The sequence below is a fragment of the Salmo trutta genome, chromosome 5, assembly GCF_901001165.1.
Source record: "Salmo trutta chromosome 5, fSalTru1.1, whole genome shotgun sequence".
In the NCBI taxonomy this organism is placed as follows: domain Eukaryota; kingdom Metazoa; phylum Chordata; class Actinopteri; order Salmoniformes; family Salmonidae; genus Salmo; species Salmo trutta.
Window position 1 is genome coordinate 35,223,319 of NC_042961.1, and position 127,290 is coordinate 35,350,608.

Genomic DNA, 127,290 nt, shown 5'->3' on the forward strand with positions numbered 1-127,290 from the left:
ATTCAAAACAGTCATGCATGCATACATTTTAGGTATAGGTTGTGCAATGAATCAAACCTACTATCCTGGTGTAGACTACCAGGGTATTTAAGTTATGTGAGCTATCCCTTTAAGTAACCACACCATAATTATTGATGACACCACTCCAAACCCAACAGCCTTGAGGAAAACAAGCATTTTTAAATGTACACCCCACACCTCTCTAACCCAATGTACATAAGGAACTAAGAACTAATTAAAACACCATACATGGAAATCAACCATATACCACCAGTGCCAACAGTTATTTTCATGGCCATTTTATTTATGCAAATTTTACAGAGACCGTACAATGAACACACATTTGAAAGAAGAACCCTTTATTTATCCACTGAAATCTGTCTTTCTTCACAATGTGTGCTTCATCTCAAGGATACTGTTCTGTTTATAATGGGAAGTAGACAATCTGCTGTACAGGTTGGACAGACAAATCTCCATTCACTCTTCAACATACAGATTTCTGTCTGACCTTCAACCCCAGGTATCAGAGTTGAAACTGTACACCTCTGTCTACTGTTCATACACGCACAAACATACACCTAAAGTAAGATCCCAAGATGGTTGAAGGGGTAGTAGCTAGTTTATTCCACTGTGTGACATTGCAGTCAATTATGAAGCCCATACTGTCTGTCATTCAGTAGTAAGATGAACTTTTTGGTTCTGTTGTGTGAGATGTGTAATAACAGCCTCCACATCATGTGATCTCTCTCTGGGAAGATTTAGTAGTTCAGTTTTCCTTCTAATAAAACAAGCAACTTTACACTTCAATCGCCAGATGAGATGATAACCTGTCTGTCTGAGCAGTCACTTTGAGCACTTTGAAAAAGGAGTTGATATTGTGAAGGAGTTGATATGAAGGTGATATTAAGGGCTTGATTCAATCCGTAGCACTGAAGATCTGCATTGTAGCGCGATTGAAATAAAATTGTAATTTCCAATTGAGCCGACATATGCAACGTTTACCAGGAATGCAGTTCCCTTTAAATTACAATCACGCTATAGCGCAGATCTTCAGCGATACACATTGAATCAAGCCCTAAGAGGAAGGCCACTGGCAGAAGCAATCACTTTACACCTTAAAGACCTGGCAAAAAGCACATGACCCTGTAATGCCACAGAAACAAAGATAGGTTGGAGGGTGGATGCTCCATTTAAACTTACCTCCCCAACCCCCCAAAACAACGTCTAATGGTGAGAGGGATGGTGTGTGATTATACCAAGACAGAGACACAACTTGAGGAAGAAAATCAAAAAGGGATTGGCGAGATAAAGCAGCTAAAAAATAAACATTACAAGATCTACTAAAAAGCTCTCCTCTTCTACTGCAAGGGGACATTGGGAGAGACACACTAACAGCTATCATGTGGTCAGCCAAAGTTAGCATGTTTACCGCCTTAACCGGGTGTTGTACTTAAGTGGGTGTTTGTGAGTCCCTGGCGTCTTCTTTTGGCCTGTTTAATGCTCTGTGGCCTTCGTTAAGCCTGGCCCTAAGGCTCTGCCTGCAAGGCACATCAGAGGATTGTCAGAGGAACATTTCAGCTACCATCACCTAAACACACACTCCACATTCAGACCTCAGAGAACAAATGAATGAGGGAAGGAATAAAAGAACACAGGCACACACGCACGCATTTGCACATACTCACATACACTGTCTACACAGGTGTTACAAGCTGGGTTTTGTCTTTATTGGAAACTGGGATGGAAAGAGATGAAGAAAGAAAGAAAGAAAGCAAGCAATAAAGACAGAATGGAAAAAAGAAAGAGTTTGAGAAGAAGGAGAGGGGTGTGTACGAGCTGAATATAGGGACTTTTGAGCAACAATATAAACATGAACAATTCTTTTCCATTAAAATATTGTTCCCCTGAAAATGTCTGTGTTTTGATGAAAAATGAAAAAATTATTTAAGGCTACTTTGCAGTACATATGATAGAAAATTAAACATCTAAATATATTATGTATATATACATTGGAATATAAATGATTTTGGCAAACAAACAATTACTTTAAAAGGATCGTCCTGATAAAAAAAAGAATGTTCCTTCATTGAAACAAAGACCCTTCACAAATGTATAATGTTTACAAACAATATGCACAGATGCTAAGTATATCAGTGATATAATTCCTTCTTTTCATAGGGTCTTATGTAATCATCTCCGCCCTCGGTCAACTCAGTATGCTTCACAATGGGAGGTTGTAAGCTGATATAATGTCACTGACAGACAGACAGACAGACAGACAGACAGACAGACAGACAGACAGACAGACAGACAGACAGACAGACAGACAGACAGACAGACAGACAGACAGACAGACAGACAGACAGACAGACAGACAGACAGACAGACAGACAGACAGACAGACAGACAGACAGACAGGAACAACAAACAACCCCTGTGGTTACCTCTCACTATGGTCTTTTTCTTCACATGTCTAATTATTTTCTCAAAACTTTGGGCAATGCCTCTGAAAGGTCTGGGCCAACCAGTCAGGATATAAATAGCATAGGAAAAACTGGTAAAAAAATAACAACAACATGGATACAACACAAAAATAGATAGCTGGAGATGACCAATCAATGTGTGTTCATACAATGAAGCACAGCAAGCTCTCTGAAGACAAAGCCATGGCAATAACCTATCTAGAACCTAAAAGGGCTCTTTGGCTGTCCCCATACGAGAACCCTTTGAAAAACATTTTTGGTTCCATGGAGAACCCTATCCACAGAGGGTTCAGCCAAAGAAACCTTTTTCTCTAAGAGTGTACTTAATGTACGTCCACTGAATAGAGCATGTAAAGAACAGAATATAGAAATATAAATTATATAAGCACTGTAGAACTATACCATACACTGAGTGTATAAAACATTAAGAACATCTGCCCTTTCCATTACATACTGAAAGGGCGATACCTAGTCAGTTGTACAACTGAATGCCTTCAACTGAAATGTGTCTTCCACATTTAACCCAATCCTTCTGAATCAGAGAGGTGCGGTGGCCTGCTTTAATCGACATCCACAGCGCCTGGGGAACATTGCTCAGGGGAAGAACAACAGATTTTTACCTTGTCAGCTCAGGGATTCGATCCAGCAACCTTTCAGTTACTGGCCCAACACTCTAACCAGTAGGCTACCTGCCGACTGCCCAGGTGTATCCAGGTGAAAGCTTCTGTAAGATCCCTTATTGATGTCACTTGTTAAATCCACTTCAATCAGTGTAGATGACGGGGATGAGACAGGTAAACAAATGCATTTTAAGCCTTGAGACACATGGATTGTGTATGTGTGCTATTCAGAGGGTGAATGGGCAAGACAAAGGATTTAAGTGCCTTTGAACGGTGTATAGTGTCAAGAACTGTCAAGAACTACAACCCTGCTGGGTTTTTCACACTCAGCAGTTTCCCGTGTGTTTCAAAAATGGTCCACAACCCAAAGAACATACAGCCAATTTGACACAACTGTGGGAAGCATTGGAGTCAACAAGGGCCAGCATCCCTGTGGAACACTTTCGACACCTTGTAGAGTCCATGCCCTGACAAATTGAGGCTGTTCTAAGGGGGGGGTTACAACTCAATATTAGGAAGGTGTTCCTAATGTTATGTATACTCAGTGTAGACCAAAGAGTGTAAAACGTACTGTAGTTTAGGAATTAGGATTAAGACACTGGGAATATTCACAGTCGAGTGTCAAGAGTATTATTCTCTCTTGCTCCTGAGAGTACAACAAACATTGAGACAACAGACTACCATTATGCAACCCAATACTTGGCAAAATAGTCACACATACAGTACCAGTCAAAAGTTTGGACACACCTACTCATTCCAGGTTTTTCTTTATTTTTGCAATTTTCTACATTGTAGAATAATAGTGAAGACATCAAAACTATGAAATAACACATATGGAATCATGTAGTAAACAAAAAACTGATAAGCAAATCACAATATATTTTATGTTTGAGATTCCTCAAAGTAGACAGACAGACAGACAGACAGACAGACAGACAGACAGACAGACAGACAGACAGACAGGAACAACAAACAACCCCTGTGGTTACCTCTCACTATGGTCTTTTTCTTCACATGTCTAATTATTTTCTCAAAACTTTGGGCAATGCCTCTGAAAGGTCTGGGCCAACCAGTCAGGATATAAATAGCGCCTTCTGAGAGCCTATGGGAGCGTTAGAAAATGTCACGTTATGCCAGAGATCCCCTGTTTTGGTTAGAGATGATCAAGAAGGCCAAGAAATAGTCAGAGAGAGCGCTTCCTGTTTGGAATCTTCTCAGGTTTTGGCCTGCCAAATGAGTTCTGTTATACTCACAGACACCATTCAAACAGTTTTAGAAACTTTAGGGTGTTTTCTATCCAAATCAAACAATTATATGCATATTCTAGTTACTGGGCAGGAGTAGTAACCAGATTAAATCGGGTACGTTTTTTATCCGGCCGTGCAAATACCCTATCCCCAACAGGTTAAACTGCAGTCTCAAAAACCAAGATGAAACTGGCTCTCATTAGGCCTGCCACAGGAAAGGAAGACCCAGAGTTACCTCTGCTGCAGAGGATAAGTTCATTAGAGCTCTCTGCACCTCAGATTGCAGTCCAAATAAATGCTTCACAGAGTTCAAGTAACAGACACATCTCAACATCAACTGTTCAGAGACTGCATGAATCAGGCCTTCATGGTCAAATTGCTGCAAAGAAACCACAACTAAAGGACACCAATAAGAAGAAGAGACAAGCTTTGGCCAAGAAACACAATCAATGGACATTAGACAGATGGAAATCTGTCCTTTAGTCTGATGAGTCCAAATTTGAGATTTTTGGTTCCAACCGCCATGTCTTTGTGAGACGCGGAGTAGGTGAACGGATGATCTCCGCATGTATGGTTCCCACCGTGGAGGAGGAGGTGGGATGGTGTGGGTGTGCTTTGCTGGTGACACTGTCAGTGATTTATTTAAAATTCAAGTCACACTTAACCAGCATGGCTACCACTACATTCGCAGCGATACGCCATCCTATCTGGCTTGCACTTAGTAGGACTATCATTTGTTTGGGACAATGACCCAAAACACACCTCCAGGCTGTGTAAGGGCTATTTGACCAAGGAGAGTGATGGAGTGCTGCATCAGATGACCTGAAATCCACAATCACCCAACCTCAACTCAATTGAAATAGTTTGGGATGAGTTGGACCGTAGAGTGAAAGAAAAGTAGTCAACAAGTGCTCAGCATATGTGTGAATTCCTTCAAGAATGTTGGAAAAGCATTCTTCATTTTATCTTTTTAATTTAACCTTTATTTAACTAGGCAAGTCAATTAAGGACAAATTCTTATTTACAATGACGGCTGGTTGAGAGAATGCCAAGAGTGTGCAAAGCTGTCATCAAAGTAAAGGGTGGCAACTTTGAGGAATCTAAAATATATTTTGATTTGTTTAACACTTTTTTGGTTACTACATGATTCCATATGTGTTATTTCATAGTTTTGATGTCTACACTATTAAACTATAACGTAGAAAATAGTAAAAATAAATATACTTTGACTGGTACTGTATGCCCATGTGACTCACTAGACAAATATGCATGATCTACAGTATGTTAAAAAATAAATCCATATTGTAGTAAAAAAAAAAATCTCCTTCTGTTCACCCCAGCAGATATTGAAGCTGAATAGATATCGAAGTTAGATTGTGCTTTTTGGAATAGCAAGATGCCTTGTTGAAAATATTTAAGAGTTTTTAAAGAATTAGTCCTCATAATCCTCCCCGGCGGTTGCTGCATCTAGAGCCGCTAGAGCTTCCGCCACCATAGAGTCTGTGACGTGATGCATGTCATCTTCTTCCCGTCCCTCATCTTCGCTCTTCGTCACCGAGATCCCGATCCCACTCTCTATGGTAGTGGCGTCCGGCGCCTTCCTATCATCCTTCGTGTCTGCCGAGGACAGGCTAGTTGTACTAGTTGGAATATCCGCAGACAGGACGCTCTCCTCATCCCCTGTGTCGCACAGGTACTCAGGTGTGCCCCCCACCCCCTCATCCAGCTCATCCGTCAACGAGGTGTAGCACCCCACACTGGGCCAGGAGGGGTCCGAGCTATTTCGGAACATTCTAATCTTGTGGGAGTCATTGTCACCCAAATCTGTCAGATGGTGACTATGATCCAGGGAGAGTGTGTTAGGATAGATTGGGACTTGGCTGGGGCCCTTAGATGGATCTCGCTTTGGAACCTGGCCCTCTGGATGGAGGATATACAGACCCTCACCACCACCACCACCCTCCCCTGCCCAAGGCTTGACTCCCTGCCCCCTCCCCTGCCCCCACTCTGGGTTGGCGGGCACAGCGTGAAGCCTGTTAATCTGGTTGTTGTCAATCTCCAGCTTGAGGCCTCGTCCTCCTCCATCTTCTCCATCGTTGTACTTGTTGCTGAAGCCCAGGTTGTGGAAGTCCTGCTTCTGCTTGTTGTTGGACTGGTCCCCGTCGTCTGCTGGAAGGTGGTGGGGCTGGTAGAGAGAGCTCTCCGCTGGGTCCCTATTCCTGCCGTGGACATCCACCGGAACAGTCGGATCATAGATGTAACACGGAGAAGGGAAGAAGAGAGGAAAACATTTAGAGAAATAGAGAAAGGGGAGAGAGAGACCATTAGATATAGACAAAGACAAACAAATAAATGGCATGTTTAGTTAATCCAGCAGTTCACATTTATTTACAAATGTGAATAAATGAAATAGCAATTAAATAACAATATTTATTATTCCCCATCTTGTCAGCGGTCCCTGTGTTCTATAGAAAAATGTCAACTTTCAATAACCAGTCACACATGACTTTCGTTGTTTCTCTAATACACAGAGAAGAAATACGACAGGCGGACTATTTAGGCGCATTGACACAGTAGTCTCAGGGTGTCAGCTTTGCCTGAGAATCAATTAAACACCCGCACACACTCCCTTGCACACTGTCAAAACAAGGACAGCTCTCCTAGTAGCAGTCACAGAGTGAAATACACTACGAGGGAGACAGAGAATGACAGAGAGGGAGAGCGACAGAGAGAGTGACAGAAAGAGAGAGAGATCAACAGAGAGAGAGCAGAGAGTGAAAAAGGTAAACACTAACGCAGATAGTACAGGGGCAGTATAGATGGGGGCCTTTATTTGTAGACACTGTAACAGGCTGTCAGATACTTCCTGCTGTGAGCACCTTATGCTGATAACATACTTCCTCTATCTTACACCATGCACTCCCTGAGCACTCCTCATACCCCACAAATCACACAACCCCCACACACAATCAAACACCTCTAAAGGTGTCTCTTGCTTTACCTCTCCCCCTCGCTTCAACCTCACCCCTCTCTCCTCTCTGTGTTTGGGCACTCCTCTCGCTGTATGATATTGTCCCCCACAACCTCTCCCTCACTCCAGTCCTCTCCTCATTCCCTCACTAGAGTATCTTCCTTCAAGTTTTCCCCCACCTGCTCTCCCTCCCTCCCTCCCTCCCTCCCCACATTTATGAGCTGAGAAAATAATGTTTACCATTTTGTCTTTCCTCTAAGTTTAGTCTACAGCTGTGTCGTGTCTCTAGTATCCTTAATGTGATGACATGCTATTTTCAAATCAATTACCTAACGTTTCATTATTTGATTAAATTAATCAGGCAATAACTAACTCATTAGGAATCCGGGGCATCACGGAAGCATTAGTTTATATATTTTTATCGCATTTTTATTGTTCAGAAATGTGGTGGGTACTCTCTTCGTTCGCGAGACTTTATCCTGCTAACTGTTCCAAATGTCCGAACTGAATTTGGTAAAAGGGCTTTTATGTACTCTGCGCCATCGTCTTGGAATGCCTTACAAAATACTTTTAAACTGGAAGAACTTGTCCCGATAGGTATTTTTAAATCACTGATGAATGATTTTGAGACTGATTCCCTGACATGTCAATGTTTTTAATTAGCTGTTTTTGATTTTGTTATATTCTTTGTTAATTCTATGGTTTTTACTAGATTAATTGTAGTTTTTCATGTTGTTTGTCTGTAATTTTTGTAATGACTTGGCGCTGCCTATCTTGGCCAGGACGCTCTTGAAAAATAGATTTTAAATCTCAATGAGTCCTTCCTGGTTAAATAAAGGTTAAATAAAAATAAAATAAAAATAAAATATAGAGCGGCTATCTCCCGAATCCACTCTTAAAGATCTGAAGATCTTTTATATCAATAGCAGTCAATCATTAATTATTCTTTACCTTCTATCAGTCTCATCTGAATGTCGTAAAATTATTGGTTATCTGCATGAACCCTAGCATAAATTATGAGTCTGCAATATACAAATTGGCTTAATTATTTATTTACTAACTAATCAAATCACAGAAATACATAACAAACAGTAGATATTATACATTGGGTTTCTACATGATACAAAGTAAAGTCCCTAGCGGATGAAACCGATATGGCGGCTTGGTAGACAAAATAAAAGGGGTGTGCAGTTCAAGAGCGGGAAACTCATCGAGGATTACTACACTCATAGAAATTGCTAATACTTTACATGAATGACCGCTCATTCGAAAAAAGAAATTGCAATTTGTATTTACGCCCATAGGTCATTGTTGTCTTCTCTGTTGGAATTCGGTCCGTCTGCTGGAGAGAGTTGACAGAAAAGCCTCTGGTTGTGTTTCCCTGAAGATCAAAGTCTTTCGTGAATTGTTAGAATTTATACTTCAGAGTACCATTCGGAAATGTTCTCATAGAATAGATGTTTCAGCGGTTGTCTGTATTCTCGTCCTTGGTTTAAGTAATTTCTAGCTGCAGACTAGTAATTTGTGTCGTCTAGAATTTCTCACTTATTCTGTAGTGAATCGACAGTCTCAAAGTTTAACCATTTCCAGCCGTGTAGCCAATGCTCCACGTGGTATAGTCTTGTTCTTTGGTAGAGTTGTAGTTTAAACCACTTCACACACCAGCGTCACCTGGCATGTTTTGGTCTCAGGAATTCAATCATTTGCAACCTTAGCTTACACCAGGGTTTGCGTGGTCTGGTGTGAATTTCATCAGGAGTGGGTTTTAAACGTTTCAGTAGAAAAGGGGGGTCCATGATGCCTAATGTGATGCCTGGGGTCACGGGGGTGTGGCCAATGACTAGTTAATCTTTATATGAAAATCCATACTCTCATTTAGAAGGTTAATATCACATTACATCTTTTCACAAATAGTTTCATGTTTAATCACATACCTTTCAAAATATGTAGATGTAAACCTGACAGCTGGGAAATGTACACTTTAAGAGATACTGTTATGTGTGTTTCCTGTCCTTCATGAAATCACCAACTTAAACACACTCGTCATAATTGTCCCTTAAGTGTCCACAGACCATTCCCACATTCTCAAAAGTAGAAATGGTTTAATTCTCCCATTTTGGGGATTTAGGAGTTTGGCCAAGTGAAGTCCTTTGTTCTCTCTCTGTGCTCTCTCCCTCTCTTTTTGCATGACCAGGGGGAGAGAGTCTCTGCCAGGAATTTATGACCTGAGATAACAAAACCTGGGTTTAGGAGAGAGAGTGAGGAGGGAGCCACGATCTACACCCAGAAAGGGCCACGTCATGACAGCAGTGTCTGCCAAGGTGGAATTTCAGGCTTCTTTTAAAAAGTGAGACAGAAGCTGTTCACAAAAATGAACAATTATGGGGTGTTTGTTGGAAATACCAGGGGAAAAGAGCTTAGGTAGAAAGTAAGGTATGATCCCCCCCCCAAAAAAAACCCAACAACCCAACTACTATTTCTTCACAAAACAGACAAATTGCCAAGTGTATTGCATGAGTCTTCTGTGAGTAAATACATTGTGTATTTCCTTTCTAATAAGAGCTGGGGAATTGGGTCTCATGGTGATAGGGTAAGGGAAAAGGGGGAAAGCTAGTCAGTTATACAACTGAATGAATTCAACTGAAATGTGTCTTCCGCATTTAACCCAACACCTCTGAATCAGATAGCCTAGGCAGGGGGGAGAGAGGATGTGGAATGTCTGTGATGTAAATTGGCTGATTGGGTTAACATCCCTTTTTCAGGACCATGTCTTCAAAGATAATTCATAAAAATCAAAATACTTAACAGATCTTCATTGTAAAGGGTTTAAACACTGTTCCCCATGCTTGTTCAATGAACCATAAACAAACAATGAACATGCACCTCAGGAACGGTCGTTAAGACTCTAACAACAGTTTTGAAAACTTAGGACACTAAAGAGGCCTTTCTACTGACTCTGAAAAACACCAAAAGAAAGATGACCAGGGTCCCTGCTCATCTGCGTGAACATGCCTTAGGCATGCTGCAAGGAAGCATGAGGACTGCAGATGTGGCCAGGGCAATAAATTGCAATGTCCGTACTGTGAGACGCCTAAAACAGCGCTACAGGGAGACAGGATGGACAGCTGATCGTCCTCGCAGCGGCAGACCACGTGTAACAACACCTGCACAGGATCGGTACATCCGAACATCACATCTGCGGTACAGGTACAGGATGGCAACAACAACTGCCCGAGTTACACCAGGAATGTACAATCCCTCCATCAGTGCTCAAACTATCCGCAATAGGCTAAGAGAGGCTGGACTGAGGGCTTGTAGGCCTGTTGCAAGGCAGGTCCTCACTAGACATCACTGGCAACAACGTCACCTATGGGCACAAACCAGACAGGACTGGCAAAAAGTGCTCTTCACAGCCACGGTTTTGTCTCACCAGGGGTGATGGTTGGATTTGCATTTATCGTCGAAGGAATGAGCGTTACACCGAGGCCTGTACTCTAGAGCGGGATTGATTTGAAGGTGGAGCCTCCATTGTCTGGGGTGGTGTGTCACAGCAGCATCGAACTGAGCTTGTGGTCATTGCAGGCAATCTCAAAGCTGTGCGTTACAGGGAAGACATCTTCCTCCCTCATGTGGTACCCTTCCTGCAGGCTCACCCTGACATGACCTTCAGCATTATAATGCCACCAGCCATACTGCTCGTTATGTGTGTGATTTCCTGCAAGACAGGAATGTCCGTGTTCTGCCATGGCCAGCAAAGAGCCCGGATCTCAATCCCATTGAGCACGTCTGGGACCTGTTGGATCAGAGGGTAAGGGCTAGGAACTTGCAGGTGTTAAGTTTACTGAAAATAAACGCAGTTGACAGTGAGAGGACGTTTATTTTAGGTTGGAGTCATTAAAACTAGTTTTTCAACCACTCCGCAAATTTCTTGTTAACAAACTATAGTTTTGGCAAGTCGGTTAGGACATCTACTTTGTGCATGACACAAGTAATTTTTCCAACAACAGATTATTTCACTTATGATTCACTGTATCACAATTCCAGTGGGTCAAAACTTTACATACACTAAGTTGACTGTGTATGTAAATTCCAGAAAATGATGTCATGGCTTTAGAAGCTTCTGATAGGCTAATTGACATCATTTGAGTCAATTGGAGGTGTACCTGTGGATGTATTTCAAGGCCTACCTTCAAACTTGACATCATGGGAAAATCAAAAGAAATCATCAAAGACCTCAGAAAAAAATTGTAGACCTCCACAAGTCTGGTTCATCCTTGGGAGCAATTTCCAAACGCCTGAAGGTACCAAGTTCATCTGTACAAACAAAAGTACGCAAGTATAAACACCATGGGACCACACAGCCGTCATACCGCTCAGGAAGGAGATGCGTTCTGTCTCCTAGAGATGAACATACTTTGGTGCTAAAAGTGCAAATCAATCCCAGAACAACAGCAAAGGACCTTGTGAAGATGCTGGAGGAAAGAAGTATAAAAGTATCTATATCCACAGTAAAAGGAGTCCTATATCGACATAACCTGAAAGGCCGCTCAGCAAGGAAGAAGCCACTGCTCCAAAACCACCATAAAAAAGCCAGACTACGGTTTGCAATTGCACATGGGGACAAATATCGTACTTTTAGGAGAAATGTCCTCTGGTCTGATGAAACAAAAATAGAACTGTTTGGCCATAATGACCATTGTTATGTTTGGAGGAAAAAGGGGGAGGCTTGCAAGCTGAAGAACACCATCCCAACCGAGAAGTACGGGGGTAGCAGCATCATGTTGTGGGCGTGCTTTGCTGAAGGAGGGACTGGTGCACTTCACAAAATAGTCGGCAACATGAGGCAGGAAATGTATATGGATATAATGAAGCAACATCTCAAGACATCAGTCAGGAAGTTAAAGCTTGGTCGCAAATTGGTCTTCCAAGTGGACAATCACCCCAAGCATACTTCCAAAGTTGTGGCAAAATGGCTTAAGGACAACAAAGTCAAGGTATTGGAGTGGCCATCACAAAGCCTAGACCTCAATCCCATAGAACATTTGTGGGCAGAATTGAAAAAGCGTGTGCGAGCAAGGAGGCCTACAAACCTGACCCAGCTACACCAGCTCTGTCAGGAGGATTGGGCCAAAATTCACCCAACTTATTGTGGGAAGCTTGTGGAAGGCTAACCGAAACGTTTGACCCAAGTTAAACAATTTAAAGGCAATGCTACTAAATACTATTTGAGTGTTCGTAAACTTCTGACCCACTGGGAATGTGATGAAAGAAATAAAAGCTGAAATAAATAATTCTCTCTACTATTATTCTGATATTTCACATTCTTAAAATAAAGTGGTGATCCTAACTGACCTAAGACAGGGAATTTTTAATTGGATTAAATGTCAGGAATTGTGAAAAACTGAGTTTAAATGTATTTGGCTAAGGTGTATGTAAACTTCCGACTTCAACTGTAGATGAGATGCCACAACAACACACAAGACACCACTCCGGATGTGACTACAATACAAAGAAGTGCCACTCTACTGCTAAATAGGAAAGGCAATCAAGTCCCTGAAAAAAGGAATGCAAAAAAAGGATAAGTCATACAGATGTCTACAAGTTTTTTTAAGCAAACCCAAAAGCTATCCATCTACTACTGCTAGCTACTATTCTAATCCATGTGGTTCTTGCCAAGTGTTTTAGCAATAAAAGGTGGTGTAATTTATTTGGTCTTCTATAACAGCCTTGATAGATTTCACAGGAGTCCTGTGTGATTTGTGATCAGGCATGAGAAGGTCTGAGAGACTGGAGAGAGTTGGCATGCAGTCAAAGTGGGAACTGACCCAGTAACCTACAGTATAGTCCCACCCAGCCAATCTGTTTAATATGCTCAGGAAACAGCTAAGCCAAGAAATGTGACACTGAGAACAATTAAGGGGAGGTTTGTGTGTGTGTGTGTGTGCACATGCATTTTAAAGTGTGAGAAACAGAGAGGTTGTGTGTGTGTGTCTATCTACCTTCATGTACATGGGAAAGAGAGGTGTGTGTGTGTGTGTGTGTGTGTGTGTGTGTGGGAGGGATTACAGACTACGGTATGTGAATCGGTGTAAACCCTTTTATTTATATTCAATCAAAAAGTATTACTCCTTTCCCCTTTCCTCTTACATTCACACTTACAGCAAAGTAAGCTGAGAGGAGGGTGATGAGATAAGTATTGGCATATTGGCTGGATGTTTATACGGAAAGCCAATGTTAGAGGTCACTGTGAGTGACACTTTATAATGTAGCCCATCTCTATCTACATGAAACAGAAGGAAAGCAATCATTAGGATGGGAAGAGAATGTACAGTGACATTCAGATAGGACATCTGTCTGGTTCAATAGGATAGATAAGGCAATACAAGGAATACTGTAGCAGTAGCTCGTGATAGCAAGAATAAAGACTGGATTTTGAAAACCATCTAACAAATTTTGTTTAGCAGTGTGACCTTCGCTTAGAGATGGAGAGCTGCTGTCAATATGTAAACCTTCTCCCTCCCCTCACACAAACATAAAAGCAATGGGTTCATACAGACAAACTTCAGAAGCCCTCATGCAAGCACACACACACCAGGGTTTCTGTTAGGAAAATGACCGGGAAGTTACCAGGAAGATTTTAATTTACCGGCCATTTGAGAATTATGGTAATTCTTCTAAACAGAACTCTAAACAGAACTCCTGTAATGAAACATTTGCCAAAATATAATTCTGGGAAAACACCATTCTAAACAGCACACCTGATGTGAGTGGTTACATATGTGACAGATATGAACATTTCAGTTCGAAACTTAGAAAGAGGGGGAATCTAAAGATGCAACAACTAGCATTGTGCCTTTGGTTTCTGGACAAAAAACTAAATTGTATTCGAAAACCAATAGAACAGGAGAGAAATCCTGGTTTCAATGGCATATGAAGAAAGTCTTTATAAAAGAATTGCCTCCAAGATTCTAATGGTTAGATTTTACCTAGGCTACATTGAAGCAAGGTAAGACATGCCTCATAATACGAAGTAAATCATTCAGGTTTCAAACAATTAAATAGATGTTTTGAAAATGCATACTGCCTCCAGCTCACATTGCAAAGTGGTGGATGATGTGCTGAGTCTGCCTACCGTTGCCTATGCACTTGAATGGCGAATGACAGGAACGCTTCAATTACCAGTTGAGAAACAAAAATATTACCTCTTTTTAATCGTGACAATCAAAACTTTTTTTTAACATGCGATTGCATTTAGTTAAGTGAGCCTTGAATTCAAAAGGAATCACAGACAGTGTCACCAGCAAAGCACCCCCACACCATCACACCACCTCCTCCATGCTTCACTGTGGGAACCACACATGTGATGATCATCCGTTCACCTACTCTGCGTCTCACAAAGACACGGCAGTTGGAACTAAAAATCTCAAATTTGGACTCAAAGGACAGATTTCCACCGGTCTAATGTCCATTGCTCGTATTTCTTGGCATCTTTTAGTAGTGGTTTCGTTGCAGCAATGTGACCATGAAGGCCTGATTCATGCAGTCTCTGAACAGTTGATGTTAAGTTGTGTCTGTTACTTGAACTCTGTGAAGCATTTATTTGGGCTGCAATCTGAGATGCAGTTAAGTCTAATGAATGTATCCTCTGCAGCAGAGGTAACTCTGGGTCTTCCTTTCCTGTAGTGGTCCTCATGAGAGCCAGTTTCATCATAGCGCTTGATGGTTTTTGTGACTGCACTTGAAGAAACGTTCTTGAAATTTTCCGCATTGACTGACCTCCATGTCTTAAAGTAATGATGGACTGTCGTTTCGCTTTGCTTATTTGAGCTGTTCTTGCCATAATATTGACTTGGTCTTTTACCAAATAGGGTTATCTTCTGTATACCACCCCTACCTTGTCACAACACAACTGATTGGCTGAAACGCATTAAGGAAAGAAATTCCACAAATGTACTTTTAACAAGGCACACCTGTTAATTGAAATGCATTCCAGGTGACTACTTCATGAAGCTGGTTGAGAGAATGCCAAGAGTGTGCAAAGCTGTCATCAAGGCAAAGGGTGACAACTTTGAAGAATCTCAAACATAAAAAATATTTTGATTTGTTTAACACTTTTTTGGTTACTATATGATTCCATATGTGTTATTTTATAGTTTTGACGTCTTCACTACTATTCAACAATGTAGATAATAGTAAAGAATAAAGAAAAACCCTTGAATGAGTGGAACCACCACTTAGGGGTGGCAGGTAGCCTAGTGGTCAGAGCGTTGGGCCAGTAACCAAAAGGTTGAGTCCCTGAGCTGACACTGTAAAAATCTGTCATTCTACCACTGAACCCACTGTTCCCTGGTAGGCTGTCATTGTAAATAAGAATTTGTTCTTAACTGACTTGCCTAGTTAAATAAAGGTTAAGTTAAAAAAATAGTAGGTATGTCCAAACCTTTGACTGGTACTATACAGTACATGATGACTAATGAAAATACACATACCCCAATACATTTTTTTTTAAAAATTAACCTATATAAGCATGCTGATCAAATGTATTTATGTCGACAGATATTTCTATCAATTAATAAAAAGCATTATTTTGCGATGGGATTGTTTTTTCTCCTGGTCAAATTGGCCAGCAACAATTTATCATCTTTCATCTTTTTTAATCTGCCAAAAGCCATCTACTGGAAACCCTGACCCACACAAACACACACACACACAAAAATGTTCCTACTCACATTTTAATCATCTTGCAGCATTGGCATCCCATCTGGCCAGCTGGGCAGTGAAGCTGTGAAAAGGACAAAAAGCATTTTGTTACTAAAATAGAAAACTTAAAATTATAAATAACCACTATAATGTAGAAAACACAGAGAAAGGTTACGGCTGCCACACATCAATAACTCTAATGACAAGCAAAGTCCCATCAAATTTGGTGACATTTTCAATCAGTGCCATTTTCTTTAAGACCCAGATGATAGAAAGGTTGAGACTGACAGTCCAAGACTGTCTGAGCAACAAACGTTGTGACACACACTTTCAAGACCTGTCAATTTATTTATCCAAGAGTTCTCTACTCACATGTCCTGTGACATAGAGGTAGCCTTGTTGAAGGCTTTTCTAAACTATCGGGAGGATTTGAACCTCATAAGTCAGGTTTAGACTTGGCTTGCCCTCTGTGTCCAAGGTGACGCCTGAACGCTGTGTTCAGGGATGATGTAGTGTGTCTGTCTGAAGCGTTGATAAAGCTTTGGTATTCATCCATCCCAATTTATGTGTGTGTGTGAAAGAAAAAGTCTAACAGCATGCTTACTGTAGGTATTATGTTTGTGTGTGTGTGTGTGTGTGTGTGTGTGTGTGTGTGTGTGTGTGTGTGTGTGTGTGTGTGTGTGTGTGTGTGTGTGTGTGTGTGTGTGTGTGTGTGTGTGTGTAGAGGATGGGGGTGATCTTTTCTCTCCTGGCTGTGTGTGTGTTTCCCTAAGCTTTGGCATTTCTTTGCCTGGATAAATAATTAACAAGAGAGGCTCGAATGGGTCTGTCTGCTAGCAAGAGAGAGAGAGAAGCAAAGACACAGTATCTTTCTCCCCCAGCTTTGGTCTTTACTGAGAAACAGAAAAAAGTGTAGCCGCAATGAAAAGCCAATGACCCCTTGCACATCTTAAAGGGACAAACGTTTTTTCTTTCACAGAGACAATGTGGTGCTTACGGACAGCATTATGACATAAATAAACATTACTGTGAAATAAGAAATGATTAAGATATAAAGACAGTGAATTTTCAGCATTCACTTTCAATGTAACAGTAAATGTGACATTGACATTCACTGCAACTCTGAAACAAGTAACAATATCTGTTACAGAGTTATGTTTACCTATCCAATAACACAGAAATTCTTTTTTCCCCCTGTTGCATCATGTTTTCCTACAATATTTCCTACTGAACATGACCCAGGACTGATAGGTCAGGGGCACAGCAGGTTTAAATTGGCTTTGGACCGTTTGATAGAGAGATCCGGTAAAATGCCAGGGATGGACGTGTCTATCACTTAGCTAATGGCTTCGATTGGGTCATTAGTGCACAGCTTCAGCCAATCCCCTCAATGACACCTGTTGGGTTGACGGAAAGGAGAGTTCTCTTGATCGTCTACACAATTTTTAATGTAGCTTCCTTCTGCATGTCCTCTAGATATTTAGTGTTTTGAAAACATTTGGGAGATATGAGAATCCCTACTAGATTTTTTATTTACATCCAGATCTCTGAAGTCAGTGCAGGAAAAGAAACAAGCAACCTTGCTCTGGGCTTTGGGAGATAAGAAGTCAAAATTCCCATGTGATTTAGGTATGGCATAAACAGCCCATTCTGCGATTTGACCCTCCTTAAATAACCGCCAAGATCACACTAAATCAGTACTAAATCAGCACCGAAAACATATAGGGCTCTATTTTAGGCTGCCGTTAAAAACTTCTTAGGGCTAGGGGGCAGTATTGAGAATTTTGAAAAAAATATGTGCCCATTTTTAACTGCCTCCTACACCAAATCAGAAGCTAGAATATGCATATTATTGTTCAGGTTTGGATAGAAAACACTCTGAATTTTCCAAAACTGTTTGAATGGTGTCTGTAAGTATAACAGAACTCATATGGAAGTCAAAACCCTGAGACAGATTCTGACAGGAAGTGGATACCTGATGTGTTGAATTACCTTTAAGCCTATGCCATTGAAACACACAGGGGCTTATTAATGTTTGAGCACTTCCTATTGCTTCCACTAGATGTCACCAGCCTTTACAAAGTGTTTTGAGTCTTCTACTGTGAGATCTGACCGAACAAGAGCCATGGAACGGTGATGGCCGATTAGACTCTGGCGCGCGAGTTCATGTTGGGTACTCTCGTTCCAATACGTTTTAAAAGAGAACGCAATCGTCCACCTTGAATATTATTCATGTTCTGGTTAAAAAAGGCACTAATGATTTATGCTATACAACGTTTGACATGTTTGAACGAACGTAAATATTTTTTTTCCCCTCGTTCATGAAGTGAAGTCCGGCGGGCTTAGATCATGTGCTAACAACACGGAGCTTTTTGGACATAAATGATGAGCTTTTTCGAACAAAACTACATTCGTTATGGACCTGGGATTCCTGGAAGTGACATCTGATGAAGAGAATCAAAGTTAATGGATTATTTACATAGTATTTTCGATTTTAGATCTCTCCAACATGGCGGTTAGTCTGTATCGCAAAGTGTATTTTTCTGGGCGCAGTGCTCAGATTATTGCAAAGTGTGATTTCCCAGTAAGGTTATTTTTAAATCTGGCAAGCCGGTTGCGTTCAAGAGATGTAAATCTATAATTCTTTGAATGACAATATAATATTTTACCAATGTTTTCGAATAGTAATTATTTAATTTGTTGTGCTGACTTGACTGCCGGTTATTGGAGGGAAACGATTTCCTGAACATCAACGCCATAGTAAAACGCTGTTTTTGGATATAAATATGAACTTGATAGAACTAAAAATGCATGTATTGTCTAACATAATGTCCTAGGAGTGTCATCTGATGGAGATTGTCAAAGGTTAGTGCATAATTTTAGCTGATTTTCTGGTTTTGGTGACACCTGTCTTTGAATTGACAAAACATTACACACAGCTATTGTCAATGTACTCTCCTAACATAATCTAACTTTATGCTTTCGCCGTAAAGCCTTTTTGAAATCGGACAACGTGGTTAGATTAAGGAGATGTTTATCTTTCAAAGGGTGTAAGATAGTTGTATGTTTGAAAATGTTGACATTTGTTTGGTTTCAAATTTGCCGCTCTTGAAATGCACCTGTTGTTGATGGGGTGCACCAGGGGTGGCACGCTTGCGTCCCACATAGCCCCAAGATTAAGACAGCGTAATTGTCAAACGCACGCTCATTTGACATTTCAACATGTTAAAGCCGGCACTCTCCTAAAACATAGGTAAATTACCAATTATGGTGCTGTCTTAAATGAGCTTGCTTGCGCTGAGGTTGGAAGGGTGTCAATATCTGAGGTGTGTCCTTAAAAATGTGTGGCAGTGGTCATTTCAGTATGTGCTGGTGGGGATATTTAAGACCAACCAAAAGCTGATTTTAGCAGTAACGCGGTTGGTTATGGCATGGATTTTGACAATGGAAGTGCATCATATCCAGTCGTGATGCACAGTGCCCATATGTACATGGCACAAGAGAGATGTCATTTTTGTGTCCGTAAACCTCGTATTTAGAAATATAAAAAAGGTATGTTTTTTCCCCATTTAATTTGATTTAAAAACCAAGCATAGCCTCCCCTCTTATTAATGAAGGCAGTTTGTTTTGTCACGCCCAATGCATTCACCAAGTAGTCAAGACTATCGATAAAGTGTTTGGCTTTAAAAAAAATATGAATCACCAAAGCTTTATTAAAAGATCAAGTTTGGCAACAGCAAAACAGTGAGCGGACATTTCCTTTTTATCTATGTAGGTTGTTACATTATTTTAGACAGCTCCTGTTATTATTTGGATGTGTGTAAAAAACCCTCCATGATGTAGGCTATATGCACATTGAACGAGAGATAGTTCGGTGACACACACAACATTTATCCCGTACATACAACTAACAAAAACTTGAAACTACTTTCCTGTAATGATTTATTGCTTTCTGTTTCGTTTGATTAAATGCAATGCATCTGGTGTCTTTCTTATCCTGGCAATGCACAAGTAGCCTATTCATAAATGGTTTCTCAATGGTCTACTAGTGACACTTTTGGCACATGCTTTTGCATTATTCACAACTCACACACCGTAGGCCTACATGCAGTCAGGGCCGGCATTATTGGCGAGCCTTAGTGGGCCTGGCCCGCCCCCTACCATACCTCCTTGCCCTTCCAAATAAAATATTAAAATATTGATAATTTATTTGACCGAGATGCGCGCCGACAGAAAGACGCATCAATCTCAGATAAAGCAACAGAACGAGCGAAACAGCGCCCCTCTGTCTCAGTATGTGTAGCCCAACTATCTGCTGCTGTCTGGACAAAAAGAATATGGCATGTCATACTCTTTATGTCCAGACGGAGAGGCACTGTTTCGCTTGCTCAGATGCTTTCTCCGGTGAGATAGTTTCGTCCACTTGCGAATTGAACTAGGATGTAGTGCTGCCCCAGTGACTCAGTGGCGCGCAATGTGTACAAGGCAAGCAGTTACAAGCTCTGCAAATCCGTTAGGGATGCAAAAAGATAATACAGACTCAAACTTGAATTGATGTCTGGCAACTCAGACTATAATGGACTTTAAAGACATATCCAGCTGTGTGGTGCCCAACGAAGCCTCCCTCTCAGACGAGCTTAAAACATTTTATGCTCGCTTCCAGGCAAACAATACCGAGCCATCTAGGAAGACTCTCACTCTCTGAGGCTGATGTGAATACTCACAAAGCCCCTGGAACAGATTGCATACCTTGGCTAGTCCTCAGAGTGTGTGGTGACCAGCTGGCGGGTGTCTTCTCGAACATCTTCATTCTCTCCCTGTCCCAGGCTGTAGTCCCCACCTGCTTCAAGGAGACCACCATCGTCTCAGTGCCCAAGAAAAACAAGGTGACATGCCCAAATGACTATCGCCCCCGTCATACTCACCCTGGTCATCATGAAGTGCTTCGAGAAGCTGGTCATGGCCCACATCAAGGCCAACATGCCAGGCACACTGGACCGAATCCTATTTTCCTACCACTCCAACAGATCCACGGAAGATACAATTTCCATTGTTATTCACATGGCCATAACACATCTGGACAAGAGGAACACCTATATGAGAATGCTGTTCATTGACTACAGTTCAGCATTCAACTCAACCTTGGACCTCCAAGCTAGAAACAAATCCCAGCACCCTGGGTCTGGACACCACCCTCTGCAACTGGAGAGTAGTTTCTTACGGGCAGACCACATGCTGTGTGGATTGGCAACCTCCTCCACACTGACTCTTAACACAGGTGCCCACAAGGGGTGTGTCCTCAGCCCTCTGCTGTACTCCCTGTTCACCCATGACTGCATGGCTTTTCAAAACAGCAACTCCATCATCAAGTTTGCTGACAAGACCACGGTTGTAGGTCTGATCAACAACAACGAGTAAGCCTATACGGAGGAAGTAAGTGAACTGGCATTGTGGTGCCAAGACAACAACCTGTCCCTCAACGTCAGCAAAACAAAGGAGTTGATTGTTGACTTCAGGAAGCAGAGGAGGGAACATTCCCCAAGCAGAGGAGGGAACATTCCCCAATCCACATCAACAGGACTGCAGTAGAGAGAGTCAGCAGTTTTAAGTTCATCTGCGTCCACATTTTGACACAGACCAACAACACCACCACTCTTGTCAAGAGGGTGCCCTCCAAGTACTCCCACTGCACCATCGAGAGCGCCCTGACCAGTTGTATCACAGCCTGGTACGTGAATTGCTCTGTCCACGACCGCAAGACCCACCAGCGGGTGGCGGAGATGGCCCAGTACATCACTGGGACCATACTCCCCACCCATAAAGGACATCTACTCGAAACGGTGCCTGCGGAAGGCCCACAGTATCATCAAGGACCCCACACATCCCAGCCACATTTCATTCACTCCCTTACCATCGGGCAAATGCTATCGGGGCATGAGATCTGATACCAACTCACGCACAAAACCACACAGATATACATTCATCCATACACGCATGCATGCGCACACACACACACACAAACACACATACATTCATGCTATACACACATCACAACGTTGAATGGTGTATACCATGTGTATCCTGTACATACGACAAATACAACTTGTAACTTCAACTGTGCTTGATTGAACTTGCCTGCCTAAATGGAACCAAAAGAAATGTCCCCAAAGAGCAAACTCAATCCACCTTGCACTCCAGGCGGGCTTAAAGCAAATGCTGAAAGTATCTGAATGTTTTCAAATAGTATTTGAAACCAGGTCTGCCTTGGGCTAACTAAGATGCTCCGCTGAGCAAGAGAGAGACCCTAAAAATATCAGTAGCATATTAGCCTAAACAGTAGCCTATTAGCATTTAGAGTACCTGGACCACTCCAAAGCATGCACACTGTGGTAATTGTTGAAGGAAGCAAAACTTAAATACCTGCTTGTACTTCAGGCCTCTAGATGTGAGAAGACATGAGTTACTTCTGTTACCTGAGGTTGACTATAAGTAGGCTACAGTTCACACCCAACTCCAGACCTTGGGGGCCAGAGAATGGCTGGTTTTGGATTGAATCTTTATAACTCAGAGATGGTTACTACTACACCTGGTTACTACTGTAACACAGTCTAATACTGAAAGGGAATGATTAATATCAGCAAACACTGTAAGCCCTTAAGTACTAGAGTTGTGCACCACTGACCTAAAAGATAAAGACTGACAGACAGTACAGCAAGTAGACCAGAAGAAGGAGAACTAGGGAGGGATCAGTGAGAGACAGTCACTACTGTCAATAAAGAGCATATTATTACATCACATCAATACTCCCTCTTCATAGGTCCCTTGGTAACCAATAACAGCAGCATTGGAGTTACCTCAGAACATCAAAATGACCAATCATTGATCTCAACTGGAGAACTTCCAACAGCATAATAAGCTTCAATCTGTGTGTCAGATACAGTTGGAAGTCGGAAGTTTACATACACCTTAGCCAAATACATTTAAACTCAGTTTTCACAATTCCAGACATTTAATCCTCGTAAAGATTCCCTGTCTTAGGTCAGTTAGGATCCCCACTTTATTTTAAGTGTCAGAATAATAGTAGAGTGATTTATTTCAGCTTTTATTTCTTTCATCACATTCTCAGTGGGTCAGAAGTTTACATACACTCAATTAGTATTCGGTAGCATTGCCTTTAAATTGTTTAACTTGGGTCAAATGTTTCGGGTAGCCTTCCACAAGCTTCCCACAATACGTTGGGTGAATGTTGGCCCATTCCTCCTGACAGAGCTGGTGTAACTGAGTCAGGTTTGTAGGCCTCCTTGCTCGCACACGCTTTTTCAGATCTGCCCACAAATTGTCTATAGGATTGAGGTCAGGGCTTTGTGATGGCCACTCCAATACCTTGACTTTGTTGTCCTTAAGCCATTTTGCCACAATTTTGGAAGTATGCTTGGGGTGATTGTCCATTTGGAAGACCCATTTGCGACCAAGCTTTAACTTCCTGACTGATGTCTTGAGATGTTGCTTCAATATATACACATAATTTTCCTGCCTCATGATGCCATCTATTTTGTGAAGTGCACCAGTCCCTCATGCAGCAAAGCACGCCCACAACACGATGCTGCCACCCCCGTGCTTCACGGTTGGGATGGTGTTCTTCGGCTTGCAAGCCTCCCCCTTTTTCCTTCAAACATAACGATGGTCATTATGGCCAAACAGTTCTATTTTTGTTTCATCAGACCAGAGGACATTTCTCCAAAAAGTATGATCTTTGTCCCCATGTGCAGTTGCAAACCATAGTCTGGCTTTTTTATGGTGGTTTTGGAGCAGTGTCGTCTTCCGTGCTGAGCGGCCATTCAGGTTATGTCGATATAGGACTCCTTTTACTGTGGATATAGATACTTTTGTACTTGTTTCCTCCAGCATCTTCACAAGGTCCTTTGCTGTTGTTCTGGGATTGATTTGCACTTTTAGCACCAAAGTATGTTCATCTCTAGGAGACAGAACGCATCTCCTTCCTGAGCGGTATGACGGCTGTGTGGTCCCATGGTGTTTATACTTGCGTACTATTGTTTGTACAGATGAACGTGGTACCTTCAGGCGTTTGGAAATTGCTCCCAAGGATGAACCAGACTTATGGAGGTCAACAATTTCTTTCTGAGGTCTTGGCTGACTTCTTTTGATTTTCCCATGATGTCAAGCAAAGAGACACTGAGTTTGAAGATAGGCCTTGAAATACATCCACAGGTACACCTCCAAATGACTGAAATGATGTCATTGATGCCTATCAGAAGCTTCTAAAGCCATGACATAATTTTCTGGAATTGTCCAAGCTGTTTAAAGGGACAGTCAACTTAGTGTATGTAAACTCCTGACCCACTGGAATTGTGATACAGTGAATTATAAGTGAAATAATCTATCTGTAAACAATTGTTGGAAAAATTACTTGTGTCACGCACAAAGTAAATGTCCTAACTGACTTGCCAAAACTATAGTTTGTTAACAAGAAAGGAGTGGTTGAAAAACGAGTTTTAATGACTCAACCTAAGTGTATGTAAACTTACGACTTCAACTGTAGCTATCATTGATTCCAATATTGGTCATTATTCTTTGGTGGTAATAACATTTTATGTGAATTTTATGATTGTGTTGCCTAGTACTGTTTCTTAGGATCTGAGATTATAGGAAAAAGATTACAAAAGAGGGTGATAAATAACTCCAGGCCTATCACTTTGGCAGAGCCCATGCTCCGAGTCATTTTCCTTGGGAGGAAATTGAAATGTTCCATCTTGGAAAAGAAGGCAATAAAAGTTGGATTGCTGCAGATTGTTCCCTAAATGTGAATCCGATTAGAATCGGGGGCAAGCCATCGCATTGCCAGTCAGATCCATTTGAGAAAAGCCATGGGGAAGGTTTTTTATTATGGCCTGAAGCTAGGTTTTAGCCCAAAGTATTGAGCTGAAAAGGCACTAGCCGGTTTAATCTTGAGATGAAAAATGAGTATTACATCTCTCATATCTAGAGATGCCAACCTGCTGATGGTCTTTCTTGTTACAAAAATACTGCAGGCAAAGTGACGTAAGACATATACACTGTAGTTATGTCCTTTGTGGATAGTTTGATTACCTTTGATTGCATGTGTAGTTTAATAAACACCATGATAGTTGTTGACTTCAAGTTGATGTCGAGATGTTGATTTAACATTTCCATAAGTGTGCCTCGTACAACCAAACCCATCACAATCCTCAGTCCCTTGGAGATAATTCAATGTTTTCCGTTTTGTAGTAACCTGGTATATTTATGTTTACCAATAGATGGCAGTATTGACTCAGGACGGGGGTTTGCTTGCCGCTATCCGTAGCTATTTCCTATGTCTGCCTATATAACCGTGATTAAGAAAGCTTCAGGTAGCTTAAGCCAGGTGCATTAGAGAATGCAATTCTAAGTTACAATTAAATACTAAACCGTACTTACGTCTCATGAGTCATCAACCTTAGAAGTCTCTAAGGATACTACACGTTTTGTGAGATCAAATTTTATTTGTCACGTGCGCTGAATACAACAGGTGCAGACCTTACAGTGAAATGCTTACTTACAGGCTCTAACCAATAGTGCTAAAAAGGTATTAGGTGAACAATAGGTAGGTAAAGAAATAAAACAACAGTAAAAAGACAGGCTATATACAATAGCGAGGCAATACAAGTAGCGAGGCTACATACAGACACATGTTAGTCAGGCAGATTGAGGTAGTATGTACAGGTAGTATTGTTAAAGTGACTATGCATATATGATGAACAGAGAGTAGCAGTAGCATAAAAGAGGGGTTGGCGGGTGGTGGGTGGGACACAATGCAGAAAGCCCGGTTAGCCAATGTGCGGGAGCACTGGTTGGATAGCCCAATTGAGGTATATGAACATGAATGCATAGTTAAAGTGACTATGCATACATGATAAACAGAGTAGCAGCAGCGTAAAAAGGGGGCACACAATGCAAATAGGCCGGGTAGCCATTTGATTACCTGTTCAGGAGTCTTATGACTTGGGGGTAAAAACTGTTGCGAAGCCTTTTTGTCCTAGACTTGGCACTCCGGTACTGCTTGCCATGCGGTAGTAGAGAGAACAGTCTATGACTGGGGTGGCTGGGTCTTTGACAATTTTTAGGTCCTTCCTCTGACACCGCCTGATGGCAGGCAGCTTAGCCCCAGTGATGTACTGGGCCGTACACACTACCCTCTGTAGTGCCTTGCGGTCAGAGGCCGAGCAATTGCCGTACCAGGCAGTGATGCAACCAGTCAGGATGCTCTCGATGTTGCAGCTGTAGAACCTTTTGAGGATCTCAGGACCCATGTCAAATCTTTTTAGTTTCCTGAGGGGGAATAGGCTTTGTCGTGCCCTCTTCACGACTGTCTTGGTGTGTTTGGAACATTCTAGTTTGTTGTTGATGTGGACACCAAGGAACTTGAAGCTCTCAACCTGCTCCACTACAGCCCCGTCGATGAGAATGGGGGCGTGCTCAATCCTCCTTTTCCTGTAGTCCACAATAATCTCCTTAGTCTTGGTTACGCTTGAGGGATAGGTTGTTATTCTGGCACCACCCGGCCACCCGACCAGGTCTCTGACCTCCTCCCTATAGGCTGTCTCGTCATTGTCGTTGTCAGCTGTTGTGTCGTCAGCAAACTTAATGATGGTGTTGGAGTCATGCTTGGCCATGCAGTCGTGGGTGAACAGGGAGTACAGGACGGGACTGAGCACGCACACCTGGGGAGCTCCAGTGTTGAGCTGAAACTGGCGAGTGTAGAGATTATAGGGATATAACAATATCCACGTCGGCACGAACAATGTTAGGATGAAACAGTCAGAGGTCATCAAGCGCAACATAGCTTCAGCGTGTAAATCAGCTAGAAAGATGTGTCGGCATCGAGTAATTGTCTCTGGCCCCCTCCCAGTTAGGGGGAGAGATGAGCTCTACAGCAGAGTCTCACAACTCAATCGCTGGTTGAAAACTGTTTTCTGCCCCTCCCAAAAGATGGAATTTGTAGATAATTGGCCCTCTTTCTGGGACTCACCCACAAACAGGACCAAGCCTGGTCTGTTGAGGAGTGACGGACTCCATCCTAGCTGGAGGGGTGCTCTCATCTTATCTACAAACATAGACAGGGCTCTAACTCCCCTAGCTCCACAATGAAATAGGGTGCAGGCCATGCAGCAAGCTGTTAGCCAGCCTGCCAGCTTAGTGGAGTCTGCCACTAGCACAGTCAGTGTAGTCAGCTCAGCTATCCCCATTGAGACCGTGTCTGTACCTCGACCTAGGTTGGGCAAAACTAAACATAGCGGTGTTCGCCTTAGCAATCTAACTAGAATAAAGACCTCCTCCATTCCTGCCATTGTTGAAAGAGATCGTGATACTTCACATCTCAAAATAGGGCTACTTAATGTTAGATCCCTCACTTCCAAGGCAGTTATAGTCAATGAACTAATCACTGATCATCATCTTGATGTGACTAGCCTGACTGAAACATGGCTTAAACCTGATGAATTTACTGTGTTAAATGAGGCCTCACCTCCTGATTACACTAGTGACTATATCCCCCCCGCATCCCACAAAGGTGGAGGTGTTGCTAACATTTCCGATAGCAAATTTAAACTTACAAAAAAAAACCGACGTTTTCGTCTTTTGAGCTTCTAGTCATGAAATCTATGCAGCCTACTCAATCACTTTTTATAGCTACTGTTTACAGGCCTCCTGGGCCATATACAGCGTTCCTCACTGAGTTCCCTGAATTCCTATCGGACCTTGAAGTCATAGCAGATAATATTCTAATTTTTGGTGACTTTAATATTCACATGGAAAAGTACACAGACCCACTCCAAAAGGCTTTCAGAGCCATCATCGACTCAGTGGGTTTTGTCCAACATGTCTCCGGACCTACTCACTGCCACAGTCATACTCTGGACCTAGTTTTGTCCCATGGAATAAATGTTGTGGATCTTAATGTTTTTCCTCATAATCCTGGACTATTGGACCACCATTTTCTTATGTTTGTAATCGCAACAAATAATCTGCTCAGACCCCAACCAAGGAGCATCAAATGTCATGCTATAAATTCTCAGACAACCCAAAGATTCCTTGATGCCCTTCCAGACTCCCTCTGCCTACCCAAGGATGTCAGAGGTCAAAAATCAGTTAACCACCTAACTGAGGAACTCAATTTAACCTTGCGCAATACCCTAGATGCAGTCGCACCCCTAAAAACTAAAAACATTTGGCATAAGAAATTAGCTCCCTGGTATACAGACAATACCCGAGCTCTGAAGCAAGCTTCCAGAAAATTGGAACGGAAATGGCGCCACACCAAACTGGAAGTCTTCCGACTAGCTTGGAAAGACAGTACCGAAGAGACCTCACTGCTGCTCGATCATCCTATTTTTCCAACTTAATTGAGGAAAATAAGAACAATCCAAAATGTATTTTTGATACTGTCGCAAAGCTAACTAAAAAGCAGCATTCCCCAAGAGAGGATGGCTTTAACTTCAGCAGTAATACATTCATGAACTTCTTTGGAGGAAAAGATCATGATCATTAGAAAGCAAATTACGGACTCCTCTTTAAATCTGCGTATTCTCCAAAGCTCAGTTGTCCTGAGTCTGCACAACTCTGCCAGGACCTAGGATCAAGGGAGACACTCAAGTGTTTTAGTACTATATCTCTTGACACAATGATGAAAATAATCATGGCCTCTAAACCTTCAAGCTGCATACTGGACCCTATTCAAACTAAACTACTGAAAGAGCTGCTTCCTGTGCTTGGCCCTCCTATGTTGAACATAATAAACAGCTCTCTATCCACCGGATGTGTACCAAACTCACTAAAAGTGGCAGTAATAAAGCCTCTCTTGAAAAAGCCAAACCTTGACCCAGAAAATATAAAAAAAACTATCGGCCTATATCGAATCTCCCATTCTTCTCAAAACATTTTGAAAAAGCTGTTAAACTGTTAGGGCTAGAGGGCAGTATTTACACGGCCGGATAAAAAACGTACCCGATTTAATCTGGTTATTACTACTGAGTTCTGTATCTATAATTCTTAAAATAATTTATGTTTTTTGTGAACGTTTATCGTGAGTAATTTAGTAAATTCACCGGAAGTTTGCGGGGGGTATGCTATTTCTGAACGTCACATGCTAATGTAAAAAGCTGGTTATTGATATAAATATGAACTTGATTGAACAAAACATGCATGTATTGTATAACATAATGTCCTAGAAGTGTCATCTGATGAAGATCATCAAAGGTTAGTGCTGCATTTAGCTGTGGTTTGGGGCTGTGGTATGTGACATTATATGCTAGCTTGAAAAATGGGTGTCTGATTATTTCTGGCTGGGTACTCTGCTGACATAATCTAATGTTTTGCTTTCATTGTAAAGCCTTTTTGAAATCGGACAGTGTGGTTAGATTAACGAGAGTCTTGTCTTTAAAATGGTGTAAAATAGTCATATGTTTGAGAAATTGAAGTAATAGCATTTCTAAGGTATTTGAATAACGCGCCACAGGATTCCACTGGCTGTTACGTAGTTGGGACGATTTCGTCCCACCTACCCTAGAGAGGTTAAGCAGCAACTCACTGCCTTCCTGAAGACAAACAATGTATACGAAATGCTTCAGTCTGGTTTTAGACCCCATCATAGCACCGAGACTGCACTTGTGAAGGTGGTAAATCACCTTTTAATGGCGTCAGACCGAGGCTCTGCATGTCCTTGTGCTCCTAGACCTTAGTGCTGCTTTTGATACCATCGATCACCAGTCTTTTGGAGAGATTGGAAACCCAAATTGGTCTACACGGACAAGTTCTGGCCTAGTTTAGGTCTTATCTGTCGGGAAGATATCAGGTTGTCTCTGTGAATGGTTTGTCCTCTGACAAATCAACTGTACATTTCGGTGTTCCTCAAGGTTCCGTTTTAGGACCACTATTGTTTTCACTATATATTTTACCTCTTGGGGATGTCATTAGAAAACATAATGTTACATTTCACTGCTATGCGGATGACACACAGCTAGCTGTACATTTCAATGAAACATGGTGAAGCCCCAAAATTGCCCTCGCTGGAAACCTGTGTTTCAGACATAAGGAAGTGGATGGCTGCAAACGTTCTACTTTTAAACTCGGACAAAACAGAGATGCTTGTTCTAGGTCCCAAGAAACAAAGAGATCTTCTGTTGAATCTGACAATTAATCTTGATGGTTGTACAGTCGTCTCAAATAAAACTGTGAAGGACCTCGGCGTTACTCTGGACCCTGATCTCTCTTTTGAAAAATATATCAAGACTGTTTCAAGGACAGCTCCATTTACGTAACATTGCAAAAATCTGACTTTTTCTGTCCAAAAATGATGCGGAAAAATTAATCCATGCTTTGTTACTTCTAGGTTAGACTACTGCAATGCTCTACGTTCCGGCTGTCCCTAGAATTATTTCTAAGCAAACAGCTGGAGGCAGGGCTTTCTCCTATAGAGCTCAATTTTTATGGAATGGTCTGCCTACCCATGTGAGAGACGCAGACTCGGTCTCAACCTTCATGTCTTTATTGAAGACTCATCTCTTCAGTAGGTCCTATGATTGAGTATAGTCTGGCCCAGGAGTGTGAAGGTGAACGGAAAGGCACTGGAGCAACGAACCACCCTTGCTGTCTTTGCCTGGCCGGTTCCCCTCTCTCCAATGGGATTCTCTGCTGCTCCAGTTTCAATTGTTCTGCCTGCGGCTATGGAACCCTGACCTGTTCACTGTGATTACTATTATTTTACCATGCTGGTCATTTATGAACATTTGAAGATCTTGGCCATGTTCTGTTATAATCTCCATCCGGCACAGCCAGAAGAGGACTAGCCACCCCTCATAGCCTGGTTCCTCTCTAGGTTTCTTCCAAGGTTCCGGCCTTTCTAGGTAGTTTTTCCTAGCCGCCACCGTGCTTCTACACCTGCATTGCTTGCTGTTTGGGGTTTTAGGCTGGGTTTCTGTACAGCACTTTGATATATCAGCTGATGTAAGAAGGGCTATATAAATACATTTGATTTGATTTTGAGGATCAGCGTGGCAGATGTGTTGCTACCTACCCTCACCACCTGGGGAAGGCCTGTCAGGAAGTCCAGGATCCAGTTGCAGAGGGAGGTGTTTAGTCCCAGGATCCTTAGCTTAGTGATGAGCTTTGAGGGTACTATGGTGTTGAACGCTGAGCTGTAGTCAATGAATAGCATTCTCACATAAGTGTTCTTTTTGTCCAGGTGGGAAAGGGCAGTGTGGAGTGCAATAGAGATTGCATCATCTGTGGATCTGTTTGGGCGGTATGCAAATTGGAGTGGGTCTAGGGTTTCTGGGATAATTGTGTTGATGTGAGCCATTACCAACCTTTCAAAGCACTTCATGGCTATGGACGTGAGTGCGACGGGTCTGTAGTCATTTAGGCAGGTTGCCTTTGTGTTCTAGGGAACAAGGACTATGGTGGTCTGCTTGAAACATGTTGGTATTACAGACTCAATCAGAGACATGTTGAAAATGTCAGTGAAGACACCTGCCAGCTGGTCACCACATGCCCGGAGCACATGTCCTGGTAATCCGTCTGGCCCCACAGCCTTTTGTATGTTGACCTGTTTAAAGGTCTTACTCACGTCGGCTACGGAGAGCGTGATCACACAGTCGTCTGGAACAGCTGAAGCGCTCATGCATGCCTCAGTGTTGCTTGCCTCGAAGCGAGCATAGAAGTGATTTAGCTTGTCTGGTAGGCTCGTGTCACTGGGCAGCTCCCGTCACTGGGCAGCTCGCGGCTGTGCTTACCTTTGTAGTCTGTAATAGTTTGCAAGCCCTGCCACATAAGACGAGCGTCGGAGCCGGTGTAGTATGATTCAATCTTAGCCCTGTATTGACGCTTTGCCTGTTTGACGGTTCGTCGCAGGGCATAGCTGCGTTGATTGTTGTTTTTATCTTAAATAGCTGAACACCACCCACCATATCTGTTACACTGCAGGTTCGTGTTGATAGTCCAAACATTTCACCATACCAAATAAGACAAAATACAGGTAGCATAATGTACAAAACACAGGGCTATAACATTTACTTTCATGTTATAATTATTAATCAGAATATTTTCCCTGAGAGATCGACGTTGAATATCAGTCTCTGAAACTCTCCTCTGAGAGCTTGTTTAATTAGACGCTGGGGATCTGCTAGCATTTTGCCAATAATGGGAAATAATATAAGCTGTAAAAAGTTTCATGTGAAATATCTCTTCACTGTAAAAGGCCCCCAGCAAGCTACAGTATCAAGCAAAAAATAAGGGCCCTTTGACTATTCACACAAAGAGATAGAAGACAAGAACAGAATGCCACCACATGGTGACTCCTGTAGACCTTTAGAAAGGTCAGCTTGTGGTAATACATTTAAAATATATACTGTAACTTAAGAGTTTTTTTTTTTCAACACAATGTACAGTGTGTGTGTGTGTGTGTGTGCAAGCATGAGTGCGTGTGTGGATAGTGTGTTTTTATGGAACAGCCCATATTTTCTTCATAGGAGGGCCATTTTGGACCCCTCTTATCAACTTTGTGGCATTTAAGACCCTACGAAATGATTCAAAATCCATGCCACTCACCCGTTCTTATTCTTCTGTATTTGGCAGTTAGAAGTGTGTGAGAGCTTATCAAGCCTATACTTCCTTACCACAAGCTTTGGGTAGATTTATCTCGCTCTTGATAACCAAAGCACTTTCATAGAAAAGCTGATACTGTGACTGAATTAAATAAACACAATATAGTAGTTTGCGATGCCATCATAATACGTTTCACAGATATAATGCTTCAGTCTAAAAGTCGTCAGCCTACAGATTTTTTGCGAAGCGAAATGCAAGCCATGAACACACAATGACGCAGCATTAAAAGTGGGTTCATTTGAATAAGGCCAGATGGGTTACCCTGGTGCCCGTAGCCATGGTGATATGTCATGACGACTAAAGTACACACAATGTGGTCTCATGAGATTGCAATAGGACCTCATTAGATTATCAAATACACACAATACATAACGAACACACACATCAGTATTGACTTCCAGGATACTGGAATTGGTCTATACATTTTTTTTTTCCTGTAAAAAGCTGTGTCAAGTACAATTGGTGACTTTTAACATGATGTAAGCTATTTGACACTGACACAGCCCATGTAAAACTCACTGTCACTGAAATGTTACCAATGGCCATAATCATGCAAAACACACTGGGTGATACCCATATGAAAAAAGTATACTATGCTCTAAATACTGTAGTATTACCATATTTATATACGATAGTATTCACTGTAATGTTTTTGCGGAACTATACTATAGTATTCACTGTAGTGTTTTTACGGACATTACTTTAGTATACTGTAGTAAAGTGTATTATAGTATAAATACTGTAGTATTACTATAGTACAAACTATAGTATATACTATAATAATTACTGTTGTGTTTTTGCAACAGTGTTTTTACAACAGTGTTTTTTTCTTTTACTATCTTTGACATAGAAGTGGGGGGTTTCTCCTTGAGGAAACCTACTAGGCACATACTAAGAGGAAATTATCCATAACCTGTAGGAATGTATGACTGGAGTCTGACCAGATAGTTCAGCACTTCTGCTTTTTTCTATAACCTGTAGGGAACACAATATGTGGTCTATACTATACATGTAGGTTTTTCACTCATGGCTGCATATGGGGGATGGGAATAGGTGCAGTATATGCAAATTAGATAATGTAGTATTATTATAGTTTAAAAAAAATACACAATCAAGGGATACTACAGAGTGTAGTATAGTATTCTACAGTGTACTACAGTTTACTACAGAATACTATAGAATTCTATAGTACGTACTATAGTATTAAATAGTAAACTGTAGTATTTTTTTTATGTGGGTAGGGGTGGTGAGGTCATATAGACACAATGTTTGTGTGTGTGTGTATTCCCCAAACACCCTTTTTAAATGGCCTTGGGCATTAGCTAAAAACAAACTCTCTTTCCTCTCTCTCGCTCTCTCTGTCAAACTCTTATCAGCATTTCTTATCACCCAACCCCACTACCCCCATAGTGCCAACAAACCGGCTGTTGGTCTCAGTACTGAGACACTTAATAGGAAGTTACTGATCTAATGTCACTTCCTGGTGGTCACTAGGTTACAAGAGGGGTAGGATGGGCACTAGGACACTTCTTCTGCTTCTTCTTATTATTATTATTCAACGTAAGGTGTTCTTAGGCAGGAGAGAGCCACACTGATCAACATTGCACTGATGCGTAGCCTTTACCAATAACATTATGTCGCAGAGTATTTTCAACAACACCTACACCTATGAGGTCAGTTCTATGTGTGTACAGCAGCCTCACTACCTGTGAAACACACAATAGTGTTGTACTGAATGATCCACATATAGAAATAGCAAATTAATGAGATTTGTAACAGCTGATAGATATGAAGTTCACATGGCATTAGACACACATCAGAAAGTGCAAACAGTGCCCAAGGCCAAGCAAACAGCTTTTAGCTGATTTCAATGGACCATTACTGTTAAATCATTAACTTAATTAACTGCTATAATTTTAACTGCTATTGCCAACATTAAATAAGACCTGCCCATTCATCACTGTTATGGGGGGTGAGCTCTGCATATTTTAATATCATATAGGACTACCATATGTCACACAACCATCTATCCCTCCCTGTCTCTTTTCAGTCTCCAACTGAATGGCATTCAACAGGTCAATACACATTTTTGGCATATAGTTAAAGGCAAATCCATTTTAGACTCACACAGCACACCCACACACACAGTTTAAACCAATAGCCTTAATTACATTCTTAATTCTTTGACATCCCTCATTCTCTTGTGTTAGTGCAGTACTTACTAAAACAAAACGCATTTTATTTTCAATAACTGCATTTCCAAAGTTGATCTTATAAATTGTATACATGCAAATATTGTTCAATGATTTACATTTATCCATGGAAATGCGATGGGAAGCCTTTGAAACTCGCGCAACATGTGTGCAAACCTGCTTTGTGCGTCTTTGTAAATAGCCATATTCCTGTCATAACAACAACTACTGAACTCCTACAACTTTCTACTGTTGTTGTTGTCAATACTGACTTATAAACGTGTAAAAACATTTTTCTAGTCTTCTACTATTTGGCAGAGGAGATGAAGAGAGACTTTACCTGTCGCGCTAACTGAAGGTGTGGACACCCTTTCGCTGTAGTATCAACAATTCACAGATAAAAGTTCAAACCATCCGAAAAGTGAAGGTAGAATATTCTGTTCATATTTGACTATGATATTTCCTTTCTTTGTAGTGTTTGTTGCCGTCTGTCGCTGTGAAGGAAAAGTCCCCCGTGACTGCTATGTCCCATGTCTCTGGCAAAGCACGGATATTTGAATGTTTGATGTTAGTCTAAGCAGGGCCTGGACTTGGGCTGCCTAGAGTTTGCATGCCGTTAATGAGCGATCATGTGACTTCGAAGTCGCTACTGCACATAAACATTTACATAAGGTCCTATTAGGCGCTAAAAGAGTGTGCATTTTTTTTGTTCAATCTCATTTATGCACAGATAGACAATTGACACCTTTTACATGACAGTGACACAGCCATCCCCTGTCACCTGTGACTTAACCTGTTCCAGCACACATACATCTCGCCGACGTCGGCCTGACAGCTGTATCTCGTCAGTAGATCGTGTTTCATTTAGAACGTCGGCGAGAGGGCGGCTGTGAGTGTAGTAGGTCGAAATGCATGCTTTCTGCACTGTCACATTGCCGCTCACAGAGTCCACCGTAGATCGTGTAGACGTCGAAATTGGGACGAGTGTCACAATCTTGTATAGCGCTTTCTCTCGATGCATAATCATTCTTCACCTGCGGGGGGCACGTTTAAAATATTTTAGGAATAGCCTACCCATGGACAGTAAAACATTTGTGTCATGGTTGGCAATCATTTTTATCAGAAGTTTGTGTCTGTGATTGGTCCGGTCCGGACCAACCAAGATATGGTCTTATTTGGGGGCAGGGCTCAATAGAATAATAGCCAGTGTGTATAATAATACTCAACCATGCAAAGGAGAATATTAAATGTTTCTACCTTTGTGAACCTATTCAGGACACATCACCATAAAGATAATGTCATTTTGAATTATGCATTTATGTGTAGTACAGATGAGGGACTCATGATGTCATTCTGTTGCAGTTATTCTGTTAATGTTTCAGTGATTATTCCATAATCTACTGTGTTTGTAAAATTAAACTACCTACAGTGCCTTGCGAAAGTATTCACCCCCTTGGCATTTTTCCTATTTTGTTTTCTTACAACCTGGAATTAAAATCGATTTTCGGTGGGTTTGTATCATAGGATTTACACATGTCTACCACTTTGAAGATGCACAATATTTTTTGTGAAACAAGCAATAACTAAGACAAAAAAAACAGAACTTGAGTGTGCATAAATATTAACCCCCTCAAAGTCAATACTTTGTAGAGGCACATTTTTCAGCAATTACAGCTGCAAGATTCTTGGGGTATGTCTCTATAAGCTTGGCACATCTAGCCACTGGGATTTTTGCCCATTCTTCAAGGCAAAACTGCTCCAAAACCATAGAAATACAAAACAAGAACATTACCCAAAAACCCCTGAACACATAAATCAAACACCCCTCTTACATAAATACATATCCCATAAACCCCGAACCACATAAAACAAATACCCCCTGCCACGTCCTGACCAAACTACAATAACCAATAACCCCTTATACTGGTCAGGACGTGGCAACAACTTTGTCCCTGATCTGTTTGGAGAGGTCCTTGGTCTACATGATGCCGCTTGCTTGGTGATGCCCCTTGCTTAGTGGTGTTACAGACTCTGGGGCCTTTCAGAACAGGTGTGTATATATACTGAGATCATGTGACAGATCATGTGACACTTAGATTGCACACAGGTGGACTTTATTTAACTAATGATGTCACTTCTGAAGGTAGTAAATGGTTGCACCAGATCTTATTTAGGGGCTTCATAGCCAAGGGGTGAATTCATACACACCACTTTTCCATTTGTATTTATTTTATTTTTTTAAAGTTATTTATTTTATTTCACTTCACCAATTTGGATTATTTTATGTATGTCCATTACTTGAAATTAAAATAATAATCAATTTAAATTACCATTTGTAATGCAACAAAATAGGAAAAGTGCCAAGTGGGATGAATACTTTGGCAAGGCACTGTAGCACTACCAAAATTGATTAATTTAAGACAATGTAAAAATGTCAATATTGATTATTTCATTGATGACTTGATATCTATAAACTGGCAAAGATTCCAACTAATCCCAACAATCCAAAATACGTGGGATTATTTTCTTTTACTTTCTTCTTGTAATAAAATTTGTCATGTTGGTTCGAGGAAATTACTCATGTTTGCCAACCTACCACAGACCGTCTCTAGTTTCCCGGCACTCTTTACTGAACGGGACATCAACTACTCGACATCGCTCACTTGACACGGATCTGCTGCTAGCTACCGTTCATTGTTATGTGGCGACATTTACCTGGAGTAAGCCAACCTTTGAAACAAAAACTCACCGACGAAAAGGAGGACGAATCACATCAAAAAAATGTTTTTGTGAGAAATGAAGGTTGGAAGATAAAGGAGTTTCAAGAGGCTGGCTATAGTATGATGCGGAGACTATGATGATGAGTTGTTCTGTGTGTCGTCAGTATGCTAAAGATAAAAGCAGAAACAACTAATTTGTCATTGGAAATAAAACGATGAAGCTAGAGAACATTCGTGACCATGAACACAGCAACTGTCACGTTGCCTGCGTGTCTGTGTCCCGGGCTCAATCGGAACCTCTCCTCTTGACACCCTCTGTGACGGCGCTAATGGCAATGTCAGAGCAGACCAGCATGAAGATACTGTTTAGGACTGTACATGCCATTGGCAAGAAGGCGAGACCACTTTCTGACTTCCAGTGGATGTGCGAGTAAGTGAAAATGTTGTTACTCTTGTAGCTAGACTAGTACTTTTGTAGGTAGGTTTTTCAAGTCTATTTAGCTGACGTGGGCCAGTATTGTAGGTTATTTCTCAGCTCTTGATAATCTTTGGTCCACCTCAAAATAGTGTATAAATACCATAAAATTATAGGCCTACTGATGCTGACATGGATCTCCATGCTTTCCTATGGCTCTGTAACATTCTATTTTAATGTTTGTCTCCAGATGCTGTTTACATTGTGACACAATTGACTTTACCTGCCTTATAGTGTTGATCCTTTAGTAAACCAAGGGTAGAAGGCTAATTTAGCACAATCAACTGCCAGCTATATTGGATAACATGAATGTATATTTAATTATTATTGAATTCATTTGATGTTTTATTTTTGCAGTTTGGATGAAAAAAAGGGATCGATGTGGGCTCAACATATAGAAATGAGAGGCCAAAGTTTATGCACCATATTGCAGAGGTGGAGAGAAACAATATCAGAGAGAATCTGAAAAACACCAAATTTCTCTCCATCATGTCAGATGGCTCCACAGACAGTTCTGTGAAAGAGGAGGAGTTAGTTTGTCAGATTCTGTCATAAGGGCAAGATCGAGTCGAAGTTTGTTGGCATCAAGTCAGTGGAAAAGGCACACATGGCACACATAAGCAACGCCATCAGTGCCATCATGGAGTGAGTGTGTGATGAGTGGGGGAGCAAGTTGGTCGCTCTGGGAACAGATGGAGCTGCTGTGATGACCGGAGCCAAGAATGGTGTGGAAGGGGGATAGGGCCTACATCATCGGCATCCACTGTATGGCATACAGCCTTGAAATGACCTTTTCTGATGTCATCCAGTCCAACGTGATGTTTCAGAAAGTAGAAGACCTCCTCAGTGGGCTCTACACCTTCTACCACACCAGTCCACTGAGCAGGGCAAACCTGGTAAACAGCTTCCAAGCTCTTGGGCACACACCACTGGTGCCCACCAGATTTGGCGGGCTCCGATGGGTAGGACACCTATTGCGTGCACTGGACCACTTCCTGCAAAGTTACCAGGGGCTTGTCCAGCACCTGGAACAGGTAGTGGCTCTAGATTGCTATGCTAAGTACTCCAAAAGTCATCATCACTATGTAATCTCCAGTAAATAACCTCTCTAGGACAGGTGGCACCAAATCGTCCCACCTACGTAACAGCCAGTTGAATCCTGTGGCGCGATTTTCAAATACCTTAGAAATGCTATTACTTCAATTTCTCAAACATATAACTATTTTACAGCTATTTAAAGACAAGACTCTCGTTAATCTAACCACACTGTCCGATTTCAAAAAGGCTTTACAACGAAAGCAAAACATTAGATTATGTCAGCAGAGTACCCAGCCAGAAATAATCAGACACCCATTTTTCAAGCTAGCATATAATGTCACAAAAACCCAGAAGACAGCTAAATGCAGCACTAACCTTTGATGATCTTCATCAGATGACACACCTAGGACATTATGTTATACAATACATGCATGTTTTGTTCAATCAAGTTCATATTTATATCAAAAACCAGCTTTTTACATTAGCATGTGACGTTCAGAACTAGCATACCCCCGCAAACTTCCGATGAATTTACTAACAATTTACTAAATTACTCACGATAAACGTTCACAAAAAGCATAACAATTATTTTAAGAATTATAGATACAGAACTCCTCTATGCACTCGATATGTCCGATTTTAAAATAGCTTTTCGGTGAAAGCACATTTTGCAATATTCTCAGTAGATATCCCGGCATCACAGGGCTAGCTATTTAGACACCCACCAAGTTTAGCCTTCACCAAAGTCAGATTTACTATTAGAAAAGTTTGATTACCTTTCTTGTTCTTCGTCAGAATGCACTCCCAGGACTTCTACTTCAATAACAAATGTAGGTTTGGTCCCAAATAATCCATAGTTATGTTCCAACAGCGACGTTTTGTTCGTGCGTTCAAGACACTATCCCAATGGTAAATAACGGTCACGCGCACGGCGCATTTCGTGACAAAAGATTTCTAAATATTTCATTACCATACTTCGAAGCATGTCAACCGCTGTTTAAAATCAATTTTTATGCCATTTTTCTCGTAAAAAAGCGATAATATTCCGACCGTGAATCTGCAATTAGGTAAACAGCCAAAAGAAAATACAGCACGGGGTCGACTCGGGCACGCGCCTAATTCCTTTGTCCTCTTATCGGCCACTTGGCAAAGGCGATTATGTGTTTCAGCCTGGGGCTGCCTCGTCATCGTTCAGCTTTTTCCCGGGCTCTGAGAGCCTATGGAAGCCGTAGGAAGTGTCACGTTACAGCTAAGATCCCCACTCTTCAATAAACAGAGACAAGAAGAACGACTCCTTGTCAGACAGGCCACTTCCTGCATGAAACCTTCTCAGGTTTTTGCCTGCCATATGAGTTCTGTTATACTCACAGACACCATTCAAACAGTTTTAGAAACTTTAGGGTGTTTTCTATCCAAAGCCAATAATTATATGCATATTCTAGTTACTGAGCAGGATTAGTAACCAGATTAAATCGGGTACGTTTTTTTATCCGGCCGTGTAAATACTGCCCCCTAGCCCTAACAGGATAACAACAAACACGGTTACAATTGGTAACTGATCAAATGTGTCATATCTAATATAGTTTTTTTTGGACAGCAATTAATTGTCTATTTGTATGTCTTTGTTCTTTATGTATTTCAGATTCAATCTGCTGATGCCCACCATCACCATAGCAAAAGCCCACAGCTTCCTTGTGCTCATCACAGGAAGTACAAAACCGGGTATGTTTATTTAAGCTGCAATAAGAAATACTTACCTTAAGAGAATTAAGAGAAAGGATTATGCCAATAAGAGAGGGAGAGAGAGTGTGAGTGAGAGTGCGTTGTAAAGGAAAATTCTGAAAGGATGGTCAAGTTAGCCTTTTATTATCAGAGAAGGCCCCATGATGAAGGCCACAATGGCCAACAGATATGAGGGAATTTCGCTGACCAGAGGTGACAGTAAGACCCTCGTCACCTCACAGGACAAAATGCTTGACAGGCTAGTCGAGAGTCCAGGACGCCAGTGTAGGGGTCCTGTGTCCCACCAAGCTGGTCAGCTTCACCAACTGGGGATGGGGATGCAGCAGCAGGTTACTTTATGTTTTGTATTACAGGGCAGTCAGGTTAGGTTCAGGTTCATGATCATATTTTTATAGTTTGAGAATTAAAACAGCATGATGCTTGTTGTAATGTAATGTATACAATTGTTCTAGATTTTGGTGACACTGAACTGGAAACCCTGGTGGACCACTTCAAGCATGTCTTGGAGACCTCTGGCATCCATGTTGAAACGATCCCTGACCAGTGGACTGTCCTGAAGGTGCTGATGTACCAAGAGCCCCAGTCCCTGCAGAAGATGTTCTGGTTCCGTGTCAACAGGAGCCATCAGCATTCCTGCCCTGATTTGCTGGCATTGGTTGACCTGGTCTTGTCCTTCCCTGCCTCCACAGCTGAATGTGAAAGAGGTTTTAATACCATGAAACAGGTAATACTGATTGTCGGTCTAACCTAAAGTCTGATACACTGTCAGATCTCCTTATGGTCCAGCTGTTCTCTCCAGAGATCAGGGAGTATGATCTGATAAAAGCTGTGATGCTGTGGCAACAGGACTCTGTCAGGAGCAGGAGGCCAGACTTCATGGACTGTGCAAAGAGGGTGCTTGTGGTAGAGAGTGAGGAGTCTGATGTGGAGGTTTAAGTTGATTAAAATTTACATTTAATAGCAAAAACGTCAGTAGAAGTTTGAGTTCAAGACTTCTTCAGTTGTATTCAGGCTGGGAAATTAAATCTAGCCACAGCCAGAATTAACCAGCATCTGATAAGTCTCTATTTTACTGTATTTTATCAGGGTATTTCTTCTCAAAGTAAAGGATTTGTAGACCTGCTTCCCCTGTTCCCCTTTGTATCAGAAGAGCACCAGTTCTATGTCCACTGCACTTCTCATAATTGTATCTTACCACTGTTGTTGCCCTGTTTTGACTTCTATGTACTCTTACTCATTGTATTTGATATGTTTTGTATATTTCACTGTGTGCCCACTGTTTGGCATTTTTGCAATCTGTACAGCACTTTTGGTCAACTACGGTGGTTTTTAAATGTGCTCTACAAATACACTTGATTTGATTAATAAAATAATTTTGTTTCAAATTTTGCTATGGCCTCTAATTTGCGTTTGTTTTCAACATAATACCTAATTATCTCAATGAAATGTACTGAAATGAATGTACAGTTGAAGTCAGAAGTTTACATACACTTAGGTTGGAGTCATTAAAACTCGTTTTTCAACCACCACACATTTCTTGTTAACAAACTATAGTTTTGGCAAGTCAGTTTGGACATAAACTTGGTGTATGACAAGTAATTTTCCCAACAATTGTTTGCAGACAGATTATTTGACTTATAATTCACTGCATCACAATTCCAGTGGGTCAGAAGTTTACATACACTAAGTTGACTGTGCCTTTAAAAAGCTTGAAAAATTCCAGAAAATGATGTCATGGCTGTAGAAGCTTCTGATAGGCATCATTGACATAATTTGAGTCAATTGGAGGTGTACCTGTGGATGTACTTCAAGGCCTACCTTCAAACTCAGTGCCTCTTTGCTTGACATCATGGGAAAATCAAAATAAATCAGCAAAGACCTCACAAAAACAATTGTAGACCTCCACAAGTCTGGTTCATCCTTGGGAGCAATTCCCAAACGCCTGAAGGTACCATGTTATTCTGTACAAACAATAGTACGCAAGTATAAACACCATGGGAACACGCATCCGTCATACCGCTCAGGAAGGAGACGTGTTCTGTCTCCTAAAGATGAACGTACTTTGGTGCAAAAAGTGCAAATCAATCCCAGAACAACAGCAAAGGACCTTGTGAAGATGCTGGAGGAAACAGGTAAAAAGGTATCTATATCCACAGTAAAACGAGTCCTATTTCGACATAACCTGAAAGGTCGCTCAGCAAGGAAGAAGCCACTGCTCCAAAACCACCGTAAAAAAGCCAGACTACGATTTGCAACTGCACATGGGGACAAAGATCCCATTTTGTGGAGAAATGTCCTCTGGTCTGATGAAACAAAAATAGAACCGTTTTGGATATAATGACAATTGTTATGTTTGGGGGGAAAAGGTGAAGCTTGCAAGCCGAAGAACACCATCCCAAACGTGAAGTAAGGGGGTGGCAGCATCATGTTGTGGGGGTGCTTTGCTGCAGGAGGGACTGGTGCACTTCACAAAATAGATGGCATCATGAGGCAGGAAAATTCTGTGGAAATATTGAAGCAACATCTCAAAACATCAGTCAGGAAGTTTAAGCTTGGTCGCAAATGTGTCTTCCAAATGGACAATGACCCCAAGCATACTTCCAAAGTTGTGGCAAAATGGCTTAAGGACAACAAAGTCAATGTATTGGAGTGGCCATCACAAAGCCCTGACCTCAATCCCATATAAAATGTGTGGGCAGAACTGAAAAAGCGAGTGGGAGCAAGGAGGCCTACAAACCTGACGCAGTTACACCAGCTCTGTCAGGAGGAATTGGCCAAAATTCACCCAACTTATTGTGGGAAGCTTGTGGAAGGCTACCAGACACATTTGACCCAAGTTAACCAATTTAAAGGCAATACTACCAATTACCTATTGAGTGTATGTAAACTTCTGACTCACTGAGAATGTGATGAAAGAAATAAAAGCTGAAATAAATCATTCTCTCTACTTTTATTCTGACATTTCACATTCTTAAAAAAAGTGGTCATCCTAACTGACATAAGACAGGGCATTTTTACTCAGATTCAATGTCAGGAATTGTGAAAAACTGAGTTTAAATGTATTTGGCTAAGGTGTATGTAAACTTCCGACTTCAGCTGTATATGTGACACAAAAAGGCAATTTCTTATTTTTGCCGGTAAAAAATATGCTTGGCTGTTGGATGTTTGTCATCTACCAGTCCCCTTGGCAGGTGAGCCAAAAAGTTCATTTCGGACACTACCCGTACCCCTCCAAACATTCAACCTCCAGCTGCGTACCTCCTCTAGTACCCGGGTCAGCGTACTCTCAAATATAGTTTTTTGCCATCATTGTAAGCCTGCCACACACACACACTATAAGCTACATTTATTAAACATAAGAATGAGTGTGAGTTTTTGTAACAACCAGGCTCATGGGAAGTAACAAAGAGCTCTTATAGGACCAGGGCACACATAATAATGTAATAATAATCAAAAATGTTGCTCTTTATTTAGCCATCTTACATATAAAACATTATTTGTTAATCGAAAATTGTGAATAACTCACCACAGGTTAATGAGAAGGGTGTGCTTGAAAGGATGCACATAACTCTGCAATGTTGGGTTGTATTGGAAAGAGTGTGCCTGCATTTAGTTTTCATGCTTGTGAGGGCCGAGAATCCACTCTCACATAGGTACGTGGTTGCAAAGGGTGATTTGAAAAGGCAGGATACTCTGAGCGCAGCCCAATCCAGAAATCTGGCAGCAGCTTCTGATTAAATTCCATTTTCACAGAACCGCTTGTTGCAATTTTGATGAGGCTCTCTTGTTCAGATATCGGTAAGTGGACTGGAGGCAGGGCATGAAAGGGATAACGAATCCAGCTGTTTGTGTCATCCGTTTCGGGAAAGTACCTGCTGTCGTTGGGTAGAGACGACCAAAACGCAGCAGGAATGTGGATGCTCATCTTGATTTATTTATTAAATAAAGTGAACACCAAAAACAACAAAAACGAAGAATGACAGAAGACAGTTTAACAGGCTAAAGTAACAGCAGTGCTAAAGATAACTACCCAGAAATCCCCAGGTGAAAACAAGCAACTAATATATGACTCCCAATCAGGAACAACGACGTACAGCTGTTCCTGATCGGGAGCCACACAGACCACACAGAAATAGACAAACTAGAAAACCATACAAAACACAAACCCTTCTGCCACGTCCTGACCAAATACTAATGCAATTACTCCCTCTGCTGGTCAGGACGTGACACCTGCGTAATTTCGCACCCAAGTCACTCAAGTGCTTCGCTGTATTTCATTTGACATTGTTCGTAAGCTTGAGGTCAATTGCAAACAAAAAATCATACAATGATGGAAAGACCTGTGTGTTGTCCTTGTTAATGCAGACAGAGAAGAGCTCCAACTTCTTAATCATAGCCTCAATTTTGTCCCGCACATTGAACATAGTTGCGGAAAGTCCCTGTAATCCTAGATTCAGATTATTCATGTGAGAAAAAACATCACCCAGATAGGCCAGTCGTGTGAGAAACTCGTCATCATGCAAGCGGTCAGTAGAGAAAACTTTAAGCTTGTCTCTCAATTAAAAGAAAAACGTGTCAATACTTTGCCCCTTGGTAACCAGCACATTTCTGTATGTTGTAAAAGCGTAATGCAGAAAATACACAAGAGTTCAGAGGCCTTGCTTTAAAAGTATTTGATCCCCTGCTGATTTTGTACGTTTGCACACTTACAAAGAAATGATCAGTCTATAATTTCAATGGTAGGTTTATTTGAACAGTGAGAGACAGAATAACAACAAAAAAATCCAGAAAAAACGCCTGTCAAAAATGTTACAAAATGATTTGCATTTTAATGAGGGAAATAAGTATTTGACCCCTCTGCAAAACATGACTTAGTACTTGGTGGCAAAACCCTTGTTGGCAATCACAGAGGTCAGAAGTTTATTGTAGTTGGCCACCAGGTTTGCACACATCTCAGGAGGGATTTTGTCCCACTCCTCTTTGCAGCTCTTCTCCAAGTCATTAAGGTTTCGAGGCTGACGTTTGGCAACTCCAACCTTCAGCTCCCTCCACAGATTTTCTATAGGATTAAGGTCTGGAGACTGGCTAGGCCACTCCAGGACCTTAATGTGCTTCTTCTTGAGCCACTCCTTTGTTGCCTTGGCCGTGTGTTTTGGGTCATTGTCATGCTGGAATACCCATCCACGACCCATTTTCAATGCCCTGGCTGAGGGAAGGAGGTTCTCACCCAAGATTTGACAGTACATGGCCCCGTCCATCGTCCCTTTGATGCGGTGAAGTTGTCCTGTCCCCTTAGCAGAAAAACACCCCCAAAGCATAATGTTTCCACCTCCATGGTTGACGGTGGAGATGGTGTTATTGGGGTCATAGGCAGCATTCCTCCTCCTCCAAACACGTTGAGTTGATGTCAAAGAGCTCCATTTTGCTCTCATCTGACCACAACTCTTCCACCAGTTGTCCTCTGAGTCATTCAGATGTTCATTGGCAAACTTCAGACGGCATTTATATGTTTTCTTGAGCAGGGGCACCTTGCGGGCGCTGCAGGATTTCAGTCCTTCATGGCGTAGTGTGTTACTAATTGTTTTCTTGGTGACTATGGTACCAGCTGCCTTGAGATCATTGACAAGATCCTCCTGTGTAGTTCGGGGCTGATTCCTCACCATTCTCATGATCATTGCATCTCCACGAGGTGAGATCTTGCATGGAGCCCCAGGCCGAGGGATATTGACAGTTCTTTTGTGTCCTCACATGGTCTCTCCTATCATTGCTATGCAGACGACACACAATTAATCTTCTCCTTTCCCCCTTCTGATAACCAGGCGGCGAATCGCATCTCTGCATGTCTGGCAGACATATCAGTGTGGATGACGGATCACCACCTCAAGCTGAACCTCGGCAAGACGGAGCTGCTCTTCCTCCCGGGGAAGGACTGCCCGTTCCATGATCTTGCCATCACGGTTGACAACTCCCTTGTGTCCTCCTCCAAGAGTGCTAAGAACCTTGGCGTGACCCTGGACAACACCCTGTCGTTCTCCACTAACATCAAGGCGGTGACCCGATCCTGTAGGTTCATGCTCTACAACATTCGCAGAGTACGACCCTGCCTCACACAGGAAGCGGCGCAGGTCCTAATCCAGGCACTTGTCATCTCCCGTCTGGATTACTGCAACTCGCTGTTGGCTGGGCTCCCTGCCTGTGCCATTAAACCCCTACAACTCATCCAGAACGCCGCAGCCTGTCTGGTGTTCAACCTTCCCAAGTTCTCTCACGTCACCCCGCTCCTCCGCTCTCTCCACTGGCTTCCAGTTGAAGCTCGCATCCGCTACAAGACCATGGTGCTTGCCTACAGAGCTGTGAGGGGAACGGCACCTCCGTACCTTCAGGCTCTGATCAAGCCCTACACCCAAACAAGGGCACTGCGTTCATCCACCTCTGGCCTGCTCGCCTCCCTACCTCTGAGGAAGCACAGTTCCCGCTCAGCCCAGTCAAAACTGTTCGCTGCTCTGGCACCCCAATGGTGGAACAAGCTCCCTCACGACGCCAGGACAGCGGAGTCAATCACCACCTTCCGGAGACACCTGAAACCCCACCTCTTTAAGGAATACCTGGGATAGGATAAAGTAATCCTTCTAACCCCCCCCCCTTAAAAGATTTAGATGCACTATTGTAAAGTGGTTGTTCCACTGGATATCATAAGGTGAATGCACCAATTTGTAAGTCGCTCTGGATAAGAGCGTCTGCTAAATGACTTAAATGTAAATGTAAATGTTTCTTCCATTTGCGAATAATCGCACCAAATATTGTCACCTTCTCACCAAGCTGCTTGGCGATGGTCTTGTAGCCCATTCCAGCCTTGTGCAGGTCTACAATCTTGTCCCTGACATCCTTGGAGAGCTCTTTGGTCTTGGCCATGGTGGAGAGTTTGGAATCTGATTGATTGATTGCTTCTGTGGACAGGTGTCTTTTTTACAGGTAACAAGCTGCGGTTAGGAGCACTCCCTTTAAGTGTGTGCTCCTAATCTCAGCTCGTTACCTGTATAAAAGACACCTGGGAGCCAGAAATCTTTCTCATTGAGAGGGGACAAATACTTATTTCCCTCATTAAAATGCAAATCAATTTATAACATTTTTGACATGCGTTTTTCTGGATTTTTTTGTTGTTATTCTGTCTCTCACTGTTCAAATAAACCTACTATTAAAATTATAGACTGGTCCTTTCTTTGTCATTGGGCAAACGTACAAAATCAGCAGGGGATCAAATACTTTTTTCCCCCACTGTATATACATTTTACGGACACAGAATATTTTACATTTGTTATCTTGATGATATTAGTCCCACCCTTCAGCTCCATTCAACCCTCCGATCTATCTTGAAACACCTTCCATATTGGATTTCTATTTGCCATATATTTTTCAACTGTGCTGCTTCACAAAAGTTCTGAACCTTTCTATTCTCATAGTTTCTACAGGTTGTAAATTAAAGATAAACATTTTTGATGAAAGTATTATTATATTATTGATCGACTGACTAAGACTTTTCAAATCACCCATTATTGCTATCTGCAGCATTATCTCCAGGTAAATGTTGCAAATCTTCAGCCATTCCTGGACCTGTGACCAAAAACGAGCTACATATGGACAGTACCCAAATAAATGATCTAATGACTCTGCCTCCCCGCAGCAAAATCTGCAGAGCTGGGAAGGTTGTATCCCCATATACATAACATTCTATTGGTTGCAAGAATTTTGTACAATAATTTTAATTGAAAAAATCAAAGTTTTGAATCCGGTGTTGTATTGCGTGTCAATTCATAAACCATGTGCCATGGAATCGGTACATTGAAAATCTCTTCCCAACTATTTTGCAGTCTATATGGCACAGCTGTACATTTTTGGTCCTTAATATGAAGCTGCTATATATTTTAATTATCACAATTTTCTTCAACCAATGTTGGACTTTAATGCAGAGCCGACAGACAAGTTCCTTACTTTTCCCCCTTCCACTTGCCTCTTCCATTTTTGTGGTAATGCTGCAATTAGTTGGTTGTAATTTTGGGTAGAGCAGACATTTCCATATATTTGACACAGCTGCATGTGTGACATAACTCCACCAGTCCTATGTATGATAAAATTTACAAAGATTTTATTTATTTCAAGATTAAGGGTTTACAGGGTAGCTTTCATTAGGTCTGGATGCCTTATATGGAATACAGTACATCAAAAGGAGTCTGTATTGAAAACATGCCCACGTCAGGGGAGACATCTGCTAGGCTGCTCAGTCCTGGCCCTGGGGGTCTGCCATCCTGTGGGTTGTCACCCTGGCTAACAAACCCCAAAACCAATAATGAATGTTTCACTAAGATCCTCAAGCTGAGTGGGGTGTGTTGGTTTGGAACGCTGCAGGGCGGTGGATCCCTAGGGACAGGATGGGGCGATCCAGCTATATTGTGTGCAAGTAAAAAGAGCTCAACAGTACTATTAGGCCTAAGATATGAATTATACTGAACAAAATATAAATGCAACATGCAACAATTTCAAAGATTTTCCTGAGTCCAAGGGAAAGGTGGGATGAAAATTGTTTTGGGAGAGAGTTGAGTTATATACCAGACTGGTGGAGGTTGGGTGTCACGCCCTGGCCATAGAGAGGGTTTTATTCTCTATTTTGGTGAGGCCAGGGTGTGACTAGGGTGGGCATTCTATGTCCTTTTTTCTATGTTTTGTATTTCTTTGTTTTGGCCGGGTATGGTTCTCAATCAGGGACAGCTGTATATCGTTGTCTCTGATTGGGAGCCATACTTAGGCAGCCTGTTTTCCTTTGGGTTTTGTGGGTGGTTACTTTCTGTTTAGTTCATGTTCCTGACAGAACTGTTTGGCTGTCGTTCTTGTTTTGTTGAAAGTGTTCTATTAAAAGTTAATGATGAGCACTCACCATGCTGCGCCTTGGTCTACTCCCTGCAGCAGCCGTTACATTGGGAATGCAGGTGGCTTGGGCTGGCTGGGCAGTCTGGCTGTAATTTGACATGGAGGATGTTTAATAAAGACAATCAAAAGTCTTTGTATTTTGTTAAGAGTTGTTTATTTGTTAGGCTATTGGTTAAATGTGCCACACAATATTGATTATTTAATTACATTTGATCTAGTTCAGTCTCATCAATCACTTAAACATTTTTAATAATGATCTCTTACTTAGCTTGATGACTGTGGGTTTGTTTGCTTCTAAATAGACACATTGAATTGTGTAGAAATGCAGGAAATGTGCTTTAGATGACCAAAAAATGTCCCCCCCTATTCCAACTAAACTACTGAAAGAGCTTCTTCCTGTGCTTGTTGAACATAATAAACAGCTCCCTAAACGGCTCTGGATGTGTACCAAACTCACAAAAAGTAGCAGTAAGTAGCAGTCTCCTGAAAAAGCACCCATTCCTCAATTTTTTTGGGGAAAAGCTGTTGCTCAGCAACTCACTGCCTTCCTGAAGACAAATAATGTATACGAAATGCTCCAGTCTGGTTTTAGACCCGATCATAATAAGGAGACCGCACTCGTGAAGGTGATACATTACCTTTTAATGTCGTCAGACCAAGGCTCTGCGTCTATTTTCGTGTTCCTAGTCCTTAGTGCCACTTTTGACACCATTGATCACCACATTCTTTTGGAGAGATTGGAAACTGTAATTGGTCTACGCGGACAAGTTCTTGCCTGGTTTAGATCTTATCTGTTGGAAAGATATCAGTTCGTATTTCTGGATGGTTTGTCCTCTGACAAATCAAAGGTAAGTTTTGGTGTTTCTCAAGGTTCCGTTCTAGGACCACTATTCTTTTCACTATATATGCTACCTTTTGATGATGTCATTTGGAAAACACGATGGATGTACAGTCGTCTCAAATAAAACTGAATGACCTCTGCTACTCTGGACCCTGATCTTTATTTTGACGTATCATATCAAAATATTTAAAGAGCAGTAAGGGCTTTATGAATACATTTGATTGATTGATTTATATAGAATGTTGTAGTATACTGTAGAATACTATTGTAAATACATAGTATAATATAGTATTTTTTATATGGGTGGCTCTGATTTGCCGTATCTATACAAGGATGTAGGGGATTGTTTTTCAGAACAGCGAAGCAGCTAGCTAGGGAGTGACGAGCTTTCATAAAAATTTCGGCCCACCTCATGATTAATATATTGTATGTAGTCTTGGGTGGTTTAATCTTATAGTACTCGACAGAGAGAGAGGTAAGAAGAGAGATGAGGGTGGTGAGGGTGAGTCACCGTCAAATCCTTCTGATCACAGGTTGTATAATGAAAGATGGAAAAAGAGGGTGATGACAAAAGAAGGCCCCTATGCTCAAGTGTCAATACGACTACACAATAAGGCAGTTATTTTGGGCTGAGTAAATAAAGATAATGTCATACTGTGCATAGCCTACTGTAAAGACACACACAGGTTAGATTTGTGGTCTAGCGAGCCCTCCCGGTTTGAAAAACTGTAATTATTGTGTGTTTGTGTGTGGAGATGTCTGCTGCTGTCTGTGGTGTATGAGTAATGTGCTTGCTGCATCCAGCTCATTCTGTTTTCAGAGTGATTTATCGTGGACGCCATAAGACATGAGCTCACCCTCTGTCATTACAATGGAAGGCATGGCCACTTGCTCACTTGGCACACAGCAGATCAGACACCGACCTCAGATAATTAAATTGGTAGCCAAAAGCAAAAGGCTTCAGCCGTCCAGTCACTAGGCCTGAATGCGTTTACCTGTGTGTGTGTGTGTGTGTGTGTGTGTGTGTGTGTGTGTGTGTGTGTGTGTGTGTGTGTGTGTGTGTGTGTGTGTGTGTGTGTGTGTGTGTGTGTGTGTGTGTGTTTTCAGCAAGCTTGTCTGGAGCTGAGCGCATAATGGGCAGGGCAATTACCCATCAACTAATGTTACATCTCTGTTTGTGTGTGTGTGTAATGTTTATCCAAATGAGAGAGAGAGAGGGGGGTATCAGTTCAGGTTCAACGAGTACGCATATGCACCTGTGTGTGGCTGTTTGAAGCCAAGAACAGCAAGAAAAAATGTTCTTGACCAACCAAAGGGGAAAAAACCCTATTTCAGGTTGTCTAGACTGGAACTTTTTCACTCAGGCCCACCTTCCAGCATTGGGGAACGTCAAGCGGCGTTGAGCTAGACGTTTCTAACAAGTTATAAATAGCTCTCTAAGGTATGCAATGACTGACATGACAAGATGAAAATTTATGATGCACTACCCAATTTCGAAATTGCACCTTGTGCATTCTACTATTACAACCTTCAAGAGTAAGTTGAAAGCCAGACTGAGTTCATTAAAAATACATCGTTTTTGATGGGGAGGGTGGGGCGCACAGTTTGGGGAACACTGGTCTAGACGATCAGTAACGACCTCAGACTGCTGCAATGAGAAGCATGACGAAGGTCTGGAGGTGAAAAGTTAACAATTTTATTACATTCAAATGTTCCATACAAACAATGCATACACACTATTTCATATTGCTTCAGACATAAGTTTTTTTTTTTTCTCTTAGAATAATTCCAGTTAAACAACTCTGTAACAAAATGCAAGTACAACATTTATGAAAATATAAATATCTCTAAACAGGTAAGTCAGTCCTGACCATACAAAGAATACCGTAGAAACATTCATTACCAGTATGTCAACTGTGTCGCAAACATGTACGTTTTTAAAAGTAATTCAAGTTACATGACATACAATAATAGCATATACTGGCTTCCAGATGGACACATTCAAATATACTCTTAAACTGGCATTCCAATATATTATAAGAGGACTTACTTAAACGTCTTCTTTAGCAAAGACAATACATTTTCTCTATAATTCTTCAACATAATCACAGTAAAACAATCAAACAATTCGGTCATGATGTAAGTTATACAAGCCTTATAACAAATTGACCATTGTCAACAGAACAAAACATCAAACTAGTATCGGAACTTTGGCAAATAGAATGTTTGCTTTGAGAGCAATGAAATATGTTAAAGCTTAATACTGCTTCTTAAGTTACCTTTGGGCCAGCGTCTCAACTGCTGAAAAGAAGTAAACATACAATTAGACAGAATAGCCCTTAAAATGTTTTAAGGAAGAAGAAAAAAATTCTCTCTCTCTCTCTCTCTCTCTCTCTCTCTCTCTCTCTCTCTCTCTCTCTCTCTCTCTCTCTCTCTCTCTCTCTCTCTCTCTCTCTCTCTCTCTCTCTCTCTCTCTCTCTCTCTCTCTCTCTCTCTCTCTCTCTCTCTCTCTCTCTCTCTCTCTCTCTCTCTCTCTCTCTCTCTCTCTAAAAAATAAAGGGAACACTTAAACAACACAATGTAACTCCAAGTCAATCACACTTCTGTGAAATCAAACTGTCCACTTAGGAAGCAACACTGATTGACAATAAATTTCACATGCTGTTGGGCAAATGGAATAGACAACAGGTGGAAATTATAGGCAATTAGCAAGACACCCCCAATAAAGGAGTGGTTCTGCAGGTGGTGACCACAGACCACGTCTCAGTTCCTATGCTTCCTGGCTGATGTTTTGGTCACTTTTGAATGCTGGCGGTGCTTTCACTCTAGTGGTAGCATGAGACGGAGTCTACAACCCACACAAGTGGCTCAGGTAGTGCAGCTCATCCAGGATGGCACATCAATGCGAGCTGTGGCAAGAAGATTTGCTGTGTCTGTCAGCGTAGTGTCCAGAGCAGGACCGCTACTTCCGCCTTTGTGCAAGGAGGAGCAGGAGGAGCACTGCCAGAGCCCTGCAAAATGACCTCCAGCAGACCACAAATGTGCATGTGTCTGCTCAAACGGTCAGAAACAGACTCCATGAGGGTGGTATGAGGGCCCGACGTCCACAGGTGGGGGTTGTGCTTACAGCCCAACACCGTGCAGGACGTTTGGCATTTGCCAGAGAACACCAAGATTGGCAAATTCGCCACTGGCGCCCTGTGCTCTTCACAGATGAAAGCAGGTTCACACTGAGCACATGTGACAGAGTCTGGAGACGCCGTGGAGAACATTCTGCTACCTGCAACATCCTCCAGCATGACCGGTTTGGCGGTGGATCAGTCAGCCATTAGGTACCGAGATGAGATTCTCAGACCCCTTGTGAGACCATATGCTGGTGCGGTTGGCCCTGGGTTCCTCCTAATGCAAGACAATGCTAGACCTCATGTGGCTGGAGTGTGTCAGCAGTTCCTGCAAGAGGAAGGCATTGATGCTATGGACTGGCCCGCCCGTTCCCCAGACCTGAATCCAACTGAGCACATCTGGGACATCATGTCTCGCTCCATCCACCAACGCCACGTTGCACCACAGACTGTCCAGGAGTTGGCGGATGCTTTAGTCCAGGTCTGGGAGGAGATCCCTCAGGAGACCATCCGCCACCTCATCAGGAGCATGCCCAGGCGTTGTAGGGAGGTCATACAGGCACGTGGAGGCCACACACACTACTGAGCCTCATTTTGACTTGTTTTAAGGACATTACATCAAAGTTGGATCAGCTTGTAGTGTGGTTTTCCACTTTAATTTTCCAGACCTCCATGGGTTGATAAATTGGATTTCCATTTATTATTTTTGTGTGATTTTGTTGTCAGCACATTCAACTATGTAAAGAAAAATGTATTTAATAAGATTATTTCATTCATTCAGATCTAGGATGTGTTGTTTAAGTGTTCCCTTTATTTCTTGAGCAGTATATTTATCATAAATAAATTCAACACTTCCACTAAAGTACCTTAACTCTCAATAATTGTTCTTTGATCATTTCAATCAATAAAATGTATGTTGTATGCTAGTATATTTATCTCTGCATATACTGTGTTTACAAATTCCCTGCATCTTCGTAATTCTCAGTAGTCTGCATGAAAATGAAATACATTTTAAAATCCAGGCACTCACTTTGATTGCATTAAGCAAAACATATATATATTTTTTAAGGAGTTGCACAAATTGCAGCAGCCAAAAGAGATTTATAGTTCTTATTTTTTTTGTACAGTACCAGTAGATGTAAATAAAACAAAAATACATATTTCTTAAGAAAAGCATGTATAAGGAAGAGTATTCAAGCTCACTGGAATGGCTTTGGATATGTAAATAGAGAAATGTAAATACCAACTTTGTTCTTCAAATGCAAAAGGACACAATGGCAAAACAATAGATTAAATATGTTGTTTTCTTTATATTTCTTCTAGTTTTCAAACCATGAAAACAACTTGAATTCTAACAGTCATCATGCAAAGAAAAAAACTAAAATGATACCATAAAGGTTGTAATACATGACTTGAGTGCAGCGTTATAGTAGCAGTCAGTTCGTACCCAGAGGACTGACATCTGCAGCTGTTTCAGGTGGCTGTAAACAAGAGTAAACTGCCCCCCCCGAGAAACATCATACATCCACCTCAATCCCACCTACCTAGCATCTTCGCCCATTGCTCCACTCTCCCACACTCTCACTGCAACAGTTCGCTATTTTTGGTGGGGGTGGTGGTCTTAGCCTCCCCAGAGTCAGACACGTTGATGGGGCTATCCCTGGAGAAGACCTCGGTGGACTCCCTCCACAAGCAGTCTGCAATGGTCTTGAAGGTGTGGTTGCCACACTTGGGCCTTATCTTTTGTGAGGCATTGTTGACGATCTGCCGACTGTTGGATGTGGCAATCTTGATCTTGAGCGCGGCATCCACCCTGTCCACCACCGTATAGGTGCCGATGCTGCCATCCTCAAAGCCAATGATGATGTTGAGTGCTCGCTGGGACAGGCAGAGGAAGGTGGGCGTCTTGTAGAGGGAGCATGTCCCGATGCTCTTTCCGTCTGCCAGACGCATCACGATCAGGTTGGACACCACGCCCGCCTCGTCATCCTCATCACTGTTCCGGAAGCAGACATAGACCAGGTAGCGCCCGTCCCTCGACAGCTTCTGCCGCCAGATGATACCGGCGGCGTGGACAAGCCTCAGCTTCCCGCTATGAAGATCCAACACGTTAATGTTCTCGTCACCTTTGGAGATGATGCCCAGTTTACCATTTGGTGAAATTTGGAACTCCTCCAGATTTTTTAGGAAGTTAGTAGGCAGCTGGACCCGTCTGCAGACAGACTCATCTGCCACACTCCATATAAACACAGTCTCTGTAGATGTGATGAATACAACAAAGTCTGGGCAGTCGGGAATGAGTTTGAAGTTGATAATGCTAATGCCATCGTCACAGACAAACTTCTTGGAAATACTGCCTGACCAGAGGCTAACAGCGAGCAGCTTGTTTTTGGTGATCCCCACTAGGAAGGTGTTTGCAGTGGTGATCAGTGCATTCTGTAGGGTCACCAGGATGTTGCACACCTTGTGTCCAGTGGCCAGCCTCCAGACTCGGGAGCAGTTCTGTTCACAGAGGGAAACCACAAACTGGTCATTGTGTGTCATCAGGAGCTGAGATATCTTCTGTCCGTTGATGCGAAAGATGTTTTCGCCAGTGGCCGTGTGCCAGATGTACTGGCTGCACTTGTCATCCGACGTCACCATGAGATCCCCAGAGGATGTCAGGACACAGTTTTCCACCAAGCCCTCATGCTTGAAGACAGTCTCTATGAAGCCTGTGCTGAAGTTCCACTTGTGGATGGCTTCAGAGCCGTCCATGGTGAACACAAAGTCCTCCCTGCCAGAAAGCTGTAAGCTCTGGATCCTCTTGCCTGTTTTGTCGTTGTTGGACATGGCTGTAATGATGTCAATGTCCCAGACTGATAGCACTCCACTGCTGGCCACAGACAGGAGCAGGTTGTGGTGGATGGATTTGATGAGTTTGATGATGGCCCCAGAGATATCAATCAGGCTGGCCATGCACTGCCCACTGTCCCTCCTCCACACAAATATGGATGACGTGTTCTCCATGGAGGCCACAATACTTTGGCCATTTTTTGAGAGGACTGCAGCCACGAATCGCTCAGCATGCTTGGCCTTGAACTTCTCTGCCATCTTCCACAACTTGGTGTCCAGGACCTCAATGCTCTTGTCTTTACAGATGAGGATGGAGTGCTGGTCTTCTGACAGCTCAATGCCTACAACCTCATTCTCATCCCCCCGGCAGTCATAATCTTCCATCAGTCTGGGGTTGGTGATCTCTTTGGTGTTCCACACCGACAGGCTCCCCTCATTATCGATCATCACCATCTGGTGACTGGTGTCCAGGACCAAGATGGACTTGACAAATCCCCCGGAGAACTCCGACGTGACCGTAGCTAGCTTGTCCCCAGTCCCCAGATGGAAGATGGACGTGGTGTTGAGGTACTGACCACAGAAGACGTACATTCCATCCGGGGAGCATTGGACGCAGGTGACCTCATACCAGCAGTGGAACTGGTAGAGGGGCCAGCCGTAGAGCAGATCGATGACATTGACATCTTTACTGGCCTCTAGCCAGGCCAAGGCATGATGGCTGGACAGGGTGAACCCATTGATGAAGGCCACCCCTCCTGTGATACCACAGTGCTTGGAGCTCTTGATGTCCACTTCGGACAGCAAGCAAGACTTATGGTTGTCATATATGAGTAGCGTGTTCTTGGTGGTTGCCACAACCAGGTACTTCTCATCGCTGGTTAGCCTGATTCCCAGGACAACTGAATGGGCCGTGTCTATCTGCCGGAGGAGCTGCCTGCTCTCCACATCCCATGTGCTCACAGACCCATCCTCCAGGGCCACGAGTACGATGTTGGGGGCTAGGGTGGGCAGGATCTCCACGATCTGCATGTAGCTGGAGCACAGCGGCAGCCTTTCAGGGCTGTAGGTGACATCCATGGAGGAGTGGAGGGGCACAATGGAGCAGTATTTGGGGCCGTCCTTGTCGCATTCCAGGAGAAGGTGTTGGAGCTTGGGTAAAGAGGTGACCACAGGGAGGAGCCTCTGCTGCAGCTCTGCGGACAGGGACGCCGGGTTCTTCATCACTTTGATCTTGATGCTGCGCAGCGTGGTGGCTAAAAACTTGAGTTCTTTCTCCTGGGAGTAGTTGTAGGCTACATCTATGTCGGTCAGTGCCTTCTCAAACTGCCCTATCTTGATCATTGTGTAGAGCCAGCTGAAGTTCATGATAACGCCGTACATGAGGTCGTCCATGCGGCCGCTCTGAGTTAGATGGTAGAGGAGCTCCGTCATCTTCCTGTGGTTGACAAAGAAGATATCAGGCTCCAGGAGGTTGCACTGGAACACCCAGGGCTGCTCGGGGGTCTGCCTGTCATATGAGTACTTCTCGGCGGATGCTTCTTTGTGGGACGGCTGCTGGGAGTGTGGATTCTTGTGTTGGGAGATGTTAAGCGAGGCAAAGTGGTTGTTGTCACAGTGGAAGATCTTTTTCCTGCCTCCCGACCATGCCCCCAGGAAGTATTCGGCCAGGAGGCTGTGCATCTGGTGCACATCCTCCTCATTGCTAAGATACAGCTTCTGGGCGATGAGTTGCAGGTGTCTGTTGGCCCACACCATCAGGGTAACATTATGCACCTGCCTTTCCAGCAGGTAACCCTCCAGTTCCTCTTTCAGCCTCGCCACCAGGTCATAAGAGATCCTCAGCGGGTTTTTTAGATTTGAACTCACCATGATATCTCCCAACACACTGTTATCCAATGACAGAATATCTTCCAGCTCTACCTCCGTTAACCCCACATTGGCCATGGTGATGTATCCCAGTGCCCTGAACACGAACCGCTGCCCCAGCTTGTTCTCCACAGAGTAGAAGAGCTGCTCGATGCTCTCGTGCACGGTGGAGCACAGTGACCGGTCGTCCACATCCTTGTGCGAGCGCCAATGCACCACCTCCTGGTAAATGAGGTTGACAAACATGGGAAGCGTGCACTTGGCCAGAGCTTCATTGACGTAGATCTGCTGTCCCGAAGTCACCTTTCTCTTCAACCCCAGCAGCTGCTGCTTCAGTATCTGACTACAGGCCTTACGGTCTCGCTGCACCAGCTCTACGTAGCGCCCTTCATCATGAATCAAACAGCGGAGCTTCTGGAGGATTCCGTGTTTGTTGGGTAAAGTGGAGACCACGATGCGGACAGTGCGAGGCAGGTGGGTGGGGAGCCACCACAGCTTGCGGGCCTCGTCGGCCTCAGAGAGCTGCTCCAGGGCATCCAAGATGATGACCAGGGGCCGATGGAAAGAGGGCTCCCCCAGCAGGTTGACTAGCAGCTCCCTCATCTCCTGGATCTTGTTCGGCAAGAAGTGGATCAGGCAACGGTAGTTGATGGCTATCTGCTCACAGATGCTCTGGAGGAGGGTGCGCAGGTTTGTGGCGAACTCGGAGGAGCCCACAAAGCGGACAATGACAACCGGGTCTGTCTCAGGGCCCATCTCCGTTTGGAGCCACGTGTAGGCCTGGAAACAACAAAGAGAGAGAAAATGGATTTTGTAACTTTCCCAAGGTTGGGTGTCTTTCATGAAAGAGCTCTGTGACACACCACAGAGAACAGAGACCAGACCATGTTTTCAATAATGGAATGCATTTATAAAAACAGTTTTCAAAGTCTCAAAACATCTCAAAGTGCTCTCCATTTTGAGGAAATGGTTAACCTCTCTAGGGCCAGCGGGGCACCACAGAGAACAGAGACCAGACCATGTTTTCAATAATGGAATGCATTTATAAAAACAGTTTTCAAAGTCTCAAAACATCTCAAAGTGCTCTCCATTTTGAGGAAATGGTTAACCTCTCTAGGGCCAGCGGGACTGGGCAGGAGTTACTGGGCAGGAGTAGTAACCAGATTAAATCGGGTACGTTTTTTATCCGGCCGTGTAAATACTGCCCCCTAGCCCTAACAGGTTATCTAACTTGAGAAAGGACTTCTGTGAAAGGTGTAACTACACTGCTCAAAAAAATAAAGGGAACACTTAACCTCTTATGGCTAGGGGGCAGTATTTTCACGGCCGGATAAAAAACGTACCCGATTTAATCTGATTATTACTCCTGCCCAGAAACTACAATATGCATATAATTATTAGCTTTGGATAGAAAACACTCCAAAGTTTCTAAAACTGCTTGAATGGTGTCTGAGTATAACAAAACTCATTTGGCAGGCCAAAACCTGAGAAGATTCCGAACAGGAAGCGCCCTCTCTGACAAGATCTTGTTCTTCTTGTCTCTGTTTATTGAAGACTGAGGATCTTTGCTGTAACGTGACACTTCCTACGGCTCCCATAGGCTCTCAGAGCCCGGGAAAAAGCTGAATGATATTGAGGCAGCCCCAGGCTGAAACACATTTGCGCTTTTGGCAAGTGGCCGATCAGAGGATAATGGGCTTAGGCGCGTGCACGAGTCGACCCCGTGCTTTATTTTCTTTCGTCTATTTACCTAAACGCAGATTCCCGGTCGGAATATTATCGCTTTTTTACGAAGAAAATGGCATAAAAATTGATTTTAAACAGCGGTTGACATGCTTCAAAGTAAGGTAATGGAATATTTAGAATTTTTTGTCACGAAATGCGCCATGCTCGTAACCCTTATTTACCCTTTCGGATAGTGTCTTGAACGCACGAACAAAACGCTGCTGTTTGGATATAACTATGGATTATTTGGGACCAAATCAACATTTTTTATTGAAGTAGAAGTCCTGGGAGTGCATTCTGACGAAGAACACCAAAGGTAATAACATTTTTCTTATAGTAAATCTGCCAGACAAGGCTCCGCTGATAGCCAGGAGTAGCAGTGGAAAGGTGTTGGGACTGCTGTTGGGATTCTGCTGTTTGGACAGCTTTATATAGGCCCTAACAGTTTGTGGGTACCGTTTGTCACCGTTATAGTGCAATTAATGTATTGTTTATTGTTCTGTTGTGTAGAGGCTTTGCTGGCATGCATCAAAAGTTTGGGGTCACATTTCCTTGCTTGGTTAAACAACACAATGTAACTCCAAGTCAATCACACTTCTGTGTAATCAAACTGTCCACTTAGGAAGCAACACTGATTGACAATAAATTTCACATGCTGTTGTGCAAATGGAATAGACAACAGGTGGAAATTATAGGCAATTAGCAAGACACCCCCAATAAAGGAGTGGTTCTGCAGGTGGTGACCACAGACCACTTCTCAGTTCCTATGCTTCCTGGCTGATGTTTTGGTCACTTTTGAATGCTGGCGGTGCTTTCACTCTAGTGGTAGCATGAGACGGAGTCTACAACCCACACAAGTGGCTCAGGTAGTGCAGCTCATCCAGGATGGCACATCAATGCGAGCTGTGGCAAGAAGATTTGCTGTGTCTGTCAGCGTAGTGTCCAGAGCATGGAGGCGCTACCAGGAGATAGGCCAGTACATCAGGAGACGTGGAGGAGGCCGTAGGAGGGCAACAACCCAGCAGCAGGACCGCTACCTCCGCCTTTGTGCAAGGAGGAGCAGGAGGAGCACTGCCAGAGCCCTGCAAAATGACCTCCAGCAGGCCACAAATGTGCATGTGTCTGCTCAAACGGTCAGAAACAGACTCCATGAGGGTGGTATGAGGGCCCGACATCCACAGGTGGGGGTTGTGCTTACAGCCCAACACCGTGCAGGACGTTTGGCATTTGCCAGAGAACACCAAGATTGGCAAATTCGCCACTGGCGCCCTGTGCTCTTCACAGATGAAAGCAGGTTCACACTGAGCACATGTGACAGAGTCTGGAGACGCCGTGGAGAACGTTCTGCTGCCTGCAACATCCTCCAGCATGACCGGTTTGGCGTTGGGTCAGTCATGGTGTGGGGTGGCATTTCTTTGGGGGGCCGCACAGCCCTCCATGTGCTCCCCAGAGGTAGCCTGACTGCCATTAGGTACCGAGATGAGATCCTCAGACCCCTTGTGAGACCATATGCTGGTGCGGTTGGCCCTGGGTTCCTCCTAATGCAAGACAATGCTAGACCTCATGTGGCTGGAGTGTGTCAGCAGTTCCTGCAAGAGGAAGGCATTGATGCTATGGACTGGCCCGCCCGTTCCCCAGACCTGAATCCAACTGAGCACATCTGGGACATCATGTCTCGCTCCATCCACCAACGCCACGTTGCACCACAGACTGTCCAGGAGTTGGCGGATGCTTTAGTCCAGGTCTGGGAGGAGATCCCTCAGGAGACCATCCGCCACCTCATCAGGAGCATGCCCAGGCGTTGTAGGGAGGTCATACAGGCACGTGGAGGCCACACACACTACTGAGCCTCATTTTGACTTAGCTATAAGCTAAGCTAAGCTATACAGTTAGCATTAGCATCATCTAATATCGATAATAACATTCTAAATATCCCCTTACCTTTGATTATCTCCATCAGAAGGCGCTGCCAGGGATCCCAGGTCCAGAACAAATGTGGTTTCTTTTGACAAAGTTCATAATTTATGTCCAAATAGTTAGCGTTCAGTAGGCTCCCACAAAATGAGGTGGGCAGTGTAAAGTCACGCCGAAAAGCTAAAAAAAAACTAGTAAATAATCTATTTACGTTTGTTCAAACATGTCAAACGTTGTTTAGCATTAATCTTTTGGTCCATTTTTAACGTGAAACATCAGTAAACATAAGTAACATTTTCACACAACCTATCAAGTGTCTAGAATAAACGATTATGACAAAGACACTCTTCTCAGATTTATGCGCAGGCGCAAAAAATGAAGTGATGACGTGTCAACTTCTAAGCATTCTAATTCGGTCTGTATTCATCACAGATGCTTCAAACAACTTTATAAAGATCGTTGACATCTAGTGGAAGCCTTAGGAGTTGCGAACTGAATCCTTTCTCACTATGGTATCTATAAAACAATGACACTAAATAGTACAGTCACAAAATTCAAAAAATTTTTTATCTATTTTTCACAGGTTTTTGCCTGCAATATGAGTTTTGTTATACTTACAGACACCATTCAGACTGTTTTAGAAAATTCAGAGTGTTTTCTATCCAAACCTGAACAATAATATGCATATTCTAGCTTCTGAGTTGGTGTAGGAGGCAGTTAAAAATGGGCACATATTTTTTTCCAAAATTCTCAATACTGCCCCCTAGCCCAAACAGGTTAAGGACATTACATCAAAGTTGGATCAGCCTGTAGTGTGGTTTTCCACTTTAATTTTGAGTGTGACTCCAAATCCAGACCTCCATGGGTTGATAAATTGGATTTCCATTGATTATTTTTGTGTGATTTTGTTGTCAGCACATTCAACTATGTAAAGAAAAAAGTATTTAATAAGATTATTTCTTTCATTCAGATCTAGGATGTGTTGTTTAAGTGTTCCCTTTATTTTTTGAGCAGTATATTTATCATTGAAATAAAACTTAAAGATCTGAAATATTTGGAGAAGAAAAATATCCCAAAATTCTAAACAGTTTCAGATAATTCCCTATTATGGCAGAAAATGTTGGATCATGACATGATAGTTTTTTACTAGGATCTCAACGTATGGCGGAATGGAGATAATCAGAACAGATGGACAATATTGAGGTGATGGCCTATGGAATGTTGTCCCACTCCTCTTCAATGGCTGTGAGAAATTGCTGGATATTGGCAGGAACTGGAAAAGCTGTCGTACACTTTGATCCACCGCATCCAAAAATTACTCAATAGGTGACATTTCTGGTGAGTATGCAGGCCATGGAAGAACCGGGACATTTTCATCTTACAGGAATTGTATACAGATCCTTGCTGCATGCGGCTGTGCATTATCATGCTGAAATGTGATGTGATGCACGTGATGGCGACGAATGATAATGGGCCTCAGGATTTTGTCATGGTATCTCTGTGCATTCAAATTTACATTTAAGTCATTTAGCAGACGCTCTTATCCAGGTACGGAGGTGCCGTTCCCCTCACAGCTCCGTAGGCAAGCACCATGGACTTGTAGCGGATGCGAGCTTCAACTGGAAGCCAGTGGAGAGAGCGGAGGAGCGGGGTGACGTGAGAGAACTTGGGAAGGTTGAACACCAGACGGGCTGCGGCGTTCTGGATGAGTTGTAGGGGTTTAATGGCACAGGCAGGGAGCCCAGCCAACAGCGAGTTGCAGTAATCCAGACGGGAGATGACAAGTGCCTGGACTAGGACCTGCGACGCTTCCTGTGTGAGGCAGGGTCGTACTCTGCGAATGTTGTAGAGCATGAACCTACAGGATCGGGTCACCGCCTTGATGTTAGTGGAGAACGACAGGGTGTTGTCCAGGGTCACGCCAAGGTTCTTAGCACTCTGGGAGGAGGACACAAGGGAGTTGTCAACCGTGATGGTGAGATCATTGCCATGTATTTGTGTTTGATGTCCGTAGCTTATGCCTTCCCATACCATAACCCACCGCCACCATGGGGCATTCTGTTTACAACACTGACATCAGCAAATCGCTTGCCCACTCGCGCAATACTGCCATCTTCCCAGTACAGTTGAAACCGCGATTCATCCATAAAGAGCACACTTCTCCAAAATGTGATTGGCCATCAAAGGTGAACATTTTCCGACTGGATTTGGTTACGACGCCAAATTGCAATCATGCCAAGACCCTGGTGAGGACGACAAGCACGCAGATGAGCTTCCCTGAGACGGTTTCTGACAGTTTGTGCAGAAATGATTTGGTTGTGCAAGCCCACGTTGGAGGCACCTTATGGTAGATAAATTAACATTTCATTATTTGGCAACAGGTAAGGTGGATATTCCTGCAGCCAGCATGCCAATTGCACGCTCCCCCAAAACTTGACACATCTGTGGCATTGTATTGTGTGACAAAACTGCACATTTTAGTGTGGCCTTTTATTGTCCCCAGCACAAGATGCACCTGTATAATGATTATTCCGTTTAATCAGCTTCTTGGTATGCCACACATGTCAGGTGAATGGATTATCTTGGCAAAGGAGAAATGCTCACTAACAAGGATGTAAACAAATTTGTGCCAAACATTTTTGAGAATGACCTTTTGGGGCCTTTGGAAAATGTCTGGGATCTTTTATTTCAGCTCATGATACATGGGACCAACACTTTAAATGTTGCGAATAAATTAAGTATTTTTTGCAGAATTGCCAGAATATTACCAGCTTTTTGAAACAATCTGAATTTGTCATGTTTTTTAACATTAAATAAGAATGACAGAAAGTGTGTGACTCGCAGCATGGATATAATAAAGTAAAACAAAAAGATAAAGAAAAAAATTGGTATATGTGAAGGAGCTTTGCGTTTTAAAACTCCAACCAATATCTGCGATGTAAAGTGGCCCTCGCCGTAAAATGTTCTCGAGGAGACACAGAGAAATCTATAAGAAATCAAGATAATGGCATTAATTTACCAAATAATTAATATCTGGTTATCTTGCAGACAGATTAGAGGGGTGGTGTTATGGGACAGTCAGATTACTTTCTGATCAAGTCATATGAAAAACAAACCGATTTTAGATATTCAAGTTTGTCCGCCTTATGAATATTGAAGATTTTGTTCTACCTTTTTTTTCTTCAGTACAACTGATAATATCACAAAATGATGTCTGGTGGGAAAAGTAATGACATTATGAATATGTAAACCAACGTCAGAGAGACCGTGATAAATGTTGTGGTATTTCTACGACTTATGGCTCTGTCAACAAGAACAACTCTCTAAAGACAAAGAAATCATGGCTTGTGGATTAGTGCACAAAATATTAGCTCTGTGATCTTGATTCCGTGCAGGATGTGTAGGCCACACACACTACTGAGCCTCCACGTGCCTGTATGACCTCACTACAACGCCTAGATGCCAAATACCATTTGTCCATCAAATTTGCCACCAATGCTCATTATAGGACACAAAAATGCACTCTATACTCCTCTGTAAACTGGCCATCTCTGTATACCCGACACAAGACCCACTGATTGATGCTTATTTATAAAACCCTCTTAGGCCTCACTCTCCCCTATCTGAGATACCGATTGCAGCCCCATCCTCCATATACAACACCCGTTCTGCCAGTCACATTCTGTTAAAGGTCCCCAAAGCACACACATCCCTGGGTTGCTCCTCTTTTCAGTTCGCTGCAGCTAGCGACTGGAACAAGCTGCAAAAAACTATCAAACTGGACAGTATTACCTTCATCTCTACATTCAAAGACTCAATCACACTCCTACTGACACTTGTGGCTGCTTCACGTGACACATTGTTGTCTCTATCGTTTTTGCCCTTTGTGCTGTTGTCTGTGCCCAACAATGTTTGTACCATGTTTGTGGTGCTACCATGTTGTGCTGCTGCCATATTGTGTTGCTACCGTGTTGTTGTCATGTTGTGTTGCTACCATGCTGTGTTGTCATGTGTTGATGCCATGCTGTAATTTTGTCTTAGGTCTTTCTGTAGTGTTGTGGTGTCTCTCTTGTCATAATGTATGTTTTGCCCTACATTTTTATTTTTAATTCCAGTCCCCCGTCCCTTATCATTATATATAAGAAATTGTTCTTAACTGACTTGCCTAGTTAAATAAAGGTAAAACAAAATTCCAACAATAAATTGTTTAAAATCTGATAACATTCAGTATCAAGAATATGCAAATGTAGAGAAAATTAGAAGGGGGGCTGAACTCAGTTTGTAGAACTAATACATTATTCAAGAGATTCAATCCTGTGAACATTTTAAGCTTTGCCAAGGCCATCAGCTAAACAGAAAAACAACAAGTGAAAGAATAAGATAGAAGCAGCCTGGTCCCAGATCTGTTTGTGCTTTTGCCTACTCCATTGTCATTGTCAAGCCAAACATGTTTTGCATGACAATTCCATAAGGAAATGGCAAGAGAGCAGAAACCGACTGGCGCCCAGGCTAAGATAAAAACACCCAATGACTTTCCCATAATGAAAGATATTTTATGAATCAGCGCTGCTCCCTGTTTCCCTTGTTTCATCCATATTCATAGTTTAATTCCAGAAATTAACGAAGGCCCCCTGCTGTGATTCCTAGAATCATTAAACATAATTTGACACATTCGGAGCAGTTCTTGAGGCTCTGAGATAAGCTACAGAAGTGTGGGTGTGTGAGAGTGTGTGAGAGAGCCAATGTGTGTGTGTGTGTGTGTGTGCGTGTGTGTGCCTGTATGTGGGACAAATATGTATGTGCATATGTGAGTTGGTTTGTGTATCTCTGTGTGTGTGACGTGTGTGAGCAAATATGTGAGCACGTGTGTGTGTGGAGTGCATGGCAACTCCAAGGAGTGTACGGCAGGTCTCAGAGCGCATCATGGCAGAATTAGCGGTAGTGCCAAAAATTTGTGAGTCTGCTCAGGGCGATATGCTGTGTCAACAGACCCATCATTCCATACCTGCCTCCATTCCCCCATCACTCCTCTTATCCAAAAACACAGACCACCTCCCCACTCATCCTGGCAATGTATAACTCCTGAAGGCCACAGAAGCAGCAAGACAAAGCAAATAAAGAAAAACCGGGGCATCCCACTTTAATATCTAGCACTGATCTCTAATACAACTGCTGGAGTTATGTATTTGAAGCAACGATCTGAACAATCTATTTCACCTATGATAAATTTGTGTCAACCGTGATATATTAGAGGTGAAATAATCTTACTGTGTGTGTACACAACTATGATAGTGTAGCCTACCACAGTCCTGTAACTCCTATCATCCCTCTCCTCTCCACCGTTGTTCTGTCTCAATCTATAAACAGCATGTTTCATCCCTGTTTCCGCAGCACTCATCTTGCCTGCCTTTCAGTGAATTATGATAGAAATATTTAACACAATGGAGCAGCAGAATGACACTGTGAGAGTTTGGCTTTGTGCCCAAATATGTGTGGCTTAGTCAAGCGTTGCTCCGTGCCTGTATTTCATAAAGTAAATCACTTTATCTTACAAGAAGGCAATTTCATGGCATCCATTATAAAGGTTGAAGAGAGAAGCAGGGTAGAGCCCCCCCCCCCGGGTGACTGCACTGTGGGCTCCCTGCAACATGACCCTAATGGGCCCGACTGGCTGGGCAGCCAGATGGCCCAGCAACAGACAGGCCAGTGAGTGAACACTGACTTGACACACACACACGTATGGGCACACAGGCATACAGGCACATATCCATGCATACACAAACATAGGACTCGTATGTAGCAAACAAACACATACAGATGGATAATGCATGTGTAGTGAGCACACGCACACACTTGCATACTCTCGCACACAGAAGGAGGCACACACACAGATGGACACACTCACACGGACAAACACAGAGAGAATGAATGACTTTTGTGCTAGCTAAAGCCATCATTTTATTTCTTAATCAACATTTATCTAAACCAGGAAGTCCCATTAAGTCCCAAAGACCAAAAGTCACCTCCCCACAGTACATTGGCATGACTCTCACCTGTTTGGCCACCTCCGCTAGCAACAGTGTCTTCCCTGTGCATGGCCCGCCGTAAACAACCAGAGGGCTCATCCTACTCTCCTTAGACGGTAGCAGATACTCCTGCACCAGGTCCAGTGTCTCACTCTTATAATCGTAGAACGCAGAGAAGTTCTTACACAGGGACAGGTGCTGGAGGATCTCATCATACAGGGGGTCCGTCTCTGTGTCAAAGTTCTGCTGGACCGTGGCCTGGATGATGTCCACCATATCCTCGTAGAACTGTTTACACAAGCCTTCGACGTAGTGGCTCTCCACCTCCTGGGAGTAGCCTAGCTTCATGTCGCAGTGTGTCACAGAGGAGTAGACGCGGAGGTTTGACGAGGCCACCAATGTTGGGATAAACTCATCCCGCACTTTTAAGAGACGTTCGTAGGCTTCCTGGTTACGCATGACACGGTCCTCAGCGACGACAATGTCCATGTACTTGGCCATCTCCTGGAGCTTGGCATGTCGGTCGAAGTTGGAGATCTTGCGGATGTAGCAGACACACTTCTTGAGGAAAGCTGGTGTTTGTTTGCCCAAAGCGAAGTCCAGTTCATCCTCCAAGGCTGAAAAATGGGAGAAAAACAAACATACAATCAATCAATTCAAAGTTTGAAAGTTTTGTCCATAAAGAAATTTGCTATATAATGTTTCAGAGGAGTTAGGCTAACCTGGCGCTTCCGATGCCATTATATAAAACCCACGGATGATCTGGAGTCCTAATATTGGTCAAAGTTATTTGAAAATGTGTTCCTGAAGTAGCCAGGCTACTAACATACCTACCCCTTTTCTACGTAGCTTGAAAAGGCGAGTACTGGGTGCTGTTGTGTGCTCCGACGCTTGTCTTCAAAACAGACACATTTTGAGGTTTGCAAGTCTTTTAGTAAAGCTGCACAGATTCTGGCAGTCCTTTTTAGCCTGTCATTCATTGACTATAGCTATACTGTACTGTCCACAGAAGCAATCAATCAATCAGATTCCAAACTCTCCACCATGGCCAAGACCAAAGAGCTCTCCAAGGATGTCAGGGACAAGATTGCAGACCTACACAAGGCTGGAATGGGCTACAAGACCATCGCCAAGTAGCTTGGTGAGAAGGTGACAACATTTGGTGCGATTATTCGCAAATGGAAGAAACACAAAAGAACTGTCAATATCCCTCGGCCTGGGGCTCCATGCAAGATCTCACCTCGTGGAGATGCTATGATCATGAGAACGGTGAGGAATCAGCCCAGAACTACACAGGAGGATCTTGTCAATGATCTCAAGGCAGCTGGGACCATAGTCACCAAGAAAACAATTGGTAACACACTATGCCATGAAGGACTGAAATCCTGCAGCGCCCACAAGGTCCCCCTGCTCAAGAAAACATATACATGCACAGGACAGGGGACAGGACAACTTCACCGCATCATTTGACGGGGCCATGTACTGTCAAATCTTGGGTGAGAACTTCCTTCCCTCAGCCAGGGCATTGAAAATGGGTCGTGGATGGATATTCCAGCATGACAATGACCCAAAACACACGGTCAAGGCAACAAAGAAGTGGCTCAAGAAGAAGCACATTAAGGTCCTGGAGTGGCCTAGCCAGTCTCCAGACCTTAATCCTATAGAAAATCTGTGGAGGGAGCTAAAGGTTCGAGTTGCCAAATGTCAGCCTTGAAACCTTAATGACTTGGAGAAGATCTGCAAAGAGGAGTGGGACAAAATCCCTCCTGAGATGTGTGCAAACCTGGTGGCCAACTACAAGAAACATCTGACCTCTGTGATTGCCAACAAGGGTTTTGCCACCAAGGGTTTTGCCACCAAGTACTAAGTCATGTTTTGCAGAGGGGTCAAATACTTATTTCCCTCATTATAATGCAAATCCTTTTGTAACATTTTTGACATGCGCTTTTATGGATTTCTTTGTTGTTATTCTGTCTCTCACTGTTCAAATAAACCTACCATTAAAATTATAGACTGAACATTTCTTTGTAAGTGGGCAAACGTACAAAATCAGCAGGGGATCAAATACTTTTTTCCCCCACTGTATAGGGAGGAGGTCAGAGACCTGGCTGGGTTGTGCCAGGACAAAAACCTCTCCCTCAAGGTGATCAAGACAAACCAGATGATTGTGGTCTACAGGAAAAGGAGGACTGAGCACTCCCCCATTCTCATCGACCGGGCTGCAGTGATGCAGTTTGAGAACTTCAAGTTCCTTGATGTCCACATCACCAACAAACTAACATGGTCCAAAATCACTAAGATAGTCATGAAGAGGGCACGACAAATCCCCCTCAGGAGACTGAAAAGATTTGGCATGGGTCCACAGATCCTCAAAAGGTTCTACAGCTGCACCATCAAGTTGCATCACTGCCTGGTATGGCAACTGCTCGACCCCAGACCGCAAGGCACGACAGAGGGTAGTGCGTACGGTCCAGTACATCACTGGGGCCAAGCTTCCTGCCATCCAGGACCTCTATACCAGGCGGTGTCAGAGGAAGGCACTAAAAATTGTCAAAGACTCCAGCCACCCTAGTCATAGATTGCTCTCTCTGCTACCACATGGCAAGTGGTACCGGAGCGCCAAGTCTAGATCCAAAAGGCTTCTTAACAGCTCCTACCCCCAATTCATAAGACTCCTGAACAGCTAATCAAAAGGCTATCCAGACCCCTCTTTTATGCTGCTGCTACTCTCTGTTTATTATCTATGCATGGTCACTTTAACTCTACCTACATGTACATAATTACCTCAATTACCTCGACTAACCAGTGCCCCGGCACATTGATTCTGTACTGGTACCCCATGTACTGTACAGTCGTGGCCAAAAGTTTTGAGAATGACACAAATATACATTTTCACAAAGTCTGCTGCCTCAGTTTGTATGATGACAATTTGCATATACTCCAGAATTTAATGAAGAGTGATCAGATGCATTGGAATTAATTGCAATGTCCCTCTTTGCCATGCAAATAACTGAATCCCCAAAAAACAATTCCACTACATTTCAGCCCTGCCACAAAAGGACCAGCTGACATCATGTCAGAGATTCTCTCGTTAACCTCTATGGGACCGGCGGGACGAATTCGTCCCACCTACGTAACAGCCAGTTGAATCCTGTGGTGCGATTTTCAAAACGTTTGAAATACTATTACTTCAATTTCTCAAACATATGACTATTTTACAGCTATTTAAAGACAAGACTCTCGTTAATCTAACCACACTGTCCGATTTCAAAAAGGCTTTACAACGAAAGCAAAACATTAGATTATGTCAGCAGAGTACCCTGCCAGAAATAATCAGACACCCATTTTTCAAGCTAGCATATGTCACAAAAACCCAGAAGACAGCTAAATGCAGCACTAACCTTTGATGATCTTCATCAGATGACACACCTAGGACATTATGTTATACAATACATGCATGTCTGTTCAATCAAGTTCATATTTATATCAAAAAACAGCTTTTTACATTAGCATGTGACGTTCAGAAAAATCATACCCCCCGCAAACTTCCGGGGAATTTACTAACAATTTACTAAATTACTCACGATAAACGTTCACAAAAAGCATAACAATTATTTTAAGAATTATAGATACATTACTCCTCTATGCACTCGATATGTCCGATTTTAAAATAGCTTTTCGGATGAAGCACATTTTGCAATATTCTAAGTACATAGCCCAGCCATCACGGGCTAGCTATTTAGACACCCACCCAGTTTAGCCTTCACCAATATCACATTTCCTATAAGAAAAATGGTCTTACCTTTCCTGTTCTTCGTCAGAATGCACTCCCAGGACTTCTACTTCAATAACAAATGTAGGTTTGGTCCCAAATAATCCATAGTTATGTTCCATCAGCGACGTTTTGTTCGTGCGTTCTAGACACTATCAGAATGGTAAATCACGGTCTCGCGCATCGCAAACCGTGATAAAAAATTTCTAAATATTCCATTACCGTACTTCGAAGCATGTCAACCGCTGTTTAAAATCAATTTTTATGCCAATATTCTCGTAAAAAAGCGATAATATTCCGACCGGGAATCTGCAATTAGCTAAACAGACGAAGGAAAATACTGCACGGGGTCGAATCAGGCACGCGCCTAATTCCATTGTCCTCTGATGGGCCACTTGGAAAAGAAGATAATGTGTTTCAGCCTGAGGCTGCCTTGTCATCGTTCATGTTTTTCCCGGGCTCTGAGAGCCTATTGGAGCCCTAGGAATTGTCACATTACAGCTAAGATCCTGACTCTTCAATAAACAGAAGCAAGAACAACAACACCTTGTCAGACAGGGTACTTCCTGCATGAAACCTTCTCAGGTTTTTGCCTGCCATAGGAGTTCTGTTATACTCACAGACACCATTCAAACAGTTTTAGAAACTTTTAGGTGTTTTCTATCCATTTATAATAAGTATATGCATATTCTAGTTACTGGGTAGGATTAGTAACCAGATTAAATCGGGTACGTTTTTTATCCGGCCGTGTAAATACTGCCCCCTAGCCCCAACAAGTTAAACTGCTGCACCACTCGGGAGCCCCCAAAAATGATAGTGCCCAATTAGATCAGTGCTTATTAGACTAGCCCAAATAGAGTGACTTTTAGTCCAATTAGACCCAATTTGGAAGACTTTTGGAGCACTCTAGGGCATACATGCTTTAAATTGTAAACACAGAGGGTGACAACGAATATTCAGATAAATCTGTTTAGGGTTATTTCTGGGCTGTATAAGAAGGCTTATCTGTATTTTTCTTTAAACCGAAGACGCTCTGATGGTACATTCGTATTGGCTCATGAAGAAAACTGATTGCTACCATGAAATAATCATAATAATTAATTACTTAACTGATTTAACTAAAGCCTGAGAACTACTCTCCCAGTTAAATGTTCTCGGCACAATTAATGGACCCACAAACATATATTGGTTATACAGTATACCTCAATTAACATTATTATGTAAGCAAGAGAACACCACAGAACTGAATAACACAAGATACAACACCCTAGTAGAAGAAGAAGAAGAAGAAGGAAAAAGCTAAGAAGAAAACAGATGAAGAAGAACATTGAATAAACACAGAAGAAGGAGAAGAAGAGAAGACAGGAGTAGCCTACATACCAGAGCAGAGGAATTTCTTGGCTTGAGGGGGCTTCATGGTGCCCTTCTCCTGGAGCTGCAGGACAGACCTACGGAAGATCCTCTTGATCTCGTCAGACACGTTCCTCCACGCCTTGTCGTTCTTCATCTTGGCTGCACTACTCGACTCCATCTGTAGAAGAGAGGGAGAGAAAGGGAGTTTTTAATTTTGAAATTGGCACACAGTTCTGCTTTTTTGAACATACACTATACAGAAGTATATGGACACATCTTCAAATTGGTGGATTCGGCTATTTCAGCCACACTCGTTACTGACAGGTGTATAAAATCGAGCACACAGCCATGCAATCTCCATAGACAAACATTGACAGTAGAATGGCTTTACTGAAGAGCTCAGTGACTTTCAACGTGGCACTATAATAAGAGTCCACCTTTCCAACAAGACAGTTTGTCAAATTTCGGCCATGTTAGAGCTGCCCCGGTCAACTGTAAGTGCTGTTATTGTGAATTGGAAACGTTGCCACATTCACTGCCACACACTCGGTTGCCACATTCACTACCGAGTTCCAAACTGCCTCTTGAAGCAACGTCATCACAAGAACTGTTCGTCGAGATCTTCATGAAAAGGGTTTCCATGGCCTAGCAGCCGCACACAAGCCTAATATCACCATGTGCAATAGCAAGTGTCGGCTGGAGTGGTGTAAAGCTAGCTGACTCTGAAGCAGTGGAAACGCGTTCTCTGGAGTGATGAATCACGCTTCACCATCTGGCAGTCCGACGGACGAATATGGGTTTGTCAGATGCCAGGAGAACGGCTACTTGCCTGAATGTATAGTTCCAACTGAAATTTGGTGGAGGAGGAATCATGGTCTGGGGCTGTTTTTTGTGGATCGGCTAGGCCCCTTAGTTCCAGTGAAGGGAAATCTTAACAGTACAGCATACAATGACATTTTAGATGATTCTGTGCTTCCAACTTTGTGGCAAAAGTTTAGGGAAAGACCTGTCCTGTTTCAGCATGACAATGCCCCCGTGCACAAAGTGAAGTCCATACAGAAATGGTTTGTTGAGATCGGTGTGGAAGAACTTGACTGGCCTGCACAGAGCCCTGACCTCAACTCCATAGAACACCTTTGGGATGAATTGGAAAGAGAACCAGGCCTAATCGCCCAACATCAGTGCCTGATGTCGTGGACGAATCAGAATTAGTTGGGTAACATAGATAATTAAGATGTTTTATTAGTATAATATGCTTATTTGAGGTACTTGTCATTAGAAAGTGTCCATTGGACTCTGGTGTCTTTTCAGTTGCACGTCTCCCTTAGCTGGGGCTCAGACACTTGGGGCCCAGAGAGGGGAGAGGTCAGACTTGTTGTCATGGGAATGTGTCTTTACCTATTTCTTAAACCATGTGAAGGGATGCGTGATTAATGGGGAACCAATGACTTGTCTCCACAATGTCTGTGAGCAAGTCACTCCCTCCTTTTCTTTATTGTGGGGAGGATTATGGCAGTAAATGGACCCTTGTATGTCCTCTCTTAGATCTCACACTTATCTTGTGATAATATTTGGCCTGGAGGCTCACTCCCTCCAGTGAGCCTGTCCAGGAGTGGGGTCAAGAGGGGGTTTGCTTGAGATGGGAGTATCTAGAGTTGACAATTGATATATGACATTGGATGAAATAGTTCTGTTCAATACCGTACCAGGGAGGGACGGTTCTAAGGAGAACAGATACTGGGCTATACCATTAATCCTGTTGACATAGCAGTTACTGTCTGATGTGTTTTATTGATATCTGTCATACAAAACTTAACCTTTGTGAACTGTTACTAAGTATCTGTGGTTTGTCAATGTACGTTGAAGGGGGTATCGTTGCTATAAAAGATCCCTGTAGCAATTCTGTAATCACCTTCCTGGTTCATTCGAGAGAATGCATTAGTGGGGTCAAGAACTTTTGCAAAAGTATCTTAAGTATTAAAGATGTAGTTTAACTCGGACTGGTGTGTTTGTAACTCCTCATTTGGTAATGCGGAAATTAGCCACCACACTGACCTCACTAATGCTCGTGGCTGAATAGAAGCAAGTCCCCGCAGCAATGTTCCAACATCTAGTGGAATGCCTTCCCAGAAGAGTCAACGCTGTTATAGCAGCAAAGGGGGGACCAACTCCATATTAATTCCCATACATTTGGAATGAGATGTTCGATGTGCAGTTGTCCACATACTCCTTGTTATGTAGTGTATATAGTAGATTAAAGAATACATAGCTATCTCAATTGGTAAGCTATTGATGTTGGTTTTGGATGATAGTTTTAACAAAGCCAGAGACCTATAGAAGTTAGCAAAAGGAAGAAAGTTGAGTTGGTAAATAGTAGAAACTGTTGGAGTTGTTTTAGTCCACGGCAAACCGATGCAAAGTAGTGCATTATCTCCACAAGCTGAACTGGACCACAGAGACACACTATAGTGGAAATGCAATCTATACCTGCTGATCCTATTGTGTTTGTTTTTGTGTGGAGAGAGGAAGTCAATGATATTCATGAGAGAAGATTCCAGGATGCCAACCCTGCTGTTTTTCTCATTTCCCTTCAATCTCCATCCAAGAGGAAGAGCTGCATTGAGTGACAAAAGCCATATGTTTAGCTAGCTTTCACAGCATGCTAACCTAGCACACAGTGACACAGGCACTAACATTTAGTTAGACAAAGCAGCTGTAGTTACATGGTGACTGTTACACAGGTATACACAAACGTTTAGCTAGCCACGACAGCATATGTAATATGCTTACCTTAAAACTAACTTGCCTAGCACTGTAGTTAAATGGATCGGTGGATATCTGCAGATATGTTTACTGCTAGTCCCAACTCACAGTAAGATTACCAAGCTTTTGAGTCTTTTAAGAAAATAAAGGGGGCATCTTTATTGCTCTCATAAACTTTCCACGAGGCCAACAAATTCTAATGGGTGCAGAAAGTTGCAGTTTAAAAGTTTTGTATAAAAAAAGGGTTGATAGTTGTTGACAAATGACTTTTACTAGCTAATTTTACTGCTGCTTTAAAAAGCTTTTTGTGACTGTGAACCCAAGGACATGTGTTCAAGCATAACAGTTGGCTTAGACAAAAACACAGCAGAAAAGTTCTCTATTCCAATGTGAATATGATATTGAAGAAAGTTTTGGCTGTACGTAAGGATGTTTCAGTATCTTGGGTAAGTCTAAACTGAGACCTACTCAGTTAGTCTTTGCCATGATCCAAGTGAAACTGGCCACGGCCCACTCAACTACCGTTCCAGAACAACTGGGTTAGGATCTTGGCATAACGTTCTATTGGTTTAAGGTCAAAGGGTTCAGGGTTCATCTTACTGAGTTTTTGTAGTTCAGGCTTTGGGTTTAAAGTAGTAGGGTTTGGTGTGGCAGGGTTTGAGGTAGAATGGTTCAAATGTTACTGAGTTCTGGTAGTGCTTCAACATCTGGGCTTTGGGTTTGAGGTAGTAGGCTGGTGGCACGGCATTCTCGTCTCGGCAGTACCACTCCTCCAGGATGTGTGTGTCTAGCCCTGCCTCCACCGCCGCATCCAGGATCATCTCAAACTCTGGAGCTTCCACTTCCCCTGGAACGCGGATACTGCCATACTTCTCCCCCACCAGCCCCTATGAGTAAGGAAAGAACAAGGAATGGTAGGAGGAAAGAAAGATGGAGAGAGGTAGAACGGTCATCATCATCACCACTTGACTTTCTATTATCATTGGTTTCAAGGTTCATAGTTAGTCTCAAAGATACTCCGAGATTGAGTGTATGATTATGACTTTCTGCACAGCCTTTTGCCTTGAAGTGCTTATTGTGTGAAGGCATCCAGGCAAACAGGGAGACAATTACGGTATTTCATTAGTGTGTCTTGTGTGTACCGGTCTGCTCTGTCACCCGAGGCTTGGAGTTCATCATTTTTTCTGTTTTCTTTTCTTCCTTTTAGAATGTGAATTCACAGTACACGGCTAGACTGAAAGGCAAACAACTGGGCAAAGTAAATGGTCATGGCGAAGTGCTGAGTGTATCAGAAATGTATTGCTTTTGCTATTCATTTGTCTGTGGTCTTTGTCAGTGTGTGGGTAGCTGCTTTGAATGTAAATTAATTGTATGGAATGGAATAATGGAGTATGGATATGCCTGTTGGTACAGAGTGGAAGACAGCTTGGTGATTAAGAGCATTGGGCCAGTAACCGAAGATTAAAGGTGTACTGTTGTTATGTATAGCATAATCTTCATCATTATCATCTTCAACAGCAACACAGCCATTATCACGATCATCACCATGGTCTCCCTATAATAGTATGGCCAGGGATACAAAAGTATTTAAAGCCACACTGCTCACACATGCTTGATAGAATAAAAATGTTTTATTTAATCTTACTTTCAAACTCTCAAGCTGTCGGCAAAGGCACATCAATGCCAGAATGCGACTTTGCGAGCCTGGCATAGTGTAAGATCAGCTCTATCTCTGACAAATGCCTTTTTGAGGGAAAAAACGAATCGATATCAAATTGGTGGCTTTTCTATGTGTTGTCCATATATGTGACTTATTGTACAATCAAGTCTTTTTGATGAAAAAGACTGACCAAGATCAAATTAGTGGCTTGTATTTGGGTTTGTGTCTTGTCTTTTCTTGGGGAAACAAGTTGGAGGTACAGCAAAAGACAAATTAATAGGGTTTGCTAGCTATTTTTTCTAGCCAAACCAATTTTGATTCGGGGCCTGCTGAACAAAATGGAGGCAGTTCCCCTGAAATTGCTTGGCAAGAGATCTGAGGGAGAGAGTTGAGGTATGTCAGCTGTTTCAAGACATGAAAAAAAGTGACAGTCGTACATAGATGCTGACCGAGATCACAACAAACTCCCTGACATAAAGGGAATGGAAAGTTTCAAAAAACAGGTTGAGATGAGATACATTCTCCTTATTAGGAACTAATGACAGTTCCAATCAAAACCCTCCATCAGCTGTTTTCTTTAACAGAGCCAGAGTACGGCAGAGCTTTTTGTGGGAACTGCAGATCAGTTTGTCATTGGGGGATGGAGACATCTGGAAAAGAGCTGAACTAAGCCTAGACAGAGTGAGAGAGATGGAAAGAGAGAGAATGAGATAGAAGGAGAGAGAGAGGGAGAGTCATTCTCTGAGCTGCTGACAAAGTCTCTGTCAGCTTGCCTTGCAGGGACAGCAGGAAAGGACAGGATGGGTGAGTGACTGCAATTGTGTGTCTGTGTCATTGGTGGGTGGGTGGATTGATGTGTGAGAGAGATTAGAGAAAGTTTACACATACAATGTCAGCAAAAACACTACAGCAAATATTACAATATATTACAGTCCACAAAAACACTACAATAAAAACTGCAGTATACTGCAATCTGCAAAAACACTACATTAATTACTATAGTATATACTCAAGTTTTATGTTACTACAGTATTTATGCTATAGTTATCTGTAAATACCACAGCACACTACAGTATATACTATAGTATTCGCTGTAGTGTTTTTGCAGACTTTAGTCCTCAAGAACAATACAGTGAATACTACAGTTAAGTCTGCAAAAACACTACAGTGAATACTACAGTAAAGTCCACACAACCACTACAGTGAATACCATAGTATTTTTTCATGTGGGTTGGCCCTTTATGTACTGTACTGTCCTGTCACACACACTTGCACAGATGCCAGATGCAATCCCCTCTTCCTTTCTCCGTCCCCCTCTCTCTTCCCCCGCTGTCGCTCACTTGTACCTATCTCTATGTACATTGGCTTCAGAAAGTATTCACATCCTTGATTCTTTCCACATTTTGTTGTGCTACAGCCTGAATTTAAAATTAATTCAATTAAAGAAGAAAACATGTCACCGGCCTTCACAAAATACTCCATAATGTCAAAATTAGTATAATCTTTAAAAAAATGAGTCAATAAGTATTCAAACCCTTTGTTGTGGCAAGCCTAAATAACTTAAGGAGTAAAAATATGCTTTACAAGTCACACAATAAGTTGCATGGACTCACTCTGAGTACAATACTAGAGTTTAACATGTTTTTTCAATGACTAAAACCAAAGGTGTTTTTCCAATGCCTCGCAAAGGGCAACTATTGGTAAAAAAACAGACATTGAATATCCGTTTGAGCATGGAGAAGTTATTTATTACACTTTGGATGGTGTATCAATACTCCCAGTCACTACAAAAATATAGGTGTCCTTCCTAACTCAGTTGCCAGAGAGGAAGGAAACCAGTCAGGGATATCTCCATGAGGCCAATGGTGACTTTAAATAGTTACAGAGTTTAACCTATTGGGGATAGGGGGCAGTATTTGCACGGCTGGATAAAAAACATACCCGATTTAAACTGGTTACTACTCTTGCCCAGAAACGAGAATATGCATATAATTAGTAGATGTGGATAGAAAACACTCTAAAGTTTCTAAAACTGTTTGAATGGTGTCTGTGAGTATAACAGAACTCATATGGCAGGCCAAAACCTGAGAAGATTCCATACAGGAAGTGCCCTGTCTGACAATTTGTTGCATCTCTGTTGAAAATACAGCATCTCTGCTGTAACGTGACATTTTCTAAGGCTTCCATTGGCTCTCAGAAGGCGCCAGAAAGTGTAATGGGGTGTCTGCTGTCTCTGGGCGAAGAACAGCAGGAGAATTTGTGAGTGGTCGACCTGGGGACAGTGACACTGGAGATGCACGTTCATGAGAATTCTCAATTTTTTTCTTTCAGCCTTTGAATGAATACAACGTCGCCCGGTTGGAATATTATCGCTATTTTACGAGAAAAATAGCATAAAAATTGATTTTAAACAGCGTTTGACATGTTTCGAAGTACGGTAATGGAATATTTTGAAATGTTTTGTCACAAAATGCACTCGCGCGTCACCCTTCGGATAGTGACCTGAATGCACAAACAAAACAGAGCTATTTGAATATAACTATGGATTAATTGGAACCAAAACAACATTTTTTGTTGAAGTAAAAGTCCTGGGAGTGCATTCTGATGAAGAACAGCGAAGGTAATCCAATTTTTCTAATAGTAATTCTGAGTTTAGGTTGTCCCAAACTTGGTGGGTGTGAAAATAGCTAGCCGTGATGGCCGGGCTATGTACTCAGCATATTGCAAAATGTGCTTTTGCCAAAAAGCTATTTTAAAATCTGACACCGCGATTGCAGAAAGGAGTTCTGTATCTATAATTCTTAAAATAATTATGTATTTTGTGAACGTTTATCGTGAGTAATTTAGTAAATTCACCGGAAGTTTGCAGTGGGTATGCTAGTTCTGAACATCACATGCTAATGTAAAAAGCTGGTTTTTGATATAAATATGAACTTGATTGAACAAAACATGCATGTATTGTATAACATAATGTCCTAGGAGTGTCATCTGATGAAGATCATCAAAGGTTAGTGCTGTATTTAGCTGTGGTTTTGGTTTTTGTGACATTATATGCTAGCTTGAAAAATGGGTGTGTGATTATTTTTGGCAGGGTACTCTCCTGACATAATCTAATGTTTTGCTTTCGCTGTAAAGCCTTTTTGAAATCGGACAATGTGGTTAGAGTAATGAGAGTCTTGTCTTTAAAATGGTGTAAAATAGTCATATGTTTGAGAAATTGAAGTTATAGAATTTTTGAGGTATGCGTGTGTGTTTCCGTGTGTGCATACACTCCACAGTGTGTATTCATGAGTGTGTGTGTCTGTTATTGGCCAGGTTCAGCTAGGGATCAAGTGGTTAAACAGATCCTCCTGGGTTGATATTAATGCATGCAGAGAGCCACACAGGACTTTTCATTTCTGAAGAAGAGTCACATCTTTGGTAAAAGCATCATCTCAACCCCTTACCTTGGTGGCTATTACAATTTGAGAGGGGGCAGAGGGAAAAATATCAAACAGAGAGAGGGAGGGGAATATGGAAGAAAGCAGAGATGAAGTGATAGAGATATGTAGAGAGGGGCAAGGAGAGGGAGAGAGAGAACAGAAAGAGAGAGAGAGATGAGGGTAAGGGGAAAAGGACAGAGACAGAGTGGTTGTGGCGGCAGAGAGATCAAGATAAAAGATATGTAAATGAAAAGAGAAGGGGTAAAAAGGTAGACAGAAGGAGCCCATGGGGCAAGGCCCCTATCCACTATCCTACCACCTCTCTCTCTGATCTCTGACCCAAACTACAATCTCATCCCTTCCATCAAAAAGACTTACTCACATTTACAGCTGAAGTCGGAAGTTTACATACACATAGATTGGAGTCATTAAAACTCGTTTTTCAACCACTCCACAAAGTCGGTTAGGACATCTACTTTGTGCATGACAGAAGTAATATTTCCAACAACTGTTTACAGACAGATTATTTCACGTATAACTCACTGTATCGCAATTCCAGTGGGTCAGAGGTTTACATACACTAAGTTGACTGTGCCTTTAAACAGCTTGCAAAATTCCAGAAAATGATGTCATGGCTGTAGAAGCTTCTAATAGGAAAATTGACATCATTTAAGTCAATTGGAGGTGTACCTGTGGATGTATTTCAAGGCCTACCTTCAAACGCAGTGCCTCTTTGCTTGACATAATGGGGAAATCAAAAGAAATCAGCAAAGGCCTCAGAAAAAAAATTGTAGACCTCCACAAGTCTGGTTCGTCCTTGGGAGCAGTTTCCAAACGCCTGAAGGTACCACGTTCATCTGTACAAAGAATAATATGCAAGCATAAACACCATGGGACACGCAGCCGTCATACCGCTCAGGAAGGAGACGTGTTCTGTCTCCGAAAGATGAACGTGCTTTGGTGCAAAAAGTGCAAATCAATCACAGAACAGCAGCAAAGGACCGTGTGAAGATGCTGGAGGAAACAGGTAACAAAGTATCTATATCAGGTTACGTCCTATATCGACGTAACCTGAAAGGCCGCTCAGCAAGGAAGAAGCCAATAATGCTCTAAAACCACAATAGAAAAGCCAGACTATGGTTTGCAACTGCACATGGGGACAAAGATCGTACTTTTTGGAGAAATATCCTCTGGTCTGATGAAACAAAAATAGAACTGTTTGGAACTAGCATTCCCACCGAACACTTCCGGTGAATTTACTAAATTACTCACGATAAACGTTCACAAAAAACATAACAATTATTTTAAGAATTATAGATACAGAACTCCTATATGCACTCGCTATGTCCGATTTTAAAATAGCTTTTCGGTGAAAGCACATTTTGCAATATTCTGAGTAGATAGCCCGGCCATCACAGGCTAGCTATTTTGACACCCACCAAGTGTGGTACTCACCAAAGTCAGATTTACTGTAAGAAAAATGTTATTACCTTTGCTGTTCTTCATCAGAATGCACTCCCAGGACTTCGACTTCAATAACAAATGTTGGTTTGGTCCCAAATAATCCATTGTTATATCCAAATAGCGGCGTTTTGTTCGTGCGTTCAAGACACTATCCGAAAGGGTAAATAAGGGTGACGAGCACGACGCATTTCGTGACAAAAAATTTGTAAATATTCCATTACCGTACTTCGAAGCATGTCAACCGCTGTTTAAAATAAATTTTTATGCCATTTTTCTCGTAAAAAAGCGATAATATTCTGACCGGGAAATCGTTTTTTATTACAAAGAAAGCGAAAGTAAAAGCATGGGATCCTCTCATGCACGAGCCTCAGTCTGATGGCCCTCTGATAGAGCACTTGCCAAAAGCGCTAATGTGTTTCAGCCTGGGGCTGGAATTACATCATTCAGCTTTTTCCCCGCCTTCTGAGAGCCTATGGGAGCCGTAGGAAGTGTCACGTAACAGCAGAGATCCCCTGTTTTGGATAGAGATGATCAAGGAGGCCAAGAAATGGTCAGACAGGCCACTTCCTGTAAGGAATCTTCTCAGGTTTTTGCCTGCCATATAAGTTCTGTTATACTCATAGACACCATTCAAACAGTTTTAGAAACTTTAGGGTGTTTTCTATCCAAAGCCAATAATGATATGCATATTCTATTTACTGGGCAGGAGTAGTAACCAGATTAAATCGGGTACGTTTTTTATCCGGCCGTGCAAATACTGCCCCCTATCCCCAACAGGTTAAGTGTATGTAAACTTCTGACCCACTAGGAATGTAATGAAAGAAATACAAGCTGAAATAAATCATTCTCTCTACTAATATTCTGATATTTCACATTCTTAAAAAAAGTGTTGATCATAACTGACCTAAGACAGGGAATGTTTACTAGGATTAAATGTCTGGAATTGTGAAAAACTGAGTTTAAATGTATTTGGCAAGGTCTATGTAAACTTCTGACTTCAATTGTATATATTCTTGAGTTAATTCGAGATATGGTAACTCGTTAAATAACTTTTCCCGTGGTGCCCCAAGTTCCGAATGAGTTAATTGTTACATGATTAATTTAATCTAGTAATAATTAAACATAGTAGGTAATTATTCGATATATAACAGTCATCACATTAATGAGAGTCACGTCACAACAACAGTAAAATTTAATTCTCAGCAGGGTGTAATGGACAGGGCGGTTATATGAAGGCTTATAAAGACTTATTAAAATTCTTATTATACCCACAACAAAACATGGACCTGCGGAGGTCTGGAGGCACTCCTCTAGTAGCTTCATCCTGAGATGCTGCAGGTCCGGACTGTCCCACTCCTCTGGGTCCATCCCCCAGTACAGGTCTACCACCTGCAGAGGAGAGATTGTAATACATTACATAAATAATCTGTATATTACATATACAGTATGAATTCAGTGTCCCGTTCACAAGGTCCTTGGATTTAGATCCTAGATCGTTCTCTTTGGCAAATACCAGTAATCATTTGGACCAGGGTTTTGCTTTGTTTTCACCACAGTTATAGTGGAGATCATGTTCACATAGACATACAGCTCACAATCCGATTCAGACAATCATATTGCACATGAACAGGCCAATAGAAGAAGAGTGAAAAGAATAGCTAGGTGTTTCCACTCCATCATGAACATTGAGTGCAAAGGTTGCCAATCTCCTATGTTGACGTGAGATATAGAGAACAGTAGAGTTAGAGCACAAAAAAAGCAGGAGATTGACCACTCGAAACCTGACAGATCTGATTGCCGTTATTTGTGTCACACCAGAGGATTAGTAAATTACCCCTGAACTGATTAGGGCGGGTGAAGTGGAGGACTGAATGTACCCCTCGAAGACATATGTGTCCATAGCCTCCGTCTCCGCCTGTGACAGGGGATACACGTGACTCCTGGGTAGTGCGGCGTCTACCAGGAGATTTATCACACAATCCCCCCGACGATGGGGTGGTAATTGAGTCGCCTTCTTTTTGGAGAAGGCGAGAGCCAAGTCGGAATATTCGTGGGGCATGCGCACGGTGGAGACCTGGTCTGGACTTTCCACCGTAGTAGCACCAACGGAGACCCCTAAACACCTCCCCGAGCACTCTCGCAACCACCCCGTGAGAGCCCTCCGTTGCCATGAAAGAGTGAAGCCATGACAAGCTAACCAGGGTAGTCCTAGCACTACAGGAAACACAGGAGAGTCAATGGGGAAGAGACTGATTCTCTCCTTGTGACCCCCTGCATCACCATGCCCAGAGGAGCGGTGGCCTCCCTAATCAACCCTGACCCTAATGGTCGACTGTCTAAGGCGTGAACTGGGACGGGCATAGCCACTGGAACAATGGGGATCCCTAAACTATGGGCGAATGATCTGTCTATATATTCCCAGCCGCGCCTGAATCGACGAGCGCCTTATGCTGGGAACGCGGGGAAAACTCAGGTCAAGTAACATACAAAAACATGTGTGCAACAGAGGGCTCTGGGTGAGAATGGTGCCGGCTCACCTGGGGTGACGCCAGAGTGCCCTGCCTGCTGCCTTGACCCCCAGAGGAACCAACCCGGCACCGACAGGCAGTGTGACCTCTGCGGCCACAGATGGTGCACGAGACGGAACCTCCTCCGGTCTCCCTGAGCGCAGCACCTCCCAGCTCCATGGGCATCGGAGCGGTGGTGATGGGGGATGGAACCGACAGACCCCGCTCTGGATGTCCGCGTATAGCCAGAAGGTTATCCAGCCGAATGGACAGGTCCACCAGCTGGTCGAAGGTGAGGGTGATATCCCTGCTGGCCAACTCCCAACTCCCGCTGCTCTACCCTCGGGTGGGTGGTCGAAGACTCCCCGGAAGCGGCGGGTGAACTCCTCCAAATGGTCCAGCGCCGCATCAACTTCTCCCCACATGGCGTTGGCCCACTCCAGGGCTTTCCCCGAGAGGCACGAGACGAGGGCGGACAGCCTCTCACGGCCCGAAGGAGCCAGGTGGACGGTTCCCAGGTAGAGATCCAGCTGCAACAGGAAACCCTGGCAGCGTGCAGCTGTCCCATCGTACTCCCTTGGGAAGGGCGAGATGAATCCCACTGGTTGCAGGGGGGGGCGAGTAGTGGAGACCCCGGTGGTGCTGGTGGAGGTGCTGTAGGAACTCCCTGTCTCTCCCAGCAGTCCATGGTTTGGATGACGCGGTCCATGGCGGCGCGGAGATGGTGGAGCATTGCCTCGTGCTCCCGGACGTGCTCCTCGACCCCTATACCAGGGGCACCTGCTCCTGCTGACTCCATATTTGTGGTGAGGAATTCAGGGCGCCAGGTGTGTGGGAAAGCAAGACAAAACAAATGGAAAATGAAAGGTGGATCAGCGATGGCTAGAAGACCGGTGACGTCGACCGCTGAGCGCGGCCTGAACAAGGAGAGGAACCGACTTTCGCGGAAGTTGTGACACGTACTTTGGTGCGAAAAGTGCAAATCAATCCCAGAACAGCAGCAAAGAACCTTGTGAAGATGCTGGAGGAAACAGGTACCAAAGTATCTATATCCACAGTAAAATTAGTCCTATTTTGACATAACCTGAAAGGCCGCTCAGCAAGGAAGAAGCCACTGGTCCATAACTGCCATTAAAAAAGCCAGACTACGGTTTGCATCTGCACATGGGGACAAATATTGTACTTTTTGGGGAAATGTCCTCTGGTCTGATGAAACAAAAATAGAACTGTTTGGCCATAATGACCATTGTTATGTTTGGAGGAAAAAGGGGGAGGCTTGCAAGCCGAAGAACACCATCCCAACCATGAAGCATGGGGGTGGTAGCATGATGTTGTGGGGGTGCTTTGCTGCAGGAGGGACTGGTGCACTTCACAAAATAGATGGCATCATGAGGAAGGGAAATTACGTGGATATATTGAAGGAACGTCCCAAGACATCAGTCAGGAAGTTAAAGCTTGGTCGCAAATGGGTCTTCCAAATGGACAATGACCCCAACCATACTTCCAAAGTTGTGGCAACATGGCTTAAGGACAACACAGTCAAGATATTGGAGTGGCCATCACAAAGCCTTGATCTCAATCCTATAGAAAATTGGTGGGCAGAACTGAAAAAGCATATGCAAGCAAGGAGGCCTACAAAACCAGTTACACCAGCTCTGTCAGGAGGAATGGGCCAAAATTCACCCAACTTATTGTGGGAAGCTTGTGGAAGGCTACCTGAAATGTTTGACCCAAGTTAAACAATTTAAAGTCAATGCTACCAATTACTAATTGAGTGTATGTAAACTTCTGACCCACTGGGAATGTGATGAAAGAAATAAAAGCTGAAATAAATCACTCTATCAATCAAATTTCAATTAAATGTATTTACAAAGCCCTTCTTACATCAGCTGATGCCACAAGTGCTGTACAGAAAACCAGCCTAAAACCCCAAACAGCAAGCAATGCAGGTGTAGAAGCACGTTGGCTAGGAAAAACTCCATTGAAAGGCCAGGCTATGAGGGGTGTCAAGGCCCCTTCTGGCTGTGCCGGATGGAGATTATAACAGAACATGGCCAAGATGTTCTCTACTATTATTCTGACAGTGGTGATCCTAACTGACCTAAGAAAGGGCATTTTTACTAGGATTAAATGTCAGGAATTGTGAAAAACTGAGTTTAAATGTCTTTGGCTAAGGTGTATGTAAACTTCTGACTTCAACTGTATGTATGCCTCTTGTCCAGATGGGACAGGGCAGTGTGGTGGCGATTGCATCATCTGTGGATCTATTGGGGCGGTAAGCAAATTGAAGTGGGTCTAGGGTGGCAGGTAAGATGGAGGTGATATGATCCTTGTCTTGTCTAGCACTTCATGACAGAGGTGAGTGATAGTCTTTTAGTTCAATTACCTTTGCTTTCTTAGGTACAGGGACAATGGTGGTCATCTTGAAGCATGTGGCAATTACAGACTGGGATAGGGAGAGATTGAATACATCTGTAAACACACCAGCCAGCTGGTCTGCACATGCTCTGAGGACGCGGCTAGCTATACTATCTGGGCCGGCAGACTTGGGAGGGTTAACGCGCTTAAATGTCTTACTCAAGTCGGCCACGGAGGAGGAGAGCCCACAGTCCTTGATAGCGGGCCGCGTCAGTGGTACTGTATTATCCTCAAAGTGAGTGAAAAAGGTGTTCAGCCTGTCCAGAAGCAAGACGTGGCTGGTTTTCCTTTTATAATCCGTTATTGTCTGTAGACCCTGCCACATACGTCTCGTGTCTGAGCTGTTGAACTGGGACTCAACTTTGTCCCTATATCGACGTTTAGCCTGCTTGATTGCTTTGCGGAGGGAATAACTACACTGTTTGTACTTTTCCATATTCTTAGTCTTCTTGCCCTGGTTAAATGCGGTGCTTCGCACTTTCAGTTTTGGGCGAATGCTCCCATCTATCCATGATTTCTGGTTGGGGTAGGTTTTAATAGTCACAGTGGTTACAACATCTCCTATGCACTTCCTGATAAACTTATTTACCGTATTGGTATATGTGTCAATATTATTTCCTGAAGCTACTCTGAACATATCCCAGTCCGCGTGCTCAAAACAATCTTGAAGCGTGGATTCCGATTGGTCAGACCAGTGTTGAATAGTCCTCACCACGGGTGCTACCTGTTCGAGTTTCTGCCTATAGGAGGGGAGAAGCAAGATGGAATTGTGAGATATTCTAGGTCGGGTTAACAGAAGGACTTGAGTTCCTGTATGTTATCACAGTTACATCATAAATTGTTAATCATAAAACATATACCTCCAACCTTCTGCTGCTTCCCAGAGAGATGTTTGTTCCTGTCGATGCGATGTACTGAGAACCCAACTGGCTTTTCAGAGTCAGACAGTATATCTCGATGAGAGAGCCATGTTTCCGTGAAGCAGAGTATGTTACAGTCCCTGGTGTCTCTCTGAAAAGCAACTCTCGCTTTGAGGTCATCAACTTTATTATCCAGAGATTGTACATTAGCGAGTAAAATACTCAGAAGCGGTGGGTGGTGTGCACACTTGCTAAGTCGAACCAGAAGACCGCCTCGGTCTAATGTAGCAGGCGTAAAAGAAACGCCTGAGCAGCGTTTGTTTTTTTCCTCATCGGGACCAGAAGAAAATTATCTGGGGACGTTTTCTTCTGCTACTGTTAAACCAATCCAGTAAATGTGGAGGAGGAGTTAAGATGGAGTGTTAAGATGGAGCCATTCCTATGGGGGAAATGTCCGGATGTTGTTAGGGGGTGGCTTGTGATTGGCATTGTCAGGACAAGGAAATAGGGTGGAGAGTAAAATGGATGTGAGTTCTTAGGTGTTTTCAAATTGACCTTCAATTTCATCTTAGTGTTGAGTACTCGTTGAAGGTGGAACAGGGGGAAGAGGCCAGAATGATTTAACAGTCCATACATCTTCGGCCGTTGTAGGAAAGATGCAATCACTAAAACACTCGTAAGCCTGAGTTCCATTGTTATGAGGAAACCTGTCCCAGTGTTTTAGTAGCTGGGTCTGGTCTACTTAGTTCATTGACTGTAATGTAACCAGAAACAATTAGGGAGTGGGGTGTCTTGCTTTGTCTTCTGTCAGTTCTATCACCTGGAGAGCTGGGCCAGGGCTCACTGGCACAGAGCAGTAAAGTGTGGCAGCCTACAAGAACCGTCGGATGTAGCGCCCATTCATTGTTGGTAAAAAGCCCTAATTTAACTAAAAAGGTTTTCGGTGGAAATTTAGATTTGAGTGGTTTTGGATACGTTAAAGCCTGTACTTTATTGAAATTCTAAAATATTGTATGATTGCTAAAGGAAAATAGTTAATTTCCAAGGTTCTTGACATTCCCAATAGAGCTCGCCAGTTTGTAGTCCTAAATAACGGAAAATGAAACCTCTTGTTCGTTCAGCCATTCCTGTGGGGGAAATTAATGGGAAAAGAAAGGGCTTTTGGGGTAAACAGTAAAAATAAGTTCTGAGGTTAACACAGGCCAAGAATATCTTATACGTTTTGTTCTATGAGATAATATCAGTCAGTTAACATGACCTCTATGAATAATGAAGCCTTTATGTGCTTGTTTTGAATACAGAAATGCAAAAAATGATGTGAAGTTAGCTGATGAAGATGATCTTATAGAACAAAGTGTTTAAGATCTAGTAAGCTTATGTTTACTACAGACCTTATTTTCAGTAAAAAAAAACTTTTGCTTTGGCCAATGAGCCATGGCAGAGTTACTGCCTACAAAAACATTACATTGCTATTGCTTTCAATTAGCTAGCTAGTTAGTAATGCAGAAGTATATAGTTGTCATTTACAATCAACAATATAGTGGTCGGATTTTTATTTTGTCAAAAAGTAACGGAGCGAACATTAACGTTAGTCCATTCATAACGAGTTTCACACTTTTCCGCAATGTAAGGTTGCTTGAACATTGGTTATTAATTTGCCAAAATGACATGAAAAATAATCAAATTATATTTACAGTATTGCAGTAATTTCAGCAGTTCAGATTTATTTTGATTTTAAGTAGCAATTAAACAATATCCTATCTTAAACTTGTTTGGAAGCGAAACGCATCTTGCTATCATTCGCTGTGTCATTTTAAGCAGCAACCCATTTCTAGCTATGGCCGCTTGTCTTCTTTCCCCCTCAACTTTCTAAAAGCATTCGATAGTTGTAGATGAATTGTCTACCAATACAGTTACACCAATCCACTGCTTTGAAATCTTTGAGTGGGTGTGAACAAGTGCACAGGGGAGTAGGTGCGCTAGTAGTAACGCGCACACACTTCCTTCCCTCTTTCTAATCAGTCATCAAAACATCTCATCTTTGAAGCTGACTTATATCTATTTGCTTTTGATTCAGCGGAATAGTTATTACTATGAGCAAAATTGCCAATATGCTCTGAATTACCCTTATCAATGATTATTTTACGACTGGTCCCAACGATAGTCAACAAAGTGAAGAATTCAAGTCCAGTCACCTCATGGAACATCCACATCAATAAAATCCTTGCTGCCCACTACCATCCGGGCCTTCAACAACACCAGGTCGCAATCAACACACAGCACTACCCAGTTATTTTATTAGCTCTTTTGCACAATAGTATTTATTTACTTGCCTTTGTGTGATTGTATTGTAGTGTTGTATTTTTGTTTTTTACTACACCTGTATGACAAACAAATGTAATCTCATCTCTCAGCAGAAGAGATCGTTCCTCCTGACCTGTTCCTGTAAGATGAATTTAAATTAGTATCATTACCTTATTTCTTCCATCTTTCATGCCATCCATTGTTGTATATAGTCAAATCAAACAGATCTTTCTTTAATAAATCTTCTTAGGGCTAGGGGGAAGTATTGAGAATTTTGAAAAAAATATGTGCCCATTTTTAACTGCCTCCTACACCAATTCAGAAGCTAGAATATGCATATTATTGTTCAGGTTTGGATAGAAAACACTCTGAATTTTCTAAAACTGTTTGAATGGTGTCTGTAAGTATAACAGAACTCATATGGCAGTCAAAACCCTGAGACAAATTCTGACAGGAAGTGGATACCTGATGTGTTGAATTACCTTTAAGCCTATGCCATTGAAACACACAGGGGCTTATTAATTGTGGAGCACTTCCTATGGCTTCCACTAGATGTCACCAGTCTTTACAAAGTGTTTTGAGTCTTATACTGTGAGATCTGACCGAACAAGAGCCATGGAACGGTGGTGGCCAATTAGACTCTGGTGCGCGAGTTCATGTTGGGTACTCTCGTTCCAATACGTTTTAAAAGAGAATGCAATCGTCCGCCTTGAATATTATTCATGTTCTGGTTAAAAAAGGCACTAATGATTTATGCTACACAACATTTGACATGTTTGAACGAACGTAAATATTTTTTTTCCCCTCGTTCATGAAGTGAAGTCCGGCGGGCATAGATCATGTGCTAACAACACGGAGCTTTTTGGACATAAATGATGAGCTTTTTCGAACAAAACTACATTCGTTATGGACCTGGGATTCCTGGAAGTGACATCTGATGAAGAGAATCAAAGGTAATGGATTATTTACATAGTATTTTCGATTTTAGATCTCTCCAACATGGCGGTTAGTCTGTATCGCAAAGCGTATTTTTCTGGGCGCAGTGCTCAGATTATTGCAAAGTGTGATTTCCCAGTAAGGTTATTTTTTAATCTGGCAATCCGGTTGCGTTCAAGAGATGTAAATCTATAATTCTTTGAATGACAATATAATATTTTACCAATGTTTTCGAATAGTAATTATTTAATTTGTTGTGCTGATTGACTGGCGGTTATTGGAGGGAAACGATTTCCTGAACATCAACGCCATAGTAAAACACTGTTTTTGGATATAAATATGATCTTGATAGAACTAAAAATGCATGTATTGTCTAACATAATGTCCTAGGAGTGTCATCTGATGGAGATTGTCAAAGGTTAGTGCATAATTATAGCTGGTTTTCTGCTTTTGGTGACGCCTGTCTTTGAATTGACAAAACATTACACACAGCTATTGTCAATGTACTCTCCTAACATAATCTAACTTTATGCTTTCGCCGTAAAGCCTTTTTGAAATCGGACAACGTGGTTAGATTAAGGAGATGTTTATCTTTCAAAGGGTGTAAGATAGTTGTATGTTTGAGAAATTTGAATTATGACATTTAATTGTTTTCAAATTTGGCGCTCTTGATATTTCACCTGTTGTTGATAGGGTGTACCAGGGGTGGGACGCTTGCGTCCCACATAGCCCCTAGAGGTTAATGTATTTTAGGTTTGGTGTTTGCAGTTAAGGATTTGTTGTTTATTGTTTATAATCGCCCTAAAAAGTAAATAATTTTGGCTCTAATTCCAATGTATGTATTGATTATTGTACATTATACAACGGGTGGGCCTAATCCTGAATGCTGATTGGTTAAAGCCACTTTCCAGGTGGTGTCTATTCCACAAGTTACCTCCGGCTAAATCTATGAAGTTAAAATGCCTATTTACTCTGTTCCATCTGACTGAGCAATCCACTGTCTCATCAGCCAAGCCAAGCAATTTATAAACTTGATCTCCACTATAAAAAAGCATCTATACAATATCTCACATTTCTTTTAAACTAACATTTAGGTTTCAACAGCAGAGATTTTTATAAACCTTGCTGTCTGTCACTCTGACATTTGCAACATTGTTTCAATATTCAAATTTGATCACCAGCTGTCCCATAGTAATGAACGTGTCAGGAGTCGGGATGAGACAAACAAGCAGGCAGCGTTTCTCAGCCAATCGAAATCATGAATCAGCTGGCATCATTTTTATGGCTTTAAACAAAGAAATGTCAATTGAAAAAAGGTCAAACGAAACGAACTGCAGCTAGTTTGCAGTCTTTCCAGCTTCAGTTTGAAGTGAATGTGTTAGCTGTGTTGTTGGCTAGCTCCTCTGAACAACAGTGTCCTGACGAGTGAGCACATTTTCTATGCCAGGCAGTTTGTCATTAACTCATTGTTATGTGTCTTCAAATAAGGGTCATTAGAAAACAGTTTCAACAAATTCAAATGCAGCTACTTTGCTGTTATTCTGGCTGCACTTTTTGATGTGACTGTAAATGAGTCATAGTCGGCTAGCTAGCAAGCAATGGATAAAAACGATGCCAATGGAACATTTAGAACGGACCACTGGGTCGTGTCTCTTGCAACCAAACCGATAGAACGAATGACCAGCCGGCTTGGGTACCAACTCTAGATTTGTGTCAGGACTATATCTTGTGGAAGAATGAAATAGTATGATTAATAGAATCAAAACAACGTTTTTAATGAAAATATGTAAATCATTATTTAATATGTTGGTAACCCATTGTATAAAAGTGAAGGTCCTCGAAGACGGTGTTTGGAGGAGACGTAACAACACCCATGCCAATATACAGTGCATTCGGAAAGTATTCAGACCCCTTCACTTTTTCTACATTTTGTTAAATTACAGACTTATTCTAAAATGGATGAAATATATACAAATCAAAATTAATCTACACATTAATCTACGTAAAATTTTTTGCAAATGTATTTAAAATAAAGCACAGAAATACGTTATTTACCACCTGGTATGGCAACTGATCGGCATCTGACCGTAAGGCACAACAGAGGGTAATGCGTATGGATCAGAACATCACTGGGGCCAAGATTCCTGCATCCAGGACTTCTATACTAGGTGGTATCAGAGGAAGTCCCCAAAAATTGTCAAAGATTCCAGCTACCCAAGTCATAGACTGTTCTCTTTGCTACCACATGGCAAGCGACACCGGAGCGCCAATTCTAGGTCCAAAAGGCTTCTTAACAGCCTCTACCCCCAAGCCATAAGACTGCTAAATAATTAATCAAATGGCTACCAGGACTGTATTTTGCACTGCCACTCGCTGTTTATTAGGGAGTAGGGATGAGCACCGTTATTTGAATATACGAATATACAAACAGACGTTAGTATTTGAATACTTGTGTGAGCATTTTTTGCACAATAAAAAAATAAAACAAATAATTAACCTGATATTAACCTCTACGGGCCACGGGGGCAGTATTGAGAATTTTGAAAAAAATATGTGCCCATTTTTAACTGCCTCCTACACCAACTCAGAAGCTAGGATATGCATATTATTAACACATTCGGATAGAAAACACTCTGAATTTTCTAAAACAGTTTGAATGGTGTCTGTAAGTATAACAAAACTCATATTTCAGGCAAAAACCTGTGAAAAATAGATTTTAAAAAATGAGAATTTTGTGACTGTACTATTTAGTGTCATTGTTTTAAAGATACCACAGTGAGAAAGGATTCAGTTCGCAACTCCTACTGCTTCCACTAGATGTCAACGATCTTTAGAAAGTTGTTTGAAGCATCTGTGCTTCAAGACCGAATTAGAATGCTTACAAGTTGACACGTCATCACTTCATTTTTTGCGCCTGCGCATGAATCTGAGAAGTGTCTTTGTCATGATCGTTTATTCTAGACACTTGATAGGTTGTGTGAAAATATTACTGATGTTTACTGATGTTTCACGTTAAAAATGGACCAAAAGATTAATGCTAAACAACGTTTGACATGTTTGAACAAACATAAATAGATTATTTACTAGGTTTTTTTTAGCTTTTCGGCGTGACTTTACACTGCCCACCTCATTTTGTGGGAGCCTACTGAACGCTAACTATTTGGACATAAATGATGAACTTTATCAAAAGAAACCACATTTGTTCTGGACCTGGGATCGCTGGCAGCGCCTTCTGATGGAGATAATCAAAGGTAAGGGGATATTTAGAATGTTATTATCGATATTAGATGATGCTAATGCTAACGGTATAGCTTAGCTTAGCTTATAGCTTAGCTTATGTTGTTAGCATAGTACCCAGTTTATAGCAAAATGTGATTTCCCAGTAAAGTTATTTTGAGATCTGGCCATTCGGTAGCAATTACGAGATGATAATATATTATTCTTTGAATGACAATATTATAATTTACCAATGTTTTCGAATAGTAATTCCGTGATTTGTAATGCTGGATTCACTGGGAGCATTCGAGCCGAAAAAAATTCTGAATTTCACCGTGACTGTAAATGCTGTTTTTGGATATAAATATGAACTTGATGGAACTAAAAATGCATGTATTGTCTAACATAATGTCCTATGAGTGTCATCTGATGCAGATTGTCAAAGGTAAGTGCATAATTCTAGCTAGTTTTCTGTCTGTTGATGCCCTTCTTTGAATTGGCTAAACATTACACGCAGCTATTGTCAATGTACTCTCCTCACATAACCTAACTTTATGCATTCTCCGTAAAGCCTCTGAAAATCGGACAGCGTGGTTAGATTTAGGAGATATATCTTTCAAATGGAGGAAAATAGTTGATTATTTGATTATTTGAAATGATTACTCTTGCAGTTTTGAATTCCCCGCCATGGTCACATGACAATGAATCCCAATACCGGGATAAGATCCTGCCCCCTGGCCTCACTGAAAAGGATTTTTCTAAATTAAATTATCTATGCTACAGTGTTACATAAAAGGATATACCATGACATTCCAAATTGTAAATGTAATAAAACAACAAACTTTTCAATGTAGTTGTTATGAGGTGCACGGTGCACCCCACAAAAAAGACTGGTAGCTGACCGGTAGCTTTCACGTGTGTAGCTTGTTGTTTATGTTAGCCAATCAAAGTGGCAAAGAGGCTCAATGTGTAGCAAGTGAAATGAGAGTTCACTAATGTAATGCAAGATGGAATAAAATTACAGAATTAAAAGTTAGTGAAATGAGAACGAGTAAGCTACAATGAGCAACCAACAGGTAAGCTACTGTTTTATCTGAATGGGGTTGGGGAGAAAGCACAGCATGTGGCCTTAATTAGCCTAGCTAGCTAGCTTCTTTAGCCTACTCCAGTCAAGACAGGCACTGTTATATGGGATGATAAATAATATTGTGGCTGCTACAAGTTAGCTAGTTTTGGCTGTAGCCAAATTTCCTTGGTGTCTCTCTTTCCCTCCGTCTGCTTGCGACACATACCACCCATTTATAACCTTTGCAGGCAGCTGCAGCAATAGAGCGCCAGCCTCAACCTCCTGCAGCAGTCAGGTTAAAAACGTAACTTTTAAAAACACATATATGTATTTCGAACATCCAGATATCCGTCAAAAATGAATGAAACTATTAGAATAGTGAATTATGTCAAACCCAGATACCTAGGAGAGAGGGAGAGAAAGAGAGACAGAGAGAGAAAGAAAGGCATACAATATGTGTGACTATCCACATTTTTGCTGTCCTGCCAACACTCAATTTCAGTTTTCACCCACTCTCTAAGAGGAGCTCAAGATAATTTAATGTAATTGGAAAACAGTTGGTAGACTTGGGCATGCTACTGAAGACAAGACAAACATCTCAACTCTCCCTTCTGTCTTACACCGTTTGATACTAGAACTGTGTTTGTGTTGTGGTTTCAAAGCACAAAAATAATTATACTAATAGCACTCCTCAGAACAACAAACCAGATATGCATATCAAGTCTACATCTTAACAGGTTTGAGAAAAATACATTGATGACGTGTTTTCTTCTTCATAAATATTACGAAAACATAGCTCTGAGAGTATTTTTGAAGCTGTCGCTTTGTGCGGATCGACTTCAAACCGTGGCATTATAGAGTGCGTAAATAGTAAAATAAAAACTGAAATTGAGTTTCATCTCTCGTCTGTCTCTCTCCTCAGTAGCTGGTATTGTTAGGCAGCTGGAAAGACGTTTGACTGACAGCCATTAACCTGTTATGGCTAGGGGGCAGTATTTTCACGGCTGGATAAAAAACGTACCCGATTTAATCTGATTATTAGTCCTGCCCAGAAACTGGAATATGCATATAATTATTAGCTTTGGAGAGAAAACACTCCAAAGTTTCTGAAACTGTTTGAATGGTGTCTGTGAGTATAACAGAACTCCTATGGCAGGCAAAAACCTGAGATGCTTCTGTTCAGGAAGTACCCTGTCTGAACATTTCTTGCCCTTCTTTATTATCTCTATCGTTTACAAAGGATCTCTGCTCTTACGTGACAATTCACACGTCTCCAATGAGGTCTCATAGCCCGGGAAAAACAGGAATGACGTAATTCAAAGCCCTGGCTGAAACAAAGGAGAGCAAAAGCTAAGTGGTCACTCAATGGTCTAAGCCTTAGGCGCGTGACACGCCCCGCCCCCGGCTTTCGGTTTTTTCCTCAGTTTACAGACAGGCAGATTCCCGGTCGGAATATTATCGCTTCTCTACGAGATAAATTGCATAAATATTGGTTTTAAACAGCGGTTGACATGCTTCGAAGTACGGTAATGGAATATTTAGACATTTTTTGTCATATTTTGCGTCATGCTCGTGGCCGAGATTTAGCGTTGGGATAGTGTCTAGAACGCACGAACAAAACGTCGCTGTTTGGATATAACGATGGATTATTTGGGACCAAACCTACATTTGTTATTGAAGTAGAAGTCCTGGCAGTGTATTCTGATGAAGAACAAGCAAGGTAAGAACATTTTTCTTATAGGAAATGTGATTTTGGTGAAGGCTAAACTTGCAGGGTGTCTAAATAGCTAGCCCTGTAACGCCGGGCTATGTACTTACATTATTGCAAAATGTGCTTCATCCGAAAAGCTATTTTAAAATCGGACATATCGAGTGCATAGAGGAGTTCTGTATCTATAATTCTTAAAATAATTGTTATGCTTTTTGTGAACGTTTATCGTGAGTAATTTAGTAAAATCACCGGAAGTGTTCGGTGGGAATGCTAGTTCTGAACGTCACATGCTAATGTAAAAAGCTGGTTTTTGATATAAATATGAACTTGATTGAACAGACATGCATGTATTGTATAACACAATGTCCTAGGTGTGTCATCTGATGAAGATCATCAAAGGTTAGTGCTGCATTTAGATATGGTTTGGGTTTATGTGACATGATATGCTAGCTTGAAAAATGGCTGTGTGATTATTTCTGGCTGGGTACTCTGCTGACATAATCTAATGTTTTGCTTTCGCTGTAAAGCCTTTTTGAAATCGGACAGTTTGGTTAGATAAAGGAGAGTCTTGTCTTTAAATAGCTGTAAAATAGTCATATGTTTGAAAAGTGTAAGTTTTCGGATTTAGAGGAGTTTGAATTTCGCGCCCCGCCCATCATTGGATATTGGAGCAGACGTTCCGCTAGCGGAACGTGTAGATGTAAGAGGTTTTAAACAATATCCTGCTATTGTAATTAATCTCTGGTGGTGAAGGGTGTGTGGGTGTGTGTTTGATGGGTGTGTATCTGTGTGTGTGTGTATGATGGGAGTGTCTATGACTGAGATTAGCTCAGAGAATGGCAGCCATGTTTTGCCAACCATAATAAAGTATTTACTTTCTCCCTGGTACCCCATTATCAAAAAATTATTTACTGTAATAGTTATTTTACTGTTAATTTGTGGAAGTGTTGCACAGATGGACTATCTCTATATAGCATGAACTTAATTGTGACGACTTAGAAAGACAAATGACTTTCCAGAGTAGTGAGAAAGGACTGCCATTTCTCAGACATAAATCTACAGTATACTGAGCCGAATCACGCACACATGCGTGCACATACACACACACAAATTATAATCTTATCAATATCCTAGTATCAATATCTCCAAAATGGTCCACAACAGCAACTCCAAATAACCACATCCACCGTCTACTTAAACAGCCACACAAGATCCTGCATGATGGTGACTCACTCACTGTCACGCCCTGACCATAGGGAGCCTCTGTATTCTCTATGTTGGTTAGGTCAGGATGTGACTAGGGCGGCTATCCCCACCTGTATTTTGTGGGATATTGTTTGTGTTAGTGTGTTTGGGCACTACGTCTTCACGGTCTTTGTATTTTGTTTCTAGTTTCACTTTGTAATTAAAAGATGTGGAACTCAATTCACGCTGCACCTTGGTCCGCTCATTTCCAAGATCGTGACACTCAGTCTCCCAGGCACTCCACATATCATGTCAGCTGTAACCATGGCAGGACCATGACTCACCAGCCAGGCATGTGGCCACTCTATAAATCACTGCAGCTTGACTCCACGCAATGGCAGAGTAGCATACTATCATAGTAGCGCCCCCTCTGGTTTGGAGAGCAATTCCAATGGGTCCTGTTACTATACTTCCAAATCACCAATTTCCGAGGTCGCTCGGCCCGACAAAGCATCACATGTCGGATATCAAAGGGAAAAGCTTGACAAATCCTCCAAGAACAATCAGAAAAATCTGACCGACTTCACTCCAAGGGCTCTCCTGGATCTGTTTAACAAATATCTTTCGATAAAATATATCCTCAAAGCAGCACACCAGCCATTTGCAATGTAAATGATACCAGATCTGTACTATTTTCTACATTGTAGAATAATAGCGAAGACTTCAACACCATGAAATAAGACATATGGAATCATATAGTAACCAAAAAAGTGTTGAACAAATCAAATTATATTTGCCTTGATGACAGCTTTGCACACTCTTGGCATTCTCTCAACCAGCTTCATGAGGTAGTTACCTGGAATGCATTTCAATTAACAGGTGTGCCTTGTTAAAAGTTAATTTGTGGAATTTCTTTCCTTCTTAATGCGTTTGCGCTAATCAGTTGTGTTGTGACGAGGTAGGGGCAGTATACAGAAGATAGCCCTATTTGGTAAAATACCAAGTCCATATATTGGCAAAAACAGCTAAAATAAGCAAAGAGAAACGACAGTCCATCATTACTTTAAGACATGGTCTGTCAATGCGAAAAATTACAAGAACTTTGAAAGTTTCTTCAAGTGCAGTCGCACTTAAAAAGCTATGATGAAATTGCTCTCATGAGGACCGCCACAGGAAAGGAAGACACAGAGTTACCTCTGCTGCAAAGAATAAGTTCATTAGAGTTACCAGCCACTGAAATCGGAAATCAACTGCACATCAGATTGCACCTCAGAGTTCAAGTAACAGACAGTAACAGACACAGAGGAGACTACGTGATTTAGGCCTTCATGATCTAATTGCTGCAAAGAAACCACTACTAAAGGACACCAATAATAAGAAGAGACTTGCTTGGGCCAAGAAACACAAGAAATGGACATTAGACTGGTGGAAATCTGTCATTTGGTCTGATGGGTCCTAATTTGAGATTTTTGGATCCAACCACCGTGTCTTTGTGAGACGCAGAGTAGGTGAATGGATGATCTTCGCATGTGTGGTTCCCACCGTGAAGCATGGAGGTGTGATGGTGTGGGGGTGATTTGCTGGTGACACTGTCTGTGACTTAACCAGCATTGCTACCACAGCATTCTGCAGTGATACACCATCCCATCTGGTTTACACTTAGTGGGAGTATCATTTGGTTTTCAACAATGACCCAAAACACACCTCCAGGCTGTGTAAGGGCTATTTGACCAAGAAGGAGAGTGATGGAGTGCTGCATCAGATGACCTGGCTTCCACAATCACCTGACCTCAAGCCAATTGAGATGGTTTGGGATGAGTGGGACCACAGAGTGAAGGAAAAGCAGCCAACAAGTACTCAGCGTATGTGTTAACTCCTTCAAGACTGTTGGAAAAGCATAGGGTGGCTACTTTGAAGAATCTCAAATATAAAATATATTTTGATTTGTTTAACACTTTTTGGGATTCTACATGATTCCATATGTGTTATTTCATAGTTTTGATGTCTTCACTATTATTCTATAATGTAGAAAATAGTAAAAATAAAGAAAAACCGTCGAATGAGTAGGTGTGTTCAAACTTTTTACTGGTATTTTGTCATTTATTTTCCCCTAACCCTACTTGGATTAAACTAATGGACAACAACACTTAGGCTTCCACTTCCACCTTAAATTTTATTGACACAGTATATTTTACAATGTTTATATTTTGTTTGTTTTTCGTCCCATCCTTCAGCTACCCTCAACCCCTCCTATCTATCTCTGAACATCATCCAGTTTGATTTCTAATTGACATTTTTCAACTGTGCTGTGATGTTTCACAAATGTTCTGAACTTTTCTATTCTCATAGTTTCTAAAGATTGTAAATGAAATATACATAGTTTTGAGTCTAACTATCAGTGTTGTTTTCGAGACCACCTAAAGCGAGTCCGATTCAAGACCTAGACCAGAGCAAATCGAGTCTGAGTCAAGACCAAGACTGGAGGGGGGCGAGACCGAGTCAAGACCGAGAATGGGAGGGGGACAATGGTCAGAGACCAAATCAATTCGAGACTACAAAAATGTGAATACAACTCAAGACCATGATTGTAATTTTGTCAAAATCACCACCATAATAAGAGTTAAATATGTCCAGTGTTTTTGTGCTCATATTTCAGAACAAAATATGGATTCTTTAGACATTCAGAATAGTGAAAAAATGCATGCTGAGGGAAAATAGAGCTAACCCAAACACAGTGGGGAACAATGGGCCTTCTACACTTTCAGAAAAGGGCTAAGGATTTTTTTACCTGTTGGGGATAGGGGGCAGTATTTGCACGGCCGGAAAAAAACGTACCCGATTTAATCTGGTTACTACTCCTGCCCAGTAACTAGAATATGCATATAATTGTTTGATTTGGATAGAAAACACCCTAAAGTTTCTACAACTGTTTGAATGGTGTCTGTGAGTATAACAGAACTCATTTGGCAGGCCAAAACCTGAGAAGATTCCAAACAGGAAGCGCTCTCTCTGACTATTTATTGGCTTTCTTGATCATCTCTAACCAAAACAGGGGATCTCTGGCATAACGTGACATTTTCTAACACTCCCATAGGCTCTCAGAAGGCGCCAGAACGATGAATGGTGGATTTGCAGGCCATGGCTGAAAAACATTAGCGCATTTGGATAGTGGTCGATCTGAGGACAAGGAGACTGGAGGCGCATGCACGAGCCAACACCATGTTTACTTTCTCTCTCTTTGAACAAAAACAACGACTCCCAGTCGGAATATTATCGCTATTTTACGAGAAAAATAGCATAAAAAATGATTTTAAACAGCGTTTGACATGCTTCGAAGTACGGTAATGGAATATTTGGAATTTTTTTGTCATGAAACGCATTGGGCGCGTCACCCTTCTTTACCCTTCGGATAGTGTCTTGAACGCACGAACAAAACGCCGCTATTTGGATATAACTATGGATTATTTGGAACCAAACCAACATTTGTTATTGAAGTAGAAGTCCTGGGAGTGCATTCTGACGAAGAACAGCAAAGGTAATCAAACTTTTCTAATAGTAAATCGGATTTTGGTGAAGGCTAAACTTGCTGGGTGTCTAAATAGCTAGCCCTGTGATGCCGGGCTATCTACTGAGAATATTGTAAAATGTGCTTTCACCGAAAAGCTATTTTAAAATTGGACATATCGAGTGCATAGAGGAGTTCTGTATCTATAATTCTTAAAATAATTGTTATGTTTTTTGTGAACGTTTATCGTGAGTAATTTAGTAAATTCACCGGAAGTGTTCGGTAGGAATGCTAGCCACATGCTAGTCACCTGCTAATGTAAAAAGCTGGTTTTTGATATAAATATGAACTTGATTGAACAGACATGCATGTATTGTATAACATAATGTCCTAAGATTGTCATCTGATGAAGATCATCAAAGGTTGGTGCTGCATTTAGCTGTGGTTTGGGTTTATGTGACATTATATGCTAGCTTGAAAAATGGGTGTCTGATTATTTCTGGCTGGGTACTCTGCTGACATAATCTAATGTTTTGCTTTCGTTGTAAAGCCTTTTTTTCGTTGTAAAGGCTTTCCTGGATATAGCTGCCATATTGTGATCACTACATCCAATGGGCATGGATACAGCTTTAGAAGAAAGTTAATTAAACTCAGCAAAAAAAAAAAATCCTCTCATCGTCAACTGCGTTTATTTTCAGCAAACTTAACATATGTAAAAATTTGTATGAACATAACAAGATTCAACAACTGAGACATAAACTGAACAAGTTCCACAGAAATGTGACTAACAGAAATTGAATAATGTGTCCCTGAACCAAGGAGGGTGTCAAAATCAAAAGTAACAGTCTGTATCTGGTGTGGCCACTAGCTGAAAGTACTGCAGTGCCTCTCCTCCTCATGGACTGTACCAGATTTACCAGTTCTTGTTGTGAGATGTTACCCCACTCTTCCACCAAGGCACCTGCAAGTTCCCAGACATTTCTGTGGGGAAAGGCCCTAGCCCTCACCCTCCGATCAAACAGGTCCCAGACGTACTCAATGAGATTGAGATCCGTGCTCTTCCCTGGTCATGGCAGAACACTGACATTCCTGTCTTGCAGGAAATCACACACAGAACGAGCAGTATGGCTGGTGGAATTGTCATGCTGGAGGGTCATGTCAGAATGAGCCTGCAGGAAGGGTACCACATGAGGGAAAAGGATGTCTTCCCTGTAACGCACAGCGTTGAGATTGCCTGCAATGACAACAAGCTCAGTCCGATGATGCTGTAACACACCGCCCCAGCCCATGACGGACCCTCCACCTCCAAATCGATCCAACTCCAGAGTACAGGCCTTGGTGTAACACTCATTCCTTCGACGATGAACTCGAATCCGACCATCACCCCTGGTGAGACAAAACCCACGACTTGTCAGTGAAGAGCACTTTTTGCTAGTCCTGTCTGGTCCAGCAACGGTGGGTTTGTGGCCATAGTCGACATTGTTGCCTACAAACAGGCCTACAAGCCCTCAGTCCAGCCTCTCTCAGCCTATTGCGGACAGTCAAATCAAATTGTATTTGTCACATACACATGGTTAGCAGATGTTAATGCGAGTGTAGCGAAATGCTTGTGTTTCTAGTTCCGACCATGCAGTAATATCTAACAAGTGATCTAACCTATCAATTTCACAACAACTACCTTATACACACAAGTGTAAAGGAATGAATAAGAATATGTACATAAAAATATATGAATGAGTGATGGCCGAACGGCATAGGCAAGATGCAGTAGATGGTATAGAGTACAGTATATACATATGAGATGAGTAATGTAGGGTATGTAAACATTATATAAAGTGGCATTGTTTAAAGTGGCTAGTGATACATTTATTACATCAATTTTTCCATTATTAAAGTGGCTAGAGTTGAGTCAGCATGTTGGCAGCAGCCACTCAATGTTAGTGATGGCTGTTTAACAGTCTGATGGCCTTGAGATAGAAGCTGTTTTTCAGTCTCTCGGTCCCCGCTTTGATGCACCTGTACTGACCTCGCCTTCTGGATGATAGCGGGGTGCACAGGCAGTGGCTCGGGTGGTTGTTGTCCTTGATGATCTTTTTGGCCTTCCTGTGACATCGGTGGTGTAGGTGTCCTGGAGGGCAGGTAGTTTACCCCGGTGATGCGTTGTGCAGACCTCACCACCCTCTGGAGAGCCTTACGGTTATGAGCAGAGTAGTTGCCGTACCAGGCGGTGATACAGCCCGACAGGATGCTCTCGATTATGCATCTGTAATAGTTTGAGTGTTTTTGGCGACAAGCTGAATTTCTTCAGCCTCCTTCGCTGTGTGGGTGGACCGTTTCAGTTTATCTGTGATGTGTACGCCGTCTAAAAACGAATGGAGGGATTGTGTGTTCCTGGTGTAACTCGGGCAGATGTTGTTGCCATCCTGTACCTGTCCTACAGGTGTGATGTTCGGATGTACCGATCCTGTGCAGGTGTTACACGTGGTCTGTCAGTGCGAGGATGATCAGCTGTCCGTCCTGTCTCCCTGTAGCGCTGTCTTAGGCGTCTCACAGTATGGACATTGCAATTTATTACCCTGGCCACATCTGCAGTCCTCATGCCTCCTTGCAGCATGCCTAAGGCACGTTCATGCAGATGAGCAGGGACCCTGGGCATCTTTCTTTTGGTGTTTTTCAGAGTCAGAAAGGACAGTAAAGAGGCCTAAGTTTTCATAACTGTGACCTTCATTGCCTACCATCTGTAAGCTGTTACTGTCTTAACGACCGTTCCACAGGTGCATGTTTATTAATTGTTTATGGTTCATTGAACAAGCATGGGAAACAGTGTTTAAACCCTTTACAATGATGATCTGTGAAGTTATTTGGATTTTTACAAATTATCTTTGAAAGACAGGGTCCTTAAAAAGGGCCGATTCATTTTTTGCTGAGTTTAGTATAGTAAATATTTTATCAATACATGTGGATGATCTTGTTCCTGTAGTGTTTGTAAACACGGGTAGGTTGATTAATAACCTGAACCAGATTAACTGGTGAACCATTTAACCAACTTTTTTTAACTCGTTATTTACTCTGCTGCTACTGTTATTATCTGTCACTTTATTCCTAGTTATATGTGCATATCTACCTCAATTACCTCGTGCCCCTTCAAATTGACTCGGTACTGGAACCGTGTCTATATAGCCAAGTTATCGTTACTCATTGTGTATTTATTATTACTTATATTATGTGTTTTACTTTTCTGTTATTTCTCTATTTTCTTTCTCTCTGCATTGTTGGGAAAGGCCCGCAAGTAAGCATTTCACTTTTAGTTGTAAGTGAAATAATTTGAAACCTATTTTTGATCAATATTGGAAACCTTTGGGGGATATGTTTAAAACAACCTTCTTGCACTGCAAGACTGCAAAAGAGAAAGATTGGAAATGTTGTATTACCTGGAACTCAATCCCATAGTTCTCTCTGCAGAAGTCTCGTAGTTTGGGATATACATGCTCTTTCAGTGCATTCCTCTCTGCTTCTGTGTCTGAAAACAAAATGACAAAGTAAACACATTGATTTGTATGAAGATTCATTGATACCATTATAACAGACTTCCCAATATGGGCAATATGGTCCTCTTTAGCTTAGTTGGTAAAGCATGGTGCTTGCAACGCCAGGAAATGGGTTATATTCCTGGGACCATCCATAAAAAAAATGCATGACTAAGTTGTTTTGGATAAAAGCGTCTACTAAAAGGCTATTATTATTATTATTATTATTATTATTATTATATTATGGTATAACGGAGGGCAAAAATTAGGAAGGGTCAACAATGGCAGTGCTGACAGATTAGGTTAATGGCATTGTTATAGGATATTACATGTCATGGCATAGTTAGGGTCTGTGGGGTGTCTCAGACTAGTGAGGGCCTATGGGTCATTGTTCTGTCCCACTTTAATTCCTTTCCTCCTTCCTTTGGTCTTTCTCTCCTTTCCACTGCCCTCCCTTGGGTTATAATAATTGGAGAGGACAACTCCAGGGGGATAGGTCTGATGGACAGCCAGTTAAAAACAGAACATGCCCAGGAGAGCCACAGTCCCTTTGATGATGGAACACATCATCAAAATAAATATGTCACACTCAAATGTGTCCCCCACTCAAGACTGTGTCATGCTACAAAACTAGGGCACAATTTGTAGGGTTAGATAATTTTGTTGGAATTTGGATGACACAGGCTTCTTTTCTGTTATTCATCTCTTCCTTGCTTGACCCAGCTGAACTGTATGGTAAACCACAGCTCTCACCAGAAATGATGAGGTATGGCATGTTGACGTCGGCAGGGCACAGAGATGCATGTGTAAAGTGTGTGTGGCAGACATGGCAGAGCGGAAGCGCCTGTTATCTCGGCCACACACACACAGTCTCTCTCTTTAATTCCATGCCACAGCTCTTACTGACAGCTACTCATATCACTCTACCATCATTTCCGAGAGAGAGAGAGAGAGAGAGAGAGAGCGATGGCGCCGACAGATATAGTAGCTCTGCTTCTAACTTCTAATAAACTTTGCAGTACTTTGTTTTTTTGTGTGTTATTTCTTACATTATTAGCACAGAAAATGTTTTGTGTTATTACAGATATATAGATGGCAGCATTTGTGCAAAACTGAAAGTGCGAACCACCGCATTTAACCATGTCAAGGTGACTGGGAATATGGCCAAATACAAATAGTGTAGATAATCCCTCCATAAGGCAATCAAACAGGCCAAACGTCAGTACAGAGACAAAGTGGAGTCGCAATTCAACGGCTCAGACACGAGACGTTTAAGGCAGGGTCTACATACTACAAAGGGAAAACTAGCCACAACGCGGACACCGACGTCTTGCTTCCAGACGACCTAAACACCTTCTTCTCCTACTTTGAGGATAACACCGACGCGGCCCGCTACCAAGGACTGTGGGCTCTCTTTCTCCGTGGCCAATGTGAGTAAGACATTTAAGCGTGTTAACCCTTGCAAGGCTGCCGGCCCAGAAGGCATCCCTAGCCGCGTCCTCAGAGCATGCACAGAGCAGCTGGCTGGAGTGTTTACGGACATATTCAATCTCTCCCTATCCCAGTCTTCTGTCCCCACTTGCTTCAAAATATCCACCATTGTTCCGGTACCAAAGAAAGCAAAGGTAACTGAACTAATTGACTATCGCCACGTAGCACTCACTTCTGCCATCATGAAGTGCTTTGAGACGCTATTTAAGAATCAAATCATGTCTATCTTACCTTACACCCTAGACCTATTTCGATTTACTTACCGCCCCAATAGATCCACAGACGATGCAATCACCATCACACTGCACACTGCCTTATCCCATCTGGACAAGAGGAATACCTATGTAGGAATTCTGGTCATTGATTATAGCTCAGCATTCAACACCATAGTACCCCCTCCAAGCTCATAATTAAGTTCAGGGCCCTGGGTCTGTACCCCACCCTGTGCAACTGGGTCCTGGACTTCCTGACAGGCTGCCCCCAGGTGGTGAAGGTAGGAAAAACTCCTCTACTTGTCTGATCCTCAACACAGGGTTCTCACAAGGTTGTGTGCTCAGCCCCCTAATGTACTCCCTGTTCACCCATGACCGCATGGCCACGCACGCCTCCAACTCAATCTTCAAGTTTGTAGATGGCGCAACAGTAGTAGGCCTGATTACCAACAATGACAGCCTAAATGGAGGAGGTGAGGGCCCTGGGAGAGTGGTGCCAGGAAAATAACCTCTCACTCAACGACAACAAAACAATGGAGCTGATCATGGATTTCAGGAAACAGCAGAGGGAGCACCCCCCTATCCACATCAACAGGACCGCAGTGGAGATGGTGGAAACCTTCAAGTTCCTCGGCGTACACGTCACTGACGATCTGAAATGGTCCACCCACACAGACAGTGTGGTGAAGGAGGCTGAAGAAATTTGGCGTGGCCCCTAATTTGGCTTGGCCCCTAAGCATCCTGTCGGGCTGTATCACTGTCTGCTCCGCCTGCAACTGCAGGGCTCCAGAGGGTGGTGCGGTCTGCCCAACGCATCACCGGAGGAAAACTACCTGTCGTCCAGAACACCTACAGCACCCGATGTCACAGGAAGGCCAAAAAGATCAGCAAGGACATCAACCACCCGAGCCCATGGCCTATCATCCAGAAGGCGAGGTCAGTACAGGTGCATCAAAGCTGGGACCGAGAGACTGAAAAACAGCTTATATCTCAAGGCCATCAGACTGTGAAATAGCCATCACTAGCCGGCTTCCGCCTGGTTACGTAACCCTGCACCTTAGAGGCTGCTGCCGTATATACATACACTTGGAATCACTGGCCACTTTAATAATGGAACACTAGTCACTTTAATTATGTTTCAATGTTTATTTACTGCTTTACTCATCTCATATGTATATACTGTATTCTATTCTACTGTATTTTAGTCAATGCCACTCCAACATTGCTCAATCTAATATTTATATATTTCTTAATTCCATTATTTGACTTTTAGATTAGTGTGTATTGTTGTGAACTGTTGGAGCTAGGAACACAAGCATTTCGTGTACACCCGCAAGAACTTCTACTAAATATGTGTGACCAATAAAATGTGATTTGATTTGAGACAGAGAGAGAGAGGATGTGTCCGATAAACCAAGTCTCACGGCATGGCCGACAGCGATGTGACAATGAGGCCATGGTCATTAACACAGACATCCCTGTCACACTGGTATAAAGGATTTTGGAGACAGGCGCAGGAATACACAAGGGGTTTTTAATACACCCAAAACAAACACGTATTAAAAAACACTGGGCTATACCCAAACAAAAGAGTGAGGGTAAACCTCGTTGAACGACACGGGACGATACCCATAATACACAATATGTATGTATGTATGTATGTATGTATGTATGTATGTATGTATGTATGTATGTATGTATGTATGTATGTATGTATGCATGTATGTATGTATGTATATATATATATTTATATATATAGCACAACTGCTGCACCAACGCATAGGTAATCACACCACCAACGGACATGGGAACAATAACCGCCAGAGGGAGCAGAGGGCACATGTATAACATACTAATCAGGTGAAATGGGAACCAGGTGTGTGTGTGTAATCAGACAAGACAGTCAGTGGTTGATGATAATGAATCCCATTCAGTGAAGCCTAGAAAGCCGGTGACGTACACCTCCGGAACTGGTGAACAGAATGAGCATCATTACCAGGGGGATCCGTGACAATCACAGCACACAGTGTGTATGTGAGAAGCCTGTCTGTCTACAGCCATGTACAGTGTATTAGTGTCAGTTAGTTAACCCTATCAGTCCTGAGAGCCCAGCAAAAATTGCCTTTTCGTTTTTCTGCATGTCCAGCCTGTATATTTAGCCTCACAATTAAGCGTTTTACCCTTTTCTTTTCAGGATAACCAGGGCTAAAGTAGCACACACAACAATTTGACAAATTTGAAGTTAAATAAAGGTAAAATGCAAGAATACTGTGTAAGACACATGTTGAAAACGATACAGGACATTGTCAACTAAGCAAAACGCTTTGCTGCATGGAAGTGTTTGTGAGGATATAATGCCAAACAGTGTTGAAAAACATACAGAACTCAGTATACTGCATATACTTGAGTGTTTATCTATTTTTACTTTTTAAACATTAGTAGCCAATGGGCCAGTTCATAAACCCAATGTTTCAGCAAAGAATCTTAGTCATGGGACACCGTCGATCACACTGGCACATTCTATAGGGTAGCATCCCTTATAGTGAATGTACAGTATAGTAAATGTACTGCTACAAAGGAGAGAAAAGAACATGCTACGGGCATTATGCTGTACGTGTCAACATGTGTTGCAATATGTCCTGAGCAGTGGTGTAAAGTACTTTAAGTAAAAATATTTTTAAAGTACTACTTAAGTTTTTTGGGGTATCTGTACATTAAATGACTGTTTATATTTTTGGCAACTTTTACCCCACTACATTTCTAGAGAAAATTCATGTACTTTTTACTCCATACATTTCCCCTGACACCCAAAAGTCCAAAAGTACGTGTTACATTTTGAAAGCTTGCAGGACAGGAAAATGGTCAAATTCACACACATGGTCATCCCTACTGTCTCTGATCTGGTGGACTCACTAAACACAAATGCTTCGTTTGTAAATTACATCTAGGTATTGGAGTGTGCCGCTGGCTAACCTTAAATAATAAATTATCGTGTTGTCTGATTTGCTTAATATAAGGAATGTGAAATTATATATACTTTTACTTTTGGTACTTAAGTACAGACCAATAACATTTACTTTTGATACTTAGTGTTCTTAAAAGTATTCATATGCCTTGTCGTTTTTCCTATTTTATTGCATTACAACCTGTAATTTAAATCGATTTTTATTTGGATTTCATGTAATGGACATACATAAATAAAAAAAATAACTTGTTTCAAAAAATTCAAAAAAAATCTTTACGGAAAAGTGATGCGTGCATATGTATTCACCCACTTTGCAATGAAGCCTCTAAATAAGATCTGGTGCAACCAATTACCTTCAGAAGTCACATAATTTGTTAAATAAAGTCCACCTGTGTGCAATCTAAGTGTCAAATAAACTGTCACATGATCTCAGTGTATATATACACCTGTTCTGAAAGGGCCCAGAGTCTTTATCACCAATAAGCAAGGGGCACCACCAAGCAAACGGCACCATGAAGACCAAGGAGCTCTCCAAACAGGTCAGGGACAAAGTTGTGGAGAAGTACAGATAAAAGGTTGGGTTATAAAAAAATTAAAAAATTGAACATCCCACAGAGCACCATTAAATCCATTATTCAAAAATTGAAAGAATATAGCACCACAACAAATCGGCCAAGAGAGGGCCGCCCACCAAAACTCACGGACCAGGAAAGGAGGGCATTAATCAGAGAGGCAACAAAGAGATCAGAGATAACCCTGATGGAGCTACAAAGCTCCACAGCGGAGATGGGAGTATTTGTCCATAGGACCACTTTAAGACGTACACTCCACAAAGCTGGGCTTTACGGAAGAGTGGCCAGAAAAAAAGCCATTGGAAACTGGTCAGAATTGAAGGAATGATGGATGGCGCTAAATAAAGGGAAATTCTTAAGGGAATTTCCAGAGATTTGAGACTGGAACGGAGGTTCACCTTCCAGCAGGACAATGACTCTAAGCATCCTGCTAAAGCAACACTCAAGTGGTTTAAGGGAAAACATTTAAATGGCTTGGAATGGCCTAGTCAAAGCCCATACCTCAATCCAATTGAGAATCTGAGGTATGACTTAAAGATTGATGTACACCAGCGGAACCCATCCTCCTTGAAGGATCTGGAGCAGTTTTGCCTTGAAGAATTGGCAAAAATCCCAGTGGCTAGATGATAGGCATGGGAAGGTTGGAAATCATGCAGTGCCGTGTGTCACGATCGCAGATTTAACCTGTTAGGGCTAGGGGGCAGTATTTTCACGGCCGGATAAAAAACGTACCCGATTTAATCTGGTTATTACTCCTGCCCAGAAACTAGAATATGCATAGAATTAGGATAGAAAACACCCTAAAGTTTCTAAAACTGTTTGAATGGTGTCTGTGAGTATAACAGAACTCATATGGCAGGCCAAAACCTGAGAAGATTCTATATGGGAAGTGCCCTGTCTGACCATTTCTTGGCCTTCTGTAGCCTGTTTATCGAAAATACAGGATCTCTGCTGTAACGTGACATTTTCTAAGGCTTTCATTGGCTCTCAGAAGGCGCCAGAACGTTGAATGATAACTCTGCAGTCTCTGGGCGAAAAACAGTAGGGGTTTTGGAGAGTGGTACTTCTGAGAACAATGGCACTGGAGCGCGCATGCATGTGACGACTCCATTTTCTTCTATCAGTGTTTGAACGGATACAACGTCTCCCGGTTGGAATATTATCGCTATTTTAAAAGAAAAATCGAATAAAAATGGATTTTAAACAGCGTTTAACATGCTTCGAAGTACGGTAATGGAATATTTTGAATTTTTTTGTCACGAAACGCGCCGACGCATCACCCTTCGGATAGTGACTTGAACGCACGAACAAATCAGAGCTATTTGGATATAACTATGGATTATTTGGAACCAAAACAACATTGGGTGTTGAAGTAGAAGTCCTGGGAGTGCATTCTGACAAAGAACAGCAAATTTAATCAAATTTTTCTTATAGTAAATCTGAGTTTGGTGAGTGCCAAACTTGGTGGGTGTCAAAATAGCTAGCCGTGATATCTACTCAGAATATTGCAAAATGTGCTTTCACCGAAAAGCTATTTTAAAATCGCACACCGCGATTGCATAAAGGAGTTCTGTATCTATAATTCTTTAAATAATTGTTATGTTTTTTGTCAACGTTTATCGTGAGTAATTTAGTAAATTCACCGGAAGTTTTCGGTGGGTATGCTAGTTCTGAACAAACATGCTAATGTAAAAAAGCTGTTTTTTGATATAAATATGAACTTGATTGAACAAAACATGCATGTATTGTATAACATAATGTCCAAGGAGTGTCATCTGATGAAGATCATCAAAGGTTAGTGCTGCATTTAGCTGTGGTTTTGGTTTTTGTGACATATATGCTAGCTTGAAAAATGGGTGTGTGATTATTTCTGGCTGAGTACTCTCCTGACATAATCTAATGTTTTGCTTTCATTGTAAAGCCTTTTTGAAATCGGACAATGTGGTTAGATAAAGGAGAGTCTTATCTTTAAAATGGTGGCAAATAGTTGCATTTTTGAGGTATTTGTAATTTGTGCCACTCTATACCATTGGATATTTGTGAGGCGTTCCGCTAGCAGAACGTCTGTCCCTAACAGGTAAGAGAAACAACAGATGTCGGTACATATAAGTGTATTATATTGGCTAAAAGCTTAAATTATTGTTAATATAACTGCACTGTCCAATATACAGTAAACTGTTGCTGTTAACCTTTTGCGACAGCAAGCCTTTCTTTTTGACAACAATTATAAGACTATGGAGATTTATGAAGTTTTGAAACTGGGTGTTTTGCAAATGTTGAACTTATAATTTGCCTACTAATACTTGGAAAGCTAAATCAAAGTCCAAGTATACAGATGTGACGATATTCTTGCAGAAAAATGTAATGTTATTGTAAACATCTCCTTCACAATTTGCCCAAATGTACCTGGGTGACTTCACACTAAATGCCATGTAGTTTGCTCATACTTCAAGTTATTACTTTGCACATACACTGCTGCCATCTTGTGGACACCATCGGAATTACAACCAGAGTGATGGCTAGATTTGGGACCTTTCTGTTGCATTTGAAAGATGGTGTGGAAAAAAACATGTTTTTTTCTTTGTATTTTCTTCTACCAGATCGATTGTTATATTCTCCTACATTCAATTCATATTTACACAAACTTCAAAGTGTTTCCTTTCAAATGGCACCAATAATATGCATATCCTTGCTTCAGGGCCTGAGCTACAGGCAGTTAGATTTGGGTATGTCATTTTAGGCAACAATTTAAAAAAAAGTGGACTATCCCAAAGAAGTTATAGAGACATACCCCAAGAGACCTGCAGCTGTAAATGCTGCAATAGTTCTGCACACTCAAGTTTTCATTTTTTTTAAATCTTATTTCTTGTAAAAAAAAAATGTATCTTCAATGTGGTAGGCATGTTGTGTAAATGAAAGGTTGTAAGAAAACAAAATAGGAAAAATGCCAAGGGGGGTGAATACTTTCTCAAGGCACTAAGTATATTTAATAACAAATACTTAGACTTTTACTCAAATACTTTGACTTTTACTGAATACTTATTGACTCAAGACATTTCAGCTTTTAATTTTGTATTAATTTGTAAAAATTTCTAAAAACATCTTTCCACTTTGACGTTATGAGTTATTGCAAACCAGCCGTGAGCTGCCTAGTGACGTGAGCCTACAGGCCGAGCTAAATGCCTTCTGTGCTCGCTTTGAGGCAAGCAACACTGAACCCTGCATGGGAGCCCCAGTTGTTTCGGACAACTGTGATCACGCTCCCCGTAGCCGATGTGAGCAAGACATTTAACCTCTTACATATAGACGTTCCGCTAGCGGAACACCTGCTCCAATATCCAATGATGGGCGTGGCGCGAAATACAAACTCCGAAAATTTCAATTTTTCAAACATATGACTATTTTACAGCATTTTAAAGACAAGACTCTCGTTAACTTCTTTGGGCTAGGGGGCAGTATTTTCACATCCGGATAAAAAACGTACACGATTTAATCTGGTTACGACTCCTGCCCAGTAACTAGAATATGCATATAATTATTGGCTTTGGATAGAAAACACCCTAAAGTTTCTTAAACTGTTTGAATGGTGTCTGTGAGTATAACAGAACTCCTATGGCAGGCAAAAACCTGAGAAGATTTCATGCAGGAAGTGGCCTGTCTGACAAGGTGTTGTTGTTCTTGCTTCTGTTTATTGAAGAGTCAGGATCTTAGCTGTAACGTGACACTTCCTACGGCTCCAATAGGCTCTCAGAGCCCGGGAAAAACCTGAACGATGACGAGGCAGCCTCAGGCTGAAACACATAATCGCCTTTTCCAAGTGGCCCATCAGAGGACAATGGAATTAGGCGCGTACCCGATTCGACCCCGTGCAGTATTTTCCTTCGGCTGTTTAGCTAAATGCAGATTCCCGGTCGGAATATTATCGCTTTTTTACGAGAATAATGCCATAAAAATTGAGATTAAACAGCTGTTTACATGCTTCGAAGTACGGTAATGGAATATTTAGAAATCTTTTGTCACGAAATGCGCCGTGCGCGTGACCGTTATTTACCATTGGGATAGTGTCTAGAACGCACAAACAAAATGTCGCTGTTGGAACATAACTATGGATTATTTTGGACCAAACCTACATTTGTTATTTAAGTAGATGTCCTGGGAGTGCATTCTGACGAAGAACAGGAAATGTAAGACCATTTTTCTTATAGTAAATGTGATTTTGGTGAAGGCTAAACTTGCCGGGTGTCTAAATAGCTAGCCCTGTGATGCCGGGCTGTCTACTCAGAATATTGCAAAATGTGCTTCATCCGAAAAGCTATTTTAAAAATCGGACATATCGAGTGCATAGAGGAGTAATGTATCTATAATTCTTAAAATAATTGTTATGCTTTTTGTGAACGTTTATCGTGAGTAATTTAGTAAATTGTTAGTAAATTCCCCGGAAGTTTGCGGGGGGTATGCTAGTTCTGAACGTCACATGCTAATGTAAAAAGCTGGTTTTTGATATAAATATGAACTTGATTGAACAAAACATGCATGCATTGTATAACATAATGTCCTAGGTGTGTCATCTGATGAAGATCATCAAAGGTTAGTGCTGCATTTAGCTGTCTTCTGGGTTTTTGTGACATTATATGCTAGCTTGAAAAATGGGTGTCTGATTATTTCTGGCTGGGTACTCTGCTGACATAATCTAATGTTTTGCTTTCGTTGTAAAGCCTTTTTGAAATCGGACAGTGTGGTTAGATTAACGAGAGTCTTATCTTTAAATAGCTGTAAAATAGTCATATGTTTGAGAAATTGAAGTAATAGCATTTCAAAGGTTTTGAAAATCGCGCAACAGGATTCAACTGGCTGTTACGTAGGTGGGACGAATTCGTCCCGCCTGTCCTAGAGAGGTTAATCTAACCACACTGTCCGATTTCAAAAAGGCTTTACAGCGAAAGCAAAACATTAGATTATGTCAGCAGAGTACCCAGCCAGAAATAATCAGACACCCATTTTTCAAGCTAGCATATAATGTCACAAAAAACAAAACCACAGCTAAATGCAGCACTAACCTTTGATGATCTTCATCAGATGACAACCGTAGGACATTATGTTATACAATGCATGCATCTTTTGTTCAATCAAGTTCATATTTATATCAAAAACCAGCTTTTTTACATTAGCATGTGACGTTCAGAACTAGCATACCCCCCGCAAACTTCCGGTGAATTTACTAAATTACTCATGATAAACGTTCACAAAAACAACAATTATTTTAAGAATTATAGATACAGAACTTCTCTATGCACTCGATATGTCCGATTTTAAAATAGCTTTTCGGTGAAAGCACATTTTGCAATATTCTCAGTAGATAGCCCAGCCATCACGGCTAGCCATTTAGACACCGACCAAGTTTAGCCCTGACCAAAGTCAGATTTACTATAAGAAAAATGTTATTACCTTTGGTGTTCTTCGTCAGAATGCACTCCCAGGACTTCTACTTCAATAACAAATGTTGGTTTGGTCCCAAATAATCCATTGTTATATCCAAACAGCGGCGTTTTGTTCGTGCTTTCAAGACACTATCCGAATGGTAAAGAAGGGTTACGAGCACGACGCATTTCGTGACAAAATATTTCTAAATATTCCATTACCGTACTTCGAAGCATGTCAACCGCTGTTTAAAATCAATTTTCTCGTAAAAAAGCGATATTATTCCGACCGGGAGTCGTTGTATCCGTTCAAAGACGATGCACGAGCACGAGCATGAGTCCCATTGTCCGCTGATAGACCACTTGCCAAACGCGCAAATGTGTTTCAGCCTGGGGCTGCCTCGATATCATTCAGCTTTTTCCCGGGCTCTGAGAGCCTATGGGAGCCGTAGGAAGTGTCACGTTACAGCAAAGATCCTCAGTCTTCAATAAACAGAGACAATAAGAACAAGATCTTGTCAGAGAGGGCACTTCCTGTAAGGAATCTTCTCAGGTTTTTGCCTGCCAAATGAGTTCTGTTATACTCACAGACACCATTCAAACAGTTTTAGAAACGTTGGAGTGTTTTCTATCCAAAGCTAATAATTATATGCATATTCTGGGCAGGAGTAATAATCAGATTAAATCGGGTACGTTTTTTATCCGGCCGTGAAAATACTGCCCCCTATCCATAACAGGTTAAACAGGTTAACTTTTACACGCCACAAGGCCAGATGGATTACCAGGATGCATACTCAGAGCATGCGCTGGCAAGTGTCTTCACTGACATGTTCAACCTTTCCTTGACCCAGTCTGTAAAAGCTACATGTTTTGAGCAGACCACCACATCTGTAGCCATGAAATGCTTTGAAAGGCTGGTTATGGTTCCCACCAACAGCATCATCCCAGACCCACTCTCTTTGTTTTTACACTGCTGCTACTCGCTGTTTTATCGATGCATAGTCACTTTATAAATTACCTTGACTAACCTGTATCATCGCACATTGACTCGGTACCGGTACCCCCTGTATATAGCTGGAGATTTGTACTTCCATAATGTTGTTGTTTGCTTGGAGCTGGTGGTGCGTTAGTGCCAGCTGGCACTGTACTGTGCCCAAATGGCTTCAAACTCACTGTCACACCTCAGCTTCTCGACGTACTGCAACGCACTGCAGACCACTTTGACTCCATCATAAAGATCCGTTGCTTTTGACTGGAGTAATTATTTTGGAGGTTCAAGAAAACTGTGCACCGTGGTGGCTGTAAACTTAAACTGCCTTCAGCAGCCCTGTAGCCTCAGCCTGGTCTCATAAACTAGACATAACGTTGTAAATGTAAATCTGGGACACTGAAATTAGTATGATACACTACGTGACCATAAGTATGTGGACACCTGCTCATCGAACATCTCATTCCAAAATCATGGGCATTAATATGGAGTTGGTCTCCCCTTTACTGCTAAAAGAGCCTCCACTCTTCTGGGAAAGCTTTCCACTAGATGTTGGGACATTGCTGCGGGGACTTGTTTCCAATCACCCACAAGAGAATTAGTGAGGTCAGGCACTGATGTTGGGCGATTAATCCTGGATTGCAGTCGACATTCCAATTCATCTTAAAAGGTGTTCGATGGGGTTGTCATGGTTCTGTGCAGGCCAGTCAAGTTCTTCCACACCAATCTCAACAAACCATTTCTGTATGGACTCGCTTTGTGCATGGGGGCATTGTCTTGCTGAAACAGGAAAAGGCCTTCCCCCAACAGTTGCCACAAAGTTGGAGGCACAGAATTGTCTAGAATGTCATTGAATATTGTAGCGTTAAGATTGCTCCAGAGTCCAATGGTGGCGAGCTTTACACCACTCCAGCCAACACTGACTTGTTGGAAAGGTGGCATCCTATGACGGTGCCACGTTGAAAGTCACTGAGCTCTAAGGCCATTCTACTGCCAATGTTTGTCTATGGAGTTTGCATGGCTGTGTGCTCGATTTTATGAACCAGTCAGCAACGGGTGTGGCTGAAATAGCCAAATCCACTGAAAGGGTGTTCACATGATTTTGTATATATAGTGTATGTTACCTATGGTAAGTTTACATAAGACAGATGCTTATTTAAAGTAAGGTGGATGGGTTGATGTATAATGCAAACATCTAGCAACCCAAAATTTGCAAGTTTGAATCTCATCACTGACAACTTTAGCATTTTAGCTAATTAGCAACTTTTCAACTACATAACATGTTAGCTAACCCTTCCCCTAACCCAACTCCTAAACTTAACCCTAACCCCTAGGCTAGCTAACATTAGCTAGCCACCTAGCTAGAATTCATCACATATATGTTTAGAAAATTCATAACATATTGTATATTGTGCAAATATTAATATATTGTACATTTAGCAAATTCGTAACATATAATACGAATAGTAATTCATAACATATCATACGAAATGGGTGATGGACATCCACAAATGAAAACATACCATACTAAATGTAACATATCATACTAAATAGAGTGTCTCAGATTTACATGCAGAATAATATGAAATGCTCTTAGACCAGGTTGATGGCCTACTTCTGTGTTATACATTTGATGTCAGAGAGGAACTTCACAATGCTGTCACAACCCGCCTCTCCACCCCATAGCCTAGTGCATCACTGACGTTTTCTCACAACCTTATGGAGTATCCCTACCTAAAAGTATCTCTGACATTGCTTGAGACTAACCTGAATAACAATTAAAATAGCACTTCAAAATAGTGACATATTATAATTGGCTATTGACTCATTATGACCATCATTGACTGAACGGTAGACCACCTAGAATACTACAAGCATAATCTCGGTCTACCCTCTTCGGTCGAGTGGGTTTGGCTTGTGACTGTCTACGGCGCTGGTGCGAGTCCAAAGTGAATTGAACAAAGCTATTGTGATTGTTGAACCGGGGACCATTCCGCATCACATCCTGTGCTTTCCTCAATACATTAGTCAGGGATAGGGCTGGTAGAGCATTGTTATGTCACTCTCCTGTCCTGTCATTTGTATGGACTCTTATGATTGGGACACAAATTACAGACCTACATATCCCCTCATTCAATGCACATTTTTTTCTCTAGAACTGGAAAGATCTGACATAAATCTTTGAAATTAGATGAATAAAATGTCTTTATGAGCGGCGTGAAATCTAAATCTATCTGTATGTCTGTAATTGCACTGATTTGGGTAGGCCTATCATTGCTTGTGCGTAACAGGTGTCACAATGCAAGCGCCAGGATATAGGCCTACAGGTGTCACCATGCGCCAGGAATATAGGCCTACTAAGATACGCAGCATCCCACTTTTCTGTAGATTGGGTCATCAATTAAAAAGTTACTCCATGAGTCACCCGAGGACTCGCACATTTGTTCCCTGGCCAGAACCGTCTTACCGTCGGGGTTGGCGCAGATGAAAACCCGGACACTCCGGCCAGTGGGGACGTGGTGCTGCGGCAGTGCGAGGACATTGCCACTGATGGCTGCCCTGCGGAGCGCCGATTCCCGCAGACAGGGCTGCCTGCTCCCCACTCCCGAGGGCCACATGGATGGCGACTTCCAGCGTAACTGCAACCAGGTACACACATATAGGTCTTTAGTGCCTTCTAAAGGGGTTATCAGTGGCCACACACAGACAAGAACGTATGCACACACACACACAAGCAAGCACACAAAAATAAAGTTGGGATGGATCTGCAAAGTCGTAGAAAAAGGCAACCCCGAAAAGACCCATATAATAAGTCCATGCTTGCTTTTTCATTCAGTCAGGAATGTTGCATTACAAAACGCGTTACTGTCACGTTTACATACATAACTTTAAATCATTTCCTTGGCTATTATGGCTAAGCATGTTAATCATCATTCCATAATGTGAAACACACAAACAAATGACAAGACAGAACAAAAAGCAAACAATGGGCAAGCATCGAGCGCAATCCCACCCAGAGGAGATCCTTGCAGAGGGAGAGAGGTGGGGGGGGGGGGTGAAACAGCAGTAAATTGTTGTTCAGTCTGGGGAAGATCTTAAATCGCTGTTTTCCACGGAGTTGATGTATCCTGAGATCTGTGTTTCACAGACAGAGACTGCAAAACAGACAACAAAACAACACGGCAAAGTTGGGAAGTCCTAATATCAAAATGTAAATCCTTTTTCATATTTATCATGAAAATAAATACTCAATCACTGAATCACTGTGCTCAGTGGACTTGACTGTTGCGGGTGAGGAGGCTGTGGATACCCACTACAACACTTCTCGATCCTCACATTTTTCATTCTCTTCATTTCGAAAATATCCACCTTGAGAATCAACAGAGACGGTAAAAATGCCCATCTAGAGTTTTCTTCACCGAGAGTGCCCCTGGAGAAACAGCAGCCGGTTTGCAAAGAGCGGCGCTCAGCATCTCATTGCGAGCGAGCACTGGTTTTCTGGGCATTCTGGGGTCAGTCTGGGCTGGAGAGTTTTCCAAATACCGTCTGTTCATCTTTCTCTTTATCTCGCTCTCTCTTCCGGTTCCTTCAGTGGTTCTCACCGTTCACTATCCGGAAAGAATTATACAAATGTCTATGGACCGCTTGGTCAATGAGTGAGTGTGTGACATGGGTGTTTCACTCCTTTTCTCTGTGATGGAGGAGTCAGTCGATGTGAACGTTTCACAGGAGGAGGGATTTAGTTGAAATTAATTATTTCATCGATAAATGTACCTCTCTTCTGCAGCCTCGTTATTAGCTCTGGAAGTTAAGTGCATTTGATTTATCCTAAACTTAGCCTAAATGATTACAGTGCCATATATCCTTAAATCCCAGTCTTTAAAGAAAAAGCAACCATTTCCTTGAATTAATTCCAATTCATTAGAACTTAACACCTATATAACACACACTATTTGAACTTCATGAGTAATTGATAGGTGCACTTTTTGCACACATGTTTATGAAATTAATAAACTATGTAGACTAACCATGATATTTAGGAATACAGTCATTACATAATTTAAAATCAATAATTCAACACATCATGTTTTCAGATTCAGGCCTACTGCTCTCGAGGATCATCTGTGTGAATTTATGCCAGTTTGTGTCTATGCCTTGGGCCCCTCGGCTTGCACCATGAGACACCTGTTTATCTTCTTCAGGCTAGGGTCTATTTTTCTCCACTTCCTGTCTGATTGACGTACCCAAAGTAAACTGCCTGTTACTCAGGCCCAGAAGCCAGGATATGCATATAATTGGTACCATTGGATAGAAAACACTTTGGAATTTGTAGAAATTTTTAAATAATGTATGAGACTACAACAACCGGATTTTATTTTATGAGAGCCCATGCTCTTTCAAAGGAAAGCTATGGGTCCTATGTAATTCCAGCTCCCAGATTGCAATTCCTATGTCTTCCACTAGATGTCAACAGTCTTTGTTCAAAGTTTCAGGCCAGTTTCTTCCCAAACGAGGAAGAATTTTAAGTTTTGGTACTGGGACTCAGTTGGAAATCAGCCTGTGTGCGCACACGATGAAGAGGACGCGCACTTGCTAATTTTACTTTCCTATTGAACATACTTCTTTCCGTATGAAATATTACAGTTTAATTACATTTTAGGGTACCTGAGGATTAGATAAAAACGTAGTTTGACTTGTTTTAAAGTTTAGCGGTAGCTTTTTGGATTCCGTTCTCTGCATGTTGAACGAGTGGATTATTCAAATCGATGGCGCCGACTAAACAGACTTTTTGGGATATAAAGAAGGATTTTACCTAACAAAACGACCATGCATGTTGTAGCTGGGACCCTTGGGATAGCAAATCAGAGGAAGATTTTCAAAAAGTGAATATTTAAAATCGCTATTTGTGATTTTACCAAGCCTGTGCTGGTTGAAATTGTTTTCATGTGGGGCGTCATCCTCAAACAATCGCATGGCATGCTTTCGCTGTAAAGCCTATTGTAAATCGGACAATGCAGTTAGATTAACAAGAATTTAAGCTTAACCAATATAAGGCACTTGTATGTACCTAGATCTTTAATATCCATAATCTTTACGATTATTTATTTGAATTGCGCTCCCTCCAACTTCACCGGAAGTTGTCGACAGGTGTCTCGCTGACGGGATGCCTAGCCCTAATTAAGAGTCTATTGACGCACCTGTGCTTAAATCTACGTCACATAATAAGAAAATCCACATACAAATCTGTCAGTTTAATCTAGACATATCAGTTTGAATGGGCTACGTCTTAATCCATGGCATCCGATTATGTCGCCCCATCGCATCTGCGGTGGAAGGTGGCCGAGCTACAGCAGTTTTTGTCAGACCATGAGACATCTCAAAAATACGAAAGGGGAGACTCTCACGAACACAATGATGTTCTCCACAAGTGTCATGGGACTCGTCTGAAGGTAACCCATACAAATGAAAGTATGGAAGCAGTTTTGTGCCAACAAAGATAACAGGTTAAATATGTGTAAAAATAAATACAAATAAAACCGATACATACATATATATATACATACAGTACCAGTCAATAGTTTGGACACACCTACTCATTCAAGGGTTTTTCTTTATTTGGACAATACCAAGAGTCTGCAAATGTGTCAGCAAGGCAAATGGTTACTTTGAAGAATCTCAAATATAAAATACAATGTAGAAAATAGTAAAAGTAAAGAAAAACTCTGGAATGAGTAGGTGTGTCCAAACTTTTGACTGGTACTGTACATGTCACGTCCTGGCCAGTATAAGGGTTAATTGTCATTGTAGTTTGGTCAGGACGTGGCAGAGGGTATTTGGTTTATGTGGTTCGGGGTGGTGTTTTTGTAGTAAGGGCATTTGATTTAAGTATTCCGAGGTTTTTGGGCACTGTTTGAAATTCATGTAATTCTATGTTTAGTTAATTGGGGTGGGGACTCTCAATTGAAGGCAGGTGTGGTCTATTTGCCTTTGATTGAGAGTCCCATATATTAGGGTGTGTTTGTCATTTGTGGGAGATTGTTCTTGTCTAGCGTATGTGAGCCTGAGAAGACTGTCTGTAAATCGTGAGTTCGTTTTTGTTATTTTTGTATGTTCATTTTGAGTTTATTAAATGTTCAAGATGAACAATCTCAATCCTGCTGCATATTGGTCCTCCTTTTCCGACGATGATTTCGCCATATCGTCTGACATTTTGATACGTTACGTTTTTTAAAGGAGAAATGCTCACAAAACTGATGTAAACACATTTGTACACAACATTTGAGCGAAATAAGCTTTTGTACATATGCAAAATCTCTGGGATCTTTTATTTTAGCTCATTAAACATGGGACCAACACTTTACATGTTGTGTTTATATTTTTGTTCAGTGCATTCGGAAAGTATTCAAACCCCTTGACTTTTTCAAAATGTTGTTACATTACAGCCTTATTCTAAAATGGATTGAATAAAACATTTCCCTTATCAATTTACACACAATACCCCATATTGACAAAGTGAAAACAGGTTTTTAGTAAATTTTGGAAAATGTTTTAAAAATAAAAACATCAATACATTATTTACATATGTCACACCCTGATCTGTTTCACTTGTCCTTGTGATTGTCTCCACCCCCTCCAGGTGTCGCTTATTTTCCCCGGTGTATTTATCCCTGTGTTTCCTGTCTCTCTGTGCCAGTTCGTCTTGTATGTTTGATTTCCCGTACTCCTTTTCTATTCTCTTTTTGCTAGTCCTCCCGGTTTTGACCCTTGCCTGTTTTCTGGACTCCATTCCCACCTGCCTGACCTGACCTTGAGCCTGTCTGCCCTTCGGTACCTCCTGGACTCCTGAACTGGTTTTGACCTTTTGCCTGTACATGGCCATTATTTTGTCTACCCCTTTTTTGATTTAATAAACTTAAGACTCTTACCATCTGCCTCCTGTGTCTGCATCTGGGTCTCACCTTGTGCCCTTATATAAGTATTCAGACCCTTTTCTATGAGACTCGGAATTGAGCTCAGGTGCATCCTGTTTCCATTAATCGTCCTTGAGTCTTTTCTACAACTTGATTGGAGTCCACCTGTGGTAAATTCAGTTGATTGGACATGACTTAGAAAGGCACACTACTGCCTATAAAAGTTACTACAGTTGATAGTGCATGTCACAGCAAAAACCAAGCAATGAGGTTAAAGGAATTGTCAGTAGAGCTCTGAGACAGGATTGTATCGAGACAGATCTGAGGAAAGGTAACAAAAAATGTGCCCAATTACACCGTGACGTCCATCAATCTAAAATGGAAGAAGTTTGGAACCACAAAGACTTCATAGAGCTGGCCGCCCGGGCCGAACTGAGAAATCGGGGGAGAAGAGCCTTGGTCAGGGAGATGACAAAGAACCTGATGGTCACTCTGACAGAGCTCCAGAGTTCCTCTGTGGAGATGGGAGAGCCTTCCAGAAGGACAACCATCTCTGCAGCACTCCACCAATCAGGCCTTTAAAGGTAGAGTGGCCAGACAGAAGCCACTCCTTAGTAAAAGGCTCATGACAGCCCGCTTGGAGTTTGCAAAAAGACACCTAAAGGACTCTGACCATGAGAAACAAGATTCTCTGGTCTGATGAAACCAATATTGAACTATTTGGCCTGAATGCCAAGTGTCACGTCTGGAGGAAACCTGGCACCATCCCCATCGTGTGTATTTGGTATTTAAAAAAATATACACTACCGTTCAAAAGTTTGTTCACTTAGGAATGTCCTTGTTCTTGAAAGAAAAGCAATTTTTGTCCATTAAAATAACAAATTGATCAGAAATACAGTGTAGACATTGGTAATGTTGTAAATGACAATCGTAGCTGGAAACGGCAGAATTTTTATGGAATATCTACATGTTTTCCAATGGCACGTTGTGTTATCTAATCCAAGTATATCATTTAAAAGGCTAATTGATCAGTAGAAATCCCTTTTGCAATCATGTTATCACAGGTGAAAACCTTTTCTGATTAAAGATGCAATAAAACTGCCGTTCTTTGGACTAGTTGAGTTTCTGGAGTGTCAGCATTTGTGGGTTTGATTACAGGCTCAAAATGGCCAGAAACAAAGTACTTTCTTATGAAACTTGTCAGGCTATTCTTGTTCTGATATATGAAGGCTTTTCCATGCGAGAAATCAAGAAACTGAAGATCTGTTACGCACGCCTCTTGGATGGGGGAGGAACGCAACACCCTGCTACACTCAACTCCCCGTGGAATGAAAGAGGTATGTGACTGCAGGTGCGGGAAAGGATGACAGAGGCAGAATATATTACCATTTACAGGGAATTTATTTTCTTCACACGGCAATTTGGGGTTAAGGGTCTGGAAAGAAACAAAGTAAAAGTTAATGAGCCCCCTCTCCTACTTACCCACAACTTACCTAACTAGCACCAACCAAAATATAGGGGATGCCCAGGTCTTACCTAGTGTGCATAAACATAGTACATACTACTGGTATATGTATGCCCGCAGGCCTCTTGCCTAAGCACTCCCAAGGTACCTTCCCCTTCCCCCCTGGGAACAAAAACAGAATAATACAAAGTTAAAGTGAACAATTTCACTAATCAAAAACACAGTCCTATGGCATACGCAAACGTCAGCAGGACCGGCTACAAAACACAAAAATTCATACAGACCAACAATGAAATACAAGACATACCAAGAAGCTCTCTCTTCCTAACAAAGGAACTCTGGCTTTCAAAGCTGCAGAAGCAGTCGGTAATTGAAAACAGCTGTATCTCCTGATTAGAGGGCGAGGTCAGAGCTCCAATCATCAATGGGGCCGACCAATCATCTGCTTAGGACTTCAGGAAGCCATTTCCTGAAATGCACACATAAACACATATAAACCCACAACAACACAGAAACTGGGGAACGTAACACGCCCACCCCAAAACATGCAAACTTCCAGTTTGCAATAACAAAAACCATCACGCATCTGCAGTTACTAAACCCGTAATAGAGCGTCAGCAACCACATTCGCCGAACCCTTCACATATTGAATCTGTACATTGTATCCTTGTACAATCAGAGCCCACCGTATAAGGCGGCAGTTATGATTATACATTTGCTTCAAAAACACCAAAGTATTATGGTCCGTGAAGACGAGTACAGGCAAGGCACTGGAGCCCACATATACTTCAAAAAACTGTAAGGCTAGCAATAAAGCCAGCGTCTCTTTTTCAATGGTGGAGTACCTTGACTGACACGAGTTGAACTTACGGGAGAAGAAACTGACGAGCCGATCCACTTCATCTTCTTGCAAGAGAACCACACCCACCCCCTCTATACTAGTGTCTACCTCCAACTTAAAAGGTTTGTCAAAGTTGGGGGCGGCAAGCACTGGGTCACTACAAAGTAGCGCTTTGTCTGACTCAAAAGCATAGTTACAGTCCTGGGACCACTTAAATGGTACTTTGGGACTAAGCAGAGAAAAATTCGTCAAGAAATTCTAACCAAATGTACGATAGTACCCTGTCATCCCCAGGAATCAGTGCAACTGGCGGCGAGTCGTGGGAGCAGGAAAAGCAACAATTGCTTCCACTTGACCAGTTACTGGGCGCACTTGACCTTGTCCCACCCGCTTCCCTAACTCACACTTGGCAAAATTGAGGGTTAAAGAAGCATTCTCCAACTGCTGAAACACACCTGTCAAGGTGGTGAGATGATCAGACCAAGTGGACGAATGAATCACCACATCGTCAAGGTAAGCAGTACAACTTGGCACATCCACGAACACGACGGCGCTGAAAAGTAGCAGGTGCATTACACATTACACAGTGAAGGGAGTAGTACAACGCTGTGTACTACTCCCTTCACAGAACAGCGCAAACTG

At 42.1% G+C, this 127,290-nt stretch overlaps 2 protein-coding genes across 12 annotated transcripts; both read right to left on the reverse strand.

Annotated features, from left to right (window-relative positions):
- Nucleotides 1-5,652: 5,652 nt before the first annotated feature.
- On the reverse strand, nt 5,653-35,659 carry LOC115194101 (uncharacterized). Of its 10 annotated transcripts, none has more exons than XM_029753475.1 (5): nt 35,231-35,659; nt 20,947-21,097; nt 20,771-20,861; nt 16,051-16,103; nt 5,653-6,563 (listed from the first exon to the last, which is right to left on the reverse strand). In XM_029753475.1, the coding sequence occupies exons 4-5, from the start codon at nt 16,080-16,082 to the stop codon at nt 5,783-5,785; spliced, it is 813 nt and encodes a 270-aa protein (XP_029609335.1). In that variant the 5' UTR covers nt 16,083-16,103; nt 20,771-20,861; nt 20,947-21,097; nt 35,231-35,659; the 3' UTR covers nt 5,653-5,782. The 10 variants fall into 10 exon arrangements, with proteins under 10 accessions (XP_029609335.1, XP_029609330.1, XP_029609329.1 ...); XM_029753470.1 differs by having other exon boundaries at nt 5,653-6,569; nt 20,947-21,033; nt 35,231-35,658; XM_029753469.1 differs by having other exon boundaries at nt 5,653-6,569; nt 20,947-21,039; nt 35,231-35,658.
- A 19,205-nt stretch (nt 35,660-54,864) lies between these two features.
- On the reverse strand, nt 54,865-121,077 carry LOC115194103 (NACHT and WD repeat domain-containing protein 2-like). 2 transcript variants are annotated; one of them, XM_029753477.1, is made up of 8 exons: nt 120,445-121,077; nt 119,899-120,070; nt 105,691-105,779; nt 83,824-83,940; nt 76,689-76,892; nt 73,270-73,420; nt 68,145-68,734; nt 54,865-59,232 (listed from the first exon to the last, which is right to left on the reverse strand). In XM_029753477.1, exons 2-8 carry the CDS (start codon nt 120,047-120,049, stop codon nt 55,333-55,335), a joined length of 5,202 nt encoding a protein of 1,733 aa, XP_029609337.1. In that variant the 5' UTR covers nt 120,050-120,070; nt 120,445-121,077; the 3' UTR covers nt 54,865-55,332. The 2 variants fall into 2 exon arrangements, with proteins under 2 accessions (XP_029609337.1, XP_029609338.1); XM_029753478.1 differs by lacking the exons at nt 76,689-76,892; nt 83,824-83,940; nt 105,691-105,779; nt 119,899-120,070; nt 120,445-121,077 and adding an exon at nt 76,606-76,688.
- Between the last annotated feature and the right edge of the window lie 6,213 nt (nt 121,078-127,290).

Excerpts from the sequence above, each read along its gene's own strand:
- LOC115194101 (XM_029753473.1), bottom strand. The coding sequence starts at position 16,082 with ATGGGATGCCAATGCTGCAAGATGATTAAAAT. Across the intron at positions 6,570-16,050 it reads TGCTGCAAGATGATTAAAAT|GAATAGGGACCCAGCGGAGA; the intron begins GTGAGTAGGAAC and ends TGTCCACGGCAG.
- LOC115194103 (XM_029753477.1), bottom strand. The coding sequence starts at position 120,049 with ATGTGGCCCTCGGGAGTGGGGAGCAGGCAGCCCTGTCTGCGGGAATCG. Across the intron at positions 76,893-83,823 it reads CCGCAGGTCCATGTTTTGTT|GGGCTGGTGGGGGAGAAGTA; the intron begins GTGGGTATAATA and ends CCTTACTCATAG. Across the intron at positions 73,421-76,688 it reads TGAAGCACTACCAGAACTCA|ATGGAGTCGAGTAGTGCAGC; the intron begins GTAACATTTGAA and ends TCTCTTCTACAG.